Genomic DNA, 136,713 nt, shown 5'->3' with positions numbered 1-136,713 from the left:
GTATGGATACATGATAAGGGAATAACGTTTAGTGCAAGGTAAAGGCAACAAAGCCCGATCAAGGATAATCCGTGGGTCATCAAAGAGATAGATGATTGTGACTGTGTCCACTTCTATAACTTTCTATGGCAATTGTATCATATACAGACTACCCTCTGCGAGGAAATGTTGCCCCTGAGGTTCCTCTTAAATCATTCTTGGGGGGGGGGGGGGAAGAGAGAGACTGTATCTCTATAAGATCACTCTTTGGCCTCCTACACTTCAAATAAAAAAATGTCATAGCCTATTCAATTTCTCCACCTGGCCAACATCCTGGTGCAGCTCTTCTGCATTCTTTCCAACTTAATGAAAATAACTTTTTGAAAGATTTTACCATTGGCATGGAGAGACTTTCTTTTGAAAATATGGGAGTCAGATTATATTTAGTGTGTTCAGTAGCTAAATATTTTCTGCTGTATTCAGCAATTAATTTACTGGCATCTTGTTCTTCATGGTGACGTTTCAAGTCAGGACCCTGGATGGTAGATCCACTTGTGTGTCGGAAGTTAGTCAAATGGATAGTTTTCCAGATAGTGAAGATGGTTGTGAAAAATTGCAGCAGGATCTTGATCGATTGGCCAGGTGGACTGAGAAATGGTTGATGGAATGATGGCTGATAGAGAAATGCAAGGTGTTGTATTTTGGGAAGTCTAACATGGGCAGTACCGACACAATGAATGGTAGGGCTTTAGGGAGGGTTGCAGAGCAGAGTGATCTAGAAGTGCAGGTGCATGGTTCCTTGAAGGTGGAGTTGCAGGTAGATAAATAACTTTATTGGCCAAGTATTTGCATACAAGAAATTTGCCTTGATGCCCCGCCCACAAGTAACAACATGACATACAGTGACAGTTACGAATGACTCAGAAAACACTATAAACATTAATAATAATAATAAAACATTAATGATAAAACACCATTGATCAAGCATGTGAATCAACAAAATACCAGGGAGGCTACAGATTTTGGCTGTTAAGTAGAACAACTACTCGTGGATAAAAACTGTTTTTATGTCTGGCTGTGGCAGCTTTGACATATCCGGGGTCGCCTTCCAGAGGGAAGTGATTCAAAGAGCTTGCGGCCATGGTGAGATGGGTCAGAGGTGATCTTGCCCGCTCCATTCCTGGCCCTTGCAGTGTACAGTTCATCAATGGAGGGTAGGTTGCAGCCAATAACCTTCTCTGCTGATCGGAAGATTCGCTGCAGCCTCCAGGTGTCGTGCTTGGTGGCCGAGCCAAACCAGACCATGATGGAGAAGGTGAGAACAGACTCTACGATGGCCGGTCTATGTGCTGTAGAATGAAGTGCAGGCCCAGGTTGACTGCATCATCCACAGATCTATTGGCCCGATATGCAAACCATTTTTGACCATAGTGATTTTGACCAGGACTAGACTGAGCTATAGGGAGAGGTTGAGTAGGCTGGGACTTTATTCCTTGGAGCGCAGGAGAATGAGGGGTGATTATAAAATGAAATGAGGTATGAAATCATGAAAGGAATAGATTGGGTAGATGCAGTATCTTGCCCAGAGTAGGTGAATCAAGAACCAGAGGACATAGATTTAAGGTAAAGGGAAAAAGATTTAATAGGAATCTGAGGGGTAACTTTTTCACACATAGGAGGTAGTTGGTGCAGAGACTATCCCGTTTAAGAAGCAGTTAGACAGTGTTTATCAATCAATCAACCTTTATTGTCATCTTGCAAGCAACAGTTGTACAGTGCAAAATGAAAAGACGTTTCCCAGTGAATAGCGGAGCATCGCACATGAAATTTAAAACATTTCATACATAATAACACTAAAAACAATCCAATCCCTGATGGAACAGTATATTAGAGGGATATGGACCAAATGCGCGCAGGTGGTACTCGTGCATTTAGGGTATGTTGGTAGGTGTGGACAAGTTGGACCAAAGGGGCTTCTTCCACACTGTACCACATTGTCTTTATGACGGCTATTTATAGTGGAAACCAAAGATCATAGAGCGGAGAAATGAAAACGTGTTACTCATTTTTCAACTGCAAAGCAGAGCTAACAAATTAGCTTGGCTCTATGAAGTTTGGTGGGATCTTTGGTGGAAACTTATTGGTGGAAATTGTAAGCTTCCCCCGCTGCCCCAACCTTGTGATGACGTGTTGAGGATGACCAATCAGCGAGAGTCCTGGTCGGGAGCGCGCCGCTGCCCTTGTAACGCGGTGCACGTGGTCGGGAGCGAGCGCGCGCGCGCTGGGGGGGCGGGGGCAGTCGGGAGCGAGCGCGAGCGCGCGCCTTGGTGGTTGTCCATCGCTTCCCGCCCGCGGTGGAGACAACATGTCTGACCGCGGCTCCAACTCCCTCGGCTCCTCTCTGGGTAGCGCCGTGCAGTTTGTAGACGGGCACCTTCAAGCCGTGCGGGTACGGAGGGGAGGGGGGGGAACTTCACGTTCCTGCAGAGGTCGAGCTGCTGTAAAATGGCGGCACTGTGAGGGGAGGAGTTATTTTGCACAAAAAGTGCCGGAGGAACTCAGCGGGTCGGACATATCCTCCTTTCCTCGGGAATAATTTTCCAAAAATGGGGATTAAGTGTATTAAATTGCCTCACAGCAAAGTGAAAAGCAGTAATCCAAGTTTATAAAACATTTTTTAAACCTGGACATTATGATTATAGAAGTTTCCACGTTGCTTTCTTTCATTTATAGGTTGAAGGCGTCAATGGCAGGAGAATGGGGTTGAGAGGGAAAATAGATCAGCCATGATGGAATAGCAGAACAGATGGGCTGAATGGCTTAAGTCTGTTCCTGCGTCTTGTGGTCTTAAACAGACTGGGTACCAAAGATTATAGCTCCTCTAGTATCTTTGCTGGGTACTATGTAGTCAAATGGGATATATGGCGCCTGCACTGGTTTGATGCAACAACAGGTGACATTTCGGCTCGGGACCCTTCTTCAGTCTAATGGAGTTGGGGTTTGGAAAACTGATAAAGAAAGTTGGGGATGGGACAAAGCCCAGCAAGTTGTTTTGTTTTCTATTCTCATGTGTACTGAGATACAGTGAAAAGCTTTTGTTTGCTTGCTATCCATTCAGGAAAAAGTCTATACATGAATACAATCAATTAAGCTGTCCACGGTGCAACGATAAACAATAAAGGGTCCAGTACTTAGAAAAGACATAACATTGAAGTCCAATAAAGTACAATTAAGCAAAGTTCAAAGGTCTCCAGTGAGGTAGATGGGAGGTAAGGACTGATGATGAGAGGACTGTTCAGTTGCTTGATAACAGCTGGAAGAGAAATTGTTCCTGGATCTGGAGAAATGCATTTTCAAACTTCAGTATCAGCAGCCTGATGGGAGAAGAGGGATTGGCCATAAAAACATAGAAAATAGGTGCAGGAGTAGGCTATTCAGGCCTTCGAGGCAGCACCGCCATTCAATATGATCATGGCTGATCATCCAAAATCAGTACCCTGTTCCTGCTTTCTCCCATTATCCCTTGATCCTGTTAGTCCTCAGAGCCATCTCTTGAAAACATCCAGTGAATTGGCTTCCACTGCCTTCTGTGGCAGATAATTCCAAGGATTCACAACTTTCTGGGTGAAAACTTCTTTCCTCATCTCAGTCCTAAATGGCCTACCTTTTATTCTAAAACTGTGACCCCTAGTTCTGGTCTCCCCCACCATCGGGAACATTTTTCCTTCATCTAGCCTGTCAAATCCCTTAAGATCTTATTGAGGTGAGGGATGGGGTGTGATTGGCAGATTTGTGGAGCAAGTGATGAAGGCTATATTGTAATTTGTGGTGGTGTTTTAGCAGAAGGTCAGCATTAGTGGATCTTTTCTCATCATCTGGTTTTTCCACTTGTACTTTTAGACCATCACCACAGGCCTGGTAGTGATTGGAATCGTGATGTTGGGCAGAAGCATCAGACTAGTAAGTGGTCCTGGAATTTCATGTTTCAACCAAAGTTAGTGAGAAACCACCTGTTTGTCTGTGTCACTAACATACCCGGCATTAGAATGTCGTTAGAATCATACAGTATGCTTTCAGAAAAACTTGCCCATGCTGACCAAACCGTCTCATCTACACTGGTCCCAGTTGCCTGCATTTGGTCTATATCCCTCTAAACCTTTCTTATCCATGTGCCAGTGCAAATGACTTTTAAATGTTGTTATAGTACCAATTTGACATGGACTTCTCAAGAGTATTTTGTTATGCACTGACACCAAAACAATCAGATATTTGTATAAATCAACGGGAAAGGCAACATCTCTGGAGAAAAAGAACAGGTGACGTTTCAGGTCGAGACTCTTCTGAAGAAAGGAGTGTGTTTTGAATTGAATTCTGTCTTTAATTTGTGTACTAGTCATGTCTCTACTATTTATTTCATTCCGCTTACATGTTTTTCCTCTACTTGCTAAATTTTTGTAAGGTGTCCTTGAGACTCTTGAAAGGCGCCCATAAATAAAATGTATTATTATTATTATTTCTTAATTTATGGCAATCAAACTTTTATTGTTTTAATCTGGCAAGCATGTACAGACAGTGCCCTCCATTTTGGGACTAAGATCCATCATTTATTTATTTGCCTCTGTACTCCACAATTTGAGATTTGTAATAGAAAAAAATCACACGTGGTTAAAGTGCACATTGTCAGATTTTATTAAAGGGTACCTTTACACATTTTGGTTTCACCATGTAGAAATTACTATGTTTATCCAAAGTCCCCCCATTTCAGGGCACCATAATGTTTGGGACACATAGCTTCACAGGTGTTTGTAACTGCTCAGGTGTATTTAATTGCCTCTTTAATGCAGGTAAAAGAGAGCTCTCAGCACCTAGTCTTTCCATCACCTTTGGACATTTTTATTGCTGTTTATCAACATGAGGACCAAAGTTGAGTCAATGAAAGTCAAAGAAGTCATTATGAGACTGAGAAACAAGAATAAAACTGTTAGAAACATCAGCCAAACCTTAGGCTTACCAAAATCGACTGTTTGGAACATCATTAAGAAGAAAGAGAGCACTGGTGAGCTTATTTATCGCAAAGGGACTGGCAGGCTAAGGAAGACCACAACTGATATCAGAAGAATTGTCTCTATAATAAAGCAAAATCCCCAAACACCTGTCCAACAGATCAGAAACACTCTTCAGGAGTCGGGTGTTGATTTGTCAATGACCAATGTCCGCAAAAGACTTTATGAACAGAAATAGACTGTTTTAATGTTCTTTTTACAAACCATGTTCTCGGGGTATCTAAATCTAAATGGTATTACAGGTGCACAACCTTTTATCCGAAAGCCTTGGTGATGAAGCCGAATTTTAGTTAAAAATATTAAATTGGTTTCTGGGCTAGCTTACAGCTTATATTTAGTGTCAAATTAGGCTTTCCTCAGGTTGCGGGGTGTGTGAGATAACATTGTCTCCCAAGTGTAGGAGCTAGAGAGATATCTTTGAAGTAGAGATCAAATGACCAATGTTTATGGGGGAGGAGGTGATAGAGGAAGAGAGACATAGGTGGTCACATCTTTGTAAACAGATGGTCTATGTTTATGAGGGACCAAGTGACAAAGAAGATATACGATGTTTTTCTAGTATATCTTGTACCATGTAAAAAAAAGGTTTGATGTGATGCATTCTGTGGAAACCTTTTCCAGTACTTCTGACCATGACTAATGTCTGTGGAATGTGATAAGGGGACAAAAAACCTATTTAAAGCAATGTAATTCTGTTGTTCGGGGAAGAGGACTGGGGACAGTCAAGTGTCTGTGTTGGTCACTTGACTGGAGTCTCCCTCCCTTCCATCGGCCGATGTTAAGTAAAGTTTTGCACTGGTCTACCAAACCGTTTGTGTGGTGTCTGTTTATTAAGAAGCGAACCTGGTTTAGTAGTTAAGATAAGTAGCTTTTTCATTGGCGTAGTTATGCAGGCCTCGCTGGGACCACATCAACGGCTGACTGTGCAAGCGGTTGCGGAGGTTGCCGGGATTGGAAGGGAGATAACTGAGCTCTATCGGTCCCCTTGTAAGACCGACTCCCTAGAAACTCCCGGTAACATCTGTGATCCTTCATCAGAAATTGAATTGGTTCCCTGCCGAGGTTCTTAGCAACAGACAAAGGTAAGACCAGTTGGGGTTTATGTGGGGTTTTTTTTTAAAGAAGGGATTGTGTATGTATTTTTACGACGGAATTGTGTATGTATTTTTAAGAAAGGTCTTATGTATATTGTTAAGAAGGACGTGAGTGGTTCCTCTTTCTGTCTATCTCTCTTTGTTTTCTCTTTTTCTCTCTCTACTAAGGGCTCATCAGCCTTGTTGAGATATCCGTGATTTGTCGGGTTGAGATACGGGGGTTGAGGTGTGTGTCTGGCTTGTTGAGACATCCGAAGAGTTGTCGGGTTGAGAAATAAGTGACGTTGTATATTACAGTATTAAGAAGTCTGCCAAGTTGAAAAGAAACTGGGGTCTCGGTTAGAGGGTCTGCTTCGTTGAGACACTTGGGTCGTATATTAAGGAATTAAAAAGTCAGCCAAGTTGAGAAACTGGGGTCTCATTTAGTGGGTCGGCCTGGTTGATATATTTGGAACGATTCGGAATTAAGAAGTATTTTTTCTCTCTCTTTCTTTCTATCTATCTATGGGGAATGCTCTGGAAACCAGTCCTATATATGTGTTATTTGAATCCTATGTATAATAAGAAATTTAGAATGTTAAGTTACAAGTTGACCAAACGGTTACGGGATGGAGCCTGGCCTGTAGGGGGCACATGGAATGTTGAGACAATTAAATAAGCAGAGGTGTTGCTATGGGAAAGGAAGACAGGAACCCACTAGAAAGCCGATTTAAAATAGACTTTAATTTACAGCAATTGAACACTAAATTCCTTCCATTTGGCCTATAAATTGATGTAAATGAGATTTAAAAATCATGTTTTATTGTGAATTAGTTGTGAATATAATTTGGACACTTAGGCTGTTTACAAATTCTAATCATTTATTAAGAATTGGATAGATGTTTGGATCTAGTAATTGAAGTTTGAAATTAGCTACAATTGGGTAACTAACTAATTATATGCTTTTATTTCAGGTCATCCAAGTAAGATTATTTTATATTTGTGTCAGAATGGTTCAATCTATGATAACTGAAAATTTCATTCAGTTCTCTTAATTTTTAAGAAGGTTATGGGCTTTTGACGGTCCATGATCACAGTTTTTTTTTGTTATGTCCATAGAAAATCAATAGGGAACAAGATGCTAATTTCCGAGTATGAAAATGGCCATAACTTTTTTATTACTTGAGATATGAAAGTGAATTAGGTGTCAAATTAAACTTATTGTTATGCTTTATCTGATGGGATAAATTGCAGATTTGATTTTTTTTTTTTAAATCTCACAGTTTTGTAACATTGCTAGATAGAGTTAAGAAACAAGGATAGCACTAGGAAAGGATGGAAATTATTGCAACTAGAATGCCAGTGGGCAGAGGAACAAGAGAATAGAATTAAAAGACAGACAGGAGGTGAGAAAAAAGGTGATGGTTCAAAAAAATTAAACCCAGTACTGGTAAATCCTCTGGAGGAGACTTCATGTCTGGCACGACGACCCTATTTGGTAATGAAAATGAGGAGGAGTTAGATAATCTTGAGAGATGTCTACCAGTAGCAATGGCATCTTTACCTGGGCAGTTCCATCAGTAACATCCCTATAACTTGAAGTTCTGACCTTACAAAGCTCTCCAGGATTGGGTGCACGGGAATCCCTTTCTGTGTGTAATTTGTTAAGGCATTGATGCTACCAGAACAGCTGATCATTATTAAATGTACTGCACACACTGGTGCTGGGGACCCTATAGCGAAAGGCAATGGGTTGCTGATAGTGTATCCAAGCAAGCAGCCTGTACATCCAAATGTGGTGACATCTGGTAAACAGATACTAGCAAATAGAACGGTCCTGCCAAACATGAGGGAGGTATGTACATTATAGAGGGACGCCTCTTGTATATAATAATAACTATGGAAACAAGTGGGCTGTGTCATTGATTCAGCACACCCCGCTTGGACAAGTTGGTGTATAACGATACATTTTTACCCGTCTTACCCATGCTGGTAAGGAGGGAATGATAGGATAACAAAGGAAATGTGGTGGCACTGCATATTAGGAATGGCAACTTTATTCATTTGCATGGGGTTGCCGACCTGTGTAAAAAGTTACATGCTTGAGTTGTTTTACTGTTCATGTTTTAAACTATCTGTTATGTTTAAACTATTTAAATAGTTGTTATTTGAATATATTTGATTCCTTTTTAATGCCTTTGGCAACAAAAAGCCTTCAAAATGTCATTGAGGGTGAGTCTGTAGAACACTCTGCCTGGCAATTCCTGCAGTAGGTAGGTTGTTCAACCTTGTGAGAGACTACTCAGTCTGTCCTGGGGTTCTGGTAAAAGTAAGTCTGGATGGATAACGTCTCTCGGTAGTGAGTCTCAGTTGTAGGCAAGGTCCAAGATGAACAAATTTGGTTATCTCTATGTCGAAGGTAACAGATTAAGAATGATGAGAATGACTTGGATTGGAATTGCTCCTACTTTAGCAACACGTTGTATTTGTTAAACTATTAAATAGAGGATTGATTTTGGTGATACCAGTACTATATTCAAGAACAAGTGGTTGGGAGATGTTTACACGATATGTATTGGGAATATGACAACATGTTTGAAGGGACTAACTGAGAAGTATTACATATAAGCAAAATAAGTAAAAAAGATGAGAAGGAAGGGATATTGAATGATTTTGTGTTTAAAAAATAAATAAATTTAAAATCAGGAGAAAATGCAGATTTAGTTCTGTGGGCAAGGTGAGCTTGTAGGAGCATATCCGGAGAATTATGTGTCTTTAGCTCTCTGGCATTGAGGAAAATGATATATACATATGTTATTAATCACAAAGCTATCCAGGGGCTTTTGTTTGTGCTTGAGTTGAGGCTGGTAAAGGATGGGAAAGCAGTTTAAGGAGATAATGCCAAGGGCCCAGTGTTATAAATATTGCGTAGTAATTTTAGATTTATTTAGTAGGTGGAGTGAAGCTCTACCAACCACTGTTAATAAGGAAAAATGTGCACATTTTAATATCTGACAGCAATTCACTGTGTACACCACCCACAGGTATCTGGGATGGTGGAAAGAGTCAATGGGGATTGCAAAACAAAATTACCCAGGAGGTAAATCCTTTTTCTGACAAGCAACTCTGTTATAAAAAATTGGGGACTAATTGCCAGGTTATTTCCAGTCTCAGCTGATAGAATCCTTGTTATGTCCCAAACTAGGCAATTGAATCAATGTGAATTCCCAGCCTGAAAGTATATTTCGGGTTTATATATAAGTACTGATAAGGGTTGGAGTAGGATGAAGGGCTTTGGATTTCTGGCATTGTGGCTATTTCCAGGGACCTTTCTACAGATCGGAAAGGTTGTACCCCAGCAGCACAGGAACATTATCCCCACAGAGGTTTGCCAGTGCTGTTGGGAGAATTTAAACTAGCTTGGCAGGGGGATGGGAACAAAAGGAAATTTAAGAAGGAAAGTTGGAAAATAAAGATTAGACAACTGGAAAGCAAAATAAATAGGCAGTGGAAAACAAAAACAAGTAGTAAATTAGGTTGGAGTATATAAAAATGAGGAAAAATAAGGCAATGTACTTAATTGCGTACGGCATTGCAATAAGGTAGATAAATTAACAGCACAAATAAAATGTAAATGCAATAGTAAAACACAAAGTGCTGGAGTAACTCAACGGGACAGGCAGCATCTGTGGAGGAAATCGATAGAGGATTTGGGCCTACTTTTCTCTAATAGAAATTGTGTAAGGAAAAATTAAATAAAGGCAAAAGAATCAACAAATTTTGTCAAGGGTTTGGCAGTACATTAAATCTCTTTGTGGACATTTTGTTGGGAATTCATCCCCTCTGCAATGTGGAAATGTAGTGTATTCATTAAGTACAACATAATTAAAAAAATAGATGCAGATATGGATAAATAGAAAAAGCATGAAGTACTATCATCTACATATATAGGATCGACAAAATGAATGATCAGTTATAGGTGAAGGACAAATTTGTAGAATATATACACAATGGTTTTCAGAACTATGATGTTGAGGATCCAGCTAAGGAAAAGCTTATTGTTGAATTGAGTATTGTACACTAAGGGGATTGATTAATAGTCTTGTTTTAAAGACACTTTTAGGGAAAATTCCACATAGGATGGTGGAATTTTACATTGAGTTTGATGTGGGTTAATACAAAATTGGACTCTCAAATCGAAATAAAAGGATTTATGAAGTTATGAGCAGTGGGATGGCTGACAAGCCACATTAGAAAGCTTGATGATGGATATGCAATGGCTATCATTCAAATAAATGATTTATATAATTCCTCTAAAGCATCAAAACCCAAGAAATGTGATTTGTTTTTGAATGCCAGGAGAAAATAAAGGAAGAGGCTTATAGTATTGCTAGGAATAGCAGTAGGCCTAAAATTGTGTGTTTTAGAACAATCAAATGAGAACTAAGAAATTAAAAAAAAAAGAAAAAGGGAAAGTAAATTACAAAGAGACGTCTATGAAAATGAAATATTATATACTGCTGGTAAAACAATGTTTTTGTATATGTACTGCTTGGAAAACAATGTTTTTGTATGTGGAATGTGTGAAATTCAAAGCAATGAGCAAAGTTGTGTGTCACTTTAAATAGTTTGTCCTTTAAAATGCAAATCTACAAAGTTTATGGTGTGTCCGTTAAGAAACAGGCATGAATGGGGTGCGGTTGGTTATAAATCTTTTGAACCAAGTTTAAAAAAAGACTCATCCCGATTAAAGTGTTAAATGAGATTGGAAATGTCAAAATTACAGAGAAAAGAAAATGTATTATTGATTACTGATTCTGAATGAGTTCTTTTGGAAAAGATTGTTTTGATATGATAACAGAGGTTGTCTTTTAAAATGCTAATGAAGCAAGATTACTGTTTTCAAGCAAACAAAAAGATGTTGCAGTGCTGTGTGAGAGAAATGAAGGTAAATGAAAAAATTGTTTTGTGACTTAAAAAAGGAGGTTTGAGGGAACTCACAATGAGGGATAAAAGGTGAGAAGATAAAGTAGATTGGGGAAGAGAACATATTTGGAGAATTGAATATTTAGGTGGGGAGAGCCTCTTCGGATATAATCGGATTAAAGACTAAATTCACAGGGAAGTGTTAAGAAGGAAAATGGAGGATCAAAGGGGGACAAAAGTGCTGGTGAAACTAAGCTGGTGAACAAGATTTACAACTTTTTATTGCCCCTGGAGAGTGGGGGGAAGCCACTAACAGGCCCTGGGCAATTAACTAATTATGTATGGTCGGCAATTAACCCATGTCTTGCCAGATCTACATTCCCAGGTTGGAGGAGCTTTGCTGGGAGCCATAAAAGCTATACGATGGGGGTGCTGGGACAAGAAGAAATTGAGACTGTTGAAAGAACAACCAAGTGTTGCTAACAACATGAACTGCTGTAAAGATGAAAGATCATCATCGCTGGATACATTTGATTGACTGTGAACAGTTTGTGGAAACAAGGACGATGGGCTATTGATGCTTCCTTTATTCTGGGGTGGCCCAGCCCACATGGACTGAACTTTCTTCAGAATGGCAAACTTGCAGACTAACCTACATTTAAAGGATGGTACACACCTCCTTTTAAACAAGATTGAAGTCAAACATGACAAGAGCAGCAAAGATACCCTGACTACAGACAGTAAGAGGTCTGCAAAGGCCAGTTAAATCTACCTGTTTTTGCCACAACCAAGGCACTGGTGTATTTTAAGGAAACAGTATATTTGTGACAGGGCATTGTTATGTTGCAAATGCAGTGTCACACAAGAGAAGCATGAACCAGTTACACCAGCACATGGGGAATTCCAAATGAAGCCGAATAAAGGCTGAGCAATTTTTATGATCCTTTTCCTGTCCTATGGTAGTATATTAGTGTCACGTCCGGGGGAGGTTGGTGGCCATTTAAAATGTTTGGAGGGACTTGTGAAACGATTGTCCACTATGAATTGATTGGGTTACTAGTGTACTATTAATTTGTCTGATGAGATGCTTGTGGTTTTTCGTATGTACTCAGCAAGGACTGTAGTTGTTATCAAAATTTTGATAAAAGGATGGAATGATGAAGCCGAATTTTAGTTAAAAATATTAAATTGGTTTCTGGGCTAGCTTACAGCTTATATTTAGTGTCAAATTAGGCTTTCCTCAGGTTGCGGGGTGTGTGAGATAACATTGTCTCCCAAGTGTAGGAGCTAGAGAGATATCTTTGAAGTAGAGATCAAATGACCAATGTTTATGGGGGAGGAGGTGATAGAGGAAGAGAGACATAGGTGGTCACATCTTTGTAAACAGATGGTCTATGTTTATGAGGGACCAAGTGACAAAGAAGATATACGATGTTTTTAGTATATCTTGTACCATGTAAAAAAAAGGTTTGATGTGATGCATTCTGTGGAAACCTTTTCCAGTACTTCTGACCATGACTAATGTCTGTGGAATGTGATAAGGGGACAAAAAACCTATTTAAAGCAATGTAATTCTGTTGTTCGGGGAAGAGGACTGGGGACAGTCAAGTGTCTGTGTTGGTCACTTGACTGGAGTCTCCCACCCTTCCATCGGCCGATGTTAAGTAAAGTTTTGCACTGGTCTACCAAACAGTTTGTGTGGTGTCTGTTTATTAAGAAGCGAACCTGGTTTAGTAGTTAAGATAAGTAGCTTTTTCATTGGGACCAGACACTTGTCGGATTTCGGACATTTTCGGATTTCAGAATGGAAGATTTTTAGCGTAGATTAGGTAGGTAGCGCGGGCGGCTTGAAAAGTCTGGAGCTGCTGCCTCCTCCCGGGTGACCGGGAGACTCATTGCATAAATGTTAGTCAGTTAGTTTGGAGGGATTTTATGTGGTGGTGGTGGAGTCGGGGTGAAGGGGGAAACTTTAATTCTTAGTCCCCTACCTGGTCGGCGACTCCCAACCTCGCGGAGCTGGGGGCTCCGTCCGGCCGCGGGCGGCGCCGGTTGGAGCTCCGACCCCGGCAACTCTACCCCTGGCTGCGAGGCGCTCCAAATCCAGCGCCGCCCGCGGTCGGACGTCCCAGCTCCGGGAATGTCGGGAGTCGGCGGCGTCGCAGCGCTGGGATACCAGCGGGGAGCGAGCAATGCCTTACCGGGTCGCCGTGCGGCAAGCTCCGGAACGCTGTGCCCGCCGACACACAACATCGCGGAGCGTCGCTGGATTTGGAGCCGCGGAGTTGGGGGCTCCGTCCGGCCGCGGGCGGCGCCGGTTGGAGCTCCAACCCCGGCAACTCTACCCCTGGCTGCGCGGCTCCAAATCCAGCTCCGCTCCGCGATGTTGTGTGTCGGCGGCCACAGCGCTCCGGACCTTGCCGCACGGCGACCCGGTAAGGCATTGCCCGCTCCCCGCTGGTTTCCCAGCGCTCCGACGCTGCCGACTCCCGACATTTGCGGAGCTGGGGCGTCCGGCCGCGGGCGGCGCTGGATTTGGAGCGCCTCGCAGCCAAGGGTAGAGTTGCCGGGGTCGGAGCTACAACTGGTGCCGCCCGCAGCCCCAACGGCCACAGCGCTGCGGAGCTTACTGCACGGCGACCCGGTAAGGCATTGACCGCTCCCTGCCTCTCCGACCAGGTAGGGGACTAAGAATTAAAGTTTACCCCTTCACCCCCCTTCACATAAAAGCCCTCCAAACTAACTGACTAACATTTAAGCAATGATTTACAGATGTTTAAGCGTCTCCCGGTCTCCAGGGAGGAGGCAGCCGCTACAGTAGTACAGACCTGGGTTGACCGTGGGTCGTTTTGGGTCAGGTTTGGCGCCAAACGCGAGCTTTGGTGCGCAGACGACATCTGGAAAAAATGGCCGGTTTTCGGAGCTTTTCGGTTTCTGGAACACCGGATAAAAGGTTGTGCACCTGTAGTTATTTAAGTTATGACATCGGATGGAAGCTGCATACCAAATCTCGTTGCACATGTGCAATGACAATAAAATATTATTATTATTATTATTATTATATACAGAGGCTACACTGCAAGATGCAAACCATTGGTTAGCTGCAAAAATAGATGGCCAGGTTACAGTTTGCCAAGAAGTACTTAAAAGAGCATCCATAGTTCTGGAAGGAGGTCTTGTGGACAGATGAGATGAAGATTAACTTATATCAGAGTGATGGCAAGAGCAAAGTATGGACGAGAAAAGGAACTGTCCAAGATCCAAAGCATACCACCTCATCTGTGAAACACAGTGGTAGGGGTGTTATGGCCTGGACATGTATGGCTGCTGAAGGTACTGGCTCACTTATCTGCATAGATGATCCAACTGCTGATGGTAGTAGCATCATGAATTCTGAAGTGTTTAGACACATCCTATCTGTTCAAGTTCAAACAAATGTCTCAAAACCCATTGGCCGGTGGTTCATTCTACAGCAAGGTAATGATCCAAAACATACTGCTAAAGCAACAAAGGCGTTTTTCAAAGCTTAAAAAATGGTCAATTCTTGAGTGGCCAAGTCAATCACCCAATCTGAACCCAATTGAGCATGCCTTTTATGTGCTGAAGAGAAAACTGAAGGGTACTAGCCCCCAAAACAAACATAAGCTAAAGATGGCTGCAATACAGGCCTGGCAGAGTATCACCAGAGAAGACACCCAGCAACTGGTGATGTCCATGAATGGCAGACTTCAAGCAGTCATTGCATGCAAAGGATATCCAATAAAATACTGAACATGACTAGTTACATTTACATTACATTGCTGTGTTCCAAACATTATGGTGCCCTGAAATGGGGGGACTATGTATAAACACAGCTGTGATTTCTACATGGTGAAACCAAAATGTATAAAAATGGCCTTTAATAAAATCTGACAATGTGCACTTTAACCACATGTGATTTTTTTTCTACTACAAATCTCAAATTGTGGAGTAAAGAGGCAAATACATAAATGATGGGTCTTTGTCCCAAACATTAAGGAGGGCACTGTATTTTCCACACAGTTGCACACATTACTATTGTCAGATAACATGCTGGGCGATCTGGTGCATTTACAAAACTACTTTTGTTTATAACTCGCACTCACTACATAATGTATGAAAAGTTGATGCTCTATAATTTTATACAGTAGCCACTTGAATATAAAATAAAACAATCTGATGAATAATGAAAGTTCATTTTCCTTCATCTTAATAGATGACTAAATTTACAAGTGTCTTGGAGATACCTAATAATTTTATTGATAAAAGTATTAAGCTTCGAGGGAGAATACATCAAGTAACAGAAAATGGACTAGAAATTGAACATATTCCTATTTACCTTCCTTTTATTTCATCTCTGCAAAGAAAATGTGAGTAAATACTTAATGGCATACACTTAGCATTTTTAAACTGCAGAAGTACTGAATAAAATTTGAAACATTGCTTATTGTCTTCTACAAGTGACTGAATATGGCTAATGTTAATATTTAATGAACATTTCGTAAAATTCATCTAGTGGCAGTGTAGGACTCACTTGAACGGATTTAGACAATGAAAGTAATGTGTTTCTATGCAAAAAATTGTAAACAATAGATTTAAGCTTGTCTAAGTTTGGAATTGTAATTATGTGATCGCACAGTTTACAACTCAGTTGTAAGTATAACTGATCTATTTGATACTGCTGTTGAAATGTCTTTGATAGGTAGGTTATGCCTCTAATTTCATGCCCTACATATTAGTTAATTTCAGCAGATTTTTAAATTCTGGGACATTGTTAGATCAAGAAAGCAACTTGATTTCTATGAAATTAAAATACAATTTGGAGCCTCAATTTTAGAGCAGAAAGAAAGAGCAAAATAAAAACTTATTTTTAAATAGCATCCTTTCAGCGGTACTTTACAACCGCAGCAACACTTTACAGCCAATAAATTGGAATTTGGCATTAATGCACAAAACATCAAGTTGTTTGCAGCAAGCATCCATGAAACAAGATTTGGAAATGTTTCGATATCAGTGATGACCGGATAAATATTAGCCTGGATAATGGACAAATCTGCCTGTCACCAGATCATTGCCGTGAAGCCTTGAACGTCCACTTAAGAGAGTTAACAGGTGTATTTTCAGGCTATCTCAGCACCTAACAGCAGCTCTAAAAATGGAGTGGACCATCATTGCACTGGGCTGTTGTCCTGGCTCCAGAATGGAACGTTCAACGTTCTGACTTGCATGAATGTGTGACAAACTGAAACACAGTTGACTGTTAACATTCTCTTTGACCATTGTTGGTCCTGAATGTCCTGGCTTTGTAGATTTTTTCAACATTGGTCATGTGAATATTAGAGATGTTCCTCTGTAATATAGTAGCAATGCAATGCACGTTGTTTTTTGATTGATTGGAGCATGGTTACATGCATTGATTGGAGATTGATTACAGCATGAAAACAAGCCCTTCAGCCCACCGAATGTATCTTGAACCAAAATTCATGGCATTGAGTATATAACCAGAGCTGATTTGGACGAATATAGTCTGGTAAATGGTTTTGCTTGAAGGTGTGATATGTTTTCATTTACTTTGCCTGGTCTTGTAAAGAAACACTTCCACTTTCCTCAGGGCAATCGGATGGTCTCCTGATGATTAGGTTGGCGGGCTTGCAAATGACCGACGAAGGCAGAACCTGGTTAACCGAGCAAGTAAAATCTCCCCACGTTATTTGGTTTCAACTTTTGAGAAGGGATAATTCTTTTGTTGATTGCATGGTGAAATTAAACAAGGTAAATAATATTTTAGAAGAATGTTTTCCTATTTTTTGTTTCAATAGAATGGTGCAAAAAGATTATGACGAGCATCCAAATAGTGTTTGGCTGTTTTTAAAGCTGGGAGGGCTACTGAAATATTAGGTTATTCTGTAATGTTGGAACTTAAAGCTGCCCACAGTTGAGTTGAGATTAGTTTATTGTCACGTGCACCGAGGTATAGTGAAAAGCTTTTGTTGCATGCTTACCAGTCAGCGGGAAGACAAAGCATGATTTCAATGGAGCCATCCACAGTGTAAGATTTAAAAGAGTGGGCCCATTGTAAAGCCTGATCGCAGATCCACTTCTGTGACTATCACACGAAGAGTTGCCCGGCTTGGGCGCCCATCTTGGATCAGAGCACAGGATTGTTAATACATTTTTTAAAGGTTTCAATTGAATTATTTTAAATTTGCAACAGCCATAATTTTATCTTCTGACTACACTGCCAGACTGTTTTTAATTCAGATGCACCTTTGCTCAAGAATAAATTGTCTAGTCATTCAAATGTATAAACATTAAAGAAATAATAGCATTGAGAAAAATTGTATGTGTTCACATAACATGCTTGAGGAATAATTGCTTGTAATATGTGCCATGCAAAAGGGTTTGTCATTACAGTAACTATGCAGATTCTCGCAGATACATTGGACAAATAGTACAAATTGTTACAAAACCAAGTCTAACTGGTCCATGTGGCGGTCCCTGGGGGTTAGGCCACTCCTTGGGTCATCCCCCTCGGTTCTTGAGGGACAGGGATGTCCAAGTGGTTTCCCAGGTCCTGCTCGCTGAGGTGCAGTGTGTTCTCGAGACTTCATTAAACTACTTCTAAACCTGCCTGACGTTTGGCCTTTTCCTGATCTCGTCCAGGCCGCTACACCCAAATGTTTTTAAAGTGAGATTTGAAATGGGTCAGCCACCAAAATATTAGGGTCAGGTTTGTGGACTTAACGGAAATGTTCAGCAAAGTTTCTCCCTGTCCATGTTTGGTCTCCCCAGTACAGAAGCGTTGTGAACATTAAAGGTACTCTTTTCTTCCAACTTTTGGCAACTTTCCTCCCATTCACTAAAGACCATTTATCTGGTGGTGATTCTGTGGAATTCTTTGCCACTGAAGGCTGTGGAGGCCTAATCAGTGGATATTTTTAAGGCAAAGATAGATAGATTCTTGATTAGTACAGGTCAGAGGTTATGGGGAGAAGGTAGGGGAATGGGGTTAGGAGGGCTAGATTAGCCATGATTGAATGGCAGTCGACTTGATGGGCCGAATGGCCTAATTCTACTTCTATCCCTTATGATCTGTAAACTAATTTATTTATTTAAGAAAATAATGCATAATTCCACTGTAACAGCATGATTTGAAATGCTTCAATGTATATATTTATTATGTTTACACGGAGATCATACTAATTCCAACACCATTGGACCTCATCGCATAATATCATCAAGTCTGAAGAAATTATTTATTAAAGCCATATAATATTTTTCAAGTGTGAGACACAAAGTAGTTTAGTTGTTATTTCTGTCTTTAAGGGTTCAATTTTCTCAGTGAGCCTAAATGAAGAGATTTTGAAGAAAGGTCTTGGGCGAGCCGTAAAAATCGAAGGCTTACACTCTAATCCCAAACTGTACTGGAGGCTACAGACAAAATTACTTAAAGCAGAACTGAAGGCGCAAAAAACAGGTAAAGGCATCTGGAAAGAGCCTACAATATTGGAAAAAGTCTCAAATAATGTACAGAATTCTAATATTTTTCACCATTTGAATAATCTACTTTCATGGGTCAAGTCATTCAGAAACAAATAAATCCTTTGTGGAAACATTTTGTGAACTATGATATAAATCTAATTGTTGAATGTATAAGTTTCAATATCATTACACTATCACAATTTGTTATCTTGTTTAAGATACATAGACCCATTTATTGCTATGCAAGGTGTTATTTTGTTTTTCTGGTTTATTCAGAAATGGAAATTATTGTTCACTTTTCTAAACTGTACATTGACTTGCTACAATAAACAAAGCCTGTATATTGCACTCCATGAGCTCTGCTGTTTCACCATAGTATTTTCCATTTATGATTACCCTCTACTTGAGTGAAGGTACCATTAACCGAGAACAACGATATACATAATTTACACTGTGAAGGCTGTATACAAAGACACTTACAAGAGACACAACTAATTTATTTGGTAAACCCTCAAAGATAAGTATACTGACCAGCATCTGCAGTTCTTTGCTTCTGTAAGATATACACACATGCTTGAGTGGTGCTGTAACAACAACCTCTTATTCAATGTCAACAAGGAATTAATGGTTGCCTTCAGAAAGGGGAAATTGGTTTAGCACACGGCAGTTTTCATTGGGTGTGTGGTGGAGACAGTTAGCAGCTTCAAATTCCTGGGCGTTAACATCTGTTACAATGGAACAGGTTCAAGGATCTGACTAGTAGAACAGAAAAAAGGCACATTCATAGAAACATAGAAATTAGGTGCAGGAGTAGGCCATTCGGCCCTTCGAGCCTGCACCGCCATTCAATATGATCATGGCTGATCATCCAACTCAGTATCCTGTACCTGCCTTCTCTCCATACCCCGTGATCCCCTTAGCCAGAAGGGCCACATCTAACTCCCTCTTAAATATAGCCACTGAATTTGCCTCAACTACCCTCTGTGGCAGAGAGTTCCAGAGATTCACCACTCTCTGTGTGAAAAAGTTCTTCTCATCTCGGTTTTAAAGGATTTCCCCCTTATCCTTAAGCTGTGACCCCTTGTCCTGGACTTCCCCAACATCGGGAACAATCTTCCTGCATCTAGCCTGTCCAACCCCTTAAGAAGGGGTTGGACAGGCTTCGTCCCCTTCGTCCGTTAAGTTACAAATCAGTTTTATTGACACGAGAGAGAAAACAAAAACAATACTTATCATGGTATGCGCGGGGGCCCGTCTTACAGCAGCACACCTCCCCCTCTCTCGGCCTCTGTCCACGGCGCTGATTGCAACCCAGCCCGTCGGTGAACCCCTTTCATCAAGAACTACCTTATGGCTTACCAGCACCTGCCATCATACAGGCAGAAATCATTTATTGAAATGACTGCTGGTAAGTCCTGGCCAATAGTGCTGCTCCCCCCACGGAAACAAAGCGCAATCAGCTGCAGACTTGGCGCTACAGACTTGGCACGCAAAGGTAATACACACAGTGCTACAAACTTGGCGCGCAAAGTTTTAAACGGCGCTGTCCACTTAGCGCGTGGGAATTTAAACAAAGCGCTGTCGGCTGCAGCGCTATGGTTCTAAATATAATGCTACCGGCCACAGCGCTACGGGCTTTAAAGATAGCGCGATGGATCAGGCAAAGTTCTCGTATAACAACATCTTGAATTTGTCTTGGGCCCAGTACATAGATGTAATCACAAAGATGGTATGCCGGCAGTCCGGCACGTCTACAATCTTAGAGGTGTAAAGAGATTTGGCATTTCATCGACTCCACTAACAATCCTCCACAGATGTACTGTAGAATATATCCTGACTAGATGATTAAAAGTCTGGTATGCCAATTCCAATGCACAGAAATGCAACAGGTGCAGGGAGTGGTGGATTCTGCTCTCTCAAACATAGGCACTATCTTACCCACCATCGAAAGTATCTACACGAGGCACTGCCTCAAAAAGGCAGCACTTATTAAGGGTGCCACCAACTGGGGAATGCTCTCTTTTCACTACAACCATCAAGGAAGAGGTAAGCCTAAAGTCGCACAGCACCAGGTTCAGGAACAGCTACTTTCCTTCAAACATCTGGTTCTTGAACCAACCTACACAACCCTAATCCTACTGAACAATGGAGCACTATGGATCATCTCTTGCTCTACCATTATCCAATTGCATTTTGCACATGTCTTTTTTTTTTTGCACAATTTTTTTAATTATTACTGTCCTGCGCAATTGTTTGTTATTTATAAATAATTTGTTTATGGTGTCTGTCTGAGCCTATGTCTGTGATGCTGCTGCAAGTAAGGTTTTCATATTTACCTGTATCCCATCATACTTGTACATATGGCAGTGAACAACTTGAAACTATAGAGCCATTTAGACCTAGTTGTTTTGCCACGTAAAAATAAAGGATGCTACCCATTGCAAAGTTGTACTATGTGGAGTTTGAAATGGTATGCTTTTATAGATGGGGACCTCTTTTCATGATGATCGAGAAATACTAGTATCCCTGCAACTGAATGTTTACAATGCTTCCTGAATTATCCTATACAGTCCTTTGAATCGCAGGAATAGTTCTATTTTCCTGCACAACATCTGCACTCACATGCACATTTTATTACTAACCGTTGGTGGTTTTCCTTCTCGGATTCTTCAGAATTTACAGATTTGGAAAATGAAGGGAGATCATTGATCAGGTATGTCTCTGCGTCTGTCCATTTGCTTTTCTCTTGAGAGAGAGAGAGAGAGAGAGAGAGAGAGATTCTTCAGAGAGTAATACTAACTACAGCTCAAGAACACTGCAGCATTTAAGCAACTAAAGTGAAGTATGCAAAAAAAAGGGAAAAGATTGAAAAAATCAGACCAAAGATCAAAAAACACACTGTAACTGCTGTTTTGCAAATAATTTGAAGAATTTACTTTGAAGTAAATTAAAAATAATTGTATAATAACAGCTATAAATTAGGACACTTAAGGGAGCGACACCAGCTGCAATATTTATTTTTTCACCCTCCCTGCAGATTATGCTTAATTCTGTATCCTGCGATAGGAACGACGTGCTTGGTAAATCTCAGGCACATGGCTGAGACTAGTGAGACTGGAAGGATTAATGGTCTACAGACCACTGTAGCAGTTTCTTATTTTGTTCAGTTCCATTGCAAATGCTTCAATGTGCTCTTGTGGGCAGTTATTTGACTCGTTTACAAGTGGACAGTTGAGTATTTCAGCAGACATTAAAATTCAATGTTAGCTGAGAAGAGCATGAGAAGCAAATTAGCATATTTGTGACAATTCAGAAACCCTGGTATCCAAAGTAGAGAAATTCACAAATCCATGGGTTTGTATCATAAGAAGTTTCTCAAGAAATATTTTGAGAACCAGAAGGACATGGCAGTGGCACTGCAAAGTTTCATCATCAGATTGAATTAATGATTTTATCACATGTACCTGGGGTACCTAGGTACAGTGAAATGCTTTGTTTTGCAATCCTAGGCAGTACACAAATGTCACCACGTGTTGGCACTGACAAAGTACAAAAGTGCCGACCAGTCCTATCAATTTTCAAGAACAAGATCAAGGTTCAAGAACAGTTTGGGTAAAGTAGAAATATCTGAAGGTAGACAAATGTTTTTGACTCCCTAATCATCCCCTTCTTCAGACTGCACGGCAGGAGATGGTAGGTCCCGCGGCCATTAAGCCGTGCCGGGCGATGTTAAGCCCCGCTCCGAGTCCTTTAAACCCCGCGATTCCGGCGGAAGAAGTTGCCATTGCGGGAGCTCCGAAAAGCGGTCTCCCACTAGGGGCCTGCAAACTCCTGATGTTCCTGTCCACCGGGCCTGCGGCCGGAGCCTCCGAAGCTCCGAAGTCGGGTTGCAGCCGCGCACCACCACAGCTCTTCCCGCTCCGAAGTTGCCCAGCTCCGCGATGGCGAGTCCGCAGGTTTCGTGACTGGAGCCCTCAGGTTCGTTCCGGTTGGAGGCCGCCTCCGGCTCCACGATGTTAGACCCAATGTCATCTGAGACCTGACGGAAAAAGTCGGGTCCCCGTACAGGGAAGAGATTAAACGGTTCCCCACCCCCCACATATACACAGCTAAAAAATAATAAAACTAGAATCAAAAACATACATTTAACGAGACAAAAAATTAAAAAAGGACAGACGGACTGCAGTCGAGACGCTGCCATTAGGCGCCGCCACACGCAACAGAAAATTTATAGGAGATGTGCAGGGCAAAGTTCATTTGCGCAGAGTGGTAGGTGCCTGACCTGCATTGCAACCACAGTGAAAGCTGATATGATAGTGACATTTGAAAGGCTTTAGGATAGGCACATGGGTGTGAAGGGATATGGATCACATGCAAGTAGAGGAGACTGGTTTAACTTGGCATCGTGTTAGGCACAGATATTGTGGGCAGAAGAGGCAGCTCCTATGCTGAATGTTCTACGTTGTATTTGGACCATATTTAAAAACATTTGGAGCAAGTCTCACACATTACAGACATCAATTAAATTTATAGCATCATTATGAGGATCTATGATTGTTTTTGCTTCCCTCACCCAAAGCACATACAGTTCAGAAGTAGTTAATGACACGCCAGTGTATCCTGTTCAAATGGCAGCAAACTGCAGCTCCAGAGTAAGAGAGCTTCAAAGAACACTATTCCAACACTCGGCATATGGTGCAAATAACACAGTGGAGATACTAGACTGGCCAACAAACACTGTAGTTGCCCAGAGAAGATAATTATCAAACCACATTGAGAAGAAGGCAGTTCCAGCCCACTAAGCCTTTTCTTTACAAACAGCCGCCGCTTTTGATACCACCTCTCAGGTGGAAGAAGCACAATCTGACATCCAGGTAAAACAATGAAGAGAAATTCATCAGTGATGACCAGCGCTAAATGCATAAAAATCTATCTGCTTCAAATGATGTGTGAAAATGAATACATGAAGGTGAGTCCAACTAATGGTGGCACTTGCACATACCTTTAGCAATGACAAATTGTTTTTTTCCCTCACAAAGACCGTCATAATTTGTATCCTTCATAGTTGAATAGTTCTGATTATTTTGAATGATGCAGAGGAAGAGAGAGTTGTAGCTGAGTTTTGCTCTTATTCCGGGAGTTTATGCCGTTAGATACTAATCGGTTGAGCTGTAAGCACTTCAGCTGTTTTCAGTGTTGAAGAATTGAAATTGGTATCAAGTGTTTTAAATAGATGTTATCAAGTGTTTTAAATGAATATGCTGCTAGTGAAAAGCATTGTGCTATACATAAACATTTACATTTTAACAGATAAATCATTTTTGGCAGTTTTCCTCCAGTGATTTGCAACACTTACCTAGTTGTGTGTCGGTCAAACTGTAGCAGCCAGGATAATGCAAGTTACTTCACTCGACTCTATTTGCATTCTTAAACATTCACTTCATCCATCAAGCACAGTGGCGCAGCGGTAGAGTTGCTGCCTTACAGCGCTTGCAGTGCTGGAGACCCAGGTTCGATCCTGACTATAGGAGCTGTCTGTATGTACTTTGTACGTTCTCCCCGTGACCACATGGGTTTTCTCAGATCTTCGGCTTCCTCCCACACTCCAAAGACGTACAGGTAAATTGGTTTGGTAATTGTAAAAACTCCTTAGTGTGTGTAGGATAGTGTTAATATTCGGGGATCGCTGTTCGGTTAGATTAGATTAGATTTGTTTATTGTCATTCAGACCTTTCGGTCTGAACGAAATTCTGTTTCCCTGCAGTCATACATATAATTTTAAAAAATGACAAAACACATAGTCACCACAAATTTAACATCCACCACAGTGAGTTCACCAAACACCTCCTCACTGTGGTGGAAGGCAAAATCTTAAAGTCTCTGGCTCTTCCCTCTTTGTTCTCCCTCTGCGCCGAGGCGACGGTTCAAACTCCGTGGGTGGTCGCTGCCTCGCCACAGCTCAGAGGCCGAGTCGGGTCTCCGCTGCCGCTGCCTCCACCACAGCTCCAGGGCCGAATCAGGTCTCCACTGCTGCTGCCGCCGCTACAGCTTCGGTGCCGAGTCAGGTCTCCGCTGCCGCCTGTTCGGTGGGCCTGTTTGCACACTATCTTTAAACTAAACATCACCCAGACACCATGATGAGTGTACACTGTCCATAAAGAGGCATGGGAATTCTAGAATCATCTTCAGGGATCTCACCAAGTTCCATGCCATCTGACTTAATAATATATTTAGTTCTCTGGTAGATCCAAACAGAGGGCAATGATGTTATCTACAAACAGGGAGGCTTTGACCAGAGTGACTCGTATATCTGGGACTTAGTACAAGGTTTTGATACAACACACAAACAAGACGGAGACGAGAGGACACTTGCTTAACTCAAGATTTGCTTGGGAGGTTTTCCTACCTATCCAATTCGTTCCAGATCATTTCCATTTGCAGATTCTATCTCCAAACCCATTTTTGAAGAGCACACCCACTATGAGCATATGTGATCAAGAACCTATTGGTCCAAGCTGACAAAACAAATGACCACTCCCCCATCGTGCACTTTATACCTGAATAGCCGTCCATAAATGATTTTCCTGTTGGGTCTGATTTGTCTCAAGAGAAGATTTGACTTGATCAGTGATAACTTGTGGATAGAATCCTGTAAGGCAGAGAGGTGAGTCAAGAATTTCTGATCCCTATTCTCGCATATTTCTTCTTGAATGTCTTGTAAAGCTGGCAGTTAAAAGCATTATGCCACACATTTGCAGCATGTCTTGGCGAAGTCAACTCCACAAAGTTAAGCACAAACCATTGCATCTGAGAATTTAATTTATATCATAGGTATGGGTGGACCTTGTCAGCATCTCCAGAATTAATAGGTGGTCCAGACAGTAACTAAACAATACAGTAAACTGTAATACAACAAATTGTCAGTTATTCAAGATAACCAGGCTATAATAGTGCAAGCCAAAGTAGTGTGACTTTAGTGTAACCTTATACAAAGTCCCTCCCCGTTGGATGGCAACCTTGTCATGGTCGGGGAGCTTGTGTGTCTCAGTGACCCCTAGAGCTATGCCAGCTGGAGATTCGTCTCCTGTTAGGGTCTCCCATGCAGGTCGAAGGGTAGAGGCGAGACGAAAAGCGATCCACTGGTCCTCCAGGTTGGAGGTTGAGCACAGGGCTAACAACCCTGTCTCGTAAAACAAATATGTTATGTAAACAGCAACTGAAGGAATCAACGCTACTGGGCGTGATGAACTTCCAGGGCTATCGACAGATGCTAGGATGAATGTATCAGACAGCATCCCAAGAATAGCCATGCACTGGACACCAAAAGGGAAAAGGAAAAGAGGGAGATCCAAAACCATCTGGTGTCGAACTGTAGAGGAGGAAATGAAAACAATGGACCTGACCTGGAGTATTATCCAGAAGCTAGCCCAGAACAGTCAGGAGTGTACATGCCAGGAGGCATAATAGGCAGTAAGTAAGTAAGTATACAAAGTCCATAATAATTCTGTACTGAGATTGGGTTGGTCAGTGTGGACATGGTGGGCCTGTTTATGTGCTGTGAGACTTTATGACCATTACCACTACTGTTTGTGTGGAAAAGTATGTTCTAATATTAATTTAAATGGTAAATTAACTGCAGTATTTAATACTTGACAGCAATTCAAATCAAGTTGATGAAACCTGTTCTCTTATTTAAACCTTTTGGCCCCATAGCATTCTGCTAAATTTATGCTTTGTGGCCACCAAAAGTCAATATAACTTTAGAGAGATGTGGTGCCCAGAACGAAATGACTATTCTAATTGCAGCCAATCTGTACTCCAGCATTCATCTCAAAAATGTCCATCCCCATGCTCATTATTGCAGTGCATTATGAAAATGCAGGGAACCACTTTTGGCATTGGTTTCCAGCATTTTTTATAATATATAAAATCTGCAGGGTCTTTCATTTACAGGCCTATACTGTGGATTTAAGGTGACTTGCTGTGGGTTCTGTGGCGACTGGAGTCCTTTGCAGGATGTCCCGATTGCCACAGATAGGTGGAGCTTGAAGGGCAAGTGCATGGCTTCGGATTGTTGCACATTTTACTGGCTAAAATTATTAATCGTTAACTTTTTGAAGCGCTTTACTTACATTTAGCGAACATATAATGCGAGAATATTGAGGCGTACTACTGATAGATTTATCAGGAACACAAGGAACTGTAGATACTGGAAAACAAACAAAAAGTGCTGGAGGAACTCAGCGGCTCAGGCAGTATTTGTGGAAGGAATGGATAAACGGCGTTTCGGATCCGGACCCTTCAGACTGGTGGTTTTATAGCATGTTCATATATTGCATCATTCCGATAAATTCTTGATTAGTGAAGAGACACACGGTTCTGCAGAGATAGTCACAAAAAGCTAGAGTAACTCAGCGGGACAGGCAGCATCTCTGGAGAGAAGGAATGGGTGACGTTTCAGGACGAGACCCTTCTTCAGACCGAAACGTCACCCATTCTCTCCAGAGATGCTGCCCGTCCCGTTGAATTACTCCAGCATTTTGTGAATATCTTCGGTTTAAACCAGCATCTGCAGTTCCTTTCTACACAAAGTTCTGTAGATACAGGTTTACAAAACACAACGTGTTCGGTTGCTTTGTTCATTTAAAATATGTTATTGAAAAAGCTGCGGTTGCATCAATTACATGCATTGATGTAATTAATGCATCAATTACACCAACAAAGTGTTTTAAATCTGTTTATATTCTCCCGGTTCAGGATTCTGGACAGATATTCCCATTCAAGATGGTTAGGGAAGATTGCAAGGTGATTCGACGCATGCTCTTATCTCCTAGCAACCAACTATAACACAGGATTAAAACAGTAAGGGATAGACTGAAATAAACAAAATAATAATTGATTTTGAGAACACGTTTAGAATAAAAGGTAATGAATTGTAGAACAAATGTAAATGTATAGGTATAAAGCAAACAGACTTGGGAGAAGCTGTGTTTGCTAAGCAGTTCTTTCAGATGTAAATAGATAAGGTTCCAGCTTTTCTGCAAGAAATCCAACGTGAACACACAAAAAAAACAAAAGACTTGATTGTTGTGCTAATAACTATGACGAAAGCTGCGTTTGTTTGTTCCCATTGGTGGAAATATTCGAAATGGAAGGTGTATTGAAAGCTGATTAGTGAGCGTAAAATACTTTGACCTATCCAGCCATGGGCAGTTAGAAGCCGGGGAGGTGGGACTGAAACCATGGCATCCATTCAAAAACTTTACCTCGTTGAAAAAGTAAAATAAAACTCAATTAACCCAAACAACTATTTTCTCTTAAGAATGTATGTTCTGCAACATCAAGCATGCATGATTTACCAGAGCATACACAATCTTTCAATAAATTAGTAAACAATAGAACGGGTCAAACCATAAGGTAAAACCACAAGTTTCAAACATGCATGCTACAGCAGAACACAAACAATCTTTCCGTGCATTAATAAGCAATATAACTGGTCAAAGTGTTTTATAGTCAAACCATAAGGTAAAATTTGCAATTATTTTTAATGTGATGTAGGCGGATGATGGATTTTATCACGAGGCGGCTTAATTTCAAGTAGTTCAAATGTCATAGAATCATAGAGTGATGCAGCATCATCATCATCATGGTATCATAGATTTGCCCCATCATGTCTGTGCCACAAGTCCTATATTATCTCATTTCTTATTCTCTCCTCATTCTCATCTTCCCTAAATTCTACCACTCTTGGGGACAGGTTACAACGGCCAATTAACCAATTACCTACACATCTTTTGGATGTGGGGGCAACCAGAGCACTTGGACGAATCCCAAACAATCAAGGAGACCATGCAAACTCCATAAAGACAGCACCTGAGGTCGGGATTTAACCCGTCTGGCGCTGTGAAGCAGCAACTATTAGCTGAACCTCATTTATTTCATGATGGGTTCCGTATCTCCTATCTCAAATGGACAATTCAACAAATGTGGGAAATTGCATGCAGCTTTTCCTCCAGGAAGAAGAGACAATCTAGCATAAGTCTTAAACACCTCTTAAAGTATTTTTATTTCATATAATTTTGTTTATAATTTCAATAGACAATGGGTGCAGGAGTAAGCCATTCAGCCCTTCGAGCCAGCACCGCCACTCAATGTGATCATGACTGATCATCCCCAATCAGTACCCCGTTCCTGCCTTCTTCCCATATCCCCTGACTCTGCTATTTTTAAGAGCCCTATCTAGCTCTCTCTTGAAAGCATCCAGAGAACCTGCCTCCACCTGAGGCAGAGAATTCCACAGACTCACAACTCTCTGTGAGAAAAAGTGTTTCCTTGTCTCCGTTCTAAGTGGCTTACTCCTTATTCTTAAACTGTGGGCCCCTGGTTCTGGACTCCCCCAACATTGGGAACGTTTCCTGCCTCTAGCATGTCCAAACCCGTAACAATCTTATATGTTTCAATGCGATATCCTCTCATCCTTCTAAACTCCAGAGTGTACAAGCTCAGCTGCTCCATTCTCTCAGCATTTGACAGTCCCGCCATCCCAGGAATTAACCTTGTAAACCTACGCTGCACTCCCTCAATAGCAAGAATGTCCTTCCTCAAATTAGGTGACCAAAACTGTACACAATACTCCAGGTGTGGTCTCACTAGGGCTCTGTACAGCTGCAGAAGGACATCTTTGCTCCTATATTCCTCTTGTTATAAAGGCCAACATGCCATTCGCTTTCTTCACTGCCTGCTGTACCTGCATGCTTACTTTCATAGACTAATGAACAAGGACCCCCGGATCCCGTTGTACTTCTCCTTTTCCCAACTTGACGCCATTTAGGTAGTAATCTACCTTCCTGTTTTTGCTACCAAAGTGGATAACCTCACATTTATCTGCATTAAACTTCATCTGCCATGCATCTGCCCACTCCCCCAACCTGTCCAAGTCACCCTGCATTCTCATAGCATCCTCCTCACACAGTTACACTGCCACCCAGCTTTGTGTCATCTGCAAATTTGATAATGTTAATTTGAATCCCTTCATCCATATAATTGATGTATATTGTAAATAGATGCGGTCCCAGCACCAAGCCTTGCAGCACCCCACTAATCACTGCCTGCCATTCTGAAAGGGGCCCGTTAATCCCTACTCTTTGTTTCCTGTCTGCCAACCACTTCTCTATCCATGTCAGCACTTTACCCCCAATACCATGTGCCCTAATTTTGCCCACTAATCTCCTATGTGGGACCTTATCAAATGCTTTCTGAAAGTCCAGGTACATTACATTCACTGGCTCTCCCTTCAGTTTTTGGATGCTATCAAGCTTTATTTCGTATGTACCATATGTAGAGTTACTTTAGAGGTCAATAGAGAAATAATGTGCAATGGTAGGACTGAATTTGCTACTTTTGATTTTTTTTTTTCAGAATTAATCTGAAAGGGCATTTATCCCTTGATCCTTGTTTGCATGGATCTAGAATATTATCAATTTCGGGAACCTGAGCTTATATTTTCTGATTATTATTTTAGCACCAATGCTTAATGGTTTAAAACAAAATCTAGTGAATTGGATCCAATCTGAAATATATTTGATGGAGGGTGTGAGAACTATTAGCTTCATTCTTTTGTTTAAAAAGCTATAAACTCTTGGTTTGACAGACAGATGATGTAAATTGGATACACATTTGGTGTCAGGGGTTATGGGGCGAAGACCGGAGAATTGGGTTTGGAGGGAAAGATAGATCAGCCATGATTGAATGGTGGTGGACTTAATGGGCCGAATGGCCTAATTTGCTCCTATCACTTGTGAAATGTTCTTGAGTATTTTCAAAGTTGATAAATTATTCAATGATAAGGCTGAGGATGTAATTTTAATATGAGAACCATGACAGATATTAGAGAAATCAAATCGCACAAAAAAAAAGTTACCTAGAGAACGCTAGATTTAAAGAAAACATGCAACTCCCATTCCGGAATTCCACTCCTTATTTTGTAGCATGTCCACGGGGAGTAATTGTGCGTTTGAATGAGAAAGCAGGTTGTGGCGGCACATTACAGGCTTCTACAGTTCACAATTAACTCGCACTCCTGTGGACGGCGGGGTCCACGCTTGGAGTCTGGCTTTTATGTTTTAACTTTAACTGTTTCTACCTTAGGAAGAAAAGAGTGCCACTGCACAGATGTTCTTAACTGCAGTGTGAGGTATGTTTATTTCCCCAATTCCCAGCAAAGTGTATTTGATCTTCCAAAACAATAACAAAATAGGAGCATGCTGCTCCACTTTAAGTCAGTCACATTTCAACAGCAGTTTATTTCTTGATGTATCGTTCCATGCAGGTAATTGAAACAAGAAGGAACATTGTTGGGAAATTGTACGGCATGATTCATCGATGTCTGGGTCTCATTGTTAATAATTACCTATTGATCACTATACTCACTGCTTTTTGAATTTAGTGCTGAATATTTTGTAGAATATTTACTGTTCAAGGAAATAATTAACGATATATCGAGTTAAACAGAGATGACTGAACAGAAATTTAACTTATCAGGTAAATCACGTATTATGCGCAGTCTTTAAAATTGACTACCTTTAAGTAAATTAATTAAATCTTGACTTGACAACTGAAGGTGAAACGTATTAAAATTTGGGTAAAGTTCATAGCTATTTTGTTAAATTGTATTAGAAATTTAATGATGTCTAATGTTATTGCACTTTGTGTGTGAAATGTATTTAATGATTCCAAAACTAATATTTGATTGTACTACTTCAATGCACTTGTTAACTGAAAGCGTTGAGAGGTGAAGCTAATAAAAACGAGACGCCTAAGGCAGTAGAGATTTTCACGGAAATGTGCAATAGTCGTCAAAAAGGAACAAACCTCAAATCCCAGGGGGCAATAATTTAAGCCAGGGTCATGTGATCAAAGTCTTTGAAACAAAGAGCAGAGGATTGTCTCACTAGATCACTCTCTTCACTTCCATCCGTATATGTCTGCTGTGATGTAAAAGTGCAAGCTTCAAAATTAATGTCTGGATTAGAGCCCAATGTTTTCCCAGTCCATTCTGATCAGAAAATTCTACATCTATCGTTGGATTTAATAGGGTAAGATCAAAACTGAAATAAGATACATAGATTCTTGCTAAGTAAATTGATAATACTAAGTATCTGACATTGACTCCATATAAATGTACCTACATATATTTGTGGTTATAAAAGTTGCTGTTTCTGGATTGCGCAGCATTTTGATATACTTGAATAAACATTGTTTGATTACTTAAGTTACAGTTTGATACAACATACCTCCTGGTATACTTTTGAAAATTTTGGCATGGTTTCCATAATCCGGGTGCAAGAATTGTTAACTGAGTACTCTTAGATTTGAGGACTGAATTTATGCTGCAACTTGGCATAATTACAACGTTGTATAATTTGTTTGCTTGGCTTTGATTGCCTGAGTTTTTAAACTGAGTGACCTCTGCACCTGCTTTGTGTAAAATGCTTGTTGCCCCACTTTAAATAAAAGAGCCTTTTCTGACCATGAATTATTTGGATCCTATTTTACAAAAATAGGATTTGTATTATGTATCTTAGCATGTACCTGATTATTGAAACTAGGTCTGTGGTAATACTTAGTAGCTCGTTGAACAAGCCTCCTTGTTGCTATACAACTCCATCTATTATTTATACTTATCCCAGTGGACCAAACAGCATTGTTTCTAATAAAGCTATTGTAACCTGGTACCACTTTTTAAAAAAAAAAGTGCGGTAAAAGATTTTTACCACCATACAAAGGCATAGATTGTTTTAATTTGCTTCTCTTTTTGTTGCTAAGAGCAAATGGAACCTCCCTGAAGACTTCAACGTTACTGATACATTTCTGTTCTGCTAGTTTACTTGGTTCCAGTTGACTGATGTTACATGCAGGGTTTGATCTGAGTTGCAGTTTCCCAAATCCCAAGGGCATGTGCTCTCTTTAGTGCGTGGGAATTAATTGCACAGACCTTCTGCTTTGCTTCTAGAAGGACATGTAATACATTAGAAAACTGGGGGATGGGTGCGCAGAGCTAGGAACTGGGGGAAAGGTATGCACTTTATTATCTGTATTAAGAATTTGACAAACGAAGCGTTTTACTGCCTTAACCGTGTTTCTTACTGTCATTGGTAGACTGGTAATCTGCCAGTGGGGTGGAAGAAGGGCTGTTGTGATGGTTGGATGGGGGGGGGGGGGGGGGGATATGGTGGGGATTGTAGGTGATGACTGTCGAGCAGCCAATAAAGCAGCAGATTGGAGCAGAGGGATGAAGAGATAGGAGGAGAACTCTATGCATATCGACATCAGGTATTTTGAAAGCATTTCTACAGAGCACAAATTCTATATCTCTATATCACCATCTATCCTTTTCCTTTCCCCTGACTCTCAGTCTGAAACGTCACTTATTCCAGCTATACTGGAACATCACCTATTCCATAGTTACTCCAGCTTTTTGTGTCTATCTTCGGTTTAAACCAGCATTTGCAGTTCCCTCCGACACAAACCTGACACCGGGACACCTTCACTTCAGTGAGAAGACTATTCCCAAGCTGCGAGAATGATGCCATCTCAGTTTATTGTTCATAGCAATGTCAGGGAGGACATTAGGACATTATTGTCAGAGGGAACAACTACTTTTATCTTAGTGGTGGTAGGAATAAGTTCTGTGTCTTATCCACACTGAAGTTTCTGTTACGTGTGAAGTTCCACTTTTTCAGCTTTATATTGTCTTGCCTTTGCCTCAACTTCTTCTCAATATCACTCTGAATATGAAAGTAATTTCATTAATGTTCTGACCGCAGGTAACTCATCAAGCTGATCGATGAGCAGATTCTTGGTACAGGTCGTGCTTTCATTATTCTCCATCACTCCACAAAGCTATGTTATTCCACCAGCCCATTATGTACAGGGTGGCTGCTGGACAAGAACATTTATCTCCTTCAGACAGCTAATGGTTACTGTCAAAAAACCCAAACACAGCTGCTAAGATGAGAGCACTAATGCATCCAGAAGCATCATGAGGTAGACATTTGACATTGATGAGCATTCCTTTAACCACATAGAACTGCTAGGGGAACATATCAGTTATCACTATACTGTAGATGTTTACATATTTTATTTTTACCATGAAGGACTAGCCATCACCTACCTTCATTTTAACGTATGGGCTTAATTTCACTGTTAATACATACAACAGCTGGGGAGTAGTTTTCCAACACAATCAGCCTGGAGCTGAATTATCAGTTAAATTCTGACTTGGGTTTCTGGTGAAGTTTAAAGCATTTATCTAGAAAGGCTGTTGGGTTATTTGATGACGCAGATCACACTTCAACTACAACACAGGCACTTAAAATAATGTGGATTTCCAAATTGAGTCTCAGATGGAGGATGAAATGGTGACTGGGAGGAGTGGGTGTATTTCTTTAAAAGCTTTCCCTGCCACCACAAAGATGGATTTTCTTTTTCTTTTGCAGCTTGTTTTGAAAGCCAGAATGATGAAAGAGAGTAATCATCCATCTAGAACGAGTCCTCTTTCGTAGATCCTTTGACTGCATTTTGAATGACCTGTAAAAGTGTAATGTTACTTTCATGGTCGGCTATTTATTTAAGTTTGGCAAAAGAATTGAATAAAAAAACTAAAAGTATCTCGATCCAAAACGTCACCTATTCCTTTTCTCCAGAGAAGCTGCCTGACCCGCTGAGTTACTCCAGCATTTTGTGTCTATTTAAGGTTGTTCAATTGTATGTTTTATTATTGTTACTGCTAGTTACTTTTTACATGTCCCAGTTCATGCTGCTATTCATCTCCTGAAGTACATGGAAGCCTTTTGGGAAATGTTCTCTCCGTCAACCCTTGCCCAGTTTATTGTGTATCTCCTTTCTGTATCTCCTCCCCAACATCATGCTGCAATCTTGTCTCAAGTCAGCAATGCTTTCTTTTACCCTTTTATGTTATGGTACCAATTCTCAGAGCAGCCACTTGATCCAATAGAGAGATAGTGGAATAGTGGACCCAGTATATTTTGAGAAGTAGCCAGGCAGAGGAGAATGGAAACACATTTTTAAATGATGTGATGAAAGGGATTCAGGATAATTCCCTGAGATCACTCAGGCAAACAGCTTTATCTTGTTGCAACTAATTATACTTGTCATCTCCTTGCTTTTCACCCTTCTTATTGGGTTACTTCTCCTTTCTCACGACAGCTGAATACAAGATGAGACTTCTCCCCTTCATTTTGTCAATTTTTTAAATAGTTCATTCTATCTACTGTCATCCACCACTCTATTTCGATTTATACAGTGGAAATTATCTACCGGAGTGAACAAAGCAATGTGTAAATTGGAATACCAGATGAAACAAAATGATCATGGGAATCCCAGGCACTATGAAATTTCCTTGTGAGGTGCAGCAGCTAGTTGGTATTCTTTGATAAATATCGGGGGGGGGGGGAAATCCCAAAATATAGAGCTTCACCAATATGGTCATTACAATATCAGCCCAATAGCCAGAGAAAGTACAGTGTGTTCTTGGGGCTTCCACACCTCCATGTCCTAGATCATATTTTGTTATCAGGATCACACACACTCTGCCCTGCTTCCCAACACTCAAGTTTTACTTTACAGGCACTTTGTGTAGCCAAAGTAGAGAGTGAACATGGCAATTAGATCATTGTCTTCATTGTATTAGATTAGAGTTTTATTATTGTCGTATATACCAGGGTGCATTGAAATTCCTTGTTCACAGAGTAAACAGTACATACACTGCAATAAATACACCGACGGGCGCAAAGCAACAGAATAGTGAAAAATTGCAAAGTAATACTTGAATAGTGCAAAAGAATAGTATACAATAACGGAATAGCCTAATGAGGTAGAGTTAAAAGTAGTTGGCAGCAGCTCCAGGAATGGGATGTGAAAGAGGAGATGGGTTTAGGACTTGGATAGCAGTGGGGAGGGATAGGGGGAAGCTGCTCTTAAGTTTGGATGTCTGAGCTTTCATGCTCCCGTATCTTCTCCCGTGAGGTAGAAGAGAGTAAAGTAAATGGCCAGAGTGAAAAGCATTCTCAAAGTCACTTCTAGCCTTCCTGATGCAACGCACTGTGAAGATGGACTGGGTGGAAGGGAGTGATGAGACCGCAATGGACTGGGCTGTGTTCACCAAAATCTGCAAATTTAGACAGTCAAGAGGAGACCAGTTGCCATATCAGGCTGAGATGCATCCTGTCACATTAGTTGCCACAGTGCATCTGTAGAGGTTCGAGAGAACTTTCGTTGACATGCCGAATTTTCTCAGACGCCCAGAAAAGGAAATCAGCTGATGTGGTTTCATCATCAATACAGCGTTATGAAGAGACCATGATAGGTTACTGGAGATATGGATGGTTGGATTATAGGAAGCTGTCAACCATCTCCACAGTATAGAACAGTTGAAGTCAACAACCAACTGTTTTGTCAACTGACGTTGAACGCTCCACACCACGTTACATTCTCTACCATCCGTACTCTACGATGACAGCACGGTCATGTTAAAGATTCACTTGCCAGTCAGCAACCACACTTTTTTGTCTTGCTGCTCACGTTTTGAAGGCTGGGTTATTGGGCCTCAGCAAGAGCAGGCAGCAGGCAGCCATGGAGGGAACTGACATTACATTCTCCGACCATTCCGTGCTGCACTCTACGTAAGCGGGGTGCGATCTCTAGAAGTGTTTGACTCGCTTGCGAAAAAATCAAACATTGCGTCTTGATCATTCTTCAGCAAAGTTAAACTGGTGACAAACTGGCGTTGGACTTCCACACTGGAAAACAGTCATGGGGGTCGTACAGGGGGCCATTCCAGAGCAAGGTACTGAGCCCCCTGTGAGCCCAGCCTACACCACGCGCATGACTGCGCCAAAGTTGTCAAATTTGCGGATGACAGTGGTGGGGACTCTCTCCGCTTACGCCTACCGTTTTGATACTTAGGTAAAAAATAACCTCAAGACGAAGGAGGTAATAATAGACTGGGCGAGGGGACTGTGTCAGCTTCCTGGGAATCCACATTGAGGAGTCAGCGTGAACACCACTGCGCTGCTGAAAAAGGTCCAGCAGAGACTGCACTTCCTGAGGGTGCTCATGGAGGGAACATGGACACCAGCTGACGTTTCAAGGAAAGCTTCCAGAGGGCCATGGGCCCCAGAGGGCCTGTTTCCGTGCTGGAGGACACACAGTCTAATAAAAAAACCCAGTCTAAAGGTCAGAACCCCTTCTTGACTGTGGCCGTCAGGCGATCTCTAGACAGGACAAATGACTTTTTACCCCACTGCTATAAAAGTACAGACTGGCCGCAGAACGCAGTCAGTTCTGTGGTAACGGTGTGACAAAAAGGGTTGGGTGTGTATGCGTGCTCAATTTTTATTATTTGCATCTGACGTCTTGAAATGTTTGAATGCATTCTGACATTTTAAATTTCGTTGTACAGCATTTACAATGACTGTTTTTCTATATATCAGACTTGCATCAGAAGGAAAGATGACTGATAAGCAAAAGTCAAGTTGCTGTGTTCCTTGCCTCCCTCTCCCCTGACCACTATTCCCCCAGATAACATGAACAATTACTGACCTGTGTTTCAATTTGGTAAAGTGGAAGACCACAGTTAATTCACTTATACCTTCAAAGATCTTGCAAGTGTAGAGCAACAAAATCATCAGTGAAAAGGCTGTGTTAAAAGCACATTGGCAATTACATTAGGCTAACACTGTTAACTCTCTGATTACATTATGGGAGAGAGCATGGCCCACAGGGGCCATTGGAACTGCCTTGCAGTTGGAAAACCATGCGTAGTGCAAATAACATTTTTAAGAGCTCCCATCTCAAGACATCGTCTTAATCCGAAGTCAGAGCAGAAATGTGGCAAGGTAGTGACGTATGGGGAGTACAAATATCACAATAAAGTACATTTATAATATGAGCAAGGTCTGTTCTTTGATTTATGTGATTGAAGTCATGTTTGGAGGTCATTTTGTAACAAAATGTGGAAAAAATGGTTTTCAATATGGCGAGCCAAAAACAGAAACAAATTGAACTCACACAGCTCAATTAATACAACGCTCAATCAAGCCTGTAAATGGACCCCAGAATTTGTGTGCAAAGCTTGTGGGAGGTTGCTTATGAATACAATTAGAGATTCCCATATGCAGTGTAGGAGTGAAATAGAAAGAAGCATGCATCAGACTATATCAATGATTCTTAAAGACTTAAACACAAAGTGCTAGAGAAACTCAGTGAGTCAGGCAGCATCTGTTGAGGGAATTGACAGGTGATGCTTCAGCTGTCATCTTCCGATTTTATCCTCCCTCTGCCTTTACATTTCACTCCTCCTCACTGTTTATCTGACACCCCTTTTGTCTCCTCACCCCTAGTCCTTGACAGTTACTACACCCATCTGTCAATGAAAGGTCTAGATGGAGAGGATGTTTCCAGTAGCAGGAAAATCTAGGACCAGGGGGCACAGCATCAAAATAAAAGCACGTACCCTTAGGATGGAGCTGAGGAGGAATGTCTGTAGCCAGATGGTGGTGAATCTGTGGAATTCATTGCCACAGACGGCAGTGGAGAGCAAGTCATTGAGTATTTCTAAAACAGAGATTGAAAGGTAAAGGTAAGCCCTATGTAAGGGCATCAAAGGTTACGGGGAGAAGGCAGAAGAATGGGTTAAGAGGGAAAAATAAATCTGCCATGATTGAATGGCAGAACAGACTTGAAAGGTTGAATGGCCTAATTCTCATGTCTTATGGTCTTAATCCCCCTATTCTGAATCCCCCCTCCTCACTTGCCAGACATTGTCCCACTCCTACCTCAACTTTCCAGCTTTCCCTCCCTTCTACTCCAATCAGTCTGAAGAAGGGTCCTTGACCCAAAATGTCGCCCATCCATTCCTTCCACATATGCTGCCTGATCTGATGAGTTCCTCCAGCATTTTGTAATTTGAGATTAAGATTCCAGCATCTGTAGTTCCCTGTATCTTCATTATTAAAGGCTTATGTCCAAAAATTGGTCTGATGAATTTTGGAGAGGTTTCCTGCAGGAGAATAACTTTACCAGCAGGAACTTGAAAGGTTCTAATACTTTTGGACATGTCGGCATAAAACATAGTTGAAATTACCTATTCAATTTGGCCTCTGAATAGAATTAAACTTATGTTACAAAACACTTCAGAACAGTCTTGCACATTTTTTGAAGTCTTTTATAACAAGTTTATATGGCCTGTTACAACGCAAGTTTACAAAGCCTCTTTCTTGTTTATATGGCCACTATCTTATGGCTATTATTCATGTCAGTTTATTACAGGAACCAATTTATTGAGGTACTAAAATGAGCTTAACTACAAAGGTCAAATTTAACGAGCTGCAAGGAATGATAAAGTTGTCAAAGAGATTATTAGGTATTCAGTAATTTGATTTTGTAATTATTACAGAACGATATTACAAGTTAAGATTTTGAGACATTTTTAACAGCATCAATAGCATTGACAAGTATATGACTTTGAGACCTTAATGAGCTAGGTTTTGCTGGCTCCAGTATGCATGGTAGCAGTAATAAAGAAAATAATGGCACTCAAAACTGATAAATCTCCAGGAAGAGATTAAAAGTGTAGATGTGAACATTGAGGTTGATCTAATAATCTTACAAAGATATCTTGATTCCTGGTTCAGGAAGCAGTCTTGTACATACAAAACATTTCCATTTCACTCGATTCCCAAAGAAGTTTAGAAAATGAGATAAGAGAATTATTTTTAAAAGGCGTGGACTAATTGTTTAATTAGAAGCGGGACCGACAACAATACCATCTGTTGTTGGGAAAATACCATTAAGAAGTTAAAGATCAAAGGAAAATGTTTATAATTGTGCCCAAAAAAGTAAGATTAGAAAAAACTCAGAATCCAACAAAGGAAGAAAAAAAAAAGATAAGGAACAGCACAATGGAACACGAGCAGTTCAGCAAGAAACATACAAGAGACAATAAAAGCTCCAATAATTATGTAAAAATGAAAAGATCATGTAAAGCTAATGCAGATCCCTTAAATACTCAGAAAGGAATAATTATATTGGTCAATAAGAAAATGGCAGAAAGGTTAAGGAAATGTCTATCTTCACAGAAGAAGACAGAACATTTCCCAGAAATAGCGTAGCATTACATGTGAATTTGGAGCTCGGAGAAATTAATATTAATTTTTAAAGATAGCATTAGAGAAATTATAGGGGGTGTTAGTGCCTCATCTGCAGAGTTTCTCCAGCATTTTTGTCTACCTGAGAGTGTTAGGCTGATGAGGTGACCAGTGTGCACCATTTGGAAAGATGTGGAGGTAAGAACTGCACTGTATCTTCCAGAGTTGTACAGATCGAAGAACAGTTCCCATATTGAAATATGGGAAATGAAAGCCCATGTCTGAGGAGCAATTGAGAAAGAAAATGCAAAACAATAAATCTGATATCAATAATAGGTAAAATATCACTATAAATTATACAGGAAGCAAAAACATAGCATCTGGAAAAATAATAATAGGATTGGATCACTTAATTATTAATTTAAGGGGAATAATTTTTGACAAATCTGTTGGGACTTTCTGATGCTATGACTACCACAACAAAATAACAATGAAGCAGTGCTCCGTTTGATCTTTCGAAATGCTTTGAACAAAGTAAGATTATTTACAAAAATATAAGAATGCAAAGTTTTGTGGTTAATTTACTGGTGTGGACTGAAGATTGGTCAATGAAGAGAAAGCAGCAAATAGGAATAAACAAATCATATTTGGGCTGTAGGATTATGTCGGGTATGGTGCCACTGGGAACACTGGACAGGAGTTTGGTTTTATTTTTTGGTATTTGGTTAAAAATGCATATTGTTACATTCGCAGCGAATGATTCGCTATGAGAATATGAGTGTGTGAGCCAGTTGGACATCACCCACTCCACTTTCTTCTTAAATAAAAGTAATTTTATATAGGTACTGTTGGCATGAAGAACAACAACTGGAATTAGAATGCACAATAGGCTGGTCAGTGCCTGAAAGAAGGCTATTTGATATAGAGTGATACAGCGTGGAAACAGGCCCCTCAGCCCAACTTGCCGCAGCTACACTAGTCCCACCTGTCAACATTTGGTCCATATCCCTCCAAACCTGTCCTACCCATGTACGTGTCTAACTTTTTTTAAATGTTAGGATAGTCCCTGCCTCAAGTACCTCCTCCAACACCCACCACCCTTAATGTAAACCGGTTACCTCTCAGATTCCTATTAAATCTTTTCCCCTTCACCTTAAGCCTATGTCTTCTGGATGTATTTGATGACTAGAACCACAGATCGTAATAAATGGGTTATATTGCATATTGGCCAATTCACAATGAATGGTTCCAATTTTTTTGACGTTGAATACTGGCATTGCTTTTAAACATCAGAATTGTTTGGTAGTTGGGTAATATAATTATATTAATGAAGTTAATCATTTGTTATATTTGGAACTATCTTAAATAGATTCCCAAAGCAAGTTTGAACATTTCTGTATCAGCACTTATAATTTTATATTAGCATTCAATTCAAATTCATATCACAGCATTAGTGTTTTAATCAATTCTGTGAAGCATTTAACAAAGCAGTGATCAATGATTAGTATGTGTAACATTTTAATTTTATAGGTTAAATAACTTGCATGATGACCATGGAAGATGTAGACTTTATGATGTTGAGTTTGCAGGGTAACGGTGATATGTCAGATGCTGATACTGAATTTTGATCTGTGTGAAATAGATAGGGATATGGCAGAACATTGTTCAGTGTATAGTGTGCTATCTGAAATAAAACCCATTTAAAACGAGAAAGCTTTTTTTTCCTCATATTACAGAAGACCACAGAATTTTATGGGACATTGTATTACTTTGATTTACAATGAGGGCCAGGTGCAGAATGAGCTGAAACGCAGACCTCTGGAGAACTGGATGACATTCTGTATTAGCATATTATTTGGAGCCGCTTATGTTTTCACCTCTGGGAGCAGCATTTGAATGCGATCCCAACAACAGATGGGATGACGGTTTTCTTTCTAATATCTATTAAGGTTTATAAGTTAAATTAATGACATCAGCATCCGTCTGGTCCCCAGAATCCCAAGCCCCCAGTTTACAGCTGTTGTGCAGTTGAGACTGCAATTCTAACTTCAATCTGCTTGCAAAAGAGGCACTAGTGGGGATTGATCAAAGATATCCTTTATACTGCTACTGTACCTTGATCACAGATTTCACAACTATTCTTTTAATGCCCACATTTAGTGGATTCTCTACCTCTCCAAATCCCTAAAGAGTACCAACTTGTTGAACTGTGTGGAATAGATTTTGAAAGACGGCTCTGAAGTTTCATTTCCATATACTGTATTCATTTGTGTGGTTTCTTTGAAAATTGCCTTGGTAGTTACGGCAACCTGCCCTATCGGATTCAAATCATGACATTCTTTGATGGATAAAATGTATAATGTACATTTCAAAACGCGCAGTAGCTTCATTAATACTGCTTTAATTTAGAAATCACACATTCTATTTCATGAAAAGTTTTAATTTGCGCTTCTACCACTTTCAAAAATGTTTGCAAGTTGTAATGCAATAGATGTCACTTTGGAAGAGAGAAAGTGCACCAAAAAAAGTTTCTTAACATGCATAATAACCTAGTAACAACTTATTTTTAACATATACCAACTTCTTGTTTAAGAAATAATAGCATCTTTGGGGCTAAAGGAATCAAGGAATATGGGGGAAAAGCAGGAACGGTGTGCTGATTTTAGATGATCAGCCATGATCATATTGAATGGCGGTGCTGGCCCACTCCTGCACCTATTTTTCTATGTTTCTATTAAATAGAGTAAAAGTCGTAATTTGGTTATTCAGCGCACAGGAAACTTGTTCCGTTGTTTAATCTTTCCCATAGTTTTGGTTCCATGTGACAAAACTTGGAGACCAAAGGGGAGGCATGTGTGGCTAGTTACCATGCCAACTGCAACTGGACACTGGGGAGGGGCAGACAAGGGTAAAGCTCAACTTTCTGTGGCGAGTGTTGAGGGAGCATCTGAGTGCTTGAACCGGTTAATGCATACCCATGTTTCTCTTCTGCTTTGTGGAGATCTTAGTTAAGCCACTTCAAAGTTCACCTTTTTTTTGTCACGACAAAAAGAAATGCAATGTGTCCTAATGTCCATGTTTCACTCTGCTGATTGAGGATGTGAACATCTGATAACCTAATTGCAGAATTTAATTAATTTGCTAAACCACTTCACAATAAAGTGCTCCAGTCATTCATTCTGTTTGGGCATGTCAGTCAAATGCTAGTTTCATGGTCAGACATTGAACGTTGATGAGTAGATCAAAAATGAGAATTTGGGGATGGCACAGTAGCATAGATGTACAAACACCAGAGACCCAGGTTCGATCCTGACCCTGGATGTTGTCTGTGTGGAGTTTGCCTGTGCTCCCTGTGACTGGCGTGGGTTTCATTCAGATCCTGGGGTTTCTTCCCCCAACCGAAAGGCTTGCAAGTTTGTAGATTAATTGCCTCTGTAAAATTGACCCTAGTGTGTAAGGAGCGGTCAAGAAAGTGGGATAACACAGAACTGGTGCGGACAGGTGATCGACGGTGGGAGGGGCTCAATGGGCCAAAGGGCCTGTTTCCATGCTTTATCTTTAATCCAAACTAGAAACACATTTGGTCCTATCCTTAACATGTCTACATAACATGTTTTCCAGCAGAAGTCACTGAATACAATTGGGAAAATTGGCTGAATCGACTAAAGCTTGGGGACATCAAAGCTAATAGTTGTACACTTTTAACACAACAGCTAAAATCAGCACTCTGTGCAAATTTACATATTGATGTTGCCACCAAACTGTAAGGTTAAACAATTTAAACTTTATATTTCAGTTTAAACATAAGTTTTCAATCTACCTATACATTTATTTACGTACTTAAATATGCATATGCACTCACAGTAGGCACTAACCATTTCAAGCTTCATGTATATACAATCATTAACAATTCTTAACCTCAGTTAAGAATGTTTAATTCTGGTTCTAGCCACACTTATTTGCAAAGAGGATTATTTATACATTAAAGATTTATCGTACTGATGAGTTTTGCCTCTACAAATGTACAGATTTTGTACAAGTACTGTACAAAAACTCATAACTATGATATTTCAAAATAATAGAAACTTGGAATATAGCCTCAATCCCCCCCCCCCAGTGTTAAAATGTTTATTTGGCTCCAAACGTAACATGGTTATTTTGAGATTGGTAGAGCAAGTTCATAGCCTTTCAAATCCTTGAAAACTAGATGGAAAAATGGAAAACTAAAAAAAATGGCAAAGGTTAAGATTTATTTAAGAGTAGTAACCCCAGAAGTGATCAATGAGTCTTTGTTTTAAAAGGTCAAGCAGTAAGAAAAGTATTGGGGCAGCGAAATGAATGAGCTGATATGAAAGTGTTGAGCTTTTGTGCTATCAATGATTGGTCTAATTAAGATAAATGGTTTGCACATTTGTGGATTGGATTAAAGTAAAACAGGAGCAAACCTTTGATCTTTGACATTGAAATGTGCAAATTCTTAAGAAAGAATCCTTGAAATTAGTTGCATTTGTGTCTCAAATATGGTAGTTAAATTTGTTATTTAAAATTAATGTAGAATATAGACAGTCCATTACTAATATTTCAGTGCTGATGTAATTGTAGGAAAATTTAGAGAGTAATAACAAAGATATAATTCATTCAAACGTTGTGATTTGTATCCAAATTTGAGCGTTGAAAAAACGCTGCCACTTACGGCTGTGATTTTGGCCACCTTACTCGGAGTCCCCCTCCGCTGCGCACCACAAGAGGATTTTTCCCATCGATTAAAAATAAAAGAGTTATTAGTGTTTACAAAATGTTGAGATTCTCTCTCATGAAGGCCACGCCCCTTCCAGAGGGACTATAAAACCCGTAAGTGTTGAGTTGCTCAGTCAGTCTCTGCAAGATGGGGGGAGCGAGAGGGTCACGTCTCTCAGTCTGAGCTGTGAATAACACTGAACACATGTCTACTAAACTGCGTGTGGTTTTACTGACCTATCAGTGCCCTTAATGTGGTTTGAAAATATAGTTTGGAAATGCTAAGCTGTGTTGCCTTTGGTTTGGAAGTGCTAAAGCTGTGTTGCCTTTGGTTTGGAAAGCTAAAGCTGTGTTGCCTATGGTTTGGAAATGCTAAAGCTGTGTTGCCTAATTAAAGTTGCCTTGCCTAATTAAAGTTGCCTTGCCTTCTGTATCATTAAAAGCCTTGCCTTCTAATCTTGACCACTTCCTGTTTGAACTTTATATTGAATTTAGAAAAAACGCTACCACATATGGCTGTGGTTTTTGGCCTTCTTACTCGGAGTCCACCTCCGTTCATCAGGTGCAGAGGATTTTTCCCATGAAAAATAAGAGTTATTAATGTTTAAAAAACGTTGAGATTCTCTCTCCTGTCAATCAAGCCATGAAGGCCGTGCCCCTTCTGATGGGAGGGGGGTGAGGGACTATAAAACCCAGAAGTGTGGGCGTGGCTCAGTGTGGCGATGGAGGAGGGAGAGGTCACGATTCGTTGTCTCTAGTTGCCTTGCACCCTGCTTGAAATGGTATGAAACTGCGCTTGAATCGGGTAGCCTTGCACCCTGTTTGAAGTGGTAAGAAACTGCACTTTAATTTGGTGGCCTTGCACCCTGCTTGAAATGGAATTTCAACGGAGTCAACTGCCAGCCCACCAGCCATGAGTGACTGAGCTGCCAGCACAACAGGCTTGAGTGACTGAGCCACCAGCCCAATAATCCATTTGCCCACAAGGGCTCCAGAAAGCCCCCCCCGGCCACCAATATTGGAATTGGTGGAGAGGTGGAATATTGCGTTGGGGTACCAGCCCTCTCATGTGATGCTGGGACCCAACGGGTCCCACTTACTCTAGTAATCTTAATAAAGCTTCGATGTTATGGTAACAATTACATTGAGGATATTGACAATATACCATTGCTATAAAATAATTAATAACTGATCATAATTTTAAAATTGGTTATGTTTAGACTATTAAGACCTTGAGGATTTTTTTAAAAATTCTGCAATGATTCACTGCACACTTGTAATAGCACAGGCACTTAGAGACAATAATGGCTGCAATCAATGTTATCCAAGTAAAATAATTTATTTTAAGTCGGCAAATGATCTAATTTAGTTTTTATGGGATTTTCTTGTCTCAACAATTATATCAGTAAAATCATGAGATAAAATTCAATGTTCCCTCTGCCAAACCGTTATCAGCAGTCTAAATGCATCTGCTAATTTTTGTGTGTCTTTGCTATTTATTTTGCAGTTTCGTTATATTATTCTGGATCGCAATTGAACATTTATTTGGATCATAGTTAGATTTACAATGAGCTCCCGGGCCCTGAATAGAAAAGGTGGCCTTCAGTACTGTAGACACTTCCTATCAGACAATGGCGTATTCCATGGTAAGTTACCTCACTTGACTTATTTTGATTTTGAGTGATAAACAGATCATTAAATAGAATAATATACATATGATTAACGGAATGAACTGCAAATGAAGAGAGAAGGCAGCTTTAGATGTATTCATATATATTCATCTGTCCAGTCGAGACAAATGTGTGGAACAAAAAGATACTTAGTTGAAGTTGAAGATAGGATCAAAAGTGTTCACGTTGATCAAATGATTCCAGCCAAAGATGAACCAAAAACTGAGCTTGATGTCTTAATCCCTGAGTTTTTATCTGAAAGTGAGTTGGAAGAGACTGCAGTGATTGAAACACAAAGTTCAGTTAGTACAGGCAAAGAAACAGATTCCTCTGGTCAAAGTCAGGGTACTAAAATAGAGCCAAACAAACCTACATTTGAGTCAATATCTCAACCTGTTACACCTGTTACTGTTAGACGATCAGGCAGGATCCGTAAACCTGTAGTCAGGTTAGGTTTGTTAGTTAAATATTTCACTGCACAAATAAAACAAAAATGTGTACGTATGTAAAATAAATACTGGTTTAAATCAAGTATCACAACGACAACATTCTAACTGAGTACTTAGATTTAATACTTAAAAAAAGGAGAGCAGTGTAAAGCATTCATACATATTCATGTGTATGTTAATGAGTTTCAATGTTCAATATAAGCAGGGAATGCTGGGTAATAAATCTCTCTCTCATGATCCAGGCAACCAGTGTGTAAGTCTAATTCTTCATTCTGCCATCCAGAATATAATAATATAACAGATGACATAAGCAGGTCAATTATAACGCTCAATGGATATTATTATGGTGGAGATTGATAGATTTTTGATCAGTATGGGTGTCAGGAGTTATGACGAGAAGGCAGGAAAATTAGGTGAAAGGAAAAAATAGATTGAATGGTGGAGTAGTCTTGATGGGCTGAATGGTCTAATTCTGCCCCTATAACATAACCTATGGACTTATAAGGATTAACATTGTATAAACTGAGACCTTGTTATCTGCAATGGACTTTCATGGATAACAAAGAAGTGTGGATGTTGCAAAGACCCTCTTCTTTGTACTTTATGTACCTCCCAAATAAATGTAAGTGCGCATTATAATGTTCTAAAAGCATGAGCAAACATTAAAATATTTAAATATCTAAATGGAAATCAGATGAGCCAACAGGCTGCTTCTAGTGAACCAATGATTAGTTTTCAAATCACAAACTGCAGCTGTGTAAATAAAGGCCATGATAGTTAAAACGGTGCACAATGCAAGTGTTCTAGTAACTGATCAAGGTACTTACTCAGACAATGTTGGCTCTGCAACATGTACCTGCATATAGATATTCAGTATTGGAAACACTCTGTTATGGATCCTGGGGCTTATCTCTCAAGTTTCTAGATCAGCTAATTACAAATCAGTGGATAGTGAGAGCAGTGTCGGAAGGAACTGCAGATGCTAGTTTAAACCGAAGACAGACACACAGAGCTGGAGTAACTCAGCGGGTCAGACAGCATCTCTGGAGAAAATGAATATAGGTGATATTTTGGGTCGAGACCCTTCTTCAGACTTAGAGTCAGGGGAAAAGGACCCCTTGACTCTCAGCCTGAAGAAGGGGCTCGACCCGAAGCGTTGCCTATTCCTTTTCTCCAGAGATAATGAGAGCAGGGTGTGCCTCGATTCCAGCAATAATAGATGAAACATAGAAAATAGGTGCAAGTTTAGGCCATTCGGCCTTTCGAGCCAGCACCACCATTCAATATGATCATGGCTGATCATCCAAAATCAGTTCCCCGTTCCTGCTTTCTCTCCATATCCCTTGATTCTGTTAGCCCCAAGAGCCAAATCTAACTCTCTCTTGAATACATCATGTGACAATACAATAATTGAAATCAATGCATGAAAATCTATTCATGTTGAAATTTGTAGTATTGGATGTTTATTCTTTTTATTCTAAAATGAATGGTAATGTTGTCAAAGTTTACCATTGGTTTTCCTTGTGTTGTTGCTTGAAATATTTTTATAGATTTAATGATGTTTCAGTGATGTAAAAAAAATAAAATAAACGAACTAAAGTTGAATCCTTTATCATCTTCCTTTGGGCTACAACCTAAAGATGGGAACAGCTGAAACTCCTTTAAAAATACCTGACGTTTGTTGGTTGCCTTTTTGTGGGAACACATGATTGCTGGTGGATGGAGTTACTGGGAAAATGGATTTGACATTTAGATATCCGAAGAGTGTGAACTTATTGCATATCTTTGCAACAATCCCTGCAGCTTCTCTTCATAAGCTCCATCCTTGGTAGCTCTCTGCCTTTCAGCTTCTCTCCAAATGTGCAGGTGGAGTCCTTAAAACACAAAGTGGTGATGAATAGATGCTTTCTCCATTGTCGAGGCACCTGGAGCAATTTTTTGGGACCTCATTACAGCCATTGGATTACTTTTTGCTTAGTTTAGTTTAGAGATACAGCGCAGGAACAGGCCCTTCGGCCCTCCGAGTCTGTGCCGACCAGCGATCCCCGCATACGAACAATGTCTTGCATGCTAGGGGGCTATTTACAAATATACCAGGCCAATTAACCTGCAAACTTGTACGTCTTTGGCATGTGGGAGGAAACTGGATAGCGCGGAGGAAACTCGTGTAGGGGGTACAAACTCCGTACAGACAGCACCCGTAGTCAGGATTGAACCTAGGGCCCTGGAGCTGTAAAGTAACAACTTTACCGCTGCGCCATCATGCTACCCATTTTGTGCCACCGTTTGTACCACCTCAAGATCTCACTGGTTGATTGCTCATGGCTACAGTATCAAAGAATAGCCTTGATACCCAAGCAGTAAGCCTGTAGGCATAGAAACAATGAACTACAGATGCTAGTTTATAAGTTAGCATATAAACCTGCTACAGGGTACAAAATGATGGGGGAATGGATTAGCTGCTGCAGGAAGAAGTCCTCAATGTAGATCTTTGCCATTGTTGTACATGACAGCAGAGATATCTCCGGGTATTTTCTTGTCTCTGGCTCTTTAGCTCCCCCCCCCCCCCCCCCCCCCCACCTCTATTTTCAGTCTGAAGAAGGTTCCCGGCCCGAATTGTCACCCACCCATCCATTTTTCCAGAGATGCTGCCTGACCTGCTGAGCTACTCCAGCACTTAGTGTCTATCTTTGAGACATGTTAAACCTTGGCCACTGAGTTGTGTAATCGCAGTCTAACTTACAATTTCATTGGGACTACCAGCTGATGCGATGCACTGGTTCCTCTCACCATTGGGGTTCAGGCATGATGAAGAAGCTCATGGTAGTTGTGACCTCCTGCCAGTTGCCTCTCAGCAGATCCCCTCTGCCCTGTACAGATACAGATATGTGAGGCTAGGCTGACTAGAATGATGCTATTTGAAATGAACGAGTGGAATCATTCAATGGTATGGAAAGTGCACCGTTAAGCTTATAAATTGGAACTTAACTATCTCCAAGGTTTTCTAATTGGCTTCCCTACATAATTTCACAAAGCCACTCCTAAAATAACCTGGAATATCAAACCAGGGATATTAATATTGGATTTGCCTGCCAATTATTTTTGCCCCCTCTCTTCTAGACTTGGATTCACCGTTAAGTTCCAGGGATAGTAATAGTGTTGAGGACAGAGAGGGTGAAGGGTGTCTAAGGAGATACAAGAGACTGCAGATGCTGGAATTTGCTGGAGCACGAACCGAGCTGCTGGAGGAATCGGTGGATGAAGCAGCGTCAAAGAACAAACCATTTCAGAGTCCTTCAATTACATTTTAGCAGAGATATCAAAAGGTCATTGACCTGAAAGGTTAATTCCATTTCTCTCTCGCTTAGTCTGCTGATTAGTTGCGGTGGTGAGCGTAGACAAGATTAAGAAATGTGCCGTCTTTTAGCTCAGATTTCCAGCATTGTCAGTCTCTTTAGTTTTCATGCATTATGAGCAGCACATTTCAAGGTCACATGAGTATGAACTATTAGAAAATGCACTGATTTGTTAGTATTTTAAGAGCTGGCTTGAGGGCCAATCCATATACATCATCTCGTACAAGGCATATAACATTCACATCCTATAGCATTTGGCAGTTGTGTAATACAAAACAAGAATTTAAGAATAGATTAATGTGAGGTTGGGTCTTTGCAAAAGGATTAACGAGTCGTAACGAATCATGTGCAGAGGTTTCAATCTCTACTTACCGACAGGAATCATTTCCTGACAAATAGGAGGGAACAGGGTATTGGTAAACAAGGATGTGCTTTGAGTAGTGCCAGGAATTCTTGTCTCCTAGAATGGCTTCCCTTTGGGCATCTGGGATGTTAAGTATGGGATGCAGTGTTGCCATCCCACAGAAATTCATTATGGAGAAAATAGGTTTGTATCATTGATCTATTTTTGCTAAATTACGTGTTTGGAATTTTTCAAACTATGAAACAGCTTCTCGCCATCTGTTCATGAAGGAGCGGGATGTTTTAGGAATGCCTAGAATTGAATGTACCATTATTTCAAATAATGCGAGGCAATAAGATTTAATCACAGTGAAAAAGGCTGAATGTTAAATACTGCAAATATAAATAAAGTTGTAATTATATTTATATATTGTAATCAAGTCACTCGGACTTCATCTTTTAATAATTACAATGAATTATGAAGGTGCAAACTGTGACTCTTATTCTTTTGGAAAGTGACCGTATGAAGAAGGGTCTCGACCTGAAACGCCGCTCATTCCTTCTCTCCATACATGCTGCCTCACCCGCTGAGTTCCTCCAGCATTTTTGTCTACCGTATAATTTTAATTTCTTTCTTTTCTGTATCACAAATTTTAATAGAATGTTCTAAGTAATAATACATTTGATTAATAGATCTATGAAGAATTAGTACAAAATATCAAATTATTGGAAGCCTTAATTTTACAGCACAGTTTTCCTCAATTTTATCAGTAGTCATCCCATGGTAATTGTGCTGTCATTTTTAGCTTAGATGTTTTAGTTTGCTTCTTTCATTGCAAATCTTGTCTAATTCTATAGCATTTCATTTAGGATGTTAGTAATCAGCAGTTGAGAGAAAGTAGTGCATGATATGCTAGGATGAAGAGATGTCAGATATTTCTGAGCAACTTTCCAAATAAGTTGACAAATGAAGAACCAAGCAGAGTCAGTCAAAGATTCACAAGGATGCGAGGTTTCAGAATGCAACTTTGAAATGAGGAAAGTGATAAGGGACAGAGTTGAGTTCAGTCTCAGAACCAGGACAGTTTACTTTAGTTAAAACAAACGGAGAGCCACTGGAGGAACTCAGTGGGACAGGCAGCACCTGTGGAAGTTTTTGGCTGCAGATTCTATCATCTGCATCTCTTGTGCCTCTTGTTTAGAAGTTTGTGACGTGCAGGTATTAATTGGGACACCCTGTTCAGTGAAGCCTCCAGTTTCCAGATTGTTCTGGCTACACAACGGACATAAAAAAATCCAGTAGCACTCTGAAGCAGTAAGTTCTTCTGTCATTATTCATCTTCTCCGCTTTGCAGCAGATTAACTATTTATTCAACACATTGTATTTTTAGAACTTGCTGCCAAAAATGTGGGTTTATACATTTGTGTGCCACATGATATTCCACCTTAAAAGTAGTTCTTTGTATGTATGTTAAAGTTTTCCATTTCACTGTAAAGTCGTTGTAACTGTTCTAGGTTTATATGCTATTTATTTTATTGCTCGGGTAATTTATTTGACATGACTTACTTGAGCTTTATTTTAGTGAATTTGACATATCATTTATGTGGAAATTAATTTAAAGTTTTACAGTGTTAAATATATTAATATCTATCATGCTGCGTTTTTCTCCTACATCTGCAAGCAAAAATGTACTTTTATTGTTAAAATATTTTGGATAGTTTTTGTTTGTGTCAAAGCTGTCAGTTTGTTTGATGCACTTTTAGCGCTGTCTGTTTTACGATCAAACCTGTTTCGTTCCCCTCCATAATCCATGAGTGTTGATCTTCTCCGCAGTGGAAAGGTGCATGTGTGTAATGCAGTCAGGAACTCAGATGGTCAAACTGAAGAATGGAAGCAAAGGCTTGGTGCGTCTTTTCTACCTGGATGAACACAGGACCTGCATTCGATGGCGACCATCAAGGAAAAACGAAAAGGCAAAAAGTACGGAGATTTAATGCTGCTTTCCGAATGTTGTATTAAAAACGTAAATAAACATAAAACCATATCATTCGTTTAGTTTAGAGATGTAGCGCAGAAACAAGGCCTTCGGCCCACTGCGTCCGCACCAACTGGCGGTTCCCGCACATTAACACTATCCTACACACACTAGAGACTATTTTACATTTACACCAAGCTAATTAACCAACAAACCTAAATGTCTTTGAAGTGGGGGTGGAAACTGACGATCTCAGAGAAAGCCCACGCAGATCCCAGGGAGAACGTACAAACTCCGTACAGACAGCACCCCTAGTCAGGATTGAATCCAGATCTCTGGCGCTATGAGGCAGTAGCTCTACCGCTGCGCCACTGTGCCGCCTTATGCACTTTACATTTTTTTAATATGTCATTGTTGGAGCAGGGTGCAACAGTGTTGCATCCGGTAAAGATGCTGCTGCATATTCTACGACGCAGGTACAATCCTGACCTCGGGTGCTGGCTATGTGGAGTGTGCATGTTCTTCCTGTAACCAAATGAATTTCCTCTAGGTGTTCCAGTTACCTCCCATATCCCAAACATGTGCTTATAGATTATTTGTCCACCATAATTTGTCTCTGATGTGGGTGGCAGATAAAATCAGGGGGAGTGAAATAACAAGGAATTGCAGGTGCTGCTTTATACCAAAGATGGACACAAATTGCTGGAGTAACTCAGCAGTTCAGGCAGCATCCCTGGAGAATGTGGATAGGTGACAGATAGACAGAAAAATCGAGGTGTGGGGTGGGGTGGGGTGGGGGGGGAGAGGTTGATGTACACATTAAAGAAAGTATGTTACTATAAAGTAAGTGGGGGATTGACAATGTTAGGCATGCTGTGAGAGATAACATGGGTATAGTGGGCCAAAAGGCATCCGTTTACGGTAAGGGGATATGAGACGTGACGATTTGCCAAAATTCAAACAATGGACTAAAATGGCATGAAAATTAGCTGCACGGCAACATTTATATTATTCCAAATCTGTTTTAATACTTAAAATGAGCTTGCCATTTGCGTAGCTTTACCATTGATGTGGAAGAAATGCAACAGCTGGGCAAATAGAATATTCCAGAAGAGCACCAGGATGAAAAAATGAATAAATGTAATGAATCTTCCCACAGATTAAGTACTAATGTTTTTTTTAATACATAATGACAAGCTGCTATTTTGATATCCATCACTTGGACTGAAGCCCAAAATCAAGCTGCTGTAAGGCACCTCCATATTTAAATAAAAAAGACAAATTAATTCAAAGAAACAGACAAAAATTGTAAAATAACTACGTAAAAAATTAACTTTTCTGCATGAAGATAACGTGCAACTCTTTCTCTCTCACCAGTTTCCATCGATTCAATTTGTAAAGTTTTAGAATGGAGCCAATCTACAAACTTTCACCGGCGCCCTGAAGGGAGCTTTGATCCAAGCTGCTGCTTCAGCATTTACCACGGAAGTCATATGGAGACACTGGACTTGGTAACCTCCAACTCTGAGGATGCACGCACTTGGATAACAGGATTAAAATACCTGATGGCCGGAATCAAAGATGAGGATTTGCTTGCCAGACGACTAAGGACTCACGATCAATATCCTTTGTGACACAGTGTTTAATTCCTTGCAATTCCTTGTTATTTCACTCCCCCAGTCTGAAGAAGGGTTTCGGCCCGAAACGTTGCATATTTCCTTCGCTCCATAGATGCTGCTGCACCCGCTGAGTTTCTCCAGCTTTTTTGTGTAACCTCCTTTGTGACACATATGGGGGAAAAAACAGCATTTGTCTCAATTCAGTAAAACAAAATGGAACTTAATAATTACAATTTTACTACTCTGAAAGATGCCAGTTCACTTACTCCATTGTTTTCTTTTTCCATGGTAGACTTAAATTCCTAACCTAAAGGTTAGAATCCAGTGCCAATACCATTATGTTATTATATGCACATCGTGTGAGAATATACAAGAGTACAGCACAGCAGCAGGCCCTTTGGCCAATAAAGTACCTGCTGAACAGCAGAGTCAAGGGATATGGGGAAAAGGCAGGAAAGGGGTACTGATTGTGGATGATCAGCGAAGATCACAGTGAATGGTGGTGCTGGCTCGAAGTGCCGAATGGCCTACTCCTACACCTATTGTCTATTGAACATGATGCCAAATTAAACTAATCTCCTCTGCCTGCAAATGATCCATATCCCTCTATTCCCTGCTTATACACATGCCTATCTAATAGCCTCTGAAATGCCACTATTGTATCTGGCCTCTGACATTTCCACCCTGGGGGAAATGGTTGACTGTTTACCCTATCTGTGTCTCTCATAATATTATATACTTCCCATCAGCTCGAGAAAAAGCAATCCAAGTTACAATCAGCTTCTATATTTATATAGTGTTCAAGAACACTGAATCAGTCTGAAGAAGGGTTTCGGCCCGAAACGTCGCCTATTTCCTTCGCTCCATAGATGCTGCTGCACCCGCTGAGTTTCTCTGGCATTTTTGTGTACCTTCTATATTTATATATATATATATTTCAATAGGTGCTATCACAGTAATTACTTGCACAGCTAATATTTTTAGTGGATTTTATCATGAAAATAACAGTAATACTGAATGGTCAATCTATTTTACTCTGGCTAAATGGAAAATGAGACGTATAAATTGAAGATAATCCTAATGTATTGACTTCCAATACAGTTAAGCTTTTCTTTAATTGCACTTTCACGTGGATGAAGCAGATGTTTGAAGAAGCTGATAAGAATGGGGATGGCTCGCTGCGCATTGAGGAAATCTATCAATTGATGCATAAACTAAATGTGAATCTACCTCGCAGGAGAATCAGGCAGATGTTTCAGGTTAGTTATCTCATCAAAGTTGCCTTAAACTGACCAATACAAGTTATTTACTAATTTTTTAATATCACTTGAGCATTAGGTAATCATTTCCCAGAAATGATTTGGGGTGTTTGAACTTAGTAACATTAAATTAAGCTTAAATTCTGGAATCTATTATGTTCGATGTGATGTGCTGGCATTCACTCAATCTTACCTCTATCTCATTCCGTTATAGTACCTTAACTTTTGTTGACCTTCTGTATATTTCCCTGATTTCCATGTTTTATCATAAAAACAAGGCGGCACGGTGGTGCAGTGGTAGAGTTGCTGCCTAACAGCGCCAGAGACCCAGGTTCTATCCTGATCACGGGTGCTGTATGGAGTTTGTACGTTCTCCCCGTGATCTGCGTGGATTTTCTCCAGGATTTCCGGTTTCCTCCGACATTCCAAAGACGTTAATTGGCTTTTGTAAATTGTCCCTAGCTTGTGTAGGATAGTGTAAGTGTACGGGGATCACTGGTCGGCGCGGACTCGGTGGGCCGAAGGGCCTGTTTCTGTGCTGTGTCGCTAAACTAAAAGCTAAACTAAACTAAAGTGCAGTATGTCCCAATGACATTGATAGTTGGTTAGTTAGGTCTAGAGCCTTTTTAGTTCCTTGTTTTTCTTCATGATTGAATTTAATGTCAATGCAATGTTTAAAGTATCTATGTATTATTGGAAAGTGAATTTTATCAAAAAAAAATCTCCTCGTTGATTCCTCTAATCATTGTGAAATGGAAGATTAAAAAGTCTGCCTTTAGTTCAAGGTTCCCAATTGAATTTCCAATTACTGAAGAGCTGGAGTTTGATTTTAATCATTGGTACAGATTAAGCGGATATCTTAAATTCAATGGAATATACAACCTTAAATACCATCACAGAAATTGAGACTGAGCTTCAGTACATAATGAAATATAAAATCAATCTGGAGGGAAGGATTATCAGTGCATGCATATAATGCTGTGTGTATTTATCTGAACTTTAAATAAAACATGGAATAAAGTCTATTATGTTTTCAATTTTTAAATGTTAGTGGTTTTAGTAAGTTATTTGGAAACATCGATTAAAGCAAAAATTGATAAAGAAACCAAATGAGCTTTTTTAAATTTGAAATTATTATATTTAGAAACTATAACTATGGCCATGTGTCTTTGTGAAGCAGAAAATGGCTTTCTGCAGCGACCAATATAATAATTTCATATTATCTGTAATACACAATATAATCTGTCTATAACAATTTCATGGTCAGCCATGAGCCAGAGAATTTCAAAGGGTCTGAAGGGTCGGTTGTAATTATTCAACAAAGAATATGCATTTAATATCATAGATTGTGTTTATGCAGAAAACATGAAACAAAGTTGTAATGGAAAATGTTAAACATTAATATCTACCTCCAAAGGGCAAAAGTAATGGTTTAGTGATTAAGTTTATAGAGGTTATTACACGATCCATGTCTCCTGTGTGCTGACCTGTAAAGTTGCAGCAAGATTTCCTAACTTTTGTACTCCATATACTTAAGTTTAGTTTGGAGATACAGCATGGAAGCTGGCTCTTTGACCCACCGAGTCCATGCCGACCATCGATCAGCCGTTTGCAATAGTTCTATGTTATGCATCCACTCCCTACACACTAGAGGCAATTTACAGAGGCCAATTAAACCTCAAACCTGCATGCCTTTGAGATGTGGGAGGAAACCAGAGCACCCGGAAGAAACCCATACGGTCACAAGGAGAACGTGCAAACTCCACACGGGCAGTAAACGCCGTCAAGATCAAACCCAGGATTCTGATACTGTGAAGCAGCAATTACCAGTTGCACTACTGTGCTGCCTGGCAATAAAAACCAACATTGCATTAGCATTCCTAATTACTTTATCTGCGTGCTAACTAACTTTTTGTGTTTCACGCATAGATTTGCAAATCCTTTTATACTGTTTCATGTTTTAGGCTTATTAACTGTGAAGATTAATTTGATTGTTCATTCTTACACATTTTCCAACATCAGTTTCCAGCCAATTTTGTGTTACTTAAACTGCCCAAATCTCGTAGGTTCTTCATGTTCACCTTGTGATTTATTAACCACCTATCAATGTATCAGTAGCAAATTTGAAAACAAGACACAAGGTTCCTTTAACCAGATCATCAATAAAAATTTTAAATTCCTGAGGCCTCCATACTGATCCCTGTGACATTCCACTGATCATTGATTGCTATATCAAGAGTGACCCATTTATCCTGACACTCTGTGTTTGAAGTAATTGCAGATGCTGGTTTACACCGAAGATAGACACACAATACTGGAGGAGCTCAACAGGTCAAACAGCATCTCTGAAGGAAAGGAATAGATGACGTTTCAGGTCAGAACCCTTCTTCAGACTCGTCTTTTTCGCCAGAGATACTGCCTGACCCACTGAGTTACTCCAGCGTTTCGTGTCTATCCTGACACTCTGTAAGTTAGTTATTACCATATCCATACCCATAAGTTATCCCAAACTGTGCTCTTGTACAATAACAGTTTAGCTGGCACACATTGAAATATCATCTGGAAAAACAAATTATATTTGTTCTCCTTCATCCAATCTGTTGTTGTATCCTTAGGGAATTGCAGTTTCTTGCATCTATTTTTATGTGATTTGCTGGTTAACTCTCGTGCTTCATTGCCTCACTGTGCAATACATTTTTCAATCTGGGATATTCTCTTAAGCAATACCTAACAGTTTTATAATTAGATAGACAAAAATGCTGGAGAAACTCAGCGGGCGAGGCAGCATCTATGGAGCGAAGGAAATAGGCAACGTTTCGGGTCAAAACCCTTCTACAGACTGATGAGAAACTCTTCTTCAGACTCGCATCAGTCTGAAGAAGGGTTTCGACCCGAAATGTTGCCTATTTCCTTTGCTCCATAGATGCTGCCTCACCCGCTGAGTTTCTCCAGCATTTTTGTCTTCCTCCTACTTTAAGCATGTGGGGAGGAAAATAAAGGAAAACTGGTGGGGGAAAAAGTGGTCAATTTCTCCTGTTTGATCATCATAACTGATAACGTAGTAAACCAGCTAGAAAATGATTTCAGATATTTCAGTGATTTCAAGTAATGAGATGGAAAATAATGGACATTACATTGTTGAGAGAAAGGAAGAAAAGTATATTGATAAAAGAGAAACGTTAAAAATTTCAGCCAATTAGTTGAAATAACTTGGTCCTTAATTTTTGATACACTGAGGTATGATGAACTTTAAATCTTGATTTGTTTTTCTCCTTGTCTCCACGCTCTTTACCCAATTCCTGATAGGAAGCTGATACAGATGAGAATCATGGCACATTAAATCTTGAAGAGTTCTCTGTATTTTACAAGATGATGTCTTTGAGACGGGATCTCTTCCTACTGGTGAAGGCTTACAGTGACAAGAAAGACCATCTTACTGTAGAAGAGCTTGCTCACTTTCTCAAATCGGAACAAAAAGTAAGTAACTTAAACACGGTGGGTGCCATTTTATAAGTTTAACAGCTATTGAGTTACCAATCTGGGCATTTTAGAGATTTTTGGTTAACAAATCTCAAGTGCATATACAAAAAATCATCTCCAATCTGATTCAGGATGCACGTTGCAATCTGCGACGTGCCATGGTAGCCTGGTTAACAGCGGCTAATGTTTATGTCTCGCCTTGAAAGTGCAGCATCATATAATGTCAGGAATGCTATCCAGTAAAGATTATTATAAAGGAATAATATGAAAATTAGCTTTAAAGGGGGACGTTAAAGAGGAAAGAAAGATGGAGAATTGGCTTGTTGTACCTGCCTGCTAACTTTCTTGTCGAGGACACCAACACCAGTGTGCAGGCTGACTTTCAAGTGTCTGTCTTGGTCTAAACAAGCCTCTGTTTTTCTGTTCTTGACTACAATGACCCCACACTATCTGGCTGAACCACATCTTCAAGTTCTCCTTCTCCTTCAGAAATAGAAGAAATTCTGGAGCCCATTTGTGCTGAAGAAACAACCACCAATGATGAAGCAATTACTTTTAGGGTTTATCAAAGCCCCATAATTCGAGGATTTTTTTTTTTAGAGTAGGTCTAGATGAAATTTCGGAGATGGCAAAATACTAGTGATTTGTAAATAATGAAGAGAATTTTACAATAAAGGCGTGGCTTAACTAGTAAAGGCCAGCAAGCGCAGGTATTATTGGTGAATGAGGCTTGGTGTGACTTAGAAGTACCATGGCATTTAAGTTCATTACTATTTACAACTTTATGGGAATAAACTTTAAGGGAAAAGGTTTAATAGAAGTATAAGGAATTCAACTCTTATGTAAGCAACAAGCCCTGGGTATAATATTTTGTCCCTTGGATTGCAATTTTTCTTAACAATAGTTAAGTGGCATTACTTCTTCAGTTTGAAGAAGTGTTTGCCTATTTCCTTCGCTCCATAGATGCTGCTGCACCCGCTGAATTTCTCCAGCATTTTTGTGTACCTTGCATTATAAAATACTAGCTTCATATTTTTTCTACACACAGATGGATAACGTGACGTTGGAATATTGTATGGATGTTATAAGAAAATTTGAGGTCTCTGAGGAAAACAAGCAGCAAAATGTTTTGGGTGTCGAAGGTAATGAGAGCAATGCACTTAGAAACATAGAAACATAGAAAGTAGGTGCGAGAGCAGACCACCAGGTCCATCGAGCCCGCACCGCCATTCGCTCATGGCTGAACACTAAACAGACACACTTACCCACAAACAGTAGACACAAGACACAGAACACAAGACACTACCCTCCCCTTTATACCGCTATCACCCCTCTCCACCCCAAGAACCTCGTGATCTCCTGGGGGAGGCAAAAAACCGGATAAAAACCCAGGTCCAATTCGGGAAAAAAAATCCGGGAAATTCCTCTCCGACCCCAATCTAGGCGATCGACACTTGTCCAGGAGATCACTCAGGTCTTACTATACTAACCATACCTAGGTCCATATCCCTGCCCTCTCCCCGTAGCCCCTTATCCCCTTGGCAGCTAAAAAACCATCTATTTTAGTCTTAAATATATTTAAAGTTTCTGCTTCCACTGCTCCCTGGGGCAGTGAATTCCATAAATTAACCACCCTCTGGGTGAAGAAGTTCTTCCTCATCTCAGTTTTAAAAGAGCCCCCCCTTATTCTGCAACTATGTCCCCTAGTTCTAGTTTCCCCGATCATTGGGAACATCCTCGGTGCATCCACCCGATCAAGGCCCCTCACGATCTTATATGTTTCAATGAGATCGCCTCTCATTCTTCTAAACTCCAAAGAGTAGAGTTCCAGCCTACTTAACCTTTCCTCATATGTCAATCCCCTCATTGCAGGAATTAATCTTGTAAACCTTCGCTGCACTGCCTCCAGGGCTAGTACATCCTTTCTTAAGTATGGACCCCAGAACTGTACACAGTATTCCAAATGTGGTCTCACTAATACTGTGTACAGCTGCAGCAAGACCTCCGTGTTTTTATACTCAATCCCCCTAGCAATAAAGGCCAAAACTCCATTGGCCTTCCTGATTGCTTGCTGCACCTGCATACTAACTTTCAGTGATTCATGTACTAATACCCCTAGATCCCTTTGCGTTGCATTACAACGCAACTCCTCCTCATTTAGAAAATAACTTGCCCTATCATTTTTTTTCCCAAAGTGAATGACTTCACATTTATTAGTATTAAATTTCATCTGCCAAGTTGTTGCCCACTCACCTAGCTTATCTATATCCTTTTGCAGACTCTTCCTATCCTCCTCATCCCCTACTTTTCCTCCCATTTTTGTATCGTCCGCAAATTTTGATATATTACACTTGGTTCCCTCCTCCAAATCATTTATATAAATTGTGAACAACTGGGGTCCCAGCACCGACCCTTGCGGAACCCCGCTAGTTACCGGTTGCCATCCCGAGTATGAACCATTTATCCCCACTCTCTGCTTCCTATTTGTTAGCCAATCCTCTACCCATGCTAATATATTACCCCCAATCCCATAATTTTTTATTTTTAGCAATAGTCTCTTATGTGGCACCTTGTCAAAAGCCTTTTGGAAGTCCAAGTATACCACATCCACCGGTTCCCCTTTATCCACCCGGGTTGTTACTTCCTCAAAGAATTCGAGCAGATTCGTTAAACAGGACTTCCCCTTCACAAAACCCATGCTGGTTCTGTCCGATGAAGTCATGTTTATCCAAGTGCCCCGTTAGTGTTTCTTTAATAATTGTCTCTAACATTTTACCCACCACCGATGTTAGACTAACCGGTCTATAGTTACCCGCCTTCTGTTTACTTCCTTTTTTAAATATAGGTGTTACATTGGCCATTTTCCAATCCACTGGGACCGTTCCTGCCTCCAGGGAGTTTTGGAAAATTATCACCAATGCATCCACAATCCCCACCGCTATCTCCCTCAAGACCCTTGGATGTAATCCATCAGGCCCAGGGGATTTATCCTCCTTCAGTCTCATTAATTTCCCTAATACCACCTCCTTGGTGATCTTAATAGTATTTAGCTCCTCCATTCCTACCGCCCCCTGTTTATCCAGCGTTGGAATATTTTTTGTGTCTTCTATGGTGAAGACTGATACAAAATACTCGTTTAATGCCTTTGCCATTTCCATGTTCCCCACCATCAACTCTCCAGTCTCACCCTCCAATGGACCAACGTTCACCTTAGCCACCCTTTTTCTTTTTATATAGCTATAAAAACTCTTACTATTAGTTTTTATGTTGTTCGCTAAATTCCTTTCATAGTCTATTTTCCCCGTCTTAATTAATCTCTTAGTTATTTTTTGCTGACCTTTAAATGCTTCCCAATCCTCTACCCTCCCACTATCTCTGGCTACCTTATATGCCCTTGCCTTCAGCCGAATACTATCCTTTATAGTTTTACTGAGCCATGGCTGACTGTTCTTACCCTTACCCCTTTTTTTCTTCATAGGAATAAATTTTTCTTGAAGGTTATACAGTATACCCTTAAACGTACACCACTGCTCATGTACTGTCTTATTCTTGAGTCTGCTATCCCAGTCAACTTTGATCAGCTCAGTCCTCATACCTTCATAATCCCCCTTATTTAGACTAAGCACCCTAGCCTGAGTTTCAACCTGCTCCCCTTCTATTTGAATATGGAATTCGACCATATTGTGGTCACTTGTTCCCAACGAGTCCCTAACTATGACATTTTTAATTAATCCTGCTTCATTACACAGGACCAGATCCAAGATTGCCTCCCCCCTTGTCGGTTCTGTGACATACTGTTCTAGGAACCCGTCTCTAATACATTCTATAAACTCTTCCTCTAGTCTACCCTGCCCAGTTTGGTTTGCCCAATTAATATGAAAATTGAAGTCCCCCATGATTACAGCAGTTCCCTTTTTATAACAGCGTCACAGCTATTTGGAGGTCTATAAATTACACCCACTAGTGTTTTTTTCCCCTTATTATTCTCTATCTGTACCCAAGCTGTTTCACTATCCTGATCCTTCAACGCAATATCCTTCCTCTCTATTGCCGTTATTCCCTCCCTTATTAAAAGGGCCACCCCTCCTCCCTTTCTTTCCTGTCTATCTTTCCTAATTGTCGAGTACCCCTCTATATTTAACTCCCAGTCCTGATCCCCTTGCAGCCATGTCTCCGTAATGGCCACGATATCATAACTATATATACTTAATTGCACCGTTAATTCATTTATCTTATTACGAATACTCCGTGCATTTAGATAAAGCACTTTCAGATGATTTTTACTACCCTTCCTTTCCGTTTTTGCCCCTTTTACATCTAAAGCTTTATCTTCACACATTCTGTCTCCTGTCACATTTTGACTTTCCGCTTCCCCACTGATACCCTGCTCTATTTCCTCTACCCCTGCCGTTATTACCCCCCCTTGATACCTCCCCCCCGCTACTTAGTTTAAAGACCTCTCTACTGCCCTAGTTATATGATTTGCCAGGACCCCAGTCCCAGCACCGTTCAGGTGAAGTCCGTCCTTACAGAACAGATCCCCCCTGTCCCAGTACTGGTGCCAGTGGCCCAAGAAACCAAACCCATTATTCCCACACCAGTCTTTGAGCCACGCATTTAGCTTCTTAATTTTACGTACCCTCGCCGATTTGGCCCGTGGCTCAGGTAGCAATCCGGAGATCAGTACCCTCGAGGTTCTGCTTTTTAATTTATTCCCTAACTGCTCAAACTCCTTCAGCAGATCCTCCTTCCTCGTCCTTCCTATGTCATTGGTCCCCACATGGACCACGACCACTGGATCCTCCCCCTCCCACTGCAAATTTCTCTCCAGCATCGCAGAGATATCCTTAACCCTTGTAAGTGATTCTAGGTGGAAAATTAATATGAATATTGAAACGCGTGCCATTTTCAAAGCAGTCACTTAGAATGTAGACATGGTTACTTTTGTGATAAAGCAAAGAGTGAAAAATACACAGGAAACCAGCAAGTATCTGTGGCAAGAGAAACAGAATTAACATTTTGGCTCAATGACTTTTCATCTGAATTTAATTAATTCATGTGACGTTATAGGGTAGTGTTGGAATAAAACATTTTACATTTTTCTATTCATATAATGATCTTTGGAAGCCTTGATTCCCAAGACCAAATAAGTTGTCGAGGACTTTTGTTGGAAGATATCCCTGGCTGCCTGAACAGTGTAGGAAGGAACTGCAGATGCTGGTTTAAACTGAAGATAGACATAAAATCAGCGGGACAGGCAACATCTCTTGCTAGAAGGAATGGGTGACGCTTTGGGTCGAGACCCTTCTTCAGACTACAGGGCAATGTTTCAGATTGGCTGAAACTTTTCCGGAACTGACAGGATTAAAATAATTACGGTGGCACAGCAGTATGGTTGCTGCCTTCATAGCGCCAGGGACCCGGGTTCGATCCTGACCATGGGTACTGTCTGTACAGAGTGTGTACGTTCTACCGTGACCGCGTGGGTTTTCTCCGAGATCGAAAGACGTACAGGTTTGTAGGTTAATTGACTTGGTATAAATGTAAATTGTCCCTGTGTGTGTATGATAGTGTCAGTGTGTGGGGATCGCTGGTCAGCCCGGACTCGGTTGGCCAAATGGCCTGATTCTGCGCAGTATCTAAACTAAACTAGTCGGACAACTACAAAATCGCCACAATGTCAATATTAATTATGGTTCTATTTGGAATAAAAACAAAATTATAATTTAAAGAAAATGAATTTTGATCTACTTTGGTCTTGGAGTATTAGTTTTAAACTTTACCTTTTTTTTGTAGGGTGTTTCTACATATGATGACAGGTCTGCAGATAAACAGAACCAAATCAGGCGCTAGTGGCAACAGTGGAAACAGGATGCATATCTTTGAATAGACCTTTTTAGGCCATTTGCATTCTGACATGTTGAAATATAGAGGACTGTGATTTTGTCCTTCCCAAGGACAGGTTGTTTTTTTTTCTCTCTATTCAAAATCACATTAATCTGCCATCTGGATTTAATAACGGCACATCTTCAGAAGAATCAATGAATTTTATAGGGTGCATCACAGTCTCAAAGTATTTTAAATGTATGCTGTGCAGCACTAAATGTCAAATCGGAAGCAGCATAATCTTATTCATTTGCCATGCCTAGAAACATAATGAACAGCATATACTATTGCAAATGAAGAGCTCTTCAGATCCAAGCCTATAAATCTTTGGACTTTGAGATTTCAAATGACATTGAAGCTAGGAATTGTTCATTTTGCTATATGCTGTTTAAACATAATAATTAAAATCCCCAAACAAGATGTTTGTTTTGATATTTAAAATGTAAGGATTTTAAACAAAACCTGCTTTTATGCTCCACTAATGAACGTGCCTTCACAAATTCTCCTTTTACATCTAGGTTTTACTAACTTCATGCACAGTCCTGCATGCGACATATTTAACCCTTTGCACAATGAAGTAAATCAGGATATGGATCAGCCCCTCTGCAACTACTTTATTGCCTCATCGCACAACACTTACTTGACAGGGGATCAACTCCTCTCTCAGTCCAAGGTGGATATGTATTCCTGGGTGCTGCAGGCTGGTTGTCGCTCTGTGGAAGGTAGCTATACAGTGTCCGCTTCAAATATACATTCTGGCAAGAGCAGTAAAGTCAAAAATGTGTTCCTCGCCTTAGGTAGGTCAGTAGGTACCTCTGTGGGTTTGGTTCCATTTCTGGCTTCATCTAATCACCAACTTTTTGTGCTTATCTAAGCTTGTTGCGATGAAATAGCAATTAGTCCTCTTTATTGACAGGCTCTTGATTAGTACGGGTGTCGGGTTACGGGGAGTCGGCAGGAGAATGGGGTTGAGAGGGAAAGATAGATCAGCCATGTTTGAATGGTGGATCTGCATGTCCTAATTCTGCTCCTATGACTTCTGAACATAATAAATAATGTAAATTGGGCATGTTCTGATTGGAAAGGAAAAAATTGATTGATGAAATATAATTTGGATTCTAAAGGAACCAAGTAATGTTTGTCACCATAAATTATTTCAAATTGTTCAGTAGATAGAATTACAATAAGTAACTCCCATTTTTGGTGTCATTCTCTAGTAACATAAGAACTCAACACCATCCTATACTTTAATTATAAATCTTCCTTATTTGATGGTTACACTTTGGCACTGTTCAAAATGTAATGATAGCTCTGCATTGGTTGTATTCTTATTATCAAATCTAATACAGGATTAAAAATATATTCCCAATATATTCCCAATCCCCTTTAAATTTCATCTGTAGTTTCTTCAATACAATAGACAATAGGTGCAGGAGTAGGCCATTCAGCCCTTCGAGCCAGCACCGCCGTTCACTGTGATCATGGCTGATCATCAACAATCAGTACCCCGTTCCTGTCTTCTCCCCATATCCCTTCACTCCGCTATCTTTAAGTGCTCTATCTAACTCTCTTGAAAGCCTCCAGAGAATTGGCCTCCACTACCTTCTGAGGCAGAGAATTCCACAGATTCACAACTGTGTGAAAAAGTTTGAAAAATACAATTTTCTATTTTACCTTTGATGTTCTCTGTTCTTGTGCACATTGTATTTTTCACCACCAATTTACCATTCATATAGTTTATTTATGCAGGTCTTTCCGTTGTCCCTAGGGTCATTTCACTGCTCCTCTTCCTCTGGTATCATCTGCAAATATGACCAGTGTATATTGGATTTCTATGCCAAGTCACTGAATATCTTGGTAGACCACTTAAGCTATTGCTGCTGCTTTGTATCTTCTTACTGCCTTGTTTGGTTTATATAAGGATTTAGTTATCATTTCTCTTTATGTACAGTACCAGACACAGACTTTTAAAGATATGTAGGAAGGAACTGCAGATACTGATTTACACAAAAAGCTGGAGTAACTGAGTGGGTCATGCTGAATCTCTGGAGAAAAGGAATAGGTGGTAGTCTGAAAAAGGGTCTCGACCCGAAATGTCATCAATTCCTTTTCTCCAGAGATGCTGCCTGTCCTCTGATGCTGAGTTACTGCAGCTTTTTGTGTCCATCTTCGGTTTACATCAGCATCTGCAGTTTCTTCCCACACATTAAAAAAAGTCTGCTTCTGGCATGTAATTACATGAAGAGAAATGATAACTAAATCCGACGTTCTTAACTTTTATTTTGACAGGTATCAATATCATGGAGCAATTATGAAATGCTACTGGTTTAATTTAGTTTAATGAAGATATTCTTGAGTTTATAAATATCCTCAATTTTATACTTTTAATAATTTTGAAATGCAAATGAAGAACATAGCAACATTATGTTTGACTATTTTGTTAAATAAAAAGTTATAATTTGTCTTGGGTTTTCATGATTATTTGCACCAGCTACGTTGGACTATGACTTAATGTATTACCTTTACTCCTGCTTTAAAGTTATTTGCACTTTGTTTCAGTTGACTGCTGGGATGGACCAGACGGAGAGCCAGTTGTACAACATGGTTACACACTCACATCCAAGGTGCTATTCCGAGATGTTGTTGAAACCATCAACAAATATGCTTTCATCAAAAATGAGTGAGTGTTGCCTTTTATTAATTTTTTTTTTTTGTTGTTGTTTATTTTATTAGAAGTTAATACAGTACAAAACAGTACAGTGGAACCTAATTTTAGGTGCCAACTATGTCATACCGTAATCCATTCTATGTACAACCTCCAGTTTTATGTTTTGAGAAGGAAATAAGCAAGACAAGAAAAAGAAAACAATAGAAAGGGGAAAAAGAGAAATAATAGATGGTAGAGAATAGAAGAACGTGAAGTGTGTATATAAAAATAAAAAAAAAAAAAAAAAAAGTGGAAAGTAGAAATAGGAGAGAAGGCCCCTTAAAAGAGAAATTTTCAAATCTTTAATTAAAAATTACTAGACAACTATTGAACACTTGTGCATCTGACACAATTCATCTGCCATTGACAATTTCTGTTTTGATGAGTGCGATTCATCAATGAATGGATGCAAGATTTGGCTAATAAGCTGACGTAACAACCAGTTTCACTGGAGTAAACTAATATCCAGTGAAAGCAATTGTAATAAATAGTACAATATTAGGAGAAATAAATAATAGTCACATTATATTGTGGTAATACTTCTGTTTTAGTACAATGTTCATCTCCAGCATATAATCAATATTTCTGCCTTGCTTTAAAAACAATGTACCAAGTTTGGATTTGTAGGCATACATTGTGTTTTAGAAATGTTAAAGTAATTAACCTTATATGTTCAATTAGATATTTGAAATATTTCTTCACTTTTACAATCAGTAATAATATTAGATACTCCTCAATACGATATCTTCCATGTTTTATATGTGATGTGAAAAACTTGCCAATGAAATGAAATCAAACATTTTTGGAAACAAAGGAAACCTTTAATCAATTTAAATAAATATTTTTTTATATTAAAGTGCTACTTAGTACTATTTATGTTTGTGAATCATCTATGTTAAGATTTTAAACAATGATCTTGTCAATTGTATAAAAGCTAGAAATATTTCACATCAATTTACATGTAAAGATGACTAAAGGAACCATCAAATACATACAGAACCCTCCATAATGTTTGGGACAAAGACCCATCATTTATTTATTTGCCTCTGTACTCCACAATTTGAGATTTGTAATAGAAAAAAAATCAGATGTGGTTAACGTGCACATTGTCAGATTTTATTAAAGGTCATTTTTATACATTTTGGTTTCACCAAATTACAGCAGTGTTTATACATAGTCTCCCCATTTCAGGGCACCATAATGTTTGGGACACATGGCTCCACAGGTGTTTGTAATTGTTCCGGTGTGGTTAAATGCCTCCTTAATGCAGGTATAAGAGAGATCTCAGCACATAGTCTTTCCTCCAGTCTTTACATCACCTTTGGAAACTTTTATTGCTGGTTATCAACATGAGGACCAAAGTTGTGCCAATGAAAGTTAAATAAGCCATTATGAGACTGAGAAACAAGAATAAAACTGATAGAGACATAAGCCAAACCTTAGGCTTACTAAAATCAATAGTTTGGAACATCATTAAGAAGAAGGAGAGCATTGGTGAGCTTACTAATCACAAAGGGACCGGCAGGCCAAGGAAGACCTCCACAACTGATGACGGAAGAATTCTCTCTATAATAAATAAAAATCCCCAAACACCTGTCCAACAGATCAGAAACACCCTTCATGAGTCAGGTGTGGAATTGTCAATGACCCCTGTCTGCAGAAGACTTCATGAACAGAAATACAGAGGCTACACTGCAAGATGCAAACCACTGGTTAGCCGCAAAAATAGGATGGCCAGGTTACAGTTTGCCAAGAAGTACTTAAACGAGCACCCATGGTTCTGGAAAAAGGTCTTGTGGACAGTGAGACGAAGATTAACTTATATCAGAGCAAAGTATGGAAGAGAGAAGGAACTGTCCAAGATCCAAAGCATACCACCTCATCTGTGAAACACGGTGGTGGGGATGTTATGGCCTGGGCATGTATGTCTCTCGATGTGTCTTATGTGGGGGGTGGTGGGGGGAAAGGGGGAAACCATTTTTCAGTCACTTCCTCTTCGGAGAGGCGACTTTTCCCATATCGCTTCTCCGCCTCCCCTCTCATGGCCTAACAGCTTGGATTGGAGCGGCCTTTCCCGGAGTCGGGCCCAGAGCTTCAGCAGCGGGCACAGCGTGGATTTTTCCATCGCAGAGCGGGGGCGAACCCTTGCCGGGGGTCGCCAGAGAGGAGTGTTCCGATCGTTGGCCTGGTGACTTTGACATCATGGGGTTGTGGTCTGCGGAGCTTCTAGCCGCAGGTGTGCGGCCTATAGCATCCTGAAGCTGCAGTCTCCGATAGGAAAGTGGCACTCCAAGTCGCGGAGTGTGTTCGACCATCCCGACGTCGGAGTTTCAATCATCCCGACGAGAGGGCCTGTACATCCGGCTGTCCATATCGATGACTACGGAGGGTTTATGGCCCCGACCACTGATGAACAAGGGAGGAGGACTAACTGAACTTTGTTGCCTTCCACCACAGTGAAGAATGCTGTGGTGGATATTTTGATTTTATTGTGTATTGTGTGTTCTTTTTTTCAACTGTATCGCTGCTGGCAAATTCATTTCACTGTACCTTAGTTGGTGCATGTGACAAATAAATTTGACTTTGGCTTTGAAGGTACTGGCTCACTGATCTTCATTGATGATAAAACCGCTGATGGTAGTTACATAATGAATTCCGAAGTGTATAGACACATCCTATCTTCTCAAGTTCAAACAAATACCTCAAAACTCATTGGCCGGCGGTTCATTTTACAGCAAGCCAATGATCCCAAACATAAAACTGAAGCAACAAAGGAATTTTTCAAAGCTAAAAAATGGTAATTTCTTGAGTGGCCAAGTCAATCACCCGATCTGAACCCAACTGAGCATGCCTTTTATATGCTGAAGAGAAAACTGAAGGGGACTAGCCCCCAAAGTAAGCATAAGCTAAAGATGGCTGCAATACAGGCCTGGCAGAGCATCACCAGAGAAGACACCCAGCAACTGGTGATGTCCATGATTCGCAGACTTCAAGCAGTCATTCCATGCAAAGGATATGCAACAAAATACTAAACATGACTACTTTCATTTACATGACATTGCTTTGTCCCAAACATTATGGTGCCATGAAAAGGGGGGACTATGTATAAACACTGCTGTAATTTCTACATGGTGAAACTAAAATGTATAAAACTGGCGTTTATTGAAATCGCCAGATTATTGAAATCTGACCCACTTTACCACATGTGATTTTTTTTCTATTACAAATCTCAAATTGTGGAGTACAGAGGCAAATAAATAAATTATGGAGGGCTCTGTAATACACTAGAAAGGTGATTGACCCAATTATTATACATATTTTCAAATGGAAATTACAATGTGTGTTGCTTTTCAACCATTCTTTAGATGAATTAACTGATCCGAGTGATATTCACACTGTGCAGTTTTGGAGAGGCACATTGTAAGTCTCAAAACAGTGAGTCAAATCATTTGCTTGAAAATCAGCATCAGAAGCTCATGTCACAGTATGACATGTTTTCAATGCATGAAATAATGCACATCATTGTCATCAGCTAAAATAACCTGATTCAATACATCCACGCATATGAAGTCACAACACATTTGTGTAACTTATCTTTATTGCATGGGTCAATTGAGCATTACTGATGGTGCGGATCCTGCTGCTATTTTGAAACGGCTGTTACTTGCAGTGAGTTTGCTGGTCAGCTTTGGCCTGAATCTTGGCTATTTTGTTGGCCTGCTATAGGAAGAATTGGGAAGGATGATTATTGTGGAATGTCACAGGAAACAGCAATTAACACACAGCTGTCACCAAACAGGGCTGCTTGCAGATAGAGCTCTTTCTGTTATGTTGTTGCCTCTTTCTTTGAAGTTCACTGGCTGTTACACCTTGACAAAGCCAAACATTGTTTTGTGACATCCAGCTATCCAAAGCTTGCTGAAACCCAAATTTATTTGGTTAATTCCCCAATACCAACAAATTTACCTCGTCTGCAGTTCTTTTTTTCTTTCATTTCTGCTTTGCTGAGCCAAATTAATTTCTGAAGTTATCAATGTACTGGCATGTGAAAATTGAAGAAGTTAAGTCTTTCATCTCAGTCCGTTTAACATTAATAGCTTTTCTTGAATTGTCTGCACCAAAATTGGAACATCTACTCCAAAACAATTTATGTATTTTGATGGAGTTTCTCCTACTAACTATTCAAAAAAAATGCTTAGAAAGACATGATTCAAAACGAAATCTCATCTTAAGCCATCCACCCACCTGAAAAAAAAAACTGTTTGGTTATTCAAAGTTTGCTATGTTATTTGTTGAGTTTCTTTAAATTCTAGGTATCCTGTTATTCTGTCCATTGAGAACCACTGCAGCATCCATCAGCAGAAGAAGATTGCTAAATATTTGAAAGATATCTTTGGAAATAAACTAGAGTTATCTTCTGTTGAAAGACATCGAAAATACCAGTTTCCTTCTCCTCAACGTTTAAAGGGAAAAATTCTTATAAAGGTAACAGATGCATTTCTGGATGCTTGTTCTTATTTCATCATGGAAAGATTTTGTCAATGATTAGGATAGGTTTTATTGCTTTATTGTTACTTTAAAATTGAGGTCAGCAAGCTTAGAAAATTTGTTCCAGCATTGAGTGCAAGCCTAGAATAGGAATTTGTGTACCAATTGTTAACAAAATCCTTGACAATCAGAAACAATAAAAATCAACAAGAAATAAATTCATCTTTGACCATTAACGCACAGAGACTCTTGCGCAGAGTGCGGGATTCGAGAACGATAGGACTTGGGTTTACCGTGCAGGACGGGTTGGCAACCTTTTCTGCCAAGGGGCCATGACATATGTCTGTGAGAGGATGGCGGGCCACATCTATCACGTGTACACATTGATCCCGCCCCGGCTGGCAGGCATCAGATCACGGGTTCACAATGATCCCGCCCCTTCGAGGAAGCCACCCGGAGCATTGAGCTCAAATATCATACTCACTCGTCCCCAGCCTACTGACAACCCCGACCTTGACAGTAGGTACGCGGCCGTGCCGGCGGCTTTGCGCAGGACGCGGTACAGCCAAATCACCCTCCAGGTACCGAAGGTAGAAAAAGATGCTGGAGAAACTCACTTCAACATTCGTTTTTCTACCACTGGATTTTTCCAGCATCTGCAGTTCTTTCTTAAACATTCCAGGTACGTAGATGATGAAAGTCTGCGGGCTGGATGATTGAGGCCAGATGATTCGGGGTTACGGGCCAGATTCAGCCCGGGGGCCGTAGGTTGCCGACCCCTGGTGTAGGAGAAAAGATTTTATAGGAATCTAAAGGGTATCTTTTTCACACAACGGGTGGTGGGTAAATGGAATGAGCTGCCTGAGGAGGTAGATAAGGCAGGTATTATCGCAACATTTAAGAAGCAATTAGACAGGTACATGAATAGGACAGGCATAGAGGGATATGGGCCAAGTGGGATTGGTGTAGATGGGACATGTTGGCGAGTGTGGGAAAGTTAGGCCAAAGGGCCTCTTTCCACACTCTATGACTATGAACATTAAGTGCATACAAGCGTAGCTCTGCGACCTGTGCTCATCACTTCAGCACACTGGAAATGGTCCACAAATTAGCCTCAACCTCCCACACAAAGAGAAATGAGGAAATAACAGTAGAAATTATCTTCTGAAGATAACAATAAAGGCAAGAAAGGAATCGTCATATTGGGCAACAAGTATGGAAAAGGAAAAAAATGGATGATTACTTAGATTTAAGAATCTTTCATCAGTTTGGTGAGTTATTTAAAGATGAACAAGGTCCAGGAGATTGCCTACTTGGGTACGAAGTGCACTGAGCACTTATATTCCAGCGTGAAGAGTCTGAAGAAGGGTCTTGACCCGAAACATCATCCTTTTCTCCAGCGATGTTGTCTGACCCGCTGAATTACTTCAGTTTTTTGTGTCTATCTTTGATTTAAATCAGCATAACCATTTATCCATATAACCATATACCAATTACAGCACGGAAACAGGCCATCTCGGCCCTTCTAGTCTGTGCCAAACACGTATTCTCCCCTAGTCCCATCTACCTGCACTCAGACCATAACCCTCCATTCCTTTCCCGTCCATATAACTATCCAATTTATTTTTAAATTATAAAATCGAACCTGCCTCCACCACCTTCACTGGAAGCTCATTCCACACAGCTACCACTCTCTGAGTAAAGAAGTTCCCCTCATGTTACCCCTAAACTTCTGTCCCTTAATTTTCAAGTCATATCCTCTTGTTTGAAACTTCACTACTCTCAGTGGGAAAAGCTTATCCACGTCAACTCTGTCTATCCCTCTCATCATTTTAAAGACCTCTATCGTCCCCCCTTAACCTTCTGCGCTCCAAAAATAGAGACCTAACTTGTTCAACCTTTCTCTGTAACTTAGTTGCTGAAACCCAGGCAACATTCTAGTAAATCTCCTCTGTACTCTCTTTATTTTGTTGACATCCTTCCTATAATTAGGCGACCAAAATTGTACACCATACTCCAGAATTAGCCTCACCAATGCCTTGTACAATTTTAACATTACATCCCAACTTTTATACTCAATGCAAAGGAAGAAACTGCATCTGCAGTTCCTTCCTATACATTCCAGCCCCAGTGTATTTGAGAGAATACGCAAATATAAATCTGATCTTTGCTCTATGCATGTGTCGTAAATAACATTAAGAGCAGATGAGCAAGTATAGCCTATACAACCTTATCTGCTATTCGTTAAGATAATATATTAAACAAATAATCTTGGCCTCAGTTCCACATAAGACATAACTCTTGACTGGCCCAAGGTGACTATTTCTCATCCTTTTAGCCTCCACAATTTCGTGGAATTAAAATTTCCAAAGATTTGCAACCTTTCAAGAAAATAAATTCCTTCTCATAGTCATTTTATAGGGGCCCTCTATAACAATGCATGAATGTGTAACACAAGTTAGTGTGCACTGTACTTTCTAGGCAATGTTTGCTTCAACTATTGAAAAACCTCCTGAATTCAAATTTCTTCTGAAATAAAATTGCAATAAGCCAAATCAAATTGAGGACCACCATAAATTGGAGGAGCAGCACCTCATATTTCGCTTGGGCAGTTTGCACCCCAGCGGTTTGAACATTGACCTCTAATTTCAGGTAGTCGCTACTTTCTCCTCCCCTTCTCAGCTCTCCCTCAGCCCACTGGCTCCACATCTTCCTTTCTTCTTCCTGCGTCCCCCACACCTCCTCACATCAGTCTGAAGAAGGGTTTTGACCCGAAACGTTGCCTATTTCCTTCGCTCCATAGATGCTCCCTCACCCGCTGAGTTTCTCCAGCATTTTTGTCTACCTTTATATATTGTAAATTGTTTAATAAAAAACAGATTAGAAATAGACCATCTTAAGATGGGTCTCGACCCGAAATATCACTTATTCCTTTTCTCCAGATATGCTGCCTGGCCCGCTGAGTTACTCCAGCTTTCTGTATCTATCGTAGATTTGATGATATCAAAATCAATTAATTAATCCATGATCTATTTCAGGGAAAGAAACTCTCAGCTGACCTCAACACCGATGCAGAAGAAGGCGAGGTGTCTGATGAAGATAGTGCCGACGAAATTGAAGAAGAGTGCAAATTAAAGCAAATCAATGTAACTGTTCACCTAAACATTTTGAAATTAAATTTAACAGTGATTTAGAAATATCAGTTAAATATGATGGCTAAGAAAATGTGGCTGCAATGTTGGCAAAAAGGTCACTGCCTGCCCTTGTTACCATATAAAACAAAACACAGCACCTCTGGATGTAGAAATGAGATATTACTGTTATGAAACCCACTCTTCCACAGAATGCAATGTTGCATTCTTGGTAGGTACAGTCAACACAGAATCAACAATTTGACCTGAATTTCAACTTTGAATGCAGAAGTTTTACTTTAACAGTTCCTGAATTTATTACATTTTAATCTTAATCCATAATTATTGCACACGGCTTCTTCAGTTCTCAAAATCGTATTTTAATGGTGTAGTCCTTTGAGAAGGATATTTAATATTTGACGTTTACAATATATATATATATCTTTGCTTTATGTTTGCTTTATGTATGCTCCCTGAATACGTAGTGGAGATAATGGCAGGAGAATGGGGTTAGGAGGAAGTGATAGATCAGCCATGATTGAATGGCGGAGTAGACTTAATGGGCCGAATGGCCTAATTCTGCTTTTATCACCTATGACCTTATAATGACTTCTCCTTAAATTCTCCCTGAATACAAGTGCAAAAGTCCAATATTTATCTTGCTATAAATACAGTGATTTAAATGTAATTTATTGTCAAATGTTTTCTACCTTTTTAGTTGCCTGTGAGAATTCCTTAAAGTGACTAAATGTCAAGACTACTATGTATTTGGATGCCACAGATAAATCCAAAGTTATATTGTAAAGCTGGTTAAAGATTCATGGGTAAGCTGTCTCAAGTTCATGAGGAAACAAGCCACAGAGCCCAAGTCAGATCATTTTTTTGCAGAAAGATGTTTTGTCTGCAAACTTTTAATTGATTCACGATAAATCGTTAAAATTACACAGTGGATAAAATATTAAATAAATTAACGTGATTTCAGTCGTCATTCCATTCAGGATCCTATACACAATAAAACTAGAGAGAATGAATCCTGGCATAAGCAATTAAATATGGTATGAAACACAGCTATCTCTTGTAAGATTATTTTAGTAAGTTGGAGCATTCTCTTGTAGCATTATTTAGTCGATGTGTTCTGTTAACTGTTTTCTCACATGGTAAACAAACAATCTACAGTTCCAGCATGGAACGATATTATTCAGTTTATTCTACCTTTGCAAACTCTCCACCAAGTCCCATTTCCATGCCATTCCCCCACGTTACATTAATTGTACAATCTACTACTGGTTGTACGTCAAGCATTGTCTCTAGTAGGGTTAAAATATTAACATTGACTATATTTGATGGAGAAAACTTAGATCAATGTAACTTGAAGAAAAATATAAAATTTGAGTGGATTTCTCTTTGCCAGTTAGGTCATTTAGCCATACAGCACAGAAACAGGCCCTTCGGCCCAACTTGCCCATGCCAACTAAGAAGCACCATCTACATGAGTTCCACCTTCCTGCATTTAGCCCATATACCTCCAAACCTTTCGTATCCATGTACCTGTCCAAATGCCTTGTAAATTTTGTTAAAGTACCTTCCTCAGCCATTTCCTCTGGCAGCTTGGTTGTCCTTAACATATTTAATGGCATCGTTAGCACTTTGTTACCCAAATCACTTCAAATAGCCTGCATTCAAATTGCTTGATGTACTTGATAGAGGAAACCTGTACTCAATAAATCAAAATTATTTGTCTTTAATTTCCATTCAGCAGGATCCAGTAGGGATATTAACTGAATCATTTCAGCCAACCCTTGAGTTATGCTGATCATTAAACATGCAGATTTAGAAACATAGAAAAATAGATGCAGGAGTAGGCCATTCACTTCTTCGAGCCAGCACTACCATTCAATATGATCATGGCTGATCATCCATTATCCCTTGATTCTGTTAGCCCCAAGAGCTAAATCTAACTTTCTCTTGAAAACATCGAGTAAATTGGCCTCCACTGCCTTCTGTGGCAGAGAATTCGACAGATTCACAACTCTCTGGGTGAAATAAATGTTCCTAATCTCAGTCCTAAATGGCCTAACCCTTATTCTTAAACTGTGATCCCTGGTTCTGAAATCCCCCAACATTGGGAACATTTTTTCTGCATCTGCCTCTCCAATTCTTAAAGAATTCTATATGTTTCTATGATATCATCTCATCCTTCTAAATTCCAGTGAATACAAGCCCAGTCGACCCATTCTTTCATCATATGTCAGTCCTGCCATACCGGGAATTAACCAGGTGAACCTACGCTACACACCCTCAATAGCTGTAATGTCCTTCCTCATATCAGGAGACCAAAACTGCACACAATACTCCATGTGCGGTCTCACCAGGGCCCTGTACAACTGCAGTAGGACTTCCTTGCTCCGAAACTCAAATCCTCTCGCAATGAAGGTCAACATGCCATTAGCTTTCTTCACTGCCTGCTGTAGCTGCATGCTTACTTTCAGTGACTGATGTACAAGTATACCCAGGTCACGTTGCACCTCCCCTTTTCCTAATCTGATACTAGTCGGATAATCTGCTTTCCTGTTCTTGCCACCAAAGTGAATAACCTCACATTTATCCACATTGTACTGCATAGAAACATGGAAAATAAGTGCAGGAGTAGGCCATTCGGCCCTTCAAGCCTGCACCGCCATTCAATATGATCATGGCTGATCATCCAACTCAGTGTCCTGTACCTGCCTTCTCTCCATACCCCCTGATCCCTTTAGCCACAAGGGCCACATCTAACTCCCTTTTAAATATATTCAATGAACTGGCCTCAACTACCTTCTATGGCAGAAAATTCCACATATTCACCGCTCTCTGTGTGAAAAATGTTTTTCTCATCTCTGTCCTAAAGGATTTCCCCTTTATCCTTAAACTGTGACCCCTTGTACTGGACTTCCCCAACATTGGGAACAATCTTCCTGCATCTAGCCTGTCCAACCCCCTAAGAATTTTGTAAGTTTCTATAAGATCCCCCCTCAATCTTCTAAATTCTAGCGAGCATCTGCCCACTCACCCAACCTATCCAAGTCACTTTGCAGCCTCATAGCATCCTCATCGCAGCTCACACTGTCACCCAGCTTTGTGTCGTCCACAAACTTGGATATGTCACATTTAATTCTCTTGTCTAAATCGTTAATGTATATTGTAAATAACTGGGGTCCCAGCACCGAGCCTTACGGCACCCCTCTAGTCACTGCCTGCCATTCTGAAAAGGACTCGTTAATTCCAACTCTTTGCTTCATTGGAATTGGCAACTCCTGTCTGACAACCAGTCTCTATCCATGATAATACCCTACCACTAATAATTTTGCACACTAAGCTCTTGTGTGGGACCTTGTCAAAGACTTTTTGCACCATTTCCATTGGCTCTCCCTTATAAATTCTACGTTGTATCCTCAAAAAATTCCAGATTAGTTAAGCATGATTTCCCCTTCATTAATCCATGCTGACTTTGACAGATCCTGTCACTGCTTTCCAAATGCGATTCTATAACATCTATAATAATCGATCTTTCAGAATGATTTTGTTGCTACAAACTGTTATAACAGCTTCCTCATTAGGAGTTCCTTTTAAAATAGTAGCTAGTCCCAAATCATCCTGCTATTCTCTGAGCATTCTGGACTCAAAAGGCTGGTTAATATGATAAAACCTTCACACAGAGAGATGCTATCAGGTAAGTCTCCTGTATGGATTTTACTGTATGCCTACCTTGTTTCAACAGAGCTAAAATCCCCCTTACTACTGCTGCTTTCAGACTTTAAATCTATTTGAGCAGTTGTTTTTGGAATAGTGATTTTATTGGGATATTTAATGCTGTATTCAACTGTTCCTTATACAGGGCGGTACTGCGAACCACCATCAAGTGGAATGTTTCATAAGAAAGAAACTGGATTTCTTACAGAAAGAGTCTCAGCTCCAGGATAAGGAAAATCCAGATAGACATACAGTCTGTGCGCTTCTGAGTGCCACACACAAAGGTTTAAGCGATAATCTACAACAGGTAACATTTGCAAAATTCTGCAAAATATTCAAATCTTCCATCATGCGCATTTGTGCCTCACTATTGTTTAACTTCAAATGATGAGGACGGGGAAGATAGTTTGGATGAATCTTTGGAATCCCTTTATTTTTTTTAACGACTGTTATCTTTTTATATAGCACATAAATAATGCTTCAAATGTCCTAATTTTTACACTTTTTAGTACTTTATTTAAACATATGCCATTCTAGTTAAAACCCTGGAGAGAGGGAATTTTGGTAGTTTACCAATTTCAATGAAGTCAAGAGTGTTTTATTGTCATATGTCCCAGATAGAACAATTAAATTCTTACTTGCTGCAGCACAATAGAATATGTAATCATAATAAATAATATAACAAAAACTCAGGGGAAAAAAGAACAAATAATAATAGTGCAATAATGATAATAATCTATTGTAGTTCATATCTTATGAGGTTGTAGTGTTTAATAACCTGATGGCTGTGGGGAAGAAGCTGTTTCTGAACCTGGACGTTACAGTTCTCAGGCTCCTGTACCCTCTTCCCGATGGTAGTGGTGAGATGAGTGTGTGGGCCAAGATGGTGTGGATCTTTGATGATGTTGGCTGCCTTTTTGAGGCAGCGACTACGATAGATCCCTTCGATAGTGGGGAGGTCAGAGCCAGTGATGGCCTGGGCAATGTTTACAACTATTTACAGTCTTTTTCGCTCCTGGACGTTCAAGTTGCCGAACCAGGCCACGATGCAGCCAGTCAGTAAGCTCTCTACTGTGCACCTGTAGAATTTCAAGAGAATCCTCTTTGACAAACTGAATCTCCTTAATCTTCTCAGGAAGTAGAGTCTGCTGTCAAACAAGGCTGCATCGTTGCTCCAGTGCTCTTCTCAGTCTTTCTTGCTATATTGTTGCATCTCATCTCCAACAAAACTCATGTGAAAGTTAGATAAATCTTCAGAACTAATGGGAAGCTATACAACCTACTTCCAGGACTAAGATTGCCCAAATCTCAGAAATCAGGCTGCAATATGTAGATGATGTGCAATATGTAGATGCTAGATGCAGGAAGATTGTTCCCGATGTTAGGGAAGTCCAGGACAAGGGGTCACAGCTTAAGGATAAGGGGGAAATCCTTTAAAACCGAGATGAGAAGAACTTTTTTCACACAGAGAGTGGTGAATCTCTGGAACTCTCTGCCACAGAGGGTAGTTGAGGCCAGTTCATTGGCTATATTTAAGAGGCAGTTAGATGTGGCCCTTGTGGCTAAGGGGATTAGGGGGTATGGAGAGAAGGCAGGTACGGGATACTGAGTTGGATGATCAGCCATGATCATATTGAATGGCGGTGCAGGCTCGAAGGGCCGAATGGCCTACTCCTGCACCTAATTTCTATGTTTCTATGTAATCGTTCATGCTCAGAGACCTAATTTGAACTGTCATTAATATTTTCACTGAAGCATGCAAGAACATGAGTCTTGCATTCAACATCTGCAAAATGTTCCCCCTCCCCCTCCCCCCATTCCCCAACCTAGTCTTCCTACTAGTTCCACTGTTCACATCCGTGTATCCCTGCCGTTAACACATCTTCCCCAGCTAATAAAGGGCCATTATGGGCTCCACCCATCCTGAGGTCATCTGTTGCTGGGCCTGTTTTCTTCTGGCCTTCTCTATCTTTCAGTCTGAAGAAAGTTTCTGACCCAAAACGTTGCCTGCTGCTTTTCTCCAGAGATGCTGCCTGACCTACTGAGTTACTCCAGCATTTTGTGTGTATCTACAAAACTGAGGTCCTGTATCATCTTGACCCTGCTGCACCACACTGCCCGCCGACAATTAAGATTCACTGCGAGACCATGGAAATCATGACCCCGTATCTCATGAGCCACTTGGTGAAGGCAAACATTGATGTTGATGTTCATCATTGTCTTCAACGCACCAGCTCTCAGACCTTGCATCAAACCCATAGTCTACTTGGCATGATTAGACCATGTCTTCTTATATGCCTATGAGCCCTGGTGCAAAACTACATCAGAGCATTTATGAAGGTAGCAAGGATGCCCAGCCTCAAGTACACGTACTAGAATCATGCAGTATTGGCAAACAAATGCCTTGACTGTGATGTTAGAGGAGGAATAATGCATTGCAATATATATCAGGAAGAACATAATCAAAATGGATCTACCTTTACGAAAGTTATTTCTGTAATTTTCTCCTTCCATGTATTTACTTTGTATTCTTATCTTTGAACTTGTTTTTTTTTCACCAAAGTGAAATAACCTAAAGCATAGAGGCTCTGTAGTTATTGGTAATGTGTTCATTGGTTTGATACATGTCATGAATGGTTATTAATTTTAGTTTCTTTCATGATGGGGTGCCTGCCCCTTTCAAGGCAAACGTTTAATATTGGCACTACGTGCTAAAACAATTATGAAGCTTTACTTGCCATTGTATCCTCAACTTGACCAATTTTTATGGTCTTTTGCAACTTTATCCGTGAATGAATCTAGATTTGTAGTTGAACCCTATTACTAGTGAACTTACGTGGGTTTTGATGTTCTTGTATTCAGCCTCAGTCAAAAAGGTGAACTGGAAAATATATTTCAGTGTTTCAGTCATTGTTTAGTTAAGTAACTATGCTCTGGATCAAACCCAGGATACCCACGGGATCAGAATGTGACTTCTCACCTGTGTCCTTGACATTAGGTGGAGTTCCTTGAATAGCTAAATGTTTGCTTATGTTGTTCTGTGAAAATGAGATTAAAGGGAGAAATTAATCAAGGAGAAAAAAGCTTTAGCGTTTTATTTCTTTTTGGCAAGCAAAGAAAGCAATTCATGATGCATCACTTTTACAGAAACCTTTTTCATGTTCGTTGAATTTTATTTCTCAAAGAAAATTTGTACTTGAAACTTGGAAAATCAGATTTTACACAAGTTGCATTAATAATCTCCTGGTTGCTTTTACATTGTTTAAGTACATCGTGTAAGTCATTTAAAAATTGCCTACAACTTTTTATTATATCGAAGTGATTCCTTCACCCAACACCTCTGCGCAGTTTGCACCTGATCTCCTAGTGGCTCAACACTTCAACTCCCCTTCCCATTCCGAATCTGACCTCTCACCTCATTGCTAGAGTGAGGCCCAGTGCAAATTGAAGGAACAGCTCCTCATATTTTGTTTAGGTAGTTTACACCCCAGCGGTATGAACATTGACTTCTCTAATTTCAGATAGTCCTTCCTTTCTCCTTCCTTCACCTCCCCCTTCACTGCTATCCCACAAGCCTACTGTCTCCGCCTCTTCCTTTCTTTTTACCGCCCCCCCCGGACATCAGTCTGAAAGAAGGGTCTTGACCCGAAACGTCGCCTATTCCTTCTCTTTATAGATGCTGCCTCATCCGCGGAGTTCTTCCAGCATTTTTGTCTTTCCAGCATCTGCAGTTCTTTCTTAAACAATACAACTTTTTATTATTGTTTTTCCATATTTGTGACCCAATAGTTTCTGAACAGAAACATCAAGTTGATGGTAGTTTTGTTGGGTACCTTATTGTTGCTGGTTTTCAGTTCAGAATGCTCAAGCAGATTTCCATCTCGGCCCATAGTGGCTTAAAACCTTTCTCGAGTAATGGTAGAAATGGGCAGTGGTACATTACCTGCCCTTCATTGATTCACCTACAGTTTTGTAGTAGTCTTGTGTGGAAAGGAACTTGTGTAGAAAGATACAGGTTTATACCAAAGATAGACGCTGGAGTAACTCAGCGGGACGGGAGAGAAGGAATGGGTGGCGTTTCGGGTCAAGACCCTTCTTCAGACTGACTTTGTAGTAGTCTTTTTGGGCGGCACAGTGGTGTAGCTGGTAGAGCAGCTGCCTCACAGCGCCAGAGATCTGGGTTGATCCTGACCTCGGGCGTTGTCTGTATGGAGTTTGCAGGTTCTCCAAGGCTTTCCTCCGGGTGCTCAGGTTTCCTCTCGGGTCCAAAAGACATGCAAGTGTATAGGTTAATTGACTTCTATAAATTGCCCCTAGTGTGTAAGGATTGGATAAGAAAGTGGGATAATATAGAACGTGTGTGAATGGTTGATCAATGGTCACCGTGGACTCGGTGGACTCAAGGGCCTGTTTCCATGTTGTATCTCTAAACTAAACTGTATCAAAATTAAAGGAATCAATGAGTAAACTAAAGTTTCAATAATTTTTTAAGTATAGAGGAGTTGCCTACCATCACTTGGATGTCATTGATTTTTTTTTTTAAAAGCTCATATTAATCTATAAATGCCGTTCAGTAAATTCACTGGCACAGAGAGACACTTTATGCACAAGAATTGCAATTCTATATGTTTTAGAATTAATATAGATTTTTCAGTCTCTTTATTTTTCAATGCTTTTGTCTTAATCCTATTGTGCACCCTGTAAAATGTTAGCCAAAACTTTTGATTTTCCTTTCTGGTTTGTTGTTTGTAAATTGTCAATGTTATTGGCGGTTCGGCTCTTTTCAGGACTTCAAAAGCAGAGGAGTTTAAATTTAAACATTTAAAAAGTCAAGATCCGTGGGGAACATCAGTATTTTCTGCAAATTATAACCATTTTATTTTGTTTGATTTAAATCAAATATCACAAGCTTTGAAAGGGCAAAAGCTTTGCTGGAGAATCCAACACGTGCGGAATCACTTGTGCATGTTGCTCTGGTATTTTATTTTATTCTTCACGTTTAAATTATAATTATAATATTTTATTTTTAATTGTCTACTGTATATCGTGCTGTTATCCTTGCGAGCAAGGCACCAAAGCAAATTCCTTGTATGTATACATACTTAGCTAATAATGTATTCAACTCTATTCAAACTAAAATATTAAAAATGTATGTTTTATCATTCTTTATCATTTTTATCATTCGTCTAACATTTGGACAGGTACACGGATAGGACAGGTTGAGAAGGATATGGGCCAAACACAGGCAGGTGGGAATCGTGTAGATGGGAAAAGATGGTCAGTGTGAGCATGTTGGGCCAGAGGGCTTGTTTCCACACTGTGTGACTCTATACTATTTTTTTTCAACTTCATATTTTATTAACGTGTTGTATTTCCTGCGCAAAAGGCCAGGCAATAGGCAATGATAATGAAGTGATGAAAAACCCCATTTCCTATTAGTTTAAAGTAGGTCTCTGTTGTAAACAATGACTGCTCCATCAATTAAGTGATAGTATTGCAGAATGACAAAACATTACAAACATCACAAAATTCTTAAGGGGTTGGACAGGCTAGATGCAGGACGATTATTCCCGATGTTGGGGAAGTCCAGAACAAGGGGTCACAGTTTAAGGATAAGGGGGAAGTATTTTAGAACCGAGATGAGAAAAACATTTTTTACACAGAGAGTGGTGAATCTGTGGAATTCTCTGCCACAGAAGGTAGTTGAGGCCAGTTAATTGGCTATATTTAAGAGGGAGTTAGATGTGGCCCTTGTAGCTAAAGGGATCAGGGGGTATGGAGAGAAGGCAGGTACAGGATACTGAGTTGGATGATCAGCCATGATCATATTGAATGGCGGTGCAGGCTTGAAGGGCCGAATGGCCTACTCCTGCACCTATTTTCTATGTTTCTATGCAGTACATTGTGGATAAATGTGAGGTTATCCACTTTGGTGGCAAGAACAGGAAAGCAGATTATCTGACTGGTATCAGATTAGGGAAAGAGGAGGTGCAACGTGACCTGGGTATACTTGTACATCAGTCACTGAAAGTAAGCATGCAGCTACAGCAGGCAGTGAAGAAAGCCAATGGCCAATGACGAAGGGTCGAATGGCCTACTGCAACTATTTTCTATGACCTATATTGGTACATATTAATAACCTGGTTTCATGATGTAAATCCAGCTGCTTTAAATGTTCTTCTCTACCCTTCCAGAACTCACGTGTTAAAGAAAATACAAAAGAAAGTGGGAGAAAACCTCACAATCGATCATTTATCAGCAGTTTTACCAAACAGAAGGTAGGATATTGCTGATTTTATTCAATAGGTAGAATATTTTCAAGCTGTTATTTAAACATTATTTAGGCAATTAAAATATATGCCTGAAACACATAGGGTGGACTACTTTAATTAAACATTTTAAGTATAAGATTGAGCAGCATCAAGTACAGCTAAAGTACTTGCATTTGTACTGATGTGTTATATCGATTGTGTCTTTTTCTGGATTAGAAAAATACAAAATACAAAGGAAAACTGTTCAATCCGAATGATGAAGATCAGCAGAATTCTATTGGTAAAGATACTGGGTCGGCCCACAGGTTAGCTATCTGCGATTCTTCTTCTGCTTCTTCTTAAGCCCTTTGCTCCTCTAGGAAGCATAGGCCATTGACAAATGTCCTCCACCTCACTCGGTTGTTGGCAGTTCTTTCGAGATCTCCCCAGCTGAGCCCACTCTCAGACATTTCTACCTGCGATTACTTTTCATATAAAGTGAACAATATTAGTTCATGTTGGTTCAAATGCTTTATAAAATGTCAAACTTTTGCAAATGTTTAATAAATCATTCACTTTTTTGTGTACAGTTCTTTGTTCCTAAAGGTACATTGTTGTGAATGTACATTGATTATTGCTTTAATTATTTTATTTGTACATCTTAATGCAATATGTAAATTTTATTAAATTTATACATTTAGAACAGCACAGCACAGGAATGGACCTTTAGGTCCATATAAGATCCTAGACTAATATAACACCAAATTAAACCCATCTCTGCCTGCACGTGATCCATATCCCTCCATTCCCTAAAATACCCATCAAGTCTACTCCACCATTCAGTCATGGCTGATCGATCTCTCCCTCCTAACCCCATTCTCCTGCCTTCTCCCCATAACCTCTGACACCCATATTAATCAAGAATCTATCTATCTCTGCCTTAAATATATCCACTGACTTTGCCTCCACAGCCTTCTGTGGCAAAATAATTTCACACGCACCACCCTCTGACTAAGGAAATTCCTCATCATCCGCTTCCTAAAAGAACGTCCTTTAATTCTGAGGCTATGACCTCTAGTCCTAGACTCTCCCACTTGTGGAAACATCTTCTCCACATCCACTCTATCCAAGCATTTCACTATTCTGTACGTTTCAATGAGGTCCCCCCTCATTCTTCTAAACTCCAGCGAATTTAGGCATAGTGCTGTCAAACGCTCATCATATGTTAACCTACTCATTCCTGGGATCATTCTTGTAAACTACCTCTGGACCCCCTGAACCAGCACATCCTTCCTGAGATATGGTGCCCAAAATTGCTCACAATATTTCAAATGCGGCCTGATCAGCACCTTATAGAGCCTCAGCATTACATCCCTGTGTTTGTATACAAGCCTTCCCGAAATAAATTTAGTGCTTTCTTTACTACTGATTTGACTAGAGGGCGGTGGAGGCTGGTTCTCTGGATACTTTCAAGAGAGAGCTAGATAGGGTTCTTAAAGATAGCGGAGTCAGGGGATATGGAGAGAAGGCAGGAACGGGGTACTGATTGGGGATGATCAGCCATGATCACATTGAATGGCGGTGCTGGCTCAAAGGGCCGAATGGCCTACTCCTGCACCTATTGTCTATTGACTTGCAAATTAACTTTTTGGGAATCCTGCACCAGCACTCCCAAGTCTCTATGCACCTCCGATTTCTGGATTCTCCCCATTTAGAAAATAAGATTGGATCATTATAGTTATACGAAAGTGGGGATTAAAAATAATACAGATATTGATATTATAAAAGCAGAAGTCTACAGATGATGGAATCTGGAGACTGCAGCTAGAGGAACTCAGCAGGTCAGTCAGCATCTGTGGAGGAACATGAACAGTTGATGTTTGGGGTCAAGTCCCTTCATCTAGACTGAAAGTGTAGATGGATAAATAGCCAATATAAAGAAGTGGGGCAAGAGCTAGCGATGTATGGATGCCGGTGAGGCCGGGTGGATTGACAGATAGTGTTGGGTGGGAGAGGGAAGGATGAAGATAACAACGGAGGCTGAGGTGATAGGCGGAGAATGAAATGCTGTACACAGGCTCAGCAGTGGAGTTGCTGCCTTACAGCGTCGGCACCCGTGTTCGATCCCGACTATGGGTGCTCTCTGTACGGAGTTTATACATTATCCCTGTGACTGCATGGGTTTTTTTCAGGGTGCTCTGGTTTCCTCCCATATCCCAAAGATGTGCAGGTTTGAAGGTTATTTGGCTTCTGGAAATTAGCCCGAGTGTATGGGATGCAAAACTGGGGTAACATAGAACTACTGGTGATTGTTGGTTGGCGCAGACTCGGTGGGCTTAAGGGTCTGTTGCTGTACCATGCTGTATCTTTAAAATAAACCAAGATTTTAGAATCTGATGAGAGAGGAAGGTAAAGAATGGAATGGAATGAGTGGTGGTGTTGTTAAAAAATGAATTATTCAACTTGCCTTAGTCCCCATCTTCCTGGAGAGTGATGAATTAGTGTTCTTTCCACATCCTTTACAAACAATGATGACTTAACATTGTGTTTTTATGTAGATTGGGCCATCGCAAAAAAACAATGAAACTCTATCGTGGTCTTTCTGACCTGGTTATATACACCAACTCTGTGACCTCCCAGGATCTCCAAGCGAAAGGTGAGGGACGTCCCTTAGACTAAAACAATTTCAATATGAAAAGTGTTACTGAAATGGCTTTCAGTTTGAATGGTTTAAAATGTGGATTAAGTAACTTATCTTTATTCAGAAGTTCTTCACTAATGAAAGTAACTGAGCTGATAATACCACAGTTTAAGTATTTATTTACCACTACATCTTATCAAGTGAATTCATTGGCAAGCAGGCAATGAAATTGGGATTGAGTAGATTATTCTCCTGTAGTTTCCTGTCTTTCCCGCCCCTTTTAGTAGTTATTCTTTCTCATCAGTTTTTTTAATCATTAAATGCCATTCATTACTATGCTATGAAGGTATGGGGACCATTTCAAGTGATTTTTGTATATTTACTGATTTATGGGCAGAATTGATTTATGAATATCTGTAAAGACAGAACCCGTTCATTATTTGGGGATAGCCTGCACATTGTCTTGTAAAGATCTTCAATATTCTTTCTCCTCTTTTTGCTGTCACCAATATTGCTATTAATTCCCTGCCCTGAGGGTGAACTTTTTGTAATATGATTGTTTACAGGGCAAGTAAATCAACCGTGATAATGCAGGAAGTCTAAGGGGCCTGTCGCACTTTCACGACCTAATTCACGATCTGTTTTACTCGTGGACATTTTTTATCGTGCTGAAAAAAATGCCGCGATCTACTTGATGCCAGGAGTATCTACAACTAGCATCACGGCATGCTACGACCTCGTGATGACCATGCTGCGAATATGAGTCAAGGACAAACACTGCAGAGGTCGTGAAAGTGGGACAGGCCCTTAACTCTGATGAATGTGATACATGTGTTGAGACCTATGTGTTTAAATTACATAAAATTGCAAAATAGCCATTTTGCTGATGTCCCAATTTAACCTATGATTTCATTTCAAATTTTACAAATATTTTTTTAACAGGCTCCTCCGGAAAGGTTTTATCGTTAAGTGAGACTCAAGCCCACCAACTTTTACATCAAAAGCCTGAGCAATTTATTGGTTTTAACCAGAAACATTTCACACGTGTATATCCATCTGCCTTCAGAATAGACTCGAGCAATTTCGACCCACAAGAATGCTGGAATGTTGGTTGTCAGATGGGTAAGTATGATTGTGTGTGTGTGTTTGTGTGTGATTGTGTGTGTGATTGTGTGTGTGTGTGATTGTGTGTGTGATTGTGCCCAAAGGCCAGATTGCACCCTTGCGCGGTGCATTAAACGTCCATACAACGTCGCATACAACCTTAAACATTCCATGCCGTCCCCCCAAATGCCAATAGTCAAAGTGATGAAATGAATTGTTTGGAATGATGTTGGGGTCACTTACACCTTGAATGAAACTCTAAAATGGAACCTGTGTGCTGATGAAGGGATGTTCTTTTAGGAAGGAGATGAGGAGTAGTTTCTTTAGTCAGAGGGTGGTGAATTTGTGGTCCCCAATGGTCCCTCGTTGGTCTCGGTGGCGTGTTTCAACACCCACGTGGTCCCGTCCGACATGCTGCACCCACCGCCGACCTGTCCTCCATTGCTGGCGCCTGTCCTCGACAGCTGCCGGGTCCTCTCCTGACGGCTCCACGGCGCCAACACTGAGTCTGGCTACGGGGCTTCTCAAGGGCCACAGCCTCCTGGTAGCGTCCACGCGATCCACCATTAGAAGTTGACAAACTATTGGAAGAAGTTTCCCCAGTTCAGTCCTTTTCTAAAAATTATAAAACCATATAACCATATAACAATTACAGCACGGAAACAGGCCATCTCGGCCCTACAAGTCCGTGCCGAACAACTTGTTTTCCCCTTAGTCCCACCTGCCTGCACTCATACCATAACCCTCCATTCCCTTCTCATCCATATGCCTATCCAATTTATTTTTAAATGATACCAATGAACCTGCCTCCACCACTTCCACTGGAAGCTCATTCCACACCGCTACCACTCTCTGAGTAAAGAAGTTCCCCCTCATATTCCCCCTAAACTTCTGTCCCTTAATTCTGAAGTCATGTCCTCTTGTTGGAATCTTCCCTATTCTCAAAGGGAAAAGCTTGTCCACATCAACTCTGTCTATCCCTCTCATCATTTTAAAGACCTCTATCAAGTCCCCCCTTAACCTTCTGCGCTCCAGGGAATAAAGACCTAACTTATTCAACCTATCTCTGTAACTTAGTTGTTGAAACCCAGGCAACATTCTAGTAAATCTCCACTGTACTCTCTCTAAAAACAAATTAAAAGGAGAGCTTTCAGATTGTGACATTCTCATTCTGTTTGTATTCACAGTGGCACTAAATTATCAGTCTGATGGTCGTATGATGCAGCTAAACAGAGCCCTATTTATGAAAAATGGAAACTGTGGTTATGTCCTAAAACCTCAATCGATGTGCCAAGGTATTCTTTATATTTAATATTTCATTTGTTTCACACTATTAAAGAATAAAGCTTGTATGTGTAGATTACAGTTTTCCAGACATACTAATCAAAATAGCCTTAAGGATATTCACCTACTACTATCTTGGGGTGGAAGATTGCAACCTTCAGGTGGTCTGCCCTGTTTCGACGAATGCAATCAACCTGGCGTGCACAATCAAATAAGATCAAATAGGACAAGTCGTCCTGCAAGCAGTGCATGTCATAAGCAATAAGAAGACCTACTACAATCATGAAAGAGTTTTAACAGCCCTCCTTGAAGGCTTTTGCCTTTCACTCATTTATGCTCATGTTTTACGGTTTGGGTGCAATATCGCTGGAACATTGTGAATTGTTCTGTTCTGGGGGACATTACATTGCTGAGTCCATTTGTAACTATGTCATTCCTGTACTTGACATCAGACATGATAATCGTTGCACTAGAAAACGACCACAAGTTCTGGTGGAAACATAGAAACATAGAAATTAGGTGCAGGAGTAGGCCATTCGGCCCTTCGAGCCTGCACCGCCATTCAATATGATCATGGCTGATCATCCAACTCAGTATCCCGTACCTGCCTTCTCTCCATACCCCCTGATCCCCTTAGCCACAAGGGCCACATCTAACTCCCTCTTAAATATAGCCAATGAACTGGCCTCAACTACCCTCTGTGGCAGAGAGTTCCAGAGATTCACCACTCTCTGCGTGAAAAAAGTTCTTCTCATCTCGGTTTTAAAGGATTTCCCCTTTATCCTTAAGCTGTGACCCCTTGTTCTGGACTTCCCTAACATCGGGAACAATCTTCCTGCATCTAGCCTGTCCAACCCCTTAAGAATTTTGTAAGTTTCTATAAGATCCCCTCTCAATCTTCTAAATTCTAGAGTATAAAACCAAGTCTATCCAGTCTTTCTTCATAAGACAGTCCTGACATCCCAGGAATCAGTCTGGTGAACCGTCTCTGCACTCCCTCTATGGCAATAATGTCCTTCCTCAGATTTGGAGACCAAAACTGTACGCAATACTCCAGGTGTGGTCTCACCAAGACGCTGTACAACTGCAGTAGAACCTCTCTGCTCCTATACTCAAATCCTTTTGCAATGAAAGCTAACATACCATTCGCTTTCTTTACTGCCTGCTGCACCTGCATGCCTACCTTCAATGACTGGTGTACCATGACACCCAGGTCTCGCTGCATCTCCCCCTTTCCCAATCGGCCACCATTTAGATAATAGTCTGCTTTCCTGTTTTTTGCCACCAAAATGGATAACCTCACATTTATCCACATTATACTGCATCTGCCAAACATTTGCCCACTCACCCAGCCTATCCAAGTCACCCTGCAGTCTCCTAGCATCCTCCTCACAGCTAACACTGCCCCCCAGCTTAGTGTCATCCGCAAACTTGGAGATATTGCCTTCAATTCCCTCATCCAGATCATTAATATATATTGTAAATAGCTGGGGTCCCAGTACTGAGCCTTGGGGTACCCCACTAGTCACTGCCTGCCATTGTGAAAAGGACCCGTTTACTCCTACTCTTTGCTTCCTGTTTGCCAGCCAGTTCTCTATCCACATCAATACTGAACCCCCAATGCCTTGTGCTTTAAGTTTGTATATTAATTTCTTATGTGGGACCTTGTCGAAAGCCTTCTGGAAGTCCAGATACACCACATCCACTGGTTCTCCCCTATCCACGCTACTAGTTACATCCTCGAAAAATTCTATAAGATTCGTCAGACATGATTTACCTTTCGTAAATCCATGCTGACTTTGTCCAATGATTTCACCACTTTCCAAATGTGCTGCTATCCCATCTTTAATAACTGACTCTAGCAGTTTCCCCACTACCGATGTTAGACTAACTGGTCTGTAATTCCCCATTTTCTCTCTCCCTCCCTTCTTAAAAAGTGGGGTTACGTTTGCTACCCGCCAATCTTCAGGAACTACTCCAGAATCTAAAGAGTTTTGAAAGATTATTACTAATGCATCCACTATTTCTGGAGCTACTTCCTTAAGTACTCTGGGATGCAGCCTATCTGGCCCTGGGGATTTATCGGCCTTTAATCCATTCAATTTACCCAACACCACTTCCCGGCTAACCTGGATTTCACTCAATTCCTCCAACTCCTTTGACCCGCGGTCCCCTGCTATTTCCGGCAAATTATTTATGTCTTCCTTAGTGAAGACGGAACCAAAGTAGTTATTCAATTGGTCCGCCATATCCTGGTTCCCCATGATCAACTCGCCTGTTTCTGACTGCAAGGGACCTACATTTGTTTTAACTAATCTCTTTCTTTTCACATATCTATAAAAACTTTTGCAGTCAGTTTTTATGTTCCCTGCCAGTTTTCTTTCATAATCTATTTTTCCTTTCCTAATTAAGCCCTTTGTCCTCCTCTGCTGGTCTTTGAATTTCTCCCAGTCCTCCGGTATGCTGCTTTTTCTGGCTAATTTGTACGCATCATCCTTCGCTTTGATACTATCCCTGATTTCCCTTGTTATCCATGGATGTACTACCTTCCCTGATTTATTCTTTTGCCAAACTGGGATGAACAATTTTTGTAGTTCATCCATGCAGTCTTTAAATGTCTTCCATTGTATATCCACCGTCAACCCTTTTAGAATTAATTGCCAGTCAATCTTGGCCAATTCACGTCTCATACCCTCAAAGTTACCTTTCTTTAAGTTCAGAACCATTGTTTCTGAATTAACAATGTCACTCTCCATCCTAATGAAGAACTCAACCATATTATGGTCACTCTTGCCCAAGGGGGCACGTACAACAAGATTGCTAACTAACCCTTCCTCATTACTCAATACCCAGTCTAAAATAGCCTGCTCTCTCGTTGGTTCCTCTACATGTTGATTTAGATAACTATCCCGCATACATTCCAAGAAATCCTCTTCCTCAGCACCCCTGCCAATTTGATTCACCCAATCTATATGTAGATTGAAGTCACCCATTATAACCGTTTTGCCTTTGTCGCACGCATTTCTAATTTCCTGTTTGATACCATCTCCAACTTCACTACTACTGTTAGGTGGCCTGTACACAACACCCACCAGCGTTTTCTGCCCCTTAGTGTTGTGCAGCTCTACCCATACCGATTCCACATCCTCCAAACTAATGTCCTTCCTTTCCATTGCATTAATCCCCTCTCTAATCAGTAACGCTACCCCACCTCCTTTTCCTTTCTGTCTATCCCTCCTGAATATTGAATATCCCTGGATGGAACCCAGCGTGTCAGGCAGCATCTCGGAAAGGGGCAGCGGTCATTCAACATTTTGGGTTTGGAACCTTCTTCAGACTGATTACAAACCTTGATTCAGCCTGCAACATGACTCGGGGATTGAAATAAAATTGACTGCAAGGGATAGAACTATTTGCTGAGGTCAAATAGGATCATTTCTATAACTCTGTTTAAGAAAGAACTGCAGATGCTGGTAAAATCGAAGGTAGACAAAGAAGCTGGAGAAACTCAGCGGGTGAGGCAGCGTCTATGGAGCTAAGAAATAGGCGACTTTTCAGGTCGAGACCCTTCTTCACACTTCTATAAACCTGTGTATTTAAATATGCACCCCATCAGTTTCAAGTGCATTTCCTTGGTGAATGCTTTTTAAAGTTTAGCCAGTTAAACCTAGCAGGAAATCAACAGTTAAATCTTCCACTTTTCCCACTCGCAGGTAGGTTGTTGATGGAAATTAAAAGAAAATTCTCAATTTCCATTTATCAGGTTTTCTTTTTGGTGTGACAGCAGACAGCATTTAATATATTCTTATGAAATTCAATTTTAAACAACCCAACAGTCTGTTGAAATACTACAGAGAGCGAGAGAGAGAGAGAGAGAGAGGAGAGAGATCTGTTGTACAAATGTAAAAAGCAATCAATTGTCAATATTAGTGATAGCAATTTTTGGTATATTTAAATTTTTGGCCAAGTGCATTCTATTAACTGCGGGCAGCACGGTGGCGCAACGGTAGAGTTGCTGCCTTACAGCGTAAGAGATCTGGGTTCAATCCTGACTACAGGTGGTGTCCGTATGGAGTTTGCATGTTCTCCCTGTGACTGCATGGTTTTTCTCCATGTGCTGTGGTTTCCTCCCACATTGTAAAGACGTGGTTTGTAGGTTAATTGCCTTCTGTAAATTGTCCCCAGTGAAGAGAACATTATTAGTACAAGAGTGATCGCTGGTTGGCTCAGACACGGTGGGCCGAAGGGCCTGTTTCCTCGCTGCATGTCTAAACAAAATACAAGTAATGTTGATCGTGTGCAAGTATGTAATTGGAGTTTAATATGTATGACAGGTTACACAGAGTGGAAACAGCATGCTGCTGAGTTACTTTGGACCCTGAAGTTACAATTAATAAACCTGCCGTGTGAAATGATTTTACATTTGCTTCATTAAAAAAACAAAACATATGTTCATTTCCAATCTAATTCCTTTCTACACTGTGTGAATTTTTGCTTACAGGTGTTTTTAACCCATTCTCTGAAGATTCTCTGCATGGCCATCTTAAAAAGCAGCTCACACTAAAAATTATCAGTGGACAACAGTTGCCCAAGCCACCACATTCTATGCTTGGGGACAGAGGCGAGGTAATGGAGATTTAATGTGCTACTAATTTGATTTTGGTCATTAAACTACAATGCCAACCCTGGATTTGATTATCCCTGCCAAAGAAAGACAATGAAACTATGGGTCCGCTACTGATTTTCCGGCATCTGATGGGCCAGCACTTTCTTTAATCCGGCCAAAATTACGAGAGCATTGCGTGTAACGCACGTTCTTTCGGGATGTGTGCCTCCGTCCTGAAAGTGTTAATTGTTAACCTGTTTGTTAATTGTTAATTCTTCATTTAAGTTTCTAGCAGTCCATGGTGCTTTAGAGACACAGGTGGGGTGTAATTTGTGGTAAAGATGTGTTTTTGCTGAATTATTATTACATGACCTCTGTTGGCCCGGCAAAATGGATAATCCAGCAAGCCTCTGGAACCAAGGGTGCCGGGATATCAATGGTGTACCTGTATTTAAGAAGGAACTGCAGATGCTGGAAAATCGAAGGTACACAAAAATGCTGGAGAAACTCAGCGGGTGCAGCAGCATCTATGGAGCGAAGGAAATAGGCTATCTCCATCACTCCATAGATGCTGCTGCACCCGCTGAGTTTCTCCATCATTTTTGTGTACATTCAATGGTGTACCTGTACTTGTTTACGAAGAACCACTGACAAATCGCTATTTATGCTGACACTGGCGTTTCTTGTTGAGGAAGGATTAATTAGATGAACTCTTCCTCTTCTGCATGAAACATGTAATATTTGGATAGAGCATGAGTTGAAATGTAAAGATGTAACATTAATATTTCTCTTCTTAAATTGAGAGATTCTAGTTTAGATTTGGGCAAATGCAGAGGATGGGAAATGATTGGTTGATTAAATGTACAACATAGAAGCAAACTAGAAACATGACTAAAACAAATTGCAGCAGTGTGTGTAGAAATCACAGATGTAAATAAGGATTTCACCATTTGGACAATTGTGATTTTCATCGATGAGCGAAAAACACTTTGCAAAAAATTATTGTTGAGAAAAATGATGCGATGTTTCTATTTATCTGCAATTGTGATATATTCCTATAGATTAATAAACCCATGTGCATTTTTTGTAGTGTTTCATACTTGGGTGCATTAATAAATTCCAAGAATATATTTTCACATTTATATTTTTTAATTGATTGGTCTTTAACAGATAATTGATCCCTTTGTTGAAGTGGAAATTATTGGTTTACCGATAGATTGCTGTAAGGAACAGACCAGAGTGGTGGATGATAATGGTGAGTTGTAGTCCACATTGCTCTATATTGTATTGTAATTTCTAATTAGATCAATTAGATATATAAAGAAAGACCAAATACAACATATCCACTGGTTTTCCCTTCATCTATAATTACAACCTCAAAATTATTCTAACGGATTTGCCAAACTTAATTTTATTTCAATTCGTGTTGTTCGATCATGATATTCATTCATAGTGTGGCAGTGGTAGAGCTGGTAGAGCTGTTGCCTTACAGTGCCTGAGACCCGGGTTCGATCCTGACTACAGGTGCTGTCCGTGTGGCTTCCTGTGACTGCATGGCTTTATTTTCTAAGTGGCTTGTTACCATACCTTAAAGATACATTATTGCATTGTCCCAATGACTAAGAAGGGGCTCGACCCGAAAAGTCGCCTATTTCCTTCACTCAATAGATGCTGTCTCACCCGCTGAGTTTCTCCAGCTTTTTTTGTCTACCTTAGATTTTCCAGCATCTGCAGTTCCTTCTTAAACATTTTGTCTACTCCACTGCGAAATCTTCTCAAGGTATGCCTACTTTGAAGAAGTTCTCCTCCTCCCTCCGATGACAGTTTAACAACCTCCTCTCTCACTGTCCCTCCTCTGTGGTTCCCCCTTTCCTCCAACTCTACGACCACATCCTAACCCAGACCCGGTACCACAGCCACGTTTGCTTCATCGGGACTTGCCTGCACCTCCATCTTGTACCTCATGGTTTCCAGCTCCAGTTCCCTACCTCCCAGTTCGTACCCAACCCAGACTATAGATCCAGACTGGCTCTCTGCCGCCATACATGGCAATTCTCCTTCCGTGCTGAAGAAGGGTCTCGATCCGAAACGTTGCCTATTTCCTTCGCTCCATAGATGCTGCCTCACCCGCTGAGTTTCTCCAGTATTTTTGTCTACCTCCCAATGACAAATGTTAGATTAAATGTTTTATAGTTTCATATTCTTTCTCTTACATTTTTTAAACAATGCAATTACATTTGCTGTCTCCCAATCTATGGAAAATGTTTTTGAATCTATGGAGTTTTGGTAGATGATAACTATCACAAATAAATAAATGATGGGTCTTTGTCCCAAACATTATGGAGGGCATTGTAGGTCATCAAATCCTGTGAATGTATCCCATTCCCATATGATTACTATTCCAATAGTTTTTTTAACTGATGACAATTGTTTTATATTTTAATTATCTATTTTGTAGGACTTCTTTCATGAAGGCAGACACAAAATGTTGGATCAATTTCTTTGCATTTTTTCCCCAATTATAAGGGATCAATATTAACTATTCCTAATATTTTCCATTTTGCATATGGATAGACGCTTATACAGTCTAATGTTTCTCATTACTTCAGTCTTGTATTCCATTTTCTCTTTCCAATTCCTGTCGGGGTCTGTGCCTTAAAAGATTATATATTTGTCTTAAACTATGTATTAACTCTTTAAATATGAACCAATGTTTGCTTATTATCATGTGCTACACTGTCTTCCATTCACTTGTTCTCAATGCATATCAAATTTCACATCTCTCTCTTGCACATATCATCATCCTGTGCAGTTGATCTCCACTTGTTTGCAGTTAATCTTTGATCAATATGCAAGCTAATGGAAGGATGAATTAAACTACTGGTATAATTTCACTTCAAAACGTTAACATGCTAACACAGTACCCTGTACACTCCATACTTTAACTTACATTTTAAGGTCCAAAGGAATGGAATCAATAAAATCGTGTGGTTCATAATGCAAAATAATGATTTTCTTAACTGTATTCTCTGAAACGATAATCAATGTTGGTTCTTTTCCAGTAAAAAAAAGTTAATGGCTCTGGAGAGTTGAGCGAGATAAAAGTGGAATTGTAAACTTAATTCTCATTTTCAGGATTTAATCCTGTCTGGGAAGAAACTATGACTTTTACAGTCAACATGCCTGAAATAGCCCTGGTTCGATTTCTGGTGTGGGATCATGATCCAATTGGGCGAGATTTTGTAGGTGAAAGAACTGTGTCCTTTAGTACTCTCATGCCAGGTCGGTAAACCCTTTAAAAAATCATCTCTCAAAATGTCACCAACTCCGATTTACCGTCAAAAGCAACATACTGATTCAATAAAATGCTTCCTTCACAGGATACCGTCATATTTACTTGGAGGGCATGACAGAATCTTCACTGTTTGTGCATGTGACAATTCATGACATCTGCGGAAAGGTTTGTAATCTTTGATTTTATTTGTTTCATCCCTGATTTAATTATTATCAGTTATTCTAATCAGATTCTTGATTAATATGGATGTCAGAGGTTATTGGGAAAAGGCGGGCAGAATTGGGTTAGGAGGGAGAGATAGATCAGCCATGATTGAATGGCGGAGTAGACTTGATGGGCCGAATGGCCTAATTCTGCTCCAATTGTTCTTATCCTGTGAGAGACAATGTTATGCACTATGAAGTCAATACAACTCCTTCCAGGGTGATGCATCTATGATCCTTTGATATGTTGGAGGACAAATTGCTAGAATGCTGAAACAAAGTTCCTTCAAAGCCCCTTTTGAATTCTGGTCTCCAAAGTCATAATGGCATAAGTCTGAGCTTGCACGCTAGTATTGCACAAGAGCAGTCCTACCACCTACTACCACTTGGACATCAGATGGCTTCTGCAGAGATGCAGTGGAAGCTGAGGCATCGTCCATCAGCCATGCTGGTTCGGCCATATTAAAATGGTAGATTGAGATATAGAGAACTGCAGATGCGGGAATCTTGTGTAAAGCACAAAACGCTGGAGTAACTCTCTGAATCAGGCAGCATCCGTGCAATGAATGGAGAGGCAATGTTTCAGGCCGGGGCCTTTCTTTAGGAAAGGTGAGCTCCACTTTCTCCACAAATCCCTGTGCAAGAATAGAGTTGCTTCTTGATTTTGCATTTGCATGCATTCTTACCAGTAAGGCGACCAATACAACGACCATTTCTACAGCTTTCTTCCTTCGGTGTAAGCCAGTGCTCTACAACATTACCTATGTACGACCTTAACTTTGGGGACTCTGGAATATGCTCTGGCTTTCTCCTGCCCTGTCCGTAGGCCATTCAGAACTGGTGAAGCCAGAATTAACCTCGACAGCACAATTTCTAAGCTGCAAGTGACAGGTCAAGTGATGAGTTATCTCATCTTTGCTCTCTACACTGGGAATATAAGGGGATATGTGGTTTTTAAGTGCTGCTTAAGGGGGCTGATTGCATGAAAATATCTGGCCCATATTCCCTCATGTCACTCAGGAAGCTAATTGCAAAGACTTCTATCTTGCGTTCCAGCTACAAACCTCCCTTCCTTTGATTCAGGCTGGATTTAATCTGAACTAACTCGCTGGAATTGATGCTGACTATTTATGAAATGAGGGCCCAGAGAGTGCAATTGTTGCTTGAATCATGATGAGGAACAAGCAGCAGAAATTGTGTTTGCCCTGCAGTGGGTCAATGGGCCCAGGTTAATCATATTTTGTGATTCCATCACCTATTTTCAAGTGATAACCAATTTGCCCCCTAATGTAATTTTCTTTGCACTGTAGTATTTTAATTTGCACGTTATCTAGGAGTTGCAAAATGGTCGTTTTTTTGAAATTGTTTTATTTCCTAATGTCTTGTGCAATTCCATTAAATTCACTGGATTGTCATTTCTATCATTGCTGATTCTTGTTCATAGATACAAAACAACCAAGGCTGTTATTCCTCCAAAATAAGCTCACTTTTATTTGATGATGGGTCTTTTTTTTAGACTAACCTACGGCATTTTTGTTTCTGTATCCTGCCAAGTGTGTTCAGCATGTTGAGTAGATGGCTGGATAGATATAATTCAGTTGATTCTCTTATGAAGGAATAATTTAACCCATAGATTCATTTAAAAGGGTCAAGAATTGGAAGAAATGTACAGGTGCACAACCTTTTATCCGAAGTTCCAAATAACGAAAACCTCCGAATAGCGACATTTTTTCAGTCCTTGAAGAAAGGTCCTTGAAAACGTTCACCGAGGGCGGCCCGCAGAGGTGACAGCGGAACCTCCGGTCGGTCCTCGAAGAGAGGGGAACTAAATCCCCATTCATAAAAGAGAAGGTGAGGGTATATTGCGCGGGAGGGTTAATAATTGACAATCTGCTGCTGCCCGCCCGCTGAGTTAAAAAGTTCCCACGGTAGACTCACGATACTCAGTGTATCGTGAGTCTTGCATGAGAACTTTTTAACTCAGCGGGCAGGCAGCAGCAAATTGTCGCTCCCTTAAGTTTCACCCCACCTACACCCCTCTGCTTCCCGGCCATGTGTGTGACCCCTTCCCTCCCCTCTCCAGCTCCCCGCCCATTGCACCGGCGCGGGGGTTTTGCACTGTCTTCACGTCGGAGCTAGTGCCAATCACCGGAGACGTCAGGACCAACGGGACACCGGCCCCCAGGCCCACTGCAAGCACGGAGATCCCAGAGACCCACAGCCAGCAGCAGCCCAGCCCCGTTCCAATTCCAGAGGAACACGCTCCCCGTAGGGACCGAAGCTGATGGTGTGCAAGGTGCGTCTTGGTCTTGAGGTTGCGGATGAGGGGGCGCAGCTCGGGCTGTGACGTCTCCGGCCACCCCCTGTACAGGAGCTGAGACTGGGAACTGTGGAGTTGTTTGCAGTTGCAGAGGGAGGGGGCAAGGGCGGTACAGTTCCCAGTCTCAGCTCCAGTCCAGAGGGGTGACCGGAGACGTCAGGACCAACGGGACACCGACTGCAAGCACGGAGATCCCAGAGACTCACAGCCAGCAGCAACTCTAGCCCAGCCCCGCTCCAACTCCAGAGGAACCCGGGTTGCGGATGAGGGGGCGCAGCTCGGGCTGTGGGCGAACTGCCACTTGTCGCCGTAGCGGCGCATCGGGCAGCGGATTCCTCTGGAGTTGGAGGGACAGGGAGACACAGCGGCTTTTGAGAATGGTGGGCAATCACTTCCAAAGTTCTGCCCACACAGTCAGTACACCTCTCCTACACTTGTCTCCCGCACTAAGATTATCTCGCAGAGAATGATCCCAGCCTAACCCTCCCTATTCTCTCCTATTCTGCAAGAAAAAACTACATTGAAGACTCAAACTCGCGATCGAGTAACTGCCGGGATCGAGGCGCAAACTCACGACCTTGCGGATATGAGCCGAGCACTCTACCACTGAGCCAGCCGTTAAAATCTACGCTAAAAATCTTCCATTCCGAAAGCCGAAAAATTCTGAATTACGAAAAGTGTCTGGTCCCATGGCTTTCGGATAAAAGGTTGTGCACCTGTATATCGAATTCTTGAAATAAATTTGCAATTACGCTGCAATTGATATTTAAAATGCACAATTTAATTATTTTGAAATATTTAGGTTTAATCCAGGCAGGGTAAATTTTGTTTACCTTGTATGTCTGGTTTGATATTGTTAAGGTTTCTCCAGATGTAGGTGGAGATGGGTTAGAACAATTATTGTAGAAGTCTAGAATCTAATAGTAATCAACGTAAGCCATGGCTATAACGTCTTTCAAAGTAAACAAAGTTAATTTCTGTTCTTAATCACCTGATATAGCAACTGATGGGACTCAAGAGTCTGTTTAGCAAGACTCCCAAATATCCTCCTGCAAACATCAACCAAGGCAATGTGTTGCAAAAGAAATCCTTTGGAAATCGAATTCTACGTCGCACTGTCAGTGCACCCACAAAGGAAAGGAAAAAGAGCAAAAGCATGCTTTTGGAAACTTCCATTGACTTGCGGGAGCAGGAATCCAATCCTCTTCCTTCCAACAAGCAAGAAACATGCAGCAAGCGAGGAACAAAGAAACTCCATATGCGTCCGATGTCAATGCCAGTTGAAAATTTGCTTTCTGGAGAGATGCTGCCATCTGCTGGTGAAAAATCTGGTAAGGCACAACAGGATTATAAAATCCATTGATACTTCTAAGAGTGAAAACGTGAATTTCTAATTTCACACCATGTACGTAGCTGCAGCTTACGAAATTCATAACTGAGATCCATTAATCTTCAGCTTGAATGTATGTAAAACTTTGCTTTGCAGTACACCCTTGTTTTTATCATGAGAAAGTGTTAGGGTTCAAAAACGATGAGTTTTCTGCTAATATTATTTGTTTGCATTGGTTTAATTTTATAATATAACAGTGCAACTTATCCCTTTTATATATTTATCTCTTTATATATTATACTTTAACTACTTTTACCAATTTTTGGAGACTGTTATATTGTGTTCCACTGGGTCTTTTCCTCTGTTCAGAATTGGTCGAAACCAATTATTCTCTTTCAAAGTCACAATTATTCCCAGTGATCTTTATCTAAAAAGGCCTGTACTTCTCTCATGCCCCCACCTCCAGGATTGAGAATCATGCTTCAAATTCAATAACATGTCTGACATTAAAATGTTGGTAACCTTGGTGAGCTTTTGAATCCAGCTCTTCTAGGTGAGAGAGACCTCAGTTAACATGTTTGACTGGTCATCCCAGCCATGTATTACATTCACAAATATAGAAACATATAAAAATAGGTGCAGGAGTAGGCCATTCGGCCCTTCGAGCCAGCATCGCCATTGAATATGATCATGGCTGATCATCTAAAATCAGAACCGCGTTCCTGCTTTTTCCCCCCATACCCCTTGATTTCTTTAGCCCTAAGAGTTAAATCTAACTCTTGAAAACATCCAGTGAATTGGCCTCTACTGCCTTCTGTGGCAGAGAATTCCACAGATTCACAACTCTCTGAGTGAAGAGGTTTTTCCTCATCTCAATCCTAAATGGCCTACCCCTTATTCCTAAACTATGACTCCTGGTTCTGGACTCCCCCAACATCGGGAACATTTTTCCTGCATCTAGCCTGTCCAATCCATTAAGAATGTTATATGTTTCTATAAGATCTGCCCAATCACACAACCCATCCAAGTCACCCTGTAACCTCATAGCATCCTCCTCGCAGCTCGCACTGCCACCCAACTTTGTGTCATCCGCAAACTTGGAAATGGTACATGGTTTAGAATAGAACGCCAACAACCTTTTTAATTTTTCAAACATAAAATAGATTTAATGACTTGGGTAAAGAAGCCTAAAGAACAAATCCTTACAAGGTCGCTGCAATGAGTTAAAAGCAGAATATTTCAATACTGACATAATTCCATGAAACTCAGTCTGTCTTATTCAATGCATAGACAAAGATAGCCCCTAAATTGATATATTTTGTTTTGTAGCACATTCCCAACATTTAAGTGTGTCTGAAGATGGACACAAAAAACTGGAGTAACTCAACGGGTCAGACAGCTTCTCTGGAGAAAAGGAACAAGTGATGTTTCAGGTCAAGGCCCTTCTTCAGATGTCTTCAGAGTCTATTCCTTTTCTCTAAAGATGCTGTCTGGCCCACTGAGTTACTCCAGCTTTTTTGTGTCTATCTTTGGTTTAAACCAGAATCTGCAGTTCCTTCTTACACATGTAATTGTATCTCTTTGACAGACCAGAAATCTGTTTAAGGAAATTCCAAGAAAAATATTTTTGAGCTAACAGTTTTCTTGCATGACATTATATCTATAAAAGACCAGGAAGACCAAGTCTCATACTGAATCGCAGCATCCTGAATTCATTCACAATTCAATATAGTGACAACTTCTGTAGCCAGCTTTAACAGATCTTTACTTTCACACAGTGATCTGAAAACACTTGATGTTCAGGTCGCCTCCATAACTAACCTATATTCAGATTTGACTTTATTTGTAACTATCTGCTAGCATTGATTGCGTTTCTACAGATGCACATGGTCATAGAGTGATACAGTGTGGAAACAGGCCCTTCGGCCCAACTTGTCCACACCGGCCAACATTGTCCCAGTTACACTCGTCCCACTTGCCTGCTCTTGGTCCATATCCCGCCAAACCTGTCCTATCCATGTATGGGATAGTCCCAGCCTCAACTACCTCCGCTGGCAGCTTGTTCCATACACCCACCACCCTTTGTGTGAAAAATGTACCCCTCGGATTCCTATTAAATCTTTTCCCCTTGAACCTATGTCCTCTGGTCCTTGATTCGCCTACTCTGGGCAAGAGACTCTGTGCATCTACCTGATCTATTCCTCTCATGATTTTGTATATCTCTATAAGATTGCCCCTCATCCGCCTGCGCTCCATGGAATAGAGGCCCAGCCTAAACCTCTCCCAAAAGCTCACACTGTCTTGTTGTGGCAACATCCTCGTAAAGCACATGCAGATAACAAGCCAGTGTTAACGCTAGCTTCAATTTACCCTGTTACAAATTTGGTATAGATTTCTAAATCCCATTCTATGGCAAAGATTCTCAGCGCAATATCCAAGAAGTCAAGTGAGTTTATTGTATTCTGCACGAGTACAGTAAGATACAGGTACAATGAAAACCCTGTTTACAGCAGCATCACCAGCACAGAGACCCAGATTCGGGCGGCAGGGTGGTGCAGTGGTAGAGTTGCTGCCTTACAGCACTTACAGTGCTGGAGACCTGGGTTGATCCTGACTACGAGTGCTGCCTGTACGGAGTTTGTACGTTCTCCCCGTGACCCTGTGGGTTTTATCCAAGATCTTCAGTTTCCTCGCGCACTCCAAAGACGTACACATTTATAGGTTACTTGGCTTGGTGTAAGTGTAAATTGTCCCTAGTTTGTGCAGAGTAGAATCAATGTGCGGGGATCACTGGTCAGTGTGGACTCATTGAGCTGAAGAGCCTGTTTCCGCACTGTTTCTCTAAACTAAAATAAATATATACATAAAATACACACAGATACTGCAAGACTGTAAGAGAAAAGATACAAGATACATTTAATTGTCATTTGGACCCCTTGAGGTCCAAACGAAATGCCGTTTCTGCAGCCATACATTACAAACAAATAGACCCCAGACACAACATAATTAACATAACCATCCATCACATAGCGGTGATGGAAGGCCAAAATAACTTATCTCTCCACTGCACTTTCCCCCCCCCCCCCCCCCCCCCCCCCCCCCCTCCCCCCCCCCATGTCAGAGTCAAAGTCAAAGCCCCCGGCTGGCGATGGCGATTGTCCCGCGGCCATTAAAGCCACGCCGGGTGGTGCGAGGTCGCACACCGGGTCTTGGTGTTAGAGCCCCCGGCGTGCGCTCGCAGAGTCCCGCGGCCATTCCAAGCCGCGCGGGGCAGTGATGTTAGGCCCCGCTCCAGGAGCTCTTCGACCCCGCAACTCGGGCGGGGGAAGTCGCCGTTGCGAGAGCCCTGAAAAGCGGTCTCCCTCCAGGGACCCGCGGTGCCGCCGTCCACAGACCTGCCGTTGAAGCCTCCGACTCTCCGGTCGGGCCGCAGCAGCAGCAGCAGCAGCGCTCCTCCACCGCTCCACCCGCTCCGGACTCGGCCAGCCCCGTGACGGCGACGGTGAGTCGTCGGCACCAGAGTCCCCAGTCTCTTCCTGTTGGAGGCCGCTCCTCGTTGCAGCCCCAACGATAACGGAAACCCGACGAGAAAAGGTCGGGTCTCCCGTGCAGGGAGAGATTTAAAAAGTTTCTCCCACCCCCCCACACACACACACCCCCCAACAAAAAATAACAAAAACTACATAAAAACATAGACAAAAAATAATAAAATGCGGACAGACTGCAGAGGCCACTGCTGACGAGAGTCGCGCTGCCCACCGGAAAAGGACTGGGCAAAAAAAAACTAGCCATTAAAGCAAAACACAATTGGAAAAACAAGTCCATGGTAGTGCAAGAGGTGGTCTGTAGTGTGCTGTTGCTGAGATAGTAATGGTATAATTTTCTTTCCCCCTTGGTAACCAAAGATACCAGGGCTTGCAAAGTGTGTGCCTCACTTTCAAAATTCTATCGACTGGAGTTATAGATTTTGAATGATGTGGATGAGGGAGCTCATTTAGTAAAGCAATGATGTAAGCAATCAATGCTGACATATCAGTATCGTATAGTGACACGAAGACCATCAATCAGAGTTATACCTGCAAATTTGTATTGTAAATTCCATTGGACTGCTAGCTCAAAATGCATATCTTCAAAGTCCAGCATAATTTATTTTAAATTAGATTACCTATCATCGTTTTATACTCGAAGGTAGACACAAAATGCTGGAGTAACTTTGCGGGACAGGCAGCATCTCTGGAGAGAAGGAATGGGTGACGTTTCGGGTCGAGACCCTTCTTCAGACTGATGTCAGGGGAGTGGGCAGTACAGAGATAGAATGTAGTCAAGACTGGTGGGAGAACTGGGAAGGGGGAGGGGATGGAGAGGGAGGAAATGCAAGGGCTACTTGAAGTTAGGGAAGTCAATGTTCATACCGCTGGGGTGTAAGCTACCCAAGCAAAATATAAGGTGCTGTTCCTCCAATTTGCACTGGGCCTCACTCTGATAATGGAGGAGGCCCAGGATAGAAAGGTCAGATTGGGAATGGGAGGGGGAGTTAAAGTGCTGAGCCAGCGGGAGACCAGGTAGGTTTAGGCAGACTGAACAGAAGTGTTCAGTGAAACGATCACCGAGCCTGTGCTTGGTCTCGCCGATAGACAGTAGTTGACACCTGGAACAGCGGGTACAGTAGATGAGGCTGGAGGAAGTGCAAGTAAACCTCTGCCTCACCTGAAAAGACTGCCACGATCCTTGGATGTAGTGGAGGGGGGGAGGAAAAGGGACAGGTGTTGCATCTCTTGCAGTTGCTGGGGAAAGTACCTGGGCATGTGGTGGTTTGGGTGGGAAGGGACAAGTTGACCAGGGAGTTGCGGAGGGAACAGTCTCTATGGAAAGCAGAAAGAGATGGAGATGGGAAGTGTGGCCAGTAGTGGGATCCCGTTAGAGGTGAGGGAAATCTTAAAACCATGATCTATTTTATTTAATATTCTTACATGATATCTTTTTTTATGTAACTTTGAGAATAATTTTAACATTTATTTCTGTTTTTGTTCTATCCTTACTGTCTTGTTTCTCCATAGTTCAAAACTGACTAGGAATCTTCTCCAGGTAAACTTGAACTTTGAGAAAGGTGCTTCACTGATTTAAAAAAAAAATCAAAATGATGCATTCGCCAAACTTCCCCATTGAGCTTTGGATTTGCAATACAATAACGCTTAAATGGAAGATATTTTATGGAGAACCTCAGTGAAGGACCTTATGTCTCTTTTGTCTCTTGTTCTCGTCATGTCCTTTTTACAAACATATTTATGACTTCACATCTGCATAAATTGATTTTGGATCAATTGTTAAAATAAAAAAATGTGTTCAGTAAAATATTAAAATGAGTGCCTGTGTTGCTTTGCCTGAGTTCACATCTGTACATTTGTAGCAGTTTTAAAACCACATCAGTAAGCATAAGGTGGCTTTATTCATAGCAGAGTTAAAGAGTTAGAGAAAGGTCGATTTCATTAACATAAGATAGTAATTCTTGTCCATTGAGTATTGGAGCAAAGAGGTCCTTCTGCAGTTGTACAGGGCCCTAGTGAGATCACATCTTGAGTATTGTGTGCAGGTTTGGTCTCCGAATTTGAGAAAGGACATTCTTGCTATTGAGGGAGTGCAGCCTAGGTTCACAAGGTTAAACCCGGGATGACGGGACTGTCATATGCTGAGAGAATGGAGCGGCTGGGCTTGTATACTCTGGAGTTTAGGATTAGAAGGGATCTTATTGAAACGTATCAGATTATTAAGGGTTTGGACACGCTAGAGGCAGGAAACATGTTCCCGATGTTGGGGGAGTCCATAACCAGGGGCCACAGTTTAAGAATAAGGGGTAAGCCATTTAGAACGGAGATGAGGAAACACTTTTTCACACAGAGAGTTGTGAGTCTGTGGAATTCTCTGCCTCAGAGGGCGGTGGATGTCGATTCTCTGGATACTGTCAAGAGAGAGCTAGTTAGGGCTCTTAAAAATAGTAGAGTCGGGGGATATGGGGAGTAGGCAGGAGCGGGGTACTGATTGTGAATGATCAGCCATGATCACATTGAATGGCGGTGCTGGCTCGAAGGGCCGAATAGCCTACTCCTGCACCTATTGGCTATTGTCTAACTACTCAGAATATTGGAAACAATTACATTTGTAATATAGATTGTGAATGTGTTTGCAAGTATCACACTATTTAGAGGCCACATTCTAGTTTCCATGTGCTGGCCCTGTCGGGACTGAACCCCAAGCTATTGTTGTATACTGGTTTGCATTTGCCATTGTAAAGGATTTTTTTTTTTTTAAACTGATTTTTTGATGATTTATTTTACAGAAACCAAAACGGGGGCAAACTCAAGATCAAAGGGTTGTGAGGAAAAAATGGTGACATCATCATCTCCTTTGCCTCAATGCATTCCAGTATCAGGTGCCAATGAGCTAAGTGGAGCTCAGCCACGAGAATGTGCGAAGAATATTTTGAAAGAGTTATCAGTAAACAAAGAACACTCTTCATCCCATAATGTTTCTTTTGAAACCCCTACTTCTGAACATAATTTTATTGAGAAGGATGAGGAGTGTGATCAAGAACAGTTGCACAAACCTGAACAGTCCCAATGTAATGGGGCATTATGGCAGTGGACCAGAAGACCACTGTCACCAGACCAGAAACTCACCAAGCTGCAAGGGGAACCAATTGAAAATATTTCCATTCCACGTTGTAATGTAAATTGTATAGAAACTGAAGAAAAGATTGAACGTTATATCGCAATGTCTTCCATTTCTTCACCTGTCTCTGTAAATAATTTTGATCTTTCACAAAATCTGGGTACGACTCTTGACAGCACAGTCTCTCATCTTATTGATGCTATGTCCTTGCCCAGTGAAAGTGAAATAGGCAGTCCCATATCAGCCCTCATTGCCCAGTTTGATACAACACCAGATGGAATCAATCAGACTATGGTTTCAAACTTTCAAGAAACCAACAAACATACTCGAAGCATGATGTCTGGACTGTCACAACCTCATGGTCTAGAAATAAATGCTCCTGTAAATCTACTGTGTAGGGACATTAAAGCCAAGGAAGGCTGCTTGAATCTAACAGAAGATCCAACAATCTTCTCCAGCCCTGAGATGTCAGACCATTCCTCATATACCATAATAAATGAAGACATTCTCTCTCCTATTTCTGTAAAATACACACCAAATAGAAACATAAGTGGCACAACCATTGATGGAACATTCGATAAGACCTTGCATTTGGATACCATTAGTCATCCAGGTCAAGTCAGCACCCATGATGAAACTTGGAGCAGGATTGATGCTGGTGATAAATGTATTAATATGACAACCGATAATACAATTCTTAACGCATCTCCACCCATCGATTCTGTTGGCAGTAGTCTATTGGACGTAGATGACCTAGACTTCACCATCACCACCCCAGAGAGTTGTAATGAAGAATTGGGCCCAGGAAGCTCTTCCCCAGCTGACAATTTCTATCAAATGAGCCAGAAAAAAGGTAAAAAAGCAACCAATTTGTTGATTTTGGAGAACTCGCCAGTAAAAACTGCCAATGAAAGGGCGCTCTGTATTTCTGAAAGGAATATTTGGAATTCACTGCATTCAGTTGCAAATGAGTCATCCGTTGCCAACCACCCCTTTATTGGTGCAAAGCAACCAAGTGCGAGTAAGTCCAAGAGCCTTGGAGATCTGACATCAGAGGACATATCTTGCACCTTTGAAAGCAAGTATAAATTCATCAGCAAAAGTTTCATTGTGCCATGTATTAGAGGGCAGAAAGCAACTCCTTCCCAGAAAAATATGCCAAAGGCAGCAGATGCTTTAACTGAGCAGCTACGCAGACTTGTATCCCTGGAGCAAGAGGAAAATCAGGAAAGTCGTGTTCCGATGATAAGGCTGGAATCTGGTTACCAAAGAGGTCTGGTAAGAAAGCTCTCGTCTCGAAGCCAGAGCAGAGTCCGTTATGTTGCCAACAGGGCAAAACAAATACAGGAAGCCAACAAGCATAAACTTTCTGGTAACAGTGTCTCTGGCGATGTGGTTTTTAGAAAGAAAACCCCTATACAACACCATACAGTTAATAGGCACTCTACAGGTTCCTACATTGCAGGATACCTAAACCAACTTAAAGAAGAAGATTTGGAAGGTCGTGGTATTCCTGAAGGTTCCTGTAGTACTTTGCTCCACAGATACACTGACGATTTTTACACTGATGACTCGCTCTTGCAAACTGAACCCAGTACAGTCAGTGAACCAGAGATTTATTTCCTACTTCGGCTGTGATTTGGATGCAAAGAAAAATATTGTTTATAACTTTTTTTTTTAAAACTCTTCCATTGAAACATTGTTCCTTGTCTGTATAAATATATACGAGTCGTCACCATCACATATATATGCATTTGAACTTGACTCTAATCGTGGACATTCCTCAGAATTTGGTTGTGTCGTAGGAAGTTATTGTCATTTACACTAAACGTGAAGTCTGTCAAATTTGTACATTTTGTTTTCTATAAATTTGGGTGGATTTGTGAAATGTATTTTGTGTTTGGTGAAATAAATATTCATTTCATCTGGTAATGCAGAAGATTTGTCTAATTCGAGGCGCATTCTTGATCCAAAGTTGCCAAAAAAACAATGCAATGGGCAGAACTGCTTCATATTTTTGTATCTCTAAAAACAGTCATCAATTCTCGTGTCCTTTAGAGAAGTTTGACTGATTTATAGCAAGAGTGAGGACTGGGATTTCTTAATCAAATTGTTCAGATTGCGTATTAATTTTGTGATGCGATAGCATTTAAACTTTTTCATTGCCTCTGCTGAAAATGTTTAGTCTAATGACTCCAGTTGATAAGCCTCTGCAAAGCATTTGAACATTCTTTGTTATTAAGGCATCTTTCCCCTTTCTAGAGGCTTGCCAACATCCCATTGTCTTTAGGCATTGTGCAGGACCGAATTTCCCTCCCTTGGCGAATTGAAAGGTGTGCATATACACACTTTTATGTAACTACCTCTGAGAAATTATGATTTTGCAACTGTATTTAAAATCCCAGGTCTGATTAAGCCGAGGTTTAATCAGACAACATTTCCAGAAAGACTGCCAGCAGCTTCTTTTCAATGGTGCAAAATGGTTTTATGTATTTCAGACCGTCTTTATTTGATGCTCACCACTCCCAGAATCAGATGGTAATACGGTATGAACAGTGAAATCAATGCTGAGTGTATGGATGTTCATGTGAATAATTGGTATGCTGTCTGCATCCAAAACTATGGACATTGGCTAATCAAATATCATGATATCCATGGATATTTCTGGGGTTTATTCAGTATAGTCCAGAAATTTTCCACTTAATTCATCTTTTAGTATTTATTTACTTTTTATTATTTCCTACTTAAAAATCTCTGTAAACAGCACTCGATGATTGATTTTTTACATCACATGGGAAATCAAAGCTATTTGATATAATTCTATCATATAACAGTACAATAATCTATATATTATAATAAACTCATGTTAAACTCAGCTTGCTTATTTAACCATTTTGTGGTTATTTTTAATTATTGTGGAACAAAGGTGAATTGGCATTCACGTTTCTTGCTTATTTAAAGGCAGTCTGTTTGTTCACAAGGCTGATAGACAAAATGAACAGGTCCCCAGTTGTGAAGGAACAAGGGACCCGCAGGCTTGTGCTTGTCTTAATGGAACCAACATGCGTTCCACGTTTACTGTAGTTTCCCCTCTGAGAGAGTAAACTTTCCGGGGGAGGGGGGGGTGCTGTAAAGCAATTAGCTTCCCGTCAAATAGAAACTAGAGGCAAATTTGTGCATTTTAACTAATGTTTTAATGCCGACAAATGTTGACAAAGAGTGGAAATAGATTTAAACCTTTGATTGCGCAGGTTTCTTGGTTCTTGGGTTCTTGGTCCTCCAAAATATTCCAAATGGAATTTAAACTGGATTTTCTCCTGATGTGACGTCCATTTACATGTGTGGGTTATTTTCCCACCAGTGAACATGATGAACAATTGCTGTTGAAACATTAATCATCGCTCTGAATTATCAGCAAATATTTATGAAGCATTGGTACCCATTCACGATAAATCATTTTTAAACGTACTTCTATCTCACCCCATGTAAAATTCCCTGCACTGTGGCTTGCAGAATCATACATGCTGATGATAACTAGAGTCGACAGATTCACCTGAGGAGAAAGGAATCTTCTCTGAATACACCATATGGGTCACCTCCGATGAGCTTCAGTTTATCTCTGAAATATCAACATGTGTGTAAAACCTTTTCCTTTGAGAGTAATTTCAGGTTAGCATGAAATACAACAGCAACCGCAGGTGCGTGTGCGCACTTGATGATTGATTTTTTATATCACATGGGAAATCAAAGCAATCTGATATAATTTTATCATATAACAGTACAATATCTGTCATATATTGACCAACTATTTCTGAAACTCTTAACAAATTTGAAGTTAAATATTTTAGACATTAGATTTTAGAGATACAGCGCGGAAACAGGCCCTTCGGCCCACCGAGGTCCATGCCGACCAGCAATCACCCAGTACACTAACACTATCCTTACATGCTATGGAAAAGTTTTACAATTTTACCAAAGCCAATTAACCTACAAACCTGCACGTCCCATAGAGTGTAGGAGGAAACTGGAGCACCCAGAGTAAACTTGCACGGTCACAGGAAGAACGTGCAAACTCCGTACGGACAGCACCCGTATTCAAGATCGAGCCCGGGTCTCTGGTGCTGTAAGGCTGTGCCATGGTACCACCATTTCTTCCATAAGAACAGAAATCCATTCCCCCTGCTGGACGTACTGGAAGGCATGCAATTGATATGATGGCAAAATGTGATATCATAAAGGTCTCCTTCCTGTTACTGCTTTTGGAAAGAATAACTATGATGTGTTGATTGCCAACTACATCCTGCTGGTTTCCCAATTCTAATGGGCCAATGATTGATATTGGGTAAGTAGAAAAGCTGAATCTGTGAACTTAATTTCTCCTTCTTGAGATGCCAGGTTAGAGTTGGATGCACCCAGTAAGAGCTTCAGCTGCCTGAAAAATGGGCATCAAATTTTATAGCAAGCTAAACTTCACCAATGTGAAGCAACACCTCTTGTCACTGTCTTTGCTATTTGGCAAGCAACTGCAGAACAGAATTAGGTGCAGAATGTGGAGGAAAGGGAAGACATTGTAAAAATATCTCAATTCCAGATAAGATTCGGAGGATAACTCATCCAAAGAAATATAAAATAAAAAAAACAATCCTATTTGCCTTCCCTGTGTTATTAATCAGCATTGTGTAAAGAAGGGGTGGACGATTGCAACCTTCACGTGGTCCGCCCTGTTTTGACATGCAATCATTAATAAACTCATGTCAAATTGCAAACACCAGCAAAATCCCTTTTCATTGCTGCAGATGGCTGTGGAAGCCAAGTCAATTAACATTGACAGATTTGTGATAGAGTCATAGAGTGATATGGTGTGGAAACAAGCCCTTCGGCTCAACTCAGCCACACCAGCCAACAATGTCCCAGCTACACTAATCCCACTTGCCTGCGCTTGGTCCATATCCCTCCAAACCTGACCTATTCATGTGTCTCACTGTTTCTTAAACAATGGGGTAGTCCCAGCCTCGACTATCTCTGGCAGCTTGTTCCATATACTCACCACCCCTTGTGTGAAAAAGTCACTGCTCAGATTCCTATTAAATATTTTCCCCTTCACTTTACCTATGTCCTCTGGTCCTCAATTCCAATACTCTGGGCAAAAGACTCTGCATCTACCTGATCTATTCCTCTCATGATTTTGTACACCTCTATAAGATCTCCCTTCATCCTCCTGCGCTCCATGGAATAGAGACCAATCCTACTCAACCTCTCCCTATAGCTTTCACACTCTAGTCCTGGCAACATCAGGGGTTATGGGGAGAATGTAGGAGAATGGGATTGAGAGGGAAAGATAGATTAGCCATGATTGAATGACGGTTTAGACAATTTACATTCTGTAGCGCACCCGTAGAAGTTCGAGAGAATACTTGTGCACATGCTGAATCTTTTCCGATACCTAAGAAAGCAAATATGCTATTGCACTTTCTTGATCACTGCATCATTGTGGGGGGACCAGGCTAGGTTACAGGTGATAAGGATGCCTAGGAACTAAAATTGATGGCCATCTCTGCGGAAGCTCCATGGAAGAGGAAGGAGGCAATCATTTATATTTGAGTTGCTTAGGGACTTATTCTCACAGTGTGATGGATCCCTGGATTTCTTTACCCTGGAGCATTGTGGAGAATTGATCATGGGGTGAACATAAAGAGGAACTGGATTGAATTTGTAAAGATCATTGAACTGAGGCAACTGGCCGTAGTTCTTAGTTAACTGCTCTTTTATTACCTGTCATTTTTGGACTGAGTCAAGATAAGATGGGATGAGGAGAGAACCCCTGCACTCCCTCTCTTTCCATCCCTCCCCCACCAGTCACACCAGGTTACCGTTCACATCTAGCAAACAGCTAGCAATGGCCTGTTTCCTTTATCATTGTTACTTTTTGTTCTTTTGTTCTTTTCTATATCTCTCTTCAGCACTGTCTATATAATTTCCCTTTCCCCTGACTAGTCTGAAGAAGGGTCTCGATCCAAAACATCACCCATTCATTCTCTCCAGAGATGCTGCCTGGCCCGCTGAGTTACTCCAGCTTTTTATGTCTATCTTAAGAAGAGATGAGGCCTGGGGCAGATCAGCCTTAATCATATTGAATAATTGACCTACTCCTGCTCCTACTTGAGATTTGGAACTTGTTAATGGTAATGTTTCCATGTCCTGCTCTGCTTGTATTTTTGTAGATTGAGTATTTGTGAGGGACTTTTTAAAATACCTTGAATTGTTGCTGAAATATAACGGTTTATTGCGCAATTTGGTGCGTTAATGATGCTGATCGATTGAATTCCTTAAATCAAATTACTTAAAGTTTCTTAAATGTTGTTGGAAACTTGCAGATCCAGGTGAAAGGCGTTTTAATTCACACAGCCCACATGACTTGAGAAAATGAAAAACATTGTAATAAGTTAGAAAGCTTGTCACAGAAGAAAATATCAGCCTCTGACTGGGTCATTTAGTCATAATATTGACGTTTAAATCCTGGACATTAGTTTGATCTTCAATGTGTTTCAGAACGATGATTAAAAAAAAATCAATAAACACAATCTAATGAGACTGACTCAGTTTCTGTAAAACCATCTTAGTAATTGCTCCTCAGATGATCCTTAAGACAATCTTGACTGAAACCAAAAATGACAGATAATAAGTGAAAATATTTTATCACACAAAGTTAACATCTAGCTTACATTTGCATTAAATTCAGCATCAGTCTGACTTTTAGTTCAATGGCAATATCAGTAAATTGCAATAATGATAGCATTAATTTTGGATATGATTATATATTAATGTCTTGCTTTGAGCAATTAACTAATTAATGAGGTGTTCTACTGAACTGTCACATAAATTCTTAATGTAATAAATTTGCAGCAATGTTGCAGCTGTATTCACAGTGACTCTTCATCTCCCTTTGATACAGAGCTTGGTCATGTTAAGTACTTTTGTTTGGAGATATTCATGCTGTGTAGAGCTCTCTCACTAATAATACCTCTTATTAATCAAAATGGAGTTGAGACAGGAAATCTCCATTCATACACTCAGTGGATGGAATTCAAGAGAGATATGTGATCAACTATCTGGGCATACATGCCTCTAATCAACCTAAAATGTAATGATAACATTTGACATTTTGCCACACTCAAAATTAGATGACTATTTAGTGGAATATACTGTTTTATAAGTAGTTGAAGATATAGATTTGTTTCCTGGGTCTTTAATGAATTAGGTGTTCATTTCAAATCACTTCCAAGGCAATCATTTCTTCCAATCCACCAGCTTTATATATTGGTAACCAGTGCTCTTTCTATGAAATACTCATGGTACATAAGTTTAAAAAAATACTGAAATTGCAGGTTTTTGCTGAATTTGCAGGTTTTTGTCAACAGAACAAGGCCCAAGAGTTTTACTCGTATTAAGAATATGACCGAATGGTCCTCCCACAGGTTAGGGTGTAATCCCGATCTTCCAACCCATTTCATTAAGGTCATAGGTGATAGGAGCAGAATTAGGTCATTCGGCCCATTAAGTCTACTCCGCCATCTTTCTCTCCCTCCTGACCACATTCTTCTGCCTTCTCCCCATAACCCCTTACACATTGCGGGCCTTGGATTTTTTTCTCTGTAGCTGTTGTGTAATGACTGTATAACACTATATTCTGCACTTTGGTATTTTTCTCTTTGCACTACCTGTTCTGGTTGTATTTGGCTTGATCATCCTCATGTATGGAACACACTAGGAGCATGGAGAACCAGCTGGGAACAGACTTTGCGATCTCCGCCATTCACTGTTGCACCGAACATCACAGCCCCACCTGGCTCGGACCTGCCCCGCAAACAGTGGGTCGCCCTGATCCGGCTCCGTACAGGGGTCGGCCGGTTCAACGCCAACATGCATCGCTGGGGGCTGCGTTCATCAGCAGCCTGCGTGCGTGGAGCAGACAAGCAAACAGCGCAACACGTCATTTTCGACTGTGCTTTCCTCCACCCCCCGGTGGAGGGGTAGACCTCACGACCCTCGACAACAGCACATTGAAGTGGCTACAGTGCCTGGAGGGCGTTACATAACTTCTGTTGCCTCAAACGCAAGAAGAATGATGTGATTTGACTAGATAGCACGCAACAAACGTTTTACAATGTATCTCAGTTCATATGAAATAATATACCAACACCAAACCCCTGATGGCTCCCGACTTCTATCACAGAAGGCTTGAATGTGAACAATGTTCTTTCCTCTGGAGGTTTAGCTTCCAGTTGGTATTGTAAGATAAAACAGGGAACACAGCTGTATGAGTGTCAGCTAATTAATTTTATATCACATGGGAAATTTAAACCGTTTAGTTTACTTAAAGTACAATCGCTTAATATAGTAAATAGGACTGGATATGCAATTAAAACTTTATTCTTAGTTCTGTTGATCACTGAGAAAGGATCTGAACAGTGTTTTAGTGAATCTCCAGTTGCCTAAATGCAAACTATAATTTCTATGTACATATTCTAAAATGGAGAGCCTTTCTTTAGCAATGAGATACTTTCCCTAAACTTACTTTGTTTTTCTGAGTGGTTTTAACAAATTATGTATAAACACAAATTAAGTTTGTTTTGAAGTTATATTTTGAATAATGAGACCAAATCAGAACGAAATGGTTCACAATTGTAAATTCTGAAAATCTGCATTGCAAAGGCAAGGATATTAATCGGGGCGAAAGTGGAAAATGTTAATTTTTCCAGCATATCCATTCGTGCTAATCTCTCTCAAGCACGTTTTCAGTATTTTATGCCTTTGAACTGTGGAGAGAGGACCTCCAGGCGAGTATGATGCACCACCACAGCTTATGGTTCAAGACCCCCTGAGGCCAGGCCGCAAAATGATCAATGACAACAGAAACACACTCCCAAATCCAACGATCAGAGGCAACTTCACCTGTGGAGGCTGTGGGAGGGTCTGCCTGTCAAGGATAGGCCTAGCCAGCCACAACAGCAAATGCAACCACAGAGCAAACATTCCCCACTATAGGCAGAATAACGTCAAAGCTGCACCATCATCTCTCGCAGATGGCAGATGCTAACTGGGCTAACTTTTGTTTCCCTTACTCACCTTGATATTGGATGTTAAAACTTTTGCTACAGGAAGGTTGCACCATCTGACATTTACCCTTAGGAGGCTCCATCTATCTTCTCTGGTGAAAATAAAAGATTCCATGCTCTATAAAAAGATCGGTTGAGTTATCCCAGTGTTCTGTCCAGGGATCACTAACACAAATGATCATGTTATTTCCATACGCTGTTTGCATAAATTGGCAATTTGTTGAATTTTCCACATTATATAATTAACTAAATGTTTTTGGCTATTAAGCACGATGAGCATGAAAGGTGCCAGATGAATGGAAGCCTTTAGCAAAAAACAAAGTGCTGAGGGAATTCAACGGGTCAGGCAGCACTAATGCTGGGAATGGACAGATGATATTTCATGTTGGGACTTCTCGTCAGACTGAGGGAGTGAGGGGGAGAAAGCCAGAGAGGAAAACTGGGGACTGGACAAAGCCTGGCAAGTGATAGTTGGGTACGTGGAGGTGAGGGGAGGGATTGGTGGGTGAAAATGGTGACAAATGCTAAAGGTGAAAACGATACAAAAAAGTGACAAATAACGAAAGACAAAAGTGAAATTCAAAGCCGAAAGAAAGTATATGGGTGGAAGGGGATAGAGTGGGAGGATATCAGGGAAATGGGGGACAAGACACTGAGATGGGAGGGATGGAATATGAGCAAAAGGGGAAAGGGTGACAGGGCTGGTGTAAGAAATGTGTGCCCAAGGCAGTGGGGATGGTACTTGAAATTGGAGAATTCAATGTTCATACCACTGGGTTGCAGGCTACCCACACAGAATATGAGGGGCTATTCTTCAAGTTTGTGTTGCCTCCCTCTAGTAATGGAGAAAACCAAGGGCAGAAAGATCAGTGTGGGAATGAAAAGAGGAGTTAAAATAGTTAGCAGGCTTTAGCGGTCAGAGTGTAAGTGTTCAATGAAATGGTCACTGAATCTACATTTGGTCTCACAAATGGTAGATGAGGTCACATTGGGAGCACCAAATGCAATAGATGATGTAACCTCACTCTGGCAGTGAAAGCCTTTGTTTCTTTGTTAGCTGCAAAAGGTAATGTGACTAAAACTAATTCCAGTTTGCCATTTACCACAGTTGCGTATAACTTAGGACATTGCAAACTTGTTAAGTTGATGTTGACCTCCATTGTGGGGTAGATTGATTTTCACCTTTTTTTAATAAATATTTTTATTAGAAGCATGTATACAAATAATAGTAAGCAACAATTTAATTACAGATTTCTTACATATCTTACAAAAGGTTCTGGTTTGTAAATTAAGACAAGTCTTATTTTTTCCAAGTGCAAGGTCTCAGTCATTTCCGTAATCCACATTTTAATTGTGGGGGCTGCTGGTTTTTTCCAAAATTTTAGTATTAATTTTTTTGCAGTTATTAGACTGTAATCAATCAGCCTTTTGATTTCTCTGTCTGCACCTGCTTTGCCCCCATTCCTTTGTTCCCTGTACAGGTTCCTATACCTTTCTCTTTAGGTTTAAACACATCCATAAAGCTCTAGCAAATGATCCCTCTAGCATATGCTCCCGATCCTACCCGAGTCTCCTTGTTCCCCAGAACTGGTCCCAATATCTCAGGAATTTAGATCCTTCCATCCTGCACCAATCTCCAATCATAAATCTCCTGTCCCTACACATAGACATGGAGAGGAGACCAGTGTTAGTTTATCTAGATAGTTCAGGTGCAATAAGCTTCGATATTTTGCAGACTAAAGAGAGAAAATCAGGCTAAATTTCCTGCTCCTCTTTAATATCTGTTGTTCTCTGTTCTGCAGACTTTGTCGCAAATGGGTTAACATTACGTGTTTATTTGAATTTATGCTTTGAACAAATAACTACATCATATATAAAAATATAATGAGGGAATGGATGAACCAGAAATGGATACAAAGCTTGCTTGCACATTCATATTATTATAGATTAAAATATGATTTATCATTGGAATTTAGGGATAAATAAGGTCGTGTATTTTATCCTCCATTCTCCAATACAAACCACTGGAATATATTACTATCAGTCACTTGGTTTATCAGAGTATTGTTCATTATTCACATTCCTTCACCCAGAGGTCACCTGTGTACAAATCATTTTCCACTTTCTGTGACTCAAAATTGTACACACAATAATAATTTTGTTCAGTGCTGTTGCAGTTGCTTTTCCCAGTGCGGATTAAAGCATGCAATACTGTTGAATACTTTTGGGAATATTTTAGTTTTTAAGTTCTTGTAAAATGATGGGTTCTGCCAAATGTACCAGCTGTATATAAAGGAGCTAACACCGAAATGAATCAGTCTGCTTTCACCTGTGATGAAGGCAATAATGAGTTTCTTTGTTCGTTTTGCCCTAGCACATGCATTCTGTCTCTCAGTGCTTGGGGTCACTACTCCAACATGTAAACTACTTGAGAAGTTTAATCTGTACGGGGTCCACGAAGATGGTGATATAATTATTGGTGGATTGTTTCCTATTCACTTTTCAGTATCTGCACCTGAACTTTCCTATAAGGCAAAGCCTGAGGATCTGTGGTGTGAGGGGTGAGTTTAAATGTTTTATCACAAGCGTCCTGTCAAATATTTAAAATACTTAAAAGTCTATCAAGAATGATAGAAGTATTCTGTTTTTTCAAAGTAAAAAAGATATTTACTGGATATGCAGCAGGTTAAAATTTATTTCAATTTCTATCATAATGTTTCAGTGCATATAAAGTGACGAACTAAACATCTGCTTAGTTTTTTCAGCATCTGCAGTTCTTTCTTAAACTTAGAATCTATTTGTGACTTCTTCACTAAATTCTTGTGAGATTCAATCATATGTAACACTATTGATTTTTAATGCTCTTATGCTTAAACAAATCTCTATAAAACATTGTATATGGAAAAAGTATAGAATGCAACATTGCAATTGTTAAAATTGAAATTAGACGAAATAATTATATTATTTATTCTTATTAGCTTGAAAACTTTGGGCACAATATCTTTTCAGAAACAAAAAATGGTCAGAGCTATAATAGATGATTTTTGAAATAATTAAATATTCTGACTGATTACAATGGGAAGAGAAAAAAGTAGAAGATTTTAGTGATGGCAGCTAGTAGGAATTTGTTCCTATATTGAGTTAAATCAAATGAAATGTTTAAAGTTCAAAATAATTTTAAAAGCAGTCCTTGTTGATAGACGTTTGTTGCCAACAAATAGATTGAATGTTTTTAAAAAACACCCAATGTTAAACATTATTTATCCTCTCAGTTTAAACTAATAAATCAGATTCCTTTTATTGGCAGAAATAATGGTTCATGGTAAGAACTAAAGACAAGAGGTAGAAATTATCTTGAATGCCTAATTTCCATTAAGTAGATGACTGAACATTTAACTGAAAAAAACCCAACATGTCTAAAAACATTTAATGTTTTATGTGTCATTCCTAACTGTCACTGTCTGTCATGTTGTCACTTGCGGGCGGAACACCAAGGCAAATTCCTTGCATGTGAATACTTGGCCAATAAACGTATTCATTCATTTATTCATTCAAATGTCTCAATCGTACCAACGGTGATAATGCAATCATTGCCAAAATATATACTGATGGAATGGCTACAGGTAATCCTTGCTTGTGGCCAAGGAAATTTGTCCTTTCAGAACTTACAAATCACTACCCAAAAATTTGAGGTTTAGTTTATTTTATGTCATGTAAACACTTTTTTTCTTGAAGCATGAACGGTTAATGTGACTTAAATGGGGTATCTGTCAGCATGAACCAGTTGGGTCAATTTCAACAAAGATATTTGTATTTCCTTGATGTATGTATATGACTCTATAACCAATAGTAATTCTCTGTAATTAAATGACAACTCATTGATTTCACCAATCATTTTATTACAAGATGGGGTACACCACTGTAATTGAAAGCTGCTTCGATGAACTCAGTCAGAACAAGTAAACTCGACTAACATGAGACCATCAATATTAAATAGCCCTTGGTTTAAATTTTTTAATTAATTGTGCTGGTTTGAGTATGCTGACTATATTGCATTTTGCATGCAATTTTGTTTATTACCGAGAGATGGAATGAAGAGATAACTTGCGACTCACTTTATAAAGTAAGGGCAATGCGACTCATTTTCTTCCTCAACAGTTTTAATTTCAGAACATTTCGGTGGCTTCAAATGATGATCTTCGCCATCCAAGAAATAAACAAAGATCAAACACTCCTTCCAAATATAAAACTAGGCTACAGCATTTATGATAACTGCCGTAAAGTACCCCAGGCAGTCAGGGCAGCATTCACTCTCCTTAATGGAATAGATAACAGCATCAATAATTCCAAATGTGTTGGATCACCTCCAATTTCTGCAATAGTTGGCGATGCACGATCAACACAGTCCATTATCATTGGAAGAATTGCAGGACGATTTGGAATTCCAATGGTAAGAACAGTACTAAAGATGCGTTGGTATACCAAAAACATTTAGTTTGCAACACAAATGCAAATTCTCTCTGGATATGAAGTGGTATAAAGTCACTTTATCATAAGTTCCATATTGTATTTTAATACCGCAGAACCAGCCAATTTCCGTCTACCAATACACCCCTCCGTCTAGCAGAGCTGGTCCTTACTCTCAACAACTTCTCCTTCAACTACTCCCACTTCCTCCCAATCCAAGGCATAGCTATGGGCCCTCGCATGGGCCCTAGCTATGCCTGCCTCTTTGTAGGGTACGTCGAGCAATCCCTGTTCCAGGCGTACACTGGCCCTATCCCCGAACTCTACCTCCGCTACATTGACAACTGCATTGGTGTTACTTCCTGCACCCATGCAGAACTCACTGACTTCATCAACCTCACCACTAATTTCCATCCTGCACTCAAATTCACTTGGACCATCTCCGACATCTCCCTACCGTTTCTAGATCTCACCGTCTCCATCACAGGAAACAGACTATTGACCGACATCTACTACAAACCTACTGACTCACATAGCTATCTTGACCACACTTCTTTCCACCCTGCTTCTTGTAAAGACTCTATCCCCTACTCCCAATTCCTCCGTCAATGCCGCATCTGCGCCCAGGATGAGGTGTTCCATAGGACATCGGAGATGTCTTCATTCTTTAGGAAACAGGGGTTCCCCTCTTCCATTATAGACGAGGCTCTCACTAGGGTCTCCTCGATATGCCGCAGCTCCGCTCTTACTCCCCCTCCCCCCCATTCATGACAAGGACAGAGTCTCCCTTGTCCCCACCTTCTACCCCATCAGCCGTCGCATACAGCATAAAATCCTCCAACATTTTTGCCACCTCCAGTGAGATCCCATTACTGGCCACATCTTCCCATCTCCACCCCTTTCTGCTTTCCGCAGAGACCGTTCCCTCCGAAATGCCCTGGTCAACTCGTCCCTTCCCACTCAAACCAGCCCCTCCCCAGGTACTTTCCCTGAAACCGCAGGAGATGTTACACCCAGTGGCATAGCGTGGGGGGGGCCAGTGGGGCGGTTGCCCCGGGCGCTAAATTTTTAGGGGCGCAAAAAAATTGTTGAATAAATTTTTAAAATAAAATTAAGAGGCCCGGGGAGCCGTTGGAGCGAGGAGGGGTTACCTGGAGCTGTGAGTATAAAAACAGCGCGGGCCAGGCCGCCGCTGCCACCGCCCCAGCTCCGAGTTCTGGTCGCCGTTGCCGCTGTCCCAGCCACCGCTGCCTCTGCCCCCTGCCCCCCCCCCCCCCCCCATCCCCCCCCCCCCCCCCCCCCCCCCCCCCCCCCCCCCCTAATGAGGAGGCGCAAAACTTTAAACTGCCCCGGGCGCTCAAAACCCACCCTACGCCACTGGCTACACCTGTATCTTTACCTCCCCCCTCGACTCCATCCAACGACCCAGTCTTTCCAGGTGAGGCAGAGCTTCACTTGCACCTCCTCTGTATCCGCTGTTCCAGGTGTCAACTTATCTACATCGGTGAGACCAAGCGCAGGCTCAGCTATCGTTTCACTGAACACCTCCCTGCAGTCTGTCTTAACCTATCTGATCTCCCAGTGGCCCAGCACTTCAACTCCCCCTCCCATTCCCAATCTGACCTTTCTGACAATGGAGGAGGCCAAGCCCAAATTGGAGTAACTGCACCTCATATTTCGTTTGGGTAGTTTAAACCCCAGAGGTATGAACATTGACTTCTCTAACTTCAAATAGCCCCTGCTTTCTCTCTCCATCCCCTTCCCAGTTCTCCCACTAGTCTTACTGTCTTAGACTACATTCTATCTTTGTCCCGCCCTCTCCCCTGACATCAGTCTGCAGAAGGGTCTCAACCCGAAACGTCGCCCATTCCTTCTCTCCAGAGATGCTGCCTCGCCCGCTGAGTTACTCCAGCATCTTTTGTCTTTCTTCGTATTTTAAATTGTCCGCAAGAATTAATGAATGCGGGAGCTATTTTCAAATGTTATTGTTATTCATTTAATTCATGTGAATTGTTATGGATGTTAATTTTAAATTCTGATGAGATTTACTATATTTTTGACAAAATTGTGAATATACCTCCTGACACCATCTTTTCACCGAGTTTTTATATTTTTTATTTACTATTTTACAGGTCAGCTACTCTTCTTCGTGTTCATGCCTTAGCAACAAAGTGGAGTTTCCCACCTTTTTCAGGACAATACCTAGTGATAGTTTCCAAGCCAAAGCTATGGCACAACTTGTGAAGCATTTTGGCTGGATGTGGGTTGGGTCTATAGCCATCGAAGATGATTATGGTCAATATTTAGTTCAGTTATTTAATGAACAGGTTCAGAATGATGGCATTTGCCTTGGGTTTACAGAGACAATTCCAAAAGTCTATTCGCATGAAAAGATACTTCAGATTGTAGAAACCATCAAAAAATCTACAGTGAAAATTATCGTGTTGTTTGCTGGTGTGGGAGACATAATTAATTTTGTTAATGAAGTAGTGCGACAGAATATTACCAATAGACAGTGGATAGCAAGTGAAACTTGGAGTACTGCTGCTCTATTGGCAACTAAAGAAAACTTTAAATCATTTGGTGGGACCCTAGGATTTGCCTTTCGTAATGAAAAAATTCCACAATTCAAAGAATTTCTTCTGAAGGTGCATCCATCTTCAACTCCGGGTAATGCTTTAATAAATCGATTCTGGGAAAATTTATTTAGTTGTACTCTTAATTCGCCCGATGATATCACTTCAACGATTAGTTCCAAACCAATGTGCACAAGACAAGAAGATATTGGGAAAATAGACAGTGTGTATAGTGATGTATCACAATTGAGAGTTTCATATAACGTCTACAAAGCAGTGTATGCAATAGCTCATGCACTTCATAATTTGGTTACCTGCGAGTCGAACAAAGGACCATTCATGCACAAAACTTGTGCAAATGTTTCACACTTTGAGCCATGGCAAGTAAGATATTTTTACATTATGCATTGTCAGATTGTGTTAGTCAATAATGATATTTGTATTATTTATTGTTAAAAGGTTAATATAACAATATTATTTTTTAATGTCAACATACAGCTAGTCCATTACCTGAAAGAAGTTAAGTTTACAAACCGGTATGGTGATAAAGTATATTTTGATGAAAATGGCGATCCTGTTGCTTCCTATGATATCATGAACTGGCAAATGGATGCAAACGGTTCTGTTAAAATTGTAACTGTTGGCCGTTTTGATGCATCGGCAGCTCCTGGGCAGGAGCTTTTCATTGATGAAGACGTTGTTATTTGGAATAATGGGAAAAAAAAGGTAATTATTTCAATTTATTTTCATGGAACGATAGAATAATTGACATTCTATATCTTAAAGGATGAAACGATGTACAGGCTTACCATTTACTCCCACAAATAATTAACCAGAAGTTATTCATTATTGGCAATAATGGCAGTATGGAAGATTTCAATATTATATATCTGATTGGTTTGGATAGCTTGCAAAACAAAACTTTTCACTGTACCTCAGTACGTGTGACAACAATAAACCTTAACCTAAAATAACAATAATTTTCATTTCTGTTTTGCTACCTGCCAAAGATAATTGTTTCTTGCCAATGCAGACTCAATCTTAAAAGAAGAAACTCCAATAAATCAAAGCAGTAAAGTGAAATTTTGAATGTCTTTAGTGAAATAGTTATTTGCAGTATTTTTACAAAATAGATAACCCTCATGCAAAACATTTCTATATCTTGTCATATTTTTAAACATTTGTATTGGTTGCTACAATTGTAAATGAGCAAACTAACATTCTTATTATAAGTATAGTTATTGTATCTATTTCATCCACGGTATTTTTGAATCCTGTATCTCACAACATATCTAAGCTCAGGGTAGTAGAGTGGTGACGCTGATGGAGCTGCTGCTTCACAGCTCCTAAGACCTAGGGTCGATCATATCACTCGATGACGTCCGGAGTGGAGTTTGCATATTCTCCCTGTAACCGCGTGGGTTACCTTCGGGTGAACCGGTTTCCCCCCACATCGCCAAGATGTACGTGTTTGTAGGTTAATTGATCACTGTAAATTGCCGTCAGTGTGCAGGTGAGAGGTAGAATGTGAGGGAGTTGTTAGGAATTTCAGAAGAACAAAATTGGTTAAATATGGGATTAGTTGATGGTCGGTGTGGACACGGTGGGACGAATGGCCTGTTTCCATGCTGTATGTCTGAAATATATTTAACACGGAAAAACAAAGGAAAATAAGGATGACATATACTCCAGGACCAGCTAACAATCCTAAAAGATATTAATTGATTCATAGTGTATCTGCTATGTGTCATATGTAACTTTTGGAGTACATGTGATTAGAACTGAATCACCAAATTCCCTGAAGATAGATACAAAATGCTGGAGTAACTCAGTGGGACAGGCAGCATCTCTGGAGAGAACTAATGGGTGATGTTTCGGGTCAAGACATGTCTTCAGCCTGTCCTGCTGAGTTACTCCAGCATTTTGTGTCTATCCTCAGTGTGTAACCAGCATCTGCAGTTTTTTCCTTCACTAAATTTCCTGTTGTATTTACATTGACGTAGATCCCAAAATCAGTGTGCAGTGAAAGTTGCCCAGCTGGAACAAGACAAGCCGCACGAAAAGGAGAGCCAATATGCTGCTTTGACTGTTTGCAGTGTGCAGAGGGGAAAATTAGCAATCAAACAGGTGTGTGAAAATGTAATGTGATCTTCGTTTTGTTATTTGCATTTTTGAAAGTTACTATTAATGTATTTTGAGCAAATGTTATAACTTCATTGATAATCATTCAAAATAGCTTTGTTGTATTCTTCTATTTTTTGATTGTTCACATCTTTGATTAATTGAAAGATATAGCTTTTTAAAGGCACTTCTATCCAGAGTCCATGCCAACCTGGGATGAAATACCAATAAACATACAAAATAATAAAACAAAAACAATTTAAATGGCAGATTTATGCATATTGATAAATATCTCATTCATACAGTTGTTTATATTTGCTTATTTCAAATTTTATTTTAATTTGCAGATTCTATACATTGTTTGACATGTCCAATTGACTATTGGTCAAATCAAGAACATGATAAATGTGTCCTGAAAGAAATCGAGTTTCTTTCATTTGAAGATACCCTGGGGATCATATTAACAACTGTAGCATTGTTTGGAGTCTGCCTAACTGTTGTAATATTAGCCATTTTTATCCATTACCGAAATACTCCTGTTGTGAGAGCAAATAATATGGAGTTGAGTTTTCTTCTGTTAGTTTCATTAGTTCTTTGCTTTTTATGCTCACTGTCTTTCATTGGGCAGCCATCTGTCTGGTCCTGCATGTTACGACATACAGTATTTGGAGTTAGCTTTGCTTTGTGTATTTCCTGCATCCTCGGCAAAACAATTGTTGTGTTAATGGCATTTAGTGCTACTCTTCCTAACAATAACATGATGAAATATTTTGGGCCCCGTCAGCAAAGGGGAAGTGTTTTTGCATGCACTTTTTTTCAAGTTGTAATATGCACTTTATGGCTGGTTAGCGCACCACCATTCCCAATTAAAAACACCAAACATCAAAGTACTAAAGTGATCTTGGAATGTGATGTTGGCTCTGTAGAAGCGTTCTCTTGTGTCTTGGGTTACATTGGCTTGTTGGCAGCTATCTCCGTCATTTTAGCTTTTTTTGCACGAAAACTGCCAGACAACTTCAATGAAGCCAAGTTTATCACTTTCAGCATGTTAATCTTTTCTGCAGTTTGGATAACTTTCATTCCAGCTTACATTAGTTCGCCTGGAAAATACACAGTGGCTGTTGAAATATTTGCAATTTTGTCTTCGAGCTTTGGTCTGGCTACCTGCAATTTTGCTCCTAAATGTTACATCATATTGTTGAAACCAGAGCAGAATACGAAAAAACACCTGATGGGTAAAGGAGGCTAAACCAGTGCATTACTTTGTAGCTGTCATTGTGGATGAGTGATGTACTTATTTAATCTACGTATGTTAATAAAAGTTACCTCAAAATATTGATGAGTGTTCATGGACCTCATTGGTTTCATAACTGATGTAACTAGACTTGAATATGAAAAAGATTTGTAATGCTGTGATTAATGAAGACAATAAAAATAGTATCATGTCACTGTTTGTCTAAATCTGCCCAAATTAATTACTTTTCTTTGATAGGCCTGGCAGCCACAAATCTCTTTGTGATGTCCTGAGCTTACAAATAATGTTGTAAATGCCATTTATTTTTTGTATTATGTCACGAAATGTAGCACTTTTTAATGGAATTGGGTGTGTAAAACCAACATATGCACTCCACAAAAATTGCATATAATTAGTACTTGATGGCAACCCTCCAGACATATTCAAATTATGGTTATCAACAAATATGGCTAAATATAGACTTTCAAATAGGCAATCAAAAGCCAAGACAGAGCCTAGATTTTGAAATTCAGGAAGACTTTCCTCATCTCTCCAAAAACAATACAGCATTTTATCTCAAATGTTCCTTATGAGCTCAGTGATGTCTCCATGGCAATTGTTTAGTTAATACTCAGTGATATTCTTAATGCAGATACTATTACAACATTTAGATAGAGATTTGGACAGGTACATGGACAGGGAAGGTTTGAAGGATATGGGCCAAACGCAGGCATGTGGAACTAGTGTAGATGGGGGCATCTTAATCGGCATGAGTAAGTTAGGTTGAAGGGTCAAACACTGTGGAGTAAAAATTCCAAAGTGTTGATGAGTTTTAAGTCTACTTTACTGTTGTGTCCAAAACAGAGAAACCTGATGCCAACGGTCTCAAAAGCAATTATGATTTGGTCAGTGCATCTACCTTCATGTGCAACTGGTTGAAATACCACAGCAGCTGAATTGTTTCTGGAGGGATGGGTAAAATACTTCTTGAAACCAGAAAGGGAATAAAGTTTTTTGGAACAAAAAAAGTACAAACTCTGGAGTAAATTAGTGGATCAGGCAGTAAGTTTTTACTAGTAATACAATATTCACTCTTTCTTTCATTAGATTTTGAAAATCTCTACAAAGACTGATTCTATTATAGTGAAAGAGCATGGAAACAATTTGCTCCTGCTGATCAAGATGCCCCATCTACACTAGTCCCACCTGCCTGTTTTTGGCCAATATCCTTCTAAGCCTTTCCTGTCCAAATGTATTTTGAATGTTGCTACAGTACCTGCCTCAACTACCTGCTCTGGCAGCCTTTTCTATATGCCCATCCTCTATATAAATATGTTGCCTCTCGGGTTCCTATTAAATCTTTCCCTTCTCATCTTAAACTGATGTCCCCTAGTTTTTGATTCCCCTACCCTGGGTAAAAGACTGTGCCTTCACCCTATCTATTCCCATCATGATTCCCCTTGTTGTTTTCGATTATAAAATAAAACTGGGAAAAATGAGCGCAGGTAGATGGGACTAGGGGAAAATAAGTGTTTGGCACGGACTTGAAGGGCCGAGATGGCCTGTTTTCCGTGCTGTAATTGTTATATGGTTATAAAATAACAAATGTTTTACAACACTGATCCAATGTAATGATCAATGATACTTTAAGATACTGTAAGATAGGGTAACTATTATATTGCGGGTAAAAACTTGCTGCCTGATCCACTGAGTTACTCCAGCACTTTGTGGGTTTTTTTATGATAACTGTTATATTACCCATAAAAGCATTCTACCTGATTGATGCACTAACAAATAAAGTACCATACCATACTGAGTTTCCCCAGCATTTTCTGCTTTGATTTCAGATTTCCAGTATCTACAGAATTTTTGTTTTAATAACACTGCTTGCATGTTCTTTTCTCCCATTCTAGTCTTCTCAGTGAGATATCACAAAGGACTTGGTCGTAGTTCTTTTAGTCCCTTCATTGGGAACCACCTCAAGCCCTTCACTGCTGCCCTGGGCAATGGTAGCTGGAAAAGGGCAGTAGCCGCGCATGCGTGAGGCAGGGGCGCCCCGGCGGCGGTTTGGCGTCGCCATGGCGACGGGAATCCGGGCCGACCGCCGCCGTTGGCCGCTTGCAGCCTACCCCGACCTCTGCAAAGTGGTCGAAAATAACCCGCAACCGCTCATCTGCTGATCCACCATCCGCCGCGAAAGAGAAACACCGTTGGCAGGTGCCGAAATTTGAGGTCGGTTTGTCTTCCAGCGTCTTCGAATCCGAAGGATAGCGAGCAAATGTTTTACCTTTCCAGCTGGTACCCCGGTACTTTGTCTCGTCAGAGCTACTTAGAATCACAGTGTCACACAGCCCTTCGGCCCGACTTGCCCATGCTGAGCAAGATACCTCAACTAGTCCCACTTGTCCCACCTGCTTGCGTTTGGCTCATATCCCTCTAAGCCTTTCTTATCCATGTACCTGTCCAAATATATTTTACGTGTTATAGTACCTGCCTCAATTCAGTTACCTCCTCTGGTAGTTTGTTCCGTATGCCCACCACTCTGTCTTTGTGTGAAAAAGATGCTCTCAAGTTCCAATTATATCTTTCCCCTCTCACCTTAAGCCTATGTCCTCCGGTTCCTGATTCCCCTACCTGGGTAAAAGATTATGTGCATTGACCCGATTTTTATCCCTCGTGATCTTATTCATCTCTACAAGACCCCCCTTCATCATCTTGCACAGGAATATATGATGCAATTCAGCTCTACCTTTTTCTGCAAGGAAGTCCCAACATTGCATTGTGATCCTAGCTGGCTATTTACACCTGAGGAAGGAGGTTTAGGTTTATTATTGTGACATGCACAGTGTAAGGAATTATTTTGCATGCAATGCAATCAGATCAGATATACCACAAGTAGATACAATCAGGTCAAACTGAAGCACAATAGATAGAGCAAAGGGAAAGATACAGAGTGCAGAATATAGTTCTCACCATTGTTGCGCATTAGTTTCTTGGACAAGTCCAATGCCTTCAATTGGGGTAGAGGTGAAATGAATAAAGAGGAGCTAGTCAATTTCCGGGCTTCTCATTGCAAGGTATCATTATGACTTTTTTTCCCTGACATCAAAGAGTATCTTGTCTTTGAAAGACCGAGTGTATTTCTCCTGGTTGTGTGGTCCTTCTGAAAACCACTGATGTTAAGCAGACAATGTTAGGGTCACAACCCTATTCGGTGAACGTTAAAAAAAATGGGTTGGCAAAATGGATCAGGCTAGAATCAGTAGATCATTTTGAGAGGCCAAACACAAACTGGAGAAAACAACTTATGGGATGAAATTTGAATTTTGCAATTTGAAGTAACCCACAACTCTGGTGCACACCCCCCTCACATATTCACCTGTCCATCGAGTTTTCTTCTCTCTTTGTTTATTCCTCCCATCTTTTTCCGGTTGGTTCCCTCTGCCAATCACCCCCTTTCCCAACTGGCTGCATCTACCAGCCTCTGTCCCACACCTCTACAGACTGCACTGGTTCTTTCCCGTTCTCTCTCAGTCCTGATCAGGGACTCAACTGGAAACATTGACTCAAATATTTTGCCTTCACAGATGCTGCTTAACCTACTGAGTTCTTCCAGTGTTCTGCATTTGCCAGTGCTGTGGTCCCAAGGAGTTAATAAGAAAGGAAGTCACAGAAATCTTGTGAAGGGCAGGAGAGAGAATGCTTGGGGACGGTATGGGATAGTGAGTACCAGTTAGTTTTGCAGGAGAGAATATGAAGCAAGGAAAAGAGAGGCTTAGGTACTGCTTGACTAAATCAATACCCACATGCACTAACGAAGCGTAATAAGAAAATGTACATAAAATATAATTTACTTATAACATTGCTATTAAGGGCTGAACCAAAACAGTTTAATTGCATCTAATACTGTTGAGGGACACAGAATTATTTTAATTAGGTGTTTTTATTTTTACAGATGACTACTGATGCTTTAAACATGGCGCATGCACCAATACCTCCAATACACATTGGTGCTACAGTACCCGAGTCATTTACTGTGCTTCAGCATCGGATCATTGCAGCTGAGGAGCAAACAGATGCTATCATTCAAGAATTAGAGAGCCTGGGATTCGGTGTTGAGGCCTCTGGAGAACCCAAGATTGATGCTTATAACAGCCACAGGCCTGTTAGTCCCCTCCATGCCAGAAAAGCATTTGGTGTTGAAAGTGAGGTTCTATGGAAAAATTATGAATTTCTCGTGAGCCATGTATGCCGACTGGAAAGTGTTATACAAACAATGAAATTAAATCTATTTCGAATACAGACAGCAAAAGAGCTCAACCCAGAATATTCAGGTAATGAATACTTATACCCGTATGTAATTAATTGCTATTCCTACTAGATATTTAAATAATAAAGGAGCCAACAATGTGGGTAGAACTTGGAATGTGATTCTGCTTGGAGAGTTTGATGAGCTAATGGCCAAATTGAAACACAGTGATCATGTTGAAGGTTTTTTCTTCCCTTACACAAGTACAAATCAACATTGATTCCAACAAATCAGAGAATTATATATATTTAAGAATGAAAGGAATAAGTCATGCAACCCTTCAAACTAACACCACTATTCAATGCAATAATGACTGATTGTTCACTTCAATACTCTGTTTTGTTTTCTACCAACATCCCTTGTTCCCCTTTAGCATTAAGAAATGCTGAAGAAAGGTCTCAACCCAAAATGTCACCCATTCCTTCTCTCCAGAGGTGCTGCCTGTCCCGCTGAGTTACTCCAGCATTTTGTATCTACCTTCAGAAATATATCTCTCTCCTTGAACATATTTAATAACTTTGCTCACACTGTCCACTGCAATAAACAATTCTTCCAGGTCACTACTCTCGGGGCTCAAGGAATTTTTCCTGAACTTGAGGCTGAGGCTGTGAACCTGTTTCTGGACTCTGGTTATGTGCCGAATCTGGTTGGGGTTTTTATGACTTTCCCCCATTCTTTTATACTGCATAGAATATAGATCTAATTGGCCCATTCTCTCCTGCTATCTCAGGAACCAGTCTAGCAAACCTTTGTTGCATTTCCTCCATGGCAAGAAGATCCTTTCTCAGACAAGGAGACAAACACTACATACAATGTCTGGAATCAGTACTAGACAACTTTATGCCTAAACAAAAGGAAGATGGGAAATAGGAGCAGGAGCAGGTAATTTAGCTGTCAACAGTGCTGCACCGTTCAACTTTTTGATTGTTGAATATCCACCTCATTATCCTTTTCCTATGTTCCATTTTGGTTTATGCATTAAGGAATAACGAGAGAACCACTTAAGAGTTAGTTTGGAAATCGACAAGCAGAAAGAAAAAAAAAATTGGAGGATATAGCAGTATTGGGAAAACAATTCTGTTGCCATGGAACTGCCCCACAGTAATCAGACACTTTTATATCTTACTAGACTAAGTGGGACCCGTTGGGTCCCGTCCCCTCAATGCGCGGTTGCAGGGGGGGGGGGTGACCTGTGGCGTCACACAAACACACACACTTACCACCCCTCTTGATATTATATTAATATTATTCATTCGCTCCTTTTACCCCATCCCCCGCCCTATCCACTCACGCATAGCCCCCAACTCGCATGTGCAGCTGGAGAGTGAGCAGGGGCAGAGAGAGGGCAAGAGCAGCTTGTCGGTGGCCTACTCCGAACTTCAGCAACAGCAGTGTTTAAGAAGGAACTGCAGATGCTGGAGAATCGAAGGTACACAAAAAAGCTGGAGAAACTCAGCGGGTGCAGCAGCATCTATGGAGCAAAGGAAATAGGCAACGTTTCGGCCCGAAACGTTGCCTATTTCCTTCGCTCCATAGATGCTGCTGCACCCGCTGAGTTTCTCCAGCTTTTTTGTGTACCTTCAGCAACAGCAGATTCGTCTGCTCCGAATCGTGGGGCTTCAATCGGCCCATTTGTGGGGCGTTTCATCGCCCGGCAGGGGCCTCAACATCGGGAGCCTTCATCGCCTTGATGCAGCAATTTGACCACGGGGTGGTGGAAAATCCTGCAGCCGATTTTAAGCCGAGCCGGGCCAGGCGATTCAAGGCCCTGCGAAAGAGCCGATTCAAGCTTCGCTCTATGATCCAAAGATCTTATATCGCTATAAGATATGATCTTTGCCAAAGATCTTATAGCGAAGCAAGATAGGCTACTCCTGCTAAATGCAATGGACTGACGTGTAGTACGCTATGGAGGGGATCATGGGCATTTTCCACGCCCATTTTAGCAACCTGAGCCTACCTAACCCGACCCGACTCGCACTGTAATCAATGTTGCGGGGCAACAGTTTGTGTGGGTCAGATTCATAAATCTGTCAGTTCAAACTTGTCAAGAATAAAATTTGATTCTGGTAATTGTCTTTTTTAATGTTTTTTAAATCATTTCTTTTTAAATGGCTCACAAACAGTGTTTGAGTTGATTTTGTAGTAACCGGAACCGACCCGACTCGCAGGGTGAGTGACAGGGGGGACTTTTTGTGCGTGATTATAGGGTTAGATTCATAATTCTGTTAGTTCATAATTCCGTTGATTCTTGTTAAGGAATAAAATGTTTATAAACACACATACATGAAAATTATATAAATGTATATAACACACACAATTATATTTCTTCTAATCCAATAATGAACTTTATTTCAGACTAGACAAGGGACATTAAATAAGAAACATTGTCTTGGGGCACACTCTCTCCCCGCTGCCCCGGGCCCCGCACTCCCTCTCCTCGCTGCCCCGGGCCCCGCACTCTCTCTCCCCGCTGCCCCGGGCCCCGCACTCTCTCTCCCCGCTGCCCCGGGCCCCGCACTCTCTCTCCCCGCTGCCCCGGGCCCTGCACTCCCTCAACTATAGATAGAAAATACTGTGAATATATCTTGAAATTCAATGCCCCGGACTGTCTGTCTCTTCCAGCCGCCCCCAGGCCCCGCACTCCCTCTCCTCGCTGCCCCGGACCCCGCACTCCCTCTCCCCGCTGCCCTGCACTCTCTCTCCCCGCTGCCCCGCACTCTCTCTCCCCGCTGCCCCGGGCCTCGCACTCCCTCTCCCCGCCGCCCCGGGCCCCGCACTCCCTCTCCTCGCTGCCCCGGGCCCCGCACTCTCTCTCCCCGCTGCCCCGGGCCCCGCACTCCTTCTCCCCACTGCGGATCCAATCTTTTGGGCCGGAAGCAAGAAGGCGGGAGCAAGAAAGCGGAACAAGATGGCGGAACAAGATGGCGGAGTCAGGTTGCTAAAATGTGTCCTATAATCACCCATGAATCCGCCCATGAGCGTACCTCACTTTTGCGTGAGAGTAATCCATCTTGCTTCGCTATAAGATCTTTGATTGTTTCTGCATCTTTTGAATAACCGGGGTGGGGCGTGGGGAGTTGTCGGGGGCGCAAAGAAGACGGCATGCATCGCAGACCCATTGTGACGTCACCAGCGAATGACAGTCGTTTTTAAATTCAAATTTTTGTCAGATTTTTGAACATTTTCATTAATAACTCAAGAAATAAAACATGACATTTTCAGATAAGGCGATTTTGGACTCCAGGGGAAAATATCTACCGGAATATGTACATTTTTTACCTTTACCGCATCGTGTTTTTGCGAAGATGTGATTACACACAAATAAATACACACACAAGATCAGAGTTTTATAAGTATAGAGATGAACGCAGGTTGCCGGTTTCTCACAATCTCGTCTTCTTCTTCTTTCGGCCTTGCACAGCCTATTCAAAATGCAACAATCCCTTTGTCTATTGATTGCATGTCAAACAGGGCGGACCACGTGAAGGTTGCAATCTTCTATCCCAGCATCTGGTAATTTTCCAGGAGGGATATTTTGAGAAGTCATGCTTGCAGCAATCCTACATAAATTCAAAAATTTATAACACTATGAAAACAAAGCTATCATCCTAAAATATTAAAAACATTTTTATATATTGAAAATTCTGTGGAGAAAATCCCTGTAATAAGTTAATTCAAAGGTACGAGTCTGTCATCTCCTCAGGTGGGCCCCTAATTCTAGGTGATTCAAGGTGTTAGCACAATATAAGCAGAAACTCCAATAATCTGGGCATATCAAATTCCAAAATCTCTAATGGTTACTGAGTTCAATTTGTTGATTTTGTTTTCTGTAGATGTAGCTACTAACATCTTATTTTGAGTTCTGAAGGCTTTTTCGCAGCATTGGGTGATGTTCCATGGACTCCTATCATCCCATGTACAGGTGTGCAGGCACAATTGGGATAAATTGAATGCATTTCTTCACATTTACATTTCGGGCTGTCCTGCATTTATGTAGACAAAATTAATTTAAAAATCACAGTATGCACTGAGTTCAAACATTCAGTTGTTTTATGACTAACCAGGGTAATGTGTCGGAACCATTTACAACAGTATTCTGCATTATATTCCTTATGAATCACAATGGTTGCAAGTAATATAAATAAGAGGTTCCCAGCTACTCCATTCCAGTAAAAATTGGCTAATGAACGTTTGTCGTGTATGCTTATTAACAGGGGAGCAATTTAAAAAAAAAAGAGACAAAAACTCTAAAGGTACAAAGTAAAATGCTTTCTTCTTTTCATCATTGTTGCAGTGGACCAATTAGCTGCAATGCAGGAAGAACATGTTCAGGAAGTAAAGAAAATACAGCGGGATATTATGCGTTTCAGACAGCAGCTGAATGAAGTTAGTGAAGAAAAAGAGGCAGCTCAGGATGAAATAGAAAGGCTGAGTGCTGCTCTGGAAATAACCACAACAACTAAGGTACACAGCAGAGGTATAGCATCTATTATAAAGCAATACAACCTTTGAAAGCCTTTATGCATGTATTCAACTATAGATAGAAAATACTGTGAATATATCTTGAAATTCAATTAATTATTCAAAACTTGTTCATTTTCACTGCTAGAATAAATATTACAGCATTAAAAAAAACGTTTTTTTGGACCATAA

General features: G+C 40.6%; 4 protein-coding genes across 8 annotated transcripts in view; all 4 read left to right on the top strand.

The window, feature by feature from the left end:
• The first annotated feature begins 2,257 nt into the window (after positions 1 to 2,257).
• Positions 2,258 to 18,886, top strand: c18h3orf33 (c18h3orf33 homolog (H. sapiens)). Its single transcript, XM_055646282.1, has 5 exons — positions 2,258 to 2,428; positions 3,880 to 3,939; positions 15,273 to 15,426; positions 16,668 to 16,828; positions 18,383 to 18,886. The coding sequence occupies exons 1-5, from the start codon at positions 2,345 to 2,347 to the stop codon at positions 18,653 to 18,655; spliced, it is 732 nt and encodes a 243-aa protein (XP_055502257.1). The 5' UTR covers positions 2,258 to 2,344; the 3' UTR covers positions 18,656 to 18,886.
• Positions 18,887 to 30,554: 11,668 nt separating this feature from the next.
• On the top strand, positions 30,555 to 110,164 carry plch1 (phospholipase C, eta 1). 3 transcript variants are annotated; one of them, XM_055646278.1, is made up of 23 exons: positions 30,555 to 30,731; positions 45,950 to 46,088; positions 52,094 to 52,240; positions 53,613 to 53,856; positions 54,984 to 55,113; positions 58,420 to 58,590; positions 59,642 to 59,735; positions 64,998 to 65,201; positions 67,039 to 67,159; positions 71,500 to 71,671; positions 74,713 to 74,820; positions 78,680 to 78,841; positions 84,729 to 84,812; positions 85,023 to 85,111; positions 87,344 to 87,441; positions 88,369 to 88,548; positions 89,718 to 89,825; positions 94,316 to 94,440; positions 95,591 to 95,675; positions 97,556 to 97,702; positions 97,801 to 97,880; positions 101,239 to 101,569; positions 107,903 to 110,164. In XM_055646278.1, the coding sequence occupies exons 2-23, from the start codon at positions 46,010 to 46,012 to the stop codon at positions 109,870 to 109,872; spliced, it is 4,929 nt and encodes a 1,642-aa protein (XP_055502253.1). In that variant the 5' UTR covers positions 30,555 to 30,731; positions 45,950 to 46,009; the 3' UTR covers positions 109,873 to 110,164. The 3 variants fall into 3 exon arrangements, with proteins under 3 accessions (XP_055502253.1, XP_055502255.1, XP_055502256.1); XM_055646280.1 differs by lacking the exon at positions 30,555 to 30,731 and adding an exon at positions 31,265 to 31,632; XM_055646281.1 differs by lacking the exons at positions 30,555 to 30,731; positions 45,950 to 46,088; positions 52,094 to 52,240; positions 53,613 to 53,856 and having other exon boundaries at positions 58,424 to 58,590.
• An 11,264-nt stretch (positions 110,165 to 121,428) lies between these two features.
• On the top strand, positions 121,429 to 127,777 carry LOC129703653 (extracellular calcium-sensing receptor-like). The gene is made up of 5 exons (XM_055646277.1): positions 121,429 to 121,800; positions 123,950 to 124,777; positions 124,892 to 125,119; positions 126,397 to 126,520; positions 126,862 to 127,777. The coding sequence occupies exons 1-5, from the start codon at positions 121,483 to 121,485 to the stop codon at positions 127,761 to 127,763; spliced, it is 2,400 nt and encodes a 799-aa protein (XP_055502252.1). The 5' UTR covers positions 121,429 to 121,482; the 3' UTR covers positions 127,764 to 127,777.
• Positions 127,778 to 128,337: 560 nt separating this feature from the next.
• LOC129703652 (coiled-coil domain-containing protein 150-like) overlaps positions 128,338 to 136,713 on the top strand; it is a 54,781-nt gene continuing 46,405 nt past the window's right edge. For 2 of the 3 annotated variants that reach the window (XM_055646275.1, XM_055646274.1), the window contains exons 1-3: positions 128,338 to 129,980; positions 131,704 to 132,082; positions 136,355 to 136,524. In XM_055646275.1, coding sequence (XP_055502250.1) covers positions 131,704 to 132,082; positions 136,355 to 136,524 — 549 coding nt within the window. In that variant the 5' untranslated portion in view covers positions 128,338 to 129,980. Of the gene's footprint in view, positions 129,981 to 131,703; positions 132,083 to 136,354; positions 136,538 to 136,713 lie in introns of those variants that run through there. The other variant, XM_055646276.1, reaches the window with a different exon arrangement.

Source organism: Leucoraja erinacea, chromosome 14 (assembly GCF_028641065.1).
Source record: "Leucoraja erinacea ecotype New England chromosome 14, Leri_hhj_1, whole genome shotgun sequence".
NCBI classification, from domain to species: Eukaryota; Metazoa; Chordata; class Chondrichthyes; order Rajiformes; family Rajidae; genus Leucoraja; species Leucoraja erinaceus.
This window is presented reverse-complemented; position numbering and strand designations above follow the sequence as displayed.

Bases quoted from the DNA above. Each gene is read 5' to 3' on its own strand.
- LOC129703653 (XM_055646277.1), top strand. From the start codon at position 121,483: ATGCGACTCATTTTCTTCCTCAACAGTTTTAATTTCAGAACATTTCGG. The intron at 121,801-123,949 runs GTAAGAACAGTA...ACTATTTTACAG, and splicing joins GACGATTTGGAATTCCAATG to GTCAGCTACTCTTCTTCGTG. The intron at 126,521-126,861 runs GTGTGTGAAAAT...TTTAATTTGCAG, and splicing joins GAAAATTAGCAATCAAACAG to ATTCTATACATTGTTTGACA.
- plch1 (XM_055646278.1), top strand. From the start codon at position 46,010: ATGAGCTCCCGGGCCCTGAATAGAAAAGGTGGCCTTCAGTACTGTAGA. The intron at 53,857-54,983 runs ATATCCTTTGTG...TTGCACTTTCAC, and splicing joins CGACTAAGGACTCACGATCA to GTGGATGAAGCAGATGTTTG. The intron at 87,442-88,368 runs GTGAGGGACGTC...TTTTTTTAACAG, and splicing joins CCAGGATCTCCAAGCGAAAG to GCTCCTCCGGAAAGGTTTTA.
- c18h3orf33 (XM_055646282.1), top strand. From the start codon at position 2,345: ATGTCTGACCGCGGCTCCAACTCCCTCGGCTCCTCTCTGGGTAGCGCC. The intron at 3,940-15,272 runs GTAAGTGGTCCT...TCATCTTAATAG, and splicing joins TGGGCAGAAGCATCAGACTA to ATGACTAAATTTACAAGTGT. The intron at 15,427-16,667 runs GTGAGTAAATAC...CACTTTCCTCAG, and splicing joins TTCATCTCTGCAAAGAAAAT to GGCAATCGGATGGTCTCCTG.